At 44.4% G+C, this 121,896-nt stretch overlaps 1 protein-coding gene across 1 annotated transcript; it reads left to right on the top strand.

The window, feature by feature from the left end:
- Positions 1–24,524: 24,524 nt before the first annotated feature.
- On the top strand, positions 24,525–121,650 carry LOC143940108 (rab5 GDP/GTP exchange factor-like). The gene is made up of 9 exons (XM_077461179.1): positions 24,525–24,674; positions 47,299–47,522; positions 50,702–50,835; positions 59,287–59,432; positions 69,209–69,278; positions 93,477–93,609; positions 93,962–94,053; positions 95,544–95,800; positions 119,537–121,650. Exons 2-9 carry the CDS (start codon positions 47,302–47,304, stop codon positions 119,843–119,845), a joined length of 1,362 nt encoding a protein of 453 aa, XP_077317305.1. The 5' UTR covers positions 24,525–24,674; positions 47,299–47,301; the 3' UTR covers positions 119,846–121,650.
- Positions 121,651–121,896: the final 246 nt, after the last annotated feature.

Here is a 121,896-nt window from a genome sequence, read left to right on the forward strand (position 1 = left end):
GAAGAGGAGGCACAGGCAGACACAGTGCATTGCAAAGTGCAGCGGCCGCCGCTGCAGTTTATTCTGCTGAAGCCAGCCCAGAGACAACAGCGGCCCCAGAACACTGAGTGCAGACGGCCTACCGGGAAATTTCCCGGTAGGCCAGTCTGGCCCTGCTTGGACCCCACAGAAGCATGCAGTTGTGGAGCACTTGTGGAGTGGCCCCATTTTGCTTGAATAGGTCGCTATTGCCGTGCAATGCATGCAATTGCAACATGGTAGTATGATAATTAGAGATTTAAATCATGTGTGAGGAGGTCCAGTGATCTTTGACTTTTCCCATACTGTTCAGGTAGATCTTCATCTCTTTAACCACTTCCCGACCAGCGCACGACGATGTACGTCGACAGAATGGCACGGGCAGGCATATTGGCGTACATGTACGTCCAATATTCGATGCCGCCCTGCCATCGGGAGCGCGCCGGCGGCGGCGCGCTCCCGCGCTGGTCGGGACCCCCGTGAGTCCGGTTGCGGGACCCGCGGACTCGATCGCCGCGGGCATCCCCGCGATCGTCTCACGGAGCGGCCGAATGGAGGAAATGCTGTATAAACAACATTTTTCCATTCTGCCTAGCAACTAGTGACGCTGATCTCTGCTCCATGTGATTGGAGCAGAGATCAGTGTACACTAAATGAAAGCCCAACCCCCCCACAGTTAGTAACACACCCCTAGGAACACTTAACCCCTACACTGCCACCCACTGGTTAACCCTTTCACTGCCAGTGTCATTTACACAGGAATCACTGCATTTATATAGCAGTGATTACTGTATAAATGACAATGGTCCCAAAAATGTGTCAAAAATGTCCGATGGGTCCCCGACAATGTCACAGTCACAATAAAAATCGCAGATCGCCGCCATTACTAGTAAAAAAAAAAATAATAAAAAATTATTAATAAAAATGCTATAAAACTATCCCTATTTTGTAAACGCTATAACTTTTGCGCAAACCAATCAATAATCGCTTATTGCGATTTTTTTTACCAAAAATATGTAGAAGAATACATATCGGCCTAAATTGAGGGAAAATTTTTTTTTTTTATATATTTTTGGGGGATATTTATTATAACAAAAAGTAAAAAATAATGCGTTTTTTTCAAAATTGTCGCTCTATTTTTGTTTATAGCGCAAAAAATAAAAACCGCAGGGGTGATCAAATACCACCAAAAGAAAGCTCTATTTGTGGGGAAAAAAGGACGTCAATTTTGTTTGGGAGCCACGTCGCACGACCGCGCAATTGTCAGTTAAAGCGACGCAGTGCCGAATCACAAAAAGTGGTCTGGTCTTTGACCAGCAAATTGGTCCGGTCTGAAAGTGGTTAAAGTGGATGTAAACACACTCTCATCCTTTCTTAACTACTGCCATAGTAGTTATCTATAAGAATATACATGCCTCCTGCATGTATCCGCTCTGTCTGTTATGGGACCTGAAAAACTGCAGATTCTGTGGTTGTGTCTGTTGTCCGGAGCTCGGTGGGTGGAGTTGTGATGTCAGTAGACTCCCCGCCCACCTCTACACTCCCCTTGTCAGCATGAATTTTCTCCTGTGTATTTCTTACACTGAACTTCTGCTATGATCACTGATCAAAACCCAGAAAAGTCACCACATTATCTGAAGTACACAGTTTTTATCTCACTGAAAAAAGATAAGAGGATTGCTCAGCTGGATTAACTCTGTGTGGCAAGACTGGGCACAGATGACATGAAATGCTATACTGTACAAGATGCAAGCCTTAATAAAAAAAAAAAAAACGGTTTACATCCACTTTAAGGATGCCTGTTCTAAAGGTTTAAATATTTTTATCTTCATGCATTTTGTACCTTCATGCATTCAACACTTAATACTTACCTGGGCTTGCTTTTTCTCCAGTGATGTGCACAAGAGCCTAATTTCTCTGGGGACTTTCCCTCCTCAGTGGCTAAACCAATGGTTCCCGCTGCTGTCATTTACAGCCAGTGAGCCAATGAGGAGAGATGGGGGCAGGGCCAAGATGCGGTTCTGTGTGTGAATGGACACGCTGAGCAGCGGTTTGGGAGTGAACCTACCTGGGTGCCCCATAGCAAGTTGCTAGCTCTGGGGGCACTTTTCAGGAAGGAGGGGTCAGGAGCCTGGGTGATGAGGAGATTAGACCCCTTTCACACTGGGGCACTTTGCAAAAACAGTGCCTGCAAAGCGCCCTGAAACAGGCACTGCTGTGTCTCCAGTGTGAAAGCCCTCGAGCTGTGCGCTGGCAGGACAGTAAAAAAAGTCCTGCTAGCAGCATCTTTGGAGCGGTGAAGGAGTGGTGTGTATACCGCTCCTTCACCATTCCTGCCCATTCAAATCAATGGGGCAGAGACACTTTGCAGTGGTTTTTAACCGCAAATCCGACGGTAAGCGCAAATCTGACGTTAAAGCTTTACAGCCGAAGGAAACCAGTGTGAAAGGGGCCTTACAAAGGGCTCTCACAATATTTGACTACAGGGAGCATTTTACAAAATAATGATAGATTTGAGTACAGACGATTGGAATTTCCAACAACCAAACTGTGGATTTATATCCGATGGATGTTGGCTGAAACTTGTCTTGCATACACACGGTCACACAAATGTTTTCGGATATTACGATCGGCAAGAACGCGCTAATGTACAACACATATGATGGGACTAGAAAAAGGAAGTTCAATAGCCAGTTGTGGCTCTTCTGCTTGATTCTGAGCATGCATAGAATTTTGTGTGTCAGAATTGTGTACACACGATCGGAATTTCCCACAACAAATTTTGTTGTCTGAAAATTTGAGATCAAGATCTCAAATTTTTGTTGTTGGAAATTCCCGACGGAAAATGTCTGATGGAGCCTACAAACGGTCGGAATTTCCGACAACAAGCTCACATCATACATTTGTTGTCGGAAATTCCGATTGTGTGTACGCGGCATAATAATATTTTTTTTTTTTTGCTAGAAATTACTTAAAACTCCCAAACATTATACATTTTGTTAGCAGACACTCTAGGGAATAAAATGGCGATCTTTCCAATTTTTTTTATGTCATATGGTATTTGACAGTGTTTTTTCAAACGCAATTTTTTGGGGAAAAAATACACTTAATGAACTGGAAAAAAAACCCCCACAATATTGACACCAAATTTTTTTTCAAAATAGGAAAGCTGATGTTACGCCGAGTAAATAGATATGTAACATGCTACACTTTAACCACTTCAGCCCTTAAAGGTTTTACCCCCTTCCTGTCAGGGCTGGCTTAGCCCTTCCTTCTCTGGGCTGGCCGCTCAGCTGTCGGCTAATTGCAAGCTCTCTTCTCTCTCCACAGTTACCAGCTGTTCCTGATGATGCTCGTCTGACCTGCCTATTTAAAGCCTTCCAGCTCACTTCACCTCTGCCTTGGTCACATCACTGAAACCATCTCCTGCAGTTTGTTTAAAGACTGGCTTGCGGACATCCCTTCTGGCTCCTTATCCTGCTTGCTGTGCTCTACTTGGATCCCTGACTTCTGGCCTGGCTGACTACCCGATCTGGTTACTGGACTACGCTTTTTCTATTTACCTTTTTATTTTTATTAACAAGTGTAATTTAATTGTACTTCTGTCTCAGCCTGATTCATGGTTTCTGACACTTGCTGACCATAGCACTTTTTACAATTTGGAACTGTGCTGTTTTAACTGGTAATTGCGCGGTCATACAATGCTGTACCCAAACTAAATTTCCGTCCTTTTTTTCCAACAAACAGAGCTTTCTTTTGGAGCTATTTGATCACCTCTGTAGTTTTTATTCTTTATGCTATAAACAAAAAAGAGCGACAAGTTTGAAAAAAAAACAATATTTTTTTACATTTTGCTATAATAAATATCCCCAAATTAAAAAAACAAAAACAAATTTCTTCATCAGTTTAGGCCAATATGTATTCTTCTACATATCTTTGGTTAAAAAAAAAAAAAAAAATTACAATAAGCTTATATTGAATGATTTGTGCAACAATTATAGTGTCTACAAACTATGGGAAAGATTTATGACTTTTTTATTTTTTTACTAGTAATGGCGGTGATCTGCAATTTTTATCCCTTTTTATTTTGTCCCTTTCTCCACAGCCAAGCAGCAGGGGAATTTTGTGCAGCGCAGGCTGATTAGGGTGTGCCCAGGCACACCTTGCGTGCACGCCTATGCAGCTTCTGTATTTCTATCTTAATGCTTTCCTTTGGAGCAGTCTCTATATTTCATTTGAGGATGGAGCTTTCAGGAGCAGTGTTTTCTCATACATGACTACATCTATAAATATAAAGCTATCACCAGTACTACATGTAATAAAGCAGTTCAGCTCAAATGACAGGCATACTTTTTATATTTTGTCAGTCCAATGGCGCCTGTAGTGCTTTTATAACAGAAAACAAGGAGGGCGATTGCAGGGATGCAGAACAAGACCTTGGAATGCAATATTATTCAAACAAATTAGATCTTAATTGCAACCCACTCTGGTTAACCTTGTGCTCCCCTCTTCCCTACATGGTATTATGACTGCTGGAGGTCCATATCCAGGAAGGAAATGAATGTTATTCTGAGACAGCTGCAGGGATTCACCGACAGGAAAGGGAAAAGCTCAGCTGGGAGAATAGTGGGTGCTTATCAGAGACACAAAGAAGAGGACTGCATTGTCACCTAAAATTTCTGTTTGTACAGAGAAAGCACAAGCATTTGGTATCTCTGTAATCTGTGGTTTCTATCCATTTTCCTTTCACCTATAGCAAACTCTGGCATATACTAGAAACTCTATGCCTACCTTTATACATTGATCTTTGGAAACCTATGTCACACTCTACTAAGCTGATAAGTGAGTACACATTAAGCTAAATTCAAATAGCCACAGATGAACACTGCCTCTGTATATGGCAACACCTTGTGCTATGGCCACATACTAACTGGCCAACTAGCTTCAGCCACTTTGTGTGCGAACAAAAGTCCACAGAATTCTGTCAATATTCCTGTGGCAACACCTTCCTGGAAAGAGCTTACAAGTAGCGGGTGCTGCAGCAACAGCCAGCTGGGGACTGGAAACATTATAGATCAGTGTACGTATTTTCCAGTACACCATAGCGTCCAAAGGTTTTTATCAAAGTAAGATCACATCGCAGTGTAGGCGTGCAACATTTCGGGGCCATGCAGGTCCCCTTTGTCAGACATGTGCATCACATGAAAACGTTGCACTCTTACACTGTGGTGTGATCTTTCTCAAAAACATTTGGATGCTATTTGAAGATCCATGTTGTGCTGGCAAATATCTACACAAAACTCCAAAGAAACACTGACCCTATATTCACACTGTCTGCGCCCAGGGTCAGCATTTGCATGTAACTGCCTTAAAGAGGAAGTAAACCCTTCCAAACAACTTGGACCTATAGGTAAGCCTAGATTAAGGCTTACCTGTAGGTCCAAGCAATATCTCCTAAACCTATATGGTTTAGGAGATATTTGCCCGAAAATGGGCACCGCTGTCTACGGCGCATGCGCCGTAGACAGCGGCGCGCAGGCGCACTAAATGCGGCAAATCCAAGAATGGATTTGCCAAATTTGTCGACTCCCGTGCGCATGCGCGGGAGTGACGTCATCGCGGCTTCGCTGTATGGCAGCGGCGGAGGTGCGAGACGCGACTCCCGTGCGCATGCGCGGGAGTGACGTCATCGCGGTTGCGCCGCTGTGATTCGTCGGAGCTGCGAGACGCCACAAGCAACATGGATGCGGCGGACTACAGGGGACAGCGGCGACTTCGCTGGCTCCTGTGTCAGGTAAGTGACACATAATGAGCTACTATGCGATGCATAGTAGTCCATTATGCTTTACCTTTGCAGGGAAAAAAAGAGGAAGTAAACCCATCAGGGTTTACTTCCTCTTTAAGGGCTAGATGCCACATATAGGCAACCCTGAGTTGTCCTGGGGCTCACTCTTTTGGCACGCCCAGAACCACGACCAAGCTGTCGTGGACAGCTCAAGGTCAACTACCAATGATCAGGAGTGGGTAGAATGGGCTCCCAATGACATCATCACTGTGCAGCCATTCACAGTGCTGCATGCCACTTTTAACAGCCTTGGGCATCGCAGGCCACCTAAAGGAGAAGTATCGCCAAAGTTCTTTTGACCATACTTCTGTGGGTCACAGGAGAGCCCTTAGATCTGCACAACTGGGACCCAGTTTCAGCCGACAGTGGGCTAAAGTGTGCTGTCGGCTGGTGTCATAGAGCCACTCCAGGTTCTGCAGGGATCCCAACAATGTTGGGATATGCCCAGACGTCTTAAACGGCAGCTGGCTCAGCCTCGCAACACACCACTGAGAGCCTGAGCCAGCCCCTCAAAACCCCTCCACAGCCTGACGTTCCAGTGAGTGCTGGAGGAGCAGAGCAAAGAGCCAGAGACTGACAGCCACTGCTCTCTGCTCAGTGAAGACCCAGAACTGAACGATCAGTGGTCCTGTGATTGCTCATTTCTTGGGTTAAGTGCTGGCGGGGGATAGCTGCCAAACTAAATCGATGTTGCAGCCATCTAAGTGAGTATAAATGTTGTTTTTTTTCCAATTCTGTACTTCTCCTTTAAGCTGGGTTTACATATATGCAAATTGGGTGCTGATTTCCTCGCATCCAATTTGCATTACAGGGGAGTGTGATCGGCTCTCAATGTAGCCGGTTCACACAGGTCTGGGACAGCCACGCAGCGCATTGGAAAAGGGTCCTGTTTGGGTCTGGTTCAAGTGCGAATTCAAGCAACAATTCAGACCTGAATCACACCTGAACTGGTGTACAGACACGCACCGGACCCCAGCCTCATATATGTGAACCCAGCCTTAAAGAGTTGACACCAGGAAAGGGTTTAACAATAAAAAAAAAAAATAACAAGGATGTCAAAAATTTGAATTGTTCACGATTGCTTACAGATGTCATCCAACATGTCTATTAGTCATATTTTGCAGCTGTTTTTGTAAACCTTGGTCATGGAAAGGGATGCTTAACCACTTGCTGACCGGGCCATAGCCAAATAATGGCTACAGCGCCGGGGCATTGTCAGACTGAATCCTGACAAGACAATCCCGTAGTCTGACCGTCCAAGATTCTATGGCCAGACGTACTGCCCTAATCTTCCAAAAAGTTGATAGGCAAGGTCCTCTAACCTGGACCATCTCCCCTGGACAGAATTTTCTTCCAGGGCTGCTCCCCAGCCTAGAAGGCTGGCATCTGTTGTTGTTAACACTTTCCAGGATACAGGTAGAAAAGATTTTCCCTTTTGCTGGATAACAACCACCAATTTAGGCTCTGACTTATGTTGGGAGCCAAGCGTATTGGAAAAATCCAATCCTGAATCTTTTTATTCCAGACCAACAGGATGGTGTTTTGAAGCAGTCTTGAGTGAAAACTGCACGTAAGGGATGGCCTTGAAGGAGGCCATCATTTCCCCTAACAATCTCATGCACAGCCAAATGGAAGGATTTTTCTTTGTTTTGATAAGCTGAAGTAGTCATACAATGGAACTAATTCTTGTCTGGGGTAAGAATATCTTCTTCTCTACGGTATCTATAACAAGCCCCAAGTACTGTAATCTCCTTTATGGTTTTAAGGAGGATTTTTCTAGGTTGAATATCCAACCCAGAGATTCCATGTAGTTTACAGCTTTGATCAGACTCTGGTTTAGACCTGAGACTGAATGATCTATTAAAGGTAGATCGTCTAAATAGGCTAGGACCGTTATGCATTGAGCCCTTAATCTGACTAAAGGAGATGCCAGAATCTTTCAGAACACCCGTGGTACTGTGGCTAAACCGAAATGGCAGGGCCACAATTGAAAATGATGATTTTATATTTCAAAGCTCAGAAATTTCTGGTGAGCGGGAAATATTGGCACGTGGAGATATGCATCTTTGATATCGATTTAAGCCCAAAAAACGTCCATCCTTGCAGGATGGACACAATGGATCAGATTGACTCCATGTGAAAGGATCGAATGTTTAAGTGCCAATTCAGAACTTTGAGATCTAGAATGGTTCTTACCTCTCCGTTTGGTTCTGGAACTGTGAAAGGTTTGAATCAAACGGAAACTCTCGGAACTCTAGTTGTAACTTAGAGAAAACTTGTTCCTGCCAGATCTTTGAGAAATGCAGGAGCCTTCCCCCCCCTTCATGAGGAGACTTTAGCATTCTGCTTTGTGGGCTTTCTGCCCCAAGATCTCTTCTGACCCTGGTGCTGCCCTTGGGGTCTTCATCTCCTTGAACCTGATGGTTGAGGCTGTCAAGACTGCCTAGAGGCTGGTGCCCCTGGTACAGGAGAGGCAGCACGCTTAAAGGGATTGTGCATCACCTCGATCATTGCAGGAACCAGGTTTGTACGTAATCATGAATTTAAAACGGGAAAAGACTCCACCTGGCCTGTCTGGGGTTCAGACGTTTAGCATTCTGTAGGTACTGTAGATTCTTATGATCAGTAAAGATCGTTATGGAGTGAGGGGAACCTTCCAAGAGATGACGCCACTCCTCCAACGCCAATTTAATTTGTGAGAAGTTCCCGATTACCAATGGCATAATTTCTCTCTGCCTGAGAATTTTTTTTGGAGAAGAACGCACATGGTTGACGTTTCTTCTCAAAGAACTGAAGAAGCACAGCTCCCATCCCCATCGAAGAAGCGTCTACTTCAATAAAAAATGGGTCCCCAGGATTTGGTCTCCTCAAGAAAGGTCCAGAGACTAAGGCCTGTTTCAGATCGTGAAACGCAGAGACAGCCTCGGGAGGCCAGTCTTTGGCATTCGCACCCTTCTTGATCAAAGCGATAATAGGCGCGGCAATGGAAGAGTAATTCCTTATGAACTGCCTATAATAATTTGTGAAGCCAAGAAAGTGCTGTGTGGCGTTGAGGCTAGCGGAAAGGGGCCAGTTGGTAATGGCTGAGACCTTTCCGGGATCCATGCGAAGACCCGCACTAGAAACAAAACATCCCAGAAACAGGACCTCAGAACATTCAAAGGAACATTTCTCCATCTTGGCATAGAGATTGTTCTCTCTAAGGCGCTGAAGTACGGTGCGTACATGGTTTCTGTGAGCAGGCATATTTTCGGAAAAGATGAGAATATCATCCAGATAGATGACAACAAACTGGTACAATAGATCCCTGAATATTTAATTGACAAAGTTCTGGAACACAGCTGGAGCATTACACAAACCAAAAGGCATAACCAGGTATTCGTAATGCCCGTCCCTAGTGTTAAATGCGGTCTTCCATTCGTCACCTTCCCGTATTCGAATGAGATTGTATGCACCTCTGAGATCCAACTTATTGAAAATGGAAGCCCCCTTCAACCTGTCGAATAGCTCAGATATTAGATGTAAGGGATATCGGTTTTTGATAGTCACTGCGTTTAAACCTCTATAGTCGATGCAGGGTCTGAGGGTACCATCCTTTTTGGCAACGAAAAAGAACCCTGCTCCTGCAGGCGATGAGGATTTCCGGATGAAACCTCTCTCCAGATTCTCTGCGACATACTCAGACATGGCCTGGGTCTCTGGAATGGACAGAGAGTAGGTACGACCCCTGAGGGGGGTTGCTCCAGGGACAAGGTCAATGGCACAGCAAAAGATCTGTGGGGAGGAAGCACCTCAGCAGACTTCTTACAGAACACATCCTGGAAATTGCTGTATGCCGTGTGAAGATCAGACGATACGGATGTGGTTGCAATGGGAAGTTTCCCCTTGGGGGTCACCTTGAGAAGACAGGACGAGAAACACGAAGGACCCCAAGCCAGGATCTGCCCAGAGACCCAGTCCACATGTGGCGAGTGGCGCTGTAGCCAAGGAAGGCCCAATACAATGGGGGTAGAGGCATTGGGTAGGATGAGGAAGGAGATCCACTCCTGGTGGAGTATCCCTACCGACATCCTAATAGATGGCGTCTGGAAATGGATAGGGCCCCCTGGGAGCACAGTGCCATCAATTGCCGAGACTACCAGTGGAGTAGCGAGGGGAGAAAGGGTAAGCTTCATAGAAGAAGCAGTTCTCCAGTCCATAAAATTGCCGGCAGCCCCTGAGTCCAGATATGCTAGGACCGATTGGGGAGAAGTGCCTACATGGAGGAACACCGGAAGAAGAAGACGAGAAGGTGATGTTTCTGGGTCCAATACAGTGTAATGAAAAATACTAATGCGCTCCACCTACCTAATAACTATATGACTAAAAATATTAACCTATATACAAAGGAAGCAGCCAGCACGAAAATGGTGATCTCAACACCAAAAGCAAGTGAAAAAATATATATATATGAATGCGGCGCTAACTAAAAAGTGCAATAACCAAATAAAATCAAATGAAACTAAAGTGCAAATACAATTCTGTCCCACTACAGTGATAAATTGTGACACAGTGAAAGATGAATAAGATGCATCTACTATGCAATGAAATATGATATTAACCTTGCATACATAATAAAAATTGTTACAAGAAAAAATATATATATAGTAAAAAGTGAAAAAATATATATATAGAAAAAATATGTATATAACAATCCAGTGACAATGTGCAAAGAATGCAATATTACAAAGTGATTGTCCAAAAAACCATGCATAAAATATTGATTAAAACAAAATCCATGCAAAGAGGTTGAAGTGATTTCCAAAGGTGACAATCCACTGCAAACTTCAGTGCCTATTGTGTGCACCACCTATTTCCCCCAGCCTCTCACCTCCAATGAATGGCAAAAAAGCGCTGTATGTAATCAAATGTTGCTGAATCCTTATCCATCCAGCCTCAATATTCTACTGCTGTATGTGTACCGCTGTATACCGCTGTATATGTACAATTATTTTTCTCCCAATTTCTCCAAAGTTATCATTGATGGTAAACATGGAATGGAAGAATACAAGGGGGGCTCTCATGTGTAGTATCACATAACAACTTTAATAAAAGATATCCACACTTACATATAGGTATACGAAGGAAAACACTCAGCAGACGCGAACTTATACATATACATATTTTTTCTATATATATATTTTTTCACTTTTTACTATATATATATTTTTTCTTGTAACAATTTTTATTATGTATGCAAGGTTAATATCATATTTCATTGCATAGTAGATGCATCTTATTCATCTTTCACTGTGTCACAATTTATCACTGTAGTGGGACAGAATTGTATTTGCACTTTAGTTTCATTTGATTTTATTTGGTTATTGCACTTTTTAGTTAGCGCCGCATTCATATATATATATTTTTTCTGGGTCCAATACACCACCTTCCAAATGTATTAGACCCGAGCGTTTCCCGGACAAAGCGAGCAGGAGTCATGAAAAGGACCCTTGCCCCCACAATAAAGACACAAGCCCAGAGTTCTGCATCTAGCACGTTCTTCAGGGGTTAGTCTGGTCTGGCCCAGCTGCATGGGTTCCCCAGCAGACAGAGGATGCTCAACAGGGCGACGGGAAAAAAGTTCAGGCTGACTAGGACCTAGGGGGTGCTGGCGTCTTTTTTCTAAGGACTTCTCCTGGAAACGAATGTCAATCTGATTGCATAAGGAAATTACATCGTCCAGACCGGCGGGGATAGCTCTTCCTGCGAATTCGTCCTTCACTCGGTCAGAGAGGCCATGTAAAAAGGTTGTGACCAGGGCCTCATTGTTCCAGCTCAATTCAGCCGTGAGGATATGGAACTGAAGTGCATATTGTCCCACTGAACAAGATTCTTGGCGAAGGCGTAAAAGGGCACTAGCCGCAGAAGAAACCCGAGCTGGCTCCTTGAAGATATTACGAAAGAGCTTCAAGAAGTTGGACAGGCTGGAAACCACCGGATCATTTTTCTCCCACAGGGGAACAGCCCAGGCTAAAGCTTCACCGGAGAGGAGGCAAATGATATAGGCTATCTTTGCCCGATCAGACAGAAAGTTTTGAGGCTGGAGCTCAAAATGAATGGTGCATTGGCTGAGGAAGCCCCTGCAGGCCTTGGAGTCCCCAGAGAAATGGGACGGAGCTGGCAGTAATAATGAATGCGTGGATGCGACTGGTGTGATAGGTGCAGTTGCTGACTAAACTTGAGACTGCAGGTTCGGGGTTCCCAAGGAAGCCTGTAGCTACTCGAAGCGGGAAGCCAGATCTTGAAGGAATCGCATCACCTGAGTCTGATTAGATTCCTGGGTCTCGAGTCTCTGAACTATGCCCTGCAAAGGATCGAATGCAGGAAGCGGCATGTCAGCTGGGTCCATGGCTGATCAAACTGTCAGGTCACCTTGAGGCCAGGTGACAGATGCACACCGTAGGGATCAGGAGTGCACCGCAAGGTTGTGGACCCTACGGCTGACTGCTGCGGACGGGGGTCAAGGTGATAAGGAAGGCAGGGCCGCCAGAATACCAAGACTGATCCCACCGGGGTTAGAGCGTAAGATTCCCTGGGGCGCGGAGTCTAAGCCCTTGTACACATGGTCGGACATTCTGACAACCAAATCTGTTGCATTTTGTCCGCCGGATTTTGTCCGAAACTGTTGAATACACACGGTCGGACAAAGTTGTCGGAAAATCCGATTGTACATAATGTGATGACGTTACGACGGGACTACGTTTAGGCAAGTAGCCAATAGCTTTGGTCTAGGAATTTGATCTGAGCATGCGTGGCACTTTGTCCGTCGGAGTAGGCTACACATGATCGGAGTATGTTCGATGGGAGCATTTTTTCGGAAAATTTTACGGACAAGTTGGAAAACTTGGTCCGTCGGATACTCCGGCGGAAACAGTCCGATAGAGACCACACACAGTCAGATTATCCGACAAGACGGTCCGATAGGACACATTCCGTCGGAATCTCCGACCGCGTGTACAAGGGATCAGAGCCAGCAGGTGTTTACCAGAGCCTCTAGTGGTGAGGATCGACTGGGCTGCAACTGGCTCCAGGTCACGACCCCCAGCTCACACCCACAGTAGGCAACAGGAGGATAGGGATAGTGAGGGATAAAGCCAAGGTCGGGGCCACAAGCAGACAGGAATAGTCAGGGACACGCCAAAAGGTCAGGATCACAGGCAAACGGGGATAGTCAAGGACACGCCAAAGTCGGTAACGGAACAACAGAAGAGCACACGGCAGGTAACAGGAAGCTAAACACACAAAGGTTGATCAGCAGGGTTGGCCTGCAGTGCACAATATAGAGTATATATACTTAATATAGAGTTCTCTGATAGGAGCTAGGGTGGAGCCATGCCAGAGGATGGATTACAAAAGCAGTCAGGTGAGGGTCGGCTGGTCTCTAGAGATGAACACATGGAGACAGGTAAGCAGACGAACTCTATTGCATAACCATGACAGGGAGGTTCTAATGAACCCAAATTAGAGGTGGGTTCCTCAAGAGCCTGCGCTGCAGGCAGCAAAAAGGTTGAATGAACCAATTTAGTAAGGGAGTGCACAAGCAACCTGTCTTGTGATGCTACTCCTTCTATATTAGGATCCTCGGAAGAGGATAAATAAGTATCTTCCAAATCTTTGGGAAGATCTACCTGATCCCCAGCCTCCTGCGCCTCAATAAGAGGGTCCTGAGCACTAAATGGGAATCTGCTATGTTTGGCCCCACTATGGAGAGATATCGTACCATCAATCGTCTTTCCAAATTACAAATGGTAGAAAAAAAAAAAACTCTTGTGTGATATATACAGGGACTGAAGTGTCTAGCACAGCTGCAACAACAGTCTTCCCTGATGGCTCAATCTGACCAGCCGCATCCATCTCAGAGGAGGATGACCATTGACCCTTTACAATCCTTAGAGGAGTTCCTGGTCCCATTACCACTCATAGCCTGAAGCACAAAGCAAAGGCGCTACCAGCAAAAGAATGTACACTGCTAGGTTACAGTCCAGCACTAATACCTGCTATTAATACCTTTGGGAGGTACGTGACGTCACCACGCCGTTGACGAAGATGGGAGTTTTGTTTTGTTGCCGGCCGGTTTCATTTTTATACTATATGGAATTGTGTGTTTTGTAAGTGCATCCTTTCCTTTACAAATAAACCAGTTTAGATGATATTATGCTATGGTCTGTTATACCTCTTTTCTGGGTTGACATTTACTATATCGTACAGGAGATATGGAGTTCTTTCTTTGCTGTACATTTGGACCAATCATCATCCGATTCCCCCTGTGTAACCAGCTGAGGACCTGTCTATTTGGGAGATTGTTTGCAATTGTTGGCTTGCTATCTGGTAAGGAGGCCCTCTATGTGGTGTTGGGACACTTGAATCCGTCAGATTATTCATTTGAATCACTGGGTGTTTATGTGTTTTTTCTGTATATAAGCTTTATTCACATTGTAAGTGCAACTACTTGTTTTTTAATATTTATATTTTTTGTGACAATATTACGCTATGTTACAAAGTCTTCTTTCTGGGTTAAATACATGTGTGGAGCCAAAAGTTTGTCTATGACTTTAAGCCTTCAAAAACTTCACTGTTGCTGTATCCATTTGGAAATTAACCACTTGACCACTGGGCACTTAAACACCCTTAATAACCAGATCAATTTTCAGCTTTCAGTGCTCTCACAATTTTAATGACAATTACTCAGTCATGCAACACTGTACCCATCTGAAATTTTCATCCTTTTTTTCACACAAATAGAGCTTTTGGTGGTATTTGATCACCTCTGCGGTTTTTATTTTTTGTGCTATAAATGAAAAAATACCGAAAATGTTGTAAAAAAAATCATTTTTCTTCATTTCTATTAACATTTTTTGCAAATAAGTAATTTTTCTTCATAAACTTGGCCAAAAATGTATATTGCTAAATATCTTTAGTAAAAATAACCCAAATTAGTGGATATTATTTATTCTGCATGAAAGTTATAGGGTCTACAAGCTATGGTGCCAATCACTGAAAATGTATCAATTTGATCACACCTGATGTACTGACAGTCTATCTCATTTCTTGAGACCCTAACAAGCCAGTAAAGTACAAAAAAAAACCAAATGACCCCTTTTTGGAAAGTAGACATTCCAAGGTATTTAGTATGTGGCACAGTTAGTTTTTTGAAGTTGTATTTTTTTCCCACAATTCTTTGCAAAATTAAGATTTATCTTTATTTTTATTCACACCAAATTGTCATTATACCAGGTTATTTCTCTCACACGGCATATACATTCCACAAATGAAACCCCAAAATATATTCTTCTGCTCCTCCTGATTATGGCGATACCACATGTGTGAGACTTTTACACAGTCTGGCCACATGTACAGGTCCAACACTGAAGTAGCAACTTCAGGCATTCTAGGAGCATAAATTACACATCTATTTATCTCCATATCTCAACCACCTATTACACTTTTGAAGGCCCTGGAGCACCAGGACAATGGAAACGCCCACAAAGTGACCCCATTTTGGAAAGCAAACACCCCAACGTATAATCTATGAGGCATAATGAGTCTTTGAAATGGTTCATTTTTTTCCCAAAGTTTTTGGAAAATGTGGAAAAAAATGAAAATGCATTTTTTTGCACAAAAAGTTGTCCCTTTAGAAGATATTTCCAACACATAGCATGTACATATCAAAAATGACACCCCAAAATATATTCTGCTACTCCTCCTAAGTGTGGCGATACCACATGTGTGAGACTTTTACAAAGCCTGGCCACAAAGAGCCCCAATATCCAAGAAGCACCATCAGGTGTTCTAGTAACATAAATTGTGCATCCAATTTCCTTACAATCTATCACATTTTTGAAGGCCCTTCATATTTCTAACATAGCACGTACATACCAAGAATTACACCCTAAAATACATTCTGCTCAGTAAGGGGTAAACAAAAAAATGTACCTGTGGTTTTAGTAGTCCAATTGTCCACAGGAGGAGAGCCCTGATCCAGGCAGCAGGCAGGGACGTGGTCAGCGACAGTGAATGGAATTGTCCAGGCAGCAGGCAGGAATATTGTCCATCCTGGTAGTAAGCAGGGACATGGTTCACGTAGCAGGCTATGAAATAATGGGGACAGGGGTAGAGGCTTCTCCCGCCCAAATCTCTTTGAAGCCTCCGAGTCTCCAGACCTTAATCCGGGAATGAGAAAACTAAAAAATTAGTTTTCTTCATCCAGAAAACAATTCTGGAGCCCCTCACATATGTGAGACCCCTTTGTTCCCACTAGCTTAGCAGGGTAAAAGATCAATCCAAGAGGCAGGCAAAAAACGTGGTCAAACAGTCCATGGTCAGTTCCAGAGCAGGCAGAGGTAGGTACAGTTTAGCGTTAGGCAGAAACGTGGTTGTATAACAGGCCAGGGTCAGTTCCGGAGAAGGCAGAGGTATGTACAGTTCAGTGCAGTGGCATAAGGGGTGTGGAGGAAAATGACATGAAATTAGGTTTACCATACTTCCCTAATAATGTAGAGAAGTATGGTAACGGCGGAAACATTCACCTATACAGAGGCCTGGTTGGGAAGGACAATCCGGACAATAAAATGTGGTGTCTCTTCTAATTCCTCCTCTGGAGCACACCCGACACTTCTTCTGACGTCTGTAGCCTATTTGCACGGGGGGGGGGGGGGGATTTTGTCAGGAAAGTGGCGCTCGTGGAGTCTGCTCACACAATCGGAGCAAATAGTTTCTGGTGGACTTTCAGGGTACAAAAGGGCGGAAATAACTTCTTCTTGGTAGTACAGATAGGATACGGGGTTCTCTGTAGATTTTTGGTAAATAACATAAGTGTTATACATGGCCAAACTGAAAAAATAAATGGACACTTTTTTATACCAGTGGCGGGATTTTCTTGTGGGAAGGTAGGGCTCAATCATCTGATCGTTAAAGTCTACTCCCCCCATAAACAAATTGTAATCGTAGATGCAGGCTGGTTTCTGGATTGGGCCGTTTCTTCTATGTAGGTGTCATTATAGATTGTCGTCAGCATCTGGACGTTTCGTTTTGTCCCTCCACTTGACAGCCAACAGCTCCTGGTTCCGCAAAGATGCCGTATCCCCTCGTTGTACCCTTTCATTGACGAGTTTTTGCGGGAAGCCCTTTCTATTGGCTCTTACTGTACCACATGCTAGGGTGTCTCTCCGGTGAAGATTGCGGAAGAGGGGCAAGCTAGTATAAAAATGATCCACATAAAGATGGTATCCCTTTCCAAGGAGTGGATAGACAAGCTGCCAGACCACTCTTCCGCTGGCTCCAATGTACTCTGGGCATTTTGGGGGGTGCAGTTGGGAGTCCTTCCCTTCGTACACCAGGAATGAGTAGATGTACCCCGTGGCTCGATCGCAAAGTTTGTACATTTTAACCCCATATCGGGCCCTTTTGCTGGGGATAAACTGTTTTTTTTTTTTTTTTATTCTTTATTTATCTCAGTTTTTTTTTTTCTTCCAGCAAAGTGTATATAAAACAATTTAGAACAAGAAAAAACCTTATTACACATATATACAAACATTTCTTAATTTCTTTGTGGTTTATACCTACGCCATCCTAACATTAAATACCCCTCTGCCTGCAGATTTCTCATGGGTTCCGTAGTTATGTCCATTATTTCTGACCGGGTATTAATTTTTTCTTGTGTTTATTGCGTGATTTCCTCTACGTATCTCCAAGACTTTTTAAATTCTTCCCACGATGCCCATTTATCTAAGCCTCCCTCTTCTACTATTAGGTCTTCATCCCCTTCATTATAATGTTCTATTTTTTTGTATTTCATTTACACGAAAAATCCATTCCGATATTTTAGGGCTTTCGTTCTCTCTCCATTTTTTTGGGATTACATTTTTGGCGGTGTCTAGCAGTATGGGAATTAACAAGGTTTTATATTGCTTTATGGATTCATCTGTCCCATGAAATAGGACCGTCCAAGGATCTTCTCTTATTTCCTTTTTAGTTACAACCTTTATTATCTCTATGATCTTCCTCCAATATTTTTTAATAATGGGGCAGTCCCACCAAATATGGGCCATAGTCCCAGTTTTTTTACACCCTCGCCAGCAATCCGCAGATTGTACTACTACAAATTTGGCCATTTTATCGGGTGTCGCGTACCACCTTGCTAAGCACTTGTAGTTTGTCTCTATCAACTTATTATCTACCACCCCGGAGTGAATTAATTTAAATATCTTCTTACGAATTTGAGTGCTGCATTGTGACCCCAACTCCTTTTCCCACTTTTGGATGTATGATGGGTCCTCCAGCTCATCTCCCTCTGAGAGAATCTTATATATTCGGGTTATATTTTTTTTTGATTTTTCTCTCAGGCATAGCCGCTCCAGAGGTCTCAATTCCTCTTCACTACGGATTGGCTGAGGTAAATTTGAGATAAAGTGACTTAACTGGAGGAACCGCCATACATCAATCTTCATAAATTCTGTGTCCACACTCAGTGCTTGAAATTAAGCTATTTTACCGTTAACTAGTATATCTTTTAATTGTGCATTTCCTTTTATTATCCAATTACCCCCCACTTCCTGTTTTCCCGATGTAAAATAATCGTTTTCTTTAAGAAAAATCAAAGGTGAATTGTACCCCCAGTTATTTTGTGAATGTGTTCGATCCCAAATCTTAAATGCTAAACGTGTTATCTCGTGTGTGTTTGGTCCTATTGACCTTTACTGTGGGGGATTCCATATTGTGCGTCCTAAAAGTGCTTGACTCATTACATTTTCTAAACTCACCCATCTCTTTTCGTTTACCTCTTTCGCCCATTCCACTACTCTTGACAAAACCACTGCATTGTAATATCTTTTTAGGTCTGGGACTGCCAATCCCCCTTGTCTTTTCCCCCTGCTTAACACCGCCAAGGCAATTCTCGGCTTTTTATATTGCCATATGTACTTAGAAATGATATTTTTCAGTGTTCTAAAGTAGGCCTGAGAGAGCGGAATGGGCAACATTTGAAACTTATATATAATCTTCGGGACCAATAACATTTTAACTGTGTTAATCCGTCCTAACCAGGAGAGGGGACATGTTGAAATTTTTTTTATTTCTCTTTTAATTTCATCGAGTAAGGGGATATAATTATTCGTATATATTTTCCTAATAGTATCCGAAAGATAGACTCCCAAATATTTAATCTCCTTACGCCAGGGGAAGCGGAATTCTGCCCGAAGTTTCTCCTCTTCCTGGTTGCTGATATTAACATTCATAACTTCGGACTTGCCGAGGTTTATTTTCAAATTCGATATTTTGCCGAATTTTTCCAACGTCCTCAGCAAGTTCGGAATCGTAATCCTAGGATTGGTGATGAAAAAGAGCACATCATCCACATAAGCTGCAAGTTTGTGTTCGTCCCTTCCCATCCCGATCCCCTTTATATCCTGGTTGTTTCGGATAAAGGTCAGTAACGGCTCCAGAGATAAGGCAAAAAGGAGTGGGGACAATGGACACCCCTGTCTGGTGCCATTTCCCATTTGAAATTGGGCGGAGGATTCTCCATTAATCTTTACCGAGGCCTGCGGATGGTTATAGAGTACCTGGATCCATTGGATCATTCTCGGTCCTATACCCATTACTTCTAACGTTTCTAACATGAGTCCCCAGTCTACCCTGTCAAATGCTTTCTCCGCATCTATAGACAGGAATAGACCTGGGGACCCACTGTTTTTTAGGGCCTGGAGGAGGAGTAACGCCCTCACTCCATTATCCCTACCTTCTCTTTCGGGTATAAATCCGACCTGATCTGGGTGCACTAGTTCATTCATCTTTTCCTTCAGTCTAGACGCCAGTATTTTGGCAAATAGTTTTGTATCAGCATTCAATAATGCTATCGGCCTATAACTGGAGCATAGCTAGTGATCCTTCCCCTCCTTCGGTATTACCGTGATAGAGGCCCGCAAGGCCTATACTTTTTTTTCCCCCGTGCACGGGACGCACTTCAGGCTGGACTACATAATGGTGGACCATAGGCTGTTAGAGGAAGTCTCTGAAACAAGGATAGGAATAGTGTCTCTGTCAGATCACTCCCCAGTGATAATGAAGATGAGGATACCTGGAATACATAGACAACCTTTTACATGGCGATTAAATGAAAATCTCTTACAGGACAAAGAAACCGTAGAGATAATTCAGAAAGAATTAGAATTCTACTTCTTGAAATTTCGGGTGCCTCCCTATGGGAAGGACATAAAGCATACATCAGGGGTATCCTCATCTCCATAGGCGCAAAAAAAAAAAAGATAGAATAGAGAAAAGGGAGAATCTGATAAAAGAAGTTCACAGATTAGAGCAAGAGCATAAAAAACAAAAGGGCCAACAGCAGGAACTCTTTCATCTACTGATCAACAAGAGAGAGGAACTTAAGGACTTCATGGATCAGGAAGCAAGGAGGGCACAGGAGGGGAAGAGTCAGAGAGAGATACTATGGGAAAAATAAAACAGGTAAATATCTAGCGAGACAGCTAAAAGGGAAGAGAGGGACTAACTTTATTGATAAAATTCAGGACAAGAATGGGAAGATGGTCCATACTACTAAGGAAATTGCGGAGGTATTCAGGCAATATTACGAAGCCCTGTATAATGTAGGCCAAAAAGGGGGGCGAGATAAAGGGGATGAGGAAATTATTAAAGAATTTTTGTATGATACTAAATTACCGTACTTACAAGAGAGTGATAGATATAATATAGATAGACCTATTACAGAAGAGGAAATTTATAAAGCGTTAAAGGATACGGCATCGGGCAAAAGTCCGGGACCGGACGGGTACACGACTTTTTACTTTAAAAAATTTAAGGAGATCTTAGTCCCTAGATTATGCAAATATATGAACGGATTAGGCACAAAATATGAAATGGGGGGATAAACTGTTTGATGCCAAGCCTGCCTGAGAATTTTACAAGGGACTCATCCACGGAAATATTCTGTTCGGGGGTATATAATTGGGGAAATTTTTTCAGAGAAATAATTTAGAAGTGGCCGAATTTTAAATAGTTTGTCAAAAGCTGGGTCATTTCGGGGAAGGCACTGGGTGTTGTCATTGTAGTGGAGGAACCGCATAATCATTAGGTATCGTGATCTTGGCATAAAGGATGAGAAGAGTGGCATGTGGTGGACAGGTTTGGTAGACCAATAGGAGTACAATTGTTTTTTTTTTTTAAAGTCCCATAGAAAAAGTTAGGCCTAAGAAAATTTTTAATTCCTCTACGGTTAGTTCTCTCCGCTGAAAGGGACGGGCATAACTAGAGCCAGGGTTGCTTACTATGTGCTGCTGTGCGTAGAGGTTGCACTGGGCCACAATGGACGATAGTAAGTCTTCGGTGAAAACCAAATAAAAAAATCTAGCACGGAAAAATCATTGGTGCTCACCTGGACACCTGGCTGGGCGGTGAAGGGGGGGATATTTGCTTCTCTGGAATTAGAGGGCAGCCACAAGGGGTGTTGAAGGGCATAGGGAAGGCTGTCATGGCCCCTATTCGAGGTGGACGGCACTGCTCTCGGGGTGGACAGCACTGCTCTCGGGGTGGACGGCACTGCTCTCGGGGTGGACGGCACTGCTCTCGGGGTGGACGGCACTGCTCTCGGGGTGGACGGCACTGCTCTCGGGGTGGACGGCTCTGCTCTCGGGGGGTGGACGGCTCTGCTCTCGGGGGGTGGACGGCTCTGCTCTCGGGGGGTGGACGGCTCTGCTCTCGGGGGGTGGACGGCTCTGCTCTCGGGGGGTGGACGGCTCTGCTCTCGGGGGGTGGACGGCTCTGCTCTCGGGGTGGACGGCTCTGTACTGCTGGTAGTAGGCTGCTGCTCCATGCCAGAACGCCTTCTTTTCACTGGCACACATTCCTCTTCTGATTCTGTATCAGACCCACTGCTTGTAATGGGTTCATAGGCCGAATCCGTATCGGACTGAGACTCAGAGAGCTCCCCGCTGCTCTCACTGGTCATACTTAGAAGCTTGTAGGCCTCCTCGCTAGTAAAATATTTTTTTGCCATACTGGTGGCTGGTGAGGCTGCACTGCAGAGCACTGTGGTGGCACAAGTGGGCACAGGCAGCCACTGATGGATGCAGGCGGCACTGATGGACACAGGTGGCACTGATGGGCACTATAGTGGCTTTGGTGGCACTGATTAGCACACAGATGGCACTGCAGTGGCGCAGATGAGCACTGATGGGCACAGGTGGCACTGATGGGCACAGGTGTGGCTCTGGTGGCACAGATGATAGATGGCACTGTTGTGGCACTATTTGGGCACTGCTGGGCACTCAGTTTCTCAGCTTTATGGCCTTACTACCAAAAAGTACTGGATCCCAGGGTCCAGCTCTCTAAAAAGAGAAGCGTTCGCAAGCAAAACCTTGTTTCTTTGGACACAAGGCCCGGGTACCATCCCTTTATTCCATGAAAGGACATCAGAACGGATACGGTCAGCATGGCTAGACCCAGCAGAGAAGCTTCCAGTGGAGCTCAGCACAGCACATATGTACATGTGACCAACACCTTAGACACTGGCAAAAAAACTGTGACTCCCAGTAGTGGGAGGGGTTACATGGGGAGTACACTTCTTGCCTTAGAACATGCCAGTGTCCATCACCTATCAGTGGCCCTATAACCCACATAGTATGTACTATGGCTCTGTGTCCCCTGGTGTAAGATTTACAAAAATGCTCTATTTGTGTGAAAAAAGGACAAAACTGTCATATGGGTACAATGTTGCATGACTGAGTAATTGTCATTCAAAATGTGAGTGCACTGAAAGCTGAAATTTGGTCTGGTTAGGAAGGGGGTTTAAGTGCCCAGTGGGCAAGTGGTTAAAAAATGTAAAATCCCTCAAGGGAAATATATTACCTAGGGGTCAATTCACTAACATTTACCATATGCAATAACACAGTCATGTGACTCATTTGCATGCGGAAAAAAAATTCACAAAAAATAAAATAAAGAGTATGCAGTATTAACCGCAAAGTGAAAAATGTGCCAATAAATATCACCGAAATACCATGCAGTAAGCTTTTAAAGCGATGCTAAAGTCTTGTTTTTTTGTTCTTAAAAAATAACAAACATGTTATACTTACCTGCTCCATGCAGTGGTTGTGCACAGAGCAGCCCAGATCCTCCTCTTCTCGGGTCCCTCTCTCCTGTTGAGTGCCCTCACAGCAAGCAGCTTGCTATGGGGGCACCCGAGCCAATCCGCAGCTCTGTGTGGCCATTAAGACATGGAGGCCGAGGTTTGGCCCCATCCCCTCTCTCCTGATTGGCTAATTGACTTTGACAGCAGCCAGAGCCAATGGCGACATTGCTGTGTCTCAGCTAATCAGGAGGGAGAGTCCTGGACAGCCAAGGCACTCATGGATGGAAGTGGGAATGCATTTAGTTAAAAAACCTTCTGCCTTTAGAATCACTTTAAGTGCAATTCACAAACGGAACTGGGAGTTAAAAAACATGCGCTATTTAGTACCAGGGTTTTTCTGGCGGTATAGCATACGGTATTTGGCAGACACAGTGTGGGGGTCCCCCCCCCCAATAGTTGATTGCTAAGGAGTGGGTCTGGAAGCCGGATGCTGCTTCCTTACCAACGGATGACTAATGCAAAGAAAACATGCTGGCAATCATTAATTATGAGAAAAAAAGCGTGCCCCCCCCATGCATACCAGGCCCTTTGGGGCTGGTATGGAATTAAAGGGGAACCCCACACCAAAGTTAAAAACAAAAAATGATCCATATCAGACCATTATTCCAGCATGAAACCCGGCAGGTCAGGAAAGAGAGGGGTCGGACGAGCGAGTGTGGGGCTGTGAGGGGGCTCTACCCCCGTTTCAGGTCTGAATTCAGGCAAAAATTCATACTGGATTCGCCCTTAGAACAGGGACGCACCGGAACCTCTGCTGCAAGCCGCAAAGTGTGAACCGAGCCTTAGTGAATGGAGCCCACAGACAGCAATAAAAGACTGACAGGTGCTCTAACTCCTCTCTACTCTATACAAAACAAAAAAAAAGTTTTGCATATAATATACAGGTAAGCCTATAATAAGGCTTACCTGTAGGTATTGGAAATATCTCCTGCATGCGCGGTTTAGGAGATATTTACCACATACGCTTGTGCCAACGTCATCGGTGCAAGAGCACTGAAGAGAGGGCATGGTTGTGCCGTTTCTAAAGGGCCTGTGCCAGGACCGTTCGCTCCCGCGACTCTGGCCAGTCACAGAGCCGGGGTCCGTGGCCCCAGTAGGAAGAGGGGTGAAGATGGATGTGGCCACCAGCGGGGAAAGCACAGGCTTCATTTGCAGGTAAGTGCAACATAATGGGCTACTATGCATCGAAAAGTAGCCTATTATGCTTTCACTTTGCAGGGAACAAAAGAGGAAGTAAAACCCATCAGGGTTTACTTCCTCTTTAAAAATAACACAGTGACTGAAAGTGAGTAGGAGCCTGAAAAGTCTCTGTAGCAGTTGTAGAATTTTGCATTAGTCAGTCCCAGCTGTGTTGTCTGCTTGGGAAATTGTATGAAATAGGCAGAAATGAGTTGATGGTGCAGTGCTTTCTTATCGTTCCTAGTTAGCCGTATCTAATCTCCAGGCAGATACCTAGCACAGCTACCAGCAGCCCTGCCCAGCACACACACAGAGGACAGGGGGTGGCGGCACACATCTCACTTCCGGCGCCTCTACAACCTCTGCACTTCTATCTTCCGGTCTGGAGGGAGGATCGGCGGCGATCAGCTGACAGGGGGGCACGTGATTGGACGGTGACAGCCTTGCGGGGTGAGTATGTGGGGTCGGATGGGGTGCTGATGAATGACCACATAAAGCGCTCTTCCAGGTGTTCCCAGCTCTCTTGTCATCTTGTCAGGACATGGCTAGACGCTGCTAATGATTGCATTGTTCATTAGTCTACTTCTATAGATTTTTACAAAGCAGCGTCTGCCCCCTAATATTCCCTGCTGGTCAGCCAATCATTATCACCGAAACTACATGAAACAGGAAGGTGTCATCTGCAGTGAATGTCACCTCCATCGCAGTTGACACTTCAGGTTCTCTGCAGTGATTATCATCTCCATCGCAGGTGACGGTTCAGGTTCTCTGCAGTGATTGTCACCTCCATCGCAGGTGACGGTTCAGATTCTCTGCAGTGATTGTCACCTCCATCGCAGTTGACACTTCAGGTTCTCTGCAGTAATTGTGACCTCCATCGCAGTTGACACTTCAGGTTCTCTGCAGTGATTGTCCCCTCCATCGCAGTTGACACTTCAGGTTCTCTGCAGTGATTGTCACCTCCATCGCAGTTGACACTTCAGGTTCTCTGCAGTGATTGTCACCTCCATCGCAGTTGAGACTTCAGGTTCTCTGCAGTGATTGTCACCTCCATCGCAGGTGACGGTTCAGGTTCTCTGCAGTGATTGTCACCTCCATCGCAGGTGACGGTTCAGGTTCTCTGCAGTGATTGTCACCTCCATCGCAGGTGACGGTTCAGGTTCTCTGCAGTGATTGTCACCTCCATCGCAGGTGACGGTTCAGGTTCTCTGCAGTGATTGTCACCTCCATCGCAGTTGACGGTTCAGGTTCTCTGCATTGATTGTCACCTCCATCGCAGTTGACGGTTCAGGTTCTCTGCAGTGATTGTCACCTCCATCGCAGGTGACGGTTCAGGTTCTCTGCAGTGATTGTCACCTCCATCGCAGGTGACGGTTCAGGTTCTCTGCAGTGATTGTCACCTCCATCGCAGGTGACGGTTCAGGTTCTCTGCAGTGATTGTCACCTCCATCGCAGGTGACGGTTCAGGTTCTCTGCAGTGATTGTCACCTCCATCGCAGGTGACGGTTCAGGTTCTCTGCAGTGATTGTCACCTCCATCGCAGGTGACGGTTCAGGTTCTCTGCAGTGATTGTCACCTCCATCGCAGGTGACGGTTCAGGTTCTCTGCAGTGATTGTCACCTCCATCGCAGGTGACGGTTCAGGTTCTCTGCGGTGATTGTGATTTGTTCACACCCGCTTGTTTCCTAAGTGGGGCGACATAACCGTGAAAAATGTGCATTTTGCCACTGTGCTGCAATAGTGGGTTTCATTTGCGTTTATCATTAATTATTAATGTCCCCCAAGCGCAGGTAGACTCCCACTCCCACCCCCACATGCAGAAACGTGCTACAAATGTGCTAAAACACGCACTAAAAAAACACCCTTTGCTCCACGAATAAAGAGGTTCTGGAACTACATTGGGGTTTTTGTCTTGCGTAGGGCAGCCCATTCACTCAAATGTGCTGCCATAAGCGTAGAGTTTCCACCTCATCCCTTTTAAAACCGAACACATATGATTTACACAGGTTCTGTGGCTAATTAACCACTTCAGTACTGATCACCTCCCCCCCCCCTTCATGCCCAGGCCAATTTTCCGCTTTCAGTGCTGTCACACTTTGAATGACAATTGCGCTGTACCCAAACACTTTTTTTTTTATCATTTTGTTCCTACAAATAGAGCTTTCTTTTGGTGGTATTTGATCACTGCCGGGTAAGGATGAGCTCAGGCGTGTTCGCAACCCGCATGTGCATAGCCTGCAAGGAAGTCTCCACTGCACAGTACTAATCACAGACGTAGACTGGGAAAAATGTCTCACTGCCTGTGATTAGCGCTATGCAGTGCAGACTTCCTGGCAGGCTCTGCACCTGCGGTTTGCGAACACGCCTGAGCTCATCCTTAGAGCCCATTCACACAGGGGCAACTCCTGATCCGACTTCAGGTCGCCCCAAGTCGCCTCAGGTCGCCTCAGGTCGGACAACATTTAAAAAGCAATGTAAGTGAATGAGAGCCGTCTTAATGCACACTACTGAAGTCGCTCCGACTTCAGAAAAGGTTCCTGTACTACTTCTATCCGACTTGTAGGCGACCGGTACCCATTGATTTCAATGGAGATCGCCTCCAAGTCGGATCTCCGTCTATACGGAGGCGACTTTGACAGAATTATTAGCTCTGAAGGGGGAACTCCACGGCAAATTTCTGAAAAAAATTTGGCGTGGGTTCCCCCTCCGAGAGCATACCAGGCCCTTAGGTCTGGTATGGATTCCAAGGGGAACCCCCTACGCCGAAAAAACGGCGTGGGGGTCCCCCCCAGATCCACACCAGACCCTTATCCGAGCACGCTACCCGGCCGGCCAGGAAAGGGGGTGGGGACGAGCGGGCGGCCCCCCCCCTCCTGAGCCGTACCAGGCCGCGTGCCCTCAACATGGGGGGGGTGCCTTGGGGGAGGGGGGGCGTGCGGCCCCCCCACCCCAAAGCACCTTGTCCCCATGTCGATGAGGACAAGGGCCTCTTCCCGACAACCCTGGCCGTTGGTTGTCGGGGTCTGCGGGCGGGGGGCTTATCGGAATCCGGGAGCCCCCTTTAATAAGGGGGCCCCCGGATACCGGCCCCCCACCCTATGTGAATGAGTATGGGGTACAATGTACCCCTACCCATTCACCTGTGGAAAAAAAGTACAAAAAAAAACACAACACAGGGAAAAAATATTTTATTGCACAGCTCCGGGGGTCTTCCGTCTTCGGGGGTCTTCTCGCCGGACTCCTCCGCTATCTTCTTGTAGCTCTTTTACTAGCGGAGGAGTCCGGCTTTCTTCCTCCCCGCCGCCGGCCTCTTCTCCCGACTTCGGGGGTCTTGTCCCCCTCTTCGGTTCTTCTGCCGGGCCACCGCGCCTTCTTATAGCTCTTTTACAGGCGGTGGCCCGGTCTTCTGCTGCTGCCGCCGCCACCGCCGCCCGTTCTTCTTCTTCTTCTTCTTCTTCTTCTTCTTCTTCTCCAGGAGATGTTGACACGACACTCTCTCCGGCCACAATGCCAGGGACGCGCTCCGCTGCCACTTATATAGGGACAATGGGGCGGTGTCACATGGGTTGATGTCACATGGGTTGATGTCACATGGTGACCCCGCCCCCTTACCATGTGACATCAACCCATGTGACCAACCCATGTGACATCAACCCATGTGACACCGCCCCATTGTCCCTATATAAGTGGCAGCGGAGCGCGTCCCTGGCATTGTGGCCGGAGAGAGCGTCGTGTCAACATCTCCTGGAGAAGAAGAAGAAGAAGAAGAACGGGAGGCGGCGGCGGCAGCAGCAGAAGACCGGGCCACCGCCTGTAAAAGAGCTATAAGAAGGCGCGGTGGCCCGGCAGAAGAACCGAAGAGGGGGACAAGACCCCCGAAGTCGGGAGAAGAGGCCGGCGGCGGGGAGGAAGAAAGCCGGACTCCTCCGCTAGTAAAAGAGCTACAAGAAGATAGCGGAGGTGTCCGGCGAGAAGACCCCCGAAGATGGAAGACCCCCGGAGCTGTGCAATAAAATATTTTTTCCCTGTGTTGTGTTTTTTTTTTTTGTACTTTTTTTCCACAGGTGAATGGGTAGGGGTACATTGTACCCCATACTCATTCACATAGGGTGGGGGGCCGGTATCCGGGGGCCCCCTTATTAAAGGGGGCTCCCGGATTCCGATAAGCCCCCCGCCCGCAGACCCCGACAACCAACGGCCAGGGTTGTCGGGAAGAGGCCCTTGTCCTCATCGACATGGGGACAAGGTGCTTTGGGGTGGGGGGGCCGCACGCCCCCCCTCCCCCAAGGCACCCCCCCATGTTGAGGGCACGCGGCCTGGTACGGCTCAGGAGGGGGGGGGGCCGCCCGCTCGTCCCCACCCCCTTTCCTGGCCGGCCGGGTAGCGTGCTCACATAAGGGTCTGGTGTGGATCTGGGGGGGACCCCACGCCGTTTTTTCGGCGTAGGGGGTTCCCCTTGGAATCCATACCAGACCTAAGGGCCTGGTATGCTCTCGGAGGGGGAACCCACGCCAAATTTTTTTCAGAAATTTGCCGTGGAGTTCCCACTTGAGCTCATTCTCTGCTTGGCCTCGGCAAAAGTCGCCTGGCCTGGGGCGACTTGTAAGTCGTCCCAAGTCGGGCTTGAAGTCATCACAAGTCGTGTTGAAGTCGTCCCAAGTCGCGCTGTGATCTTAACTCAAGTCGTGTCCAAGTTGCCTGACTCAAGTCGCCTACAAGTCGTGTTGCCCCTGTGTGAATGGGCTCTTACTGCTGGGGTTTTTTTTGCTCAACAAATAAATAAAAAAATGAACATTTTGAAAAAAAGTTTCTTTGTTTCTGTTGTAACATTTTGTAAATAAGTACATTTTCTCCTTCACTGATGTGGTTTCCATTCAAATTTAGTGCAAATTTATAAGGAGAGTGCTCCCAGCTGCAATTTTATTTTCTATAAAATCTAGGCAAAAAAAAAATTGCAGTGATGTGCACACTGGACTGCTGCAAATTCGAACCAGTCCCATAGAAGTCTATGGCGCTGAAATTCGCACTGCACCACAATAAGCTCACACACAGGGGCGGACTGACCATTCGGTCACTTGAGCACTGCCCGAGGGCCCCGGGCCACTAGGGGGCCCCATTGGCGTTGCCAGCCTCAGTAAAACGAGGGACAGCATGTAAAAATCTGTGTTTTTATTAATTATTTTTTTTTTTTTTACATCTGTCTCTGAAATGTCCCTTACTGCCATCCTTTTGGTCTAAAAATCCCAAGATTATAGCTGATCTCTCCAGTACCTTCTCAGCCAATAGAAACATGTCTGTGTGTACATGTATCTGTATACTGTATGTGTGTGTGTGTGTGTGTGTATACTGTGTGGCCCAATAATCTCTGATTGCCTGGGGGCCCCCATAATCTCCTGTTGCCCGGGGGCCCCACGTGTTGTCAGTCCGCCCCTGCTCACACAGGACCCTTTTTGAACTGGTCAAGCTCGTTCCACAAATATGTGAACAGCCTTCACTGGAAACAATGCTTTTTTACATGACATGCGAATCAATGCTGTATGGTCGAATCTGATTCACATACATGTGAACTGGTACTCAAGGTCAGTTTACCATTTGGCCCTTTGCACAAAGTACATTTTAAGCACACCCTGGGTGTGCCATGTTGGAAACACCCGTTTGCCGCTCAGTGTGGTTTCTGTAAAATTCTTATTACCTAGAGTGACATTCATGTAAAACAGGCCTGGAACATGTAAAGTGCATCACGTTTTTATTATACAGGATTTATATAGCGCCAGCAGTTTGCACAGCGCTTTATAACAAAAATGGAGAAAGTACAGTTCAATTCAAGTGGGCCTGCTCTTGGTAGCTTATAATCTAATAGGGAGGGGCTTGTGGAACAAAAAGTACTTACTGTGAAGTAAGAAATTATGGGAGAAATAAATGATTTGGTTATTATATGCAGCAGGATAGGCTTCCCTGAAGAGATGAGTTTTCAGGGATCACCTTAGGCTGCTCAGTGGGAATCGGCAGACAGACAGGGGTGGCAAGTCCACCTCATATGGAAGGGGCCTAAAAGTGGACACAGTAGGAGATAGTTGGACAAATTGGGGTAGGGAGTTTCAGAGGATGGGAGAGGCTCTGGAGAAGTCTTGGAGGAGACCAGGGAGCTAGAGAGCACAAGGTCTTTAGAGGAGCGGAGAGCACAGTTTGGAGACAAGATTGGTGCTGTAGCTCGAGCCAGAGTTGTAGATGGCTTTGTATGTTATTGTTTTGAATTTTATCTATTGGGCAATGGGAAGCCAGTGGAGGGATTGGCAAAAAGGGGGTCACAGACAATGGACAGTTGGTAAGGTGGACGAGTCATCTAAAAAGTGTAGATGTTAACGGGGCCTTACAAACCACTCTGTGTCTGCCAATCCTTCTGCTGGCTTCCAGTCACTAAATGATTTGAATACTTACAAAGCCATCCACAACTCCCCCAGCTACATCACCAGTCTTGTCTTAATATTATTATTATTATACAGGATTTATATACCATCCTATAAAGAGATACAATACAATTACAATACAGTTTAATACAAATAGGAAGGCCCTGCTTATGGGGCTTACAATCTAAAGGGTATCACCCAAACTATCCACTTCACTCCTCTCAAAACTTCCTGCTATCTAGATCCCCTGTCACCTTGTCCCATACAGCCTTCAGGACTTTTACTGAGCTTCTCCTGGCTTTAACCTTGTCAAAATGAAGATGCTCCCTGTTATTCTTTATGGCTTAAGACACTCGCCAGTATGGGTCCCCAAAAGTTTTTTTTTTTTTTAAACAATTTGACTAACTCCTTTCTACGTTTTTGTGGAAATCAAGCCCTCCTCTTTTTAGCAAAAAACTCTATGTAGACCCTGGATGCAAGTAGGTTTCGCTTGTCCTGATTTACAGAAGTATTTCCTTGCAGCACCTCTCATGCATGCCAATAACTGGGTCATTTCTGGTTACACTAATTCCTATGTGGTCCTAGGAAGCCGTATACCTAGGCTCCTATGAAACCCTACACCTCCCTCCTTCCATTGAGCCCCATTCCCACTTACTCTATCCATGAAGACAGTGCTCAAGGCCTGGCGGTCCAATGTGCCTACAGGTTCTGCCGTAACTCCTCAGTGGTAACTCCATACTCCACATTGGTTTAGCCTAACTCTTCCAATCTATTCCCCATTTGATTGTTTGGTTATCCAGGGGCATTAAGGCTTCATTCACACCATGGCGTTCTGGATCGCGGGCGGAATAGCCGTGATTCTGTCTGTGATTCCGAAACGTTACAAAATGTGGGACACGCTTACTATCCCTGTTACTTTTAATGGCAACCAATTGGAAAGTAACGAGGATCGCAAGCACGTCCTGGATTTTGTGGCGATTTGGAATCTTTTACGATTCTGCCTTTGATCCGGAGTGCCATGTTGTGAATGGAGCCTAAGAGTCTTGCTCATATTTGTACTGGGGGAGACCTGACTACATTTGACAACCTGAAACTTCACTTTAGTCTACCTAATGGCGCGTACACACGATCGGACTATGCGGCGGACTTAGTCCGACGGCCAATCCGACGGACTTTGCAGCTGAGGTCCGCCGGACTTTCAAGCAAACGGACTTGGCCACACACGATCACTCCAAAAATCCGGCGGATTCGAACGTGATGATGTAGAATAAGGAAGTTCATAGCCAGTAGCCAATAGCTGCCCTAGCTTTGGTTTTAGTCCGTCGGACTAGCACACAGACGAACGGATTGTCTGCTAAAAGCCGAGTCCGGCGGACAACTTTGAAGCAAGTCTTATTTCTAGGTCCGCTGGACTTTTGGGAAGAAAAAGTCCGCTGAAGCCCACACACAATCGAATTGTCCGGCGGACTCTGGTCCACCGTACGAAGTCCGCCAGGTAGTCCGATCGTGTGTACACAGCATAACTTGCTTTTTAAGGTACTTACAGCTCTGTCATACCTACTACTCCCAATTCAGAGCCTCCCTGATTGTTGTGGAGGCCTCGGATATTGAACATATACTTAGGGATGCCTCCTTGTCTAAGCCGCTGTCTGTGTTGTACAGGGCTCTCCAGCCTCCTGTGCACGTTGGGATGGAGCTTCTGCACTCTACATGGCAGGTGGTTGCTCCTGACATTGACAGTGAGGATTTGTGGGACTACACCTTTTCCCAATTGGCAGCCTGTTGGGATAGGTTGATCCAATTTAAGATGTTGCACGGGATTTATTTGACACCGCACAAGTTACATAGAATATATCTGGGGGTTTCTTGCTGGTGTTGGAGATGTGTGAGCGAGCTTGCTGACTTCAATCATATTTTCTGGACCTGCCTGAAAATTAAAACTTTTTGGTCTGAGGTTGCTGAATTTATCACACATCCCTCTGAGTGTCGATGTCTGTTTGCTTGGACTGGTGGGCGCATTGGCCTTCCATCGGGCACTAAGGACACTCATTGGTCTACTGCTTTTTTATGAACGCAAGGCTATTACCTTTGAATGGAAGTTCATGGAGGCTCCCACTTTGTACTTCTGGCAAATCCTGGTTAATAAGGTGGTACTCCTTTACAAAACAACGTATGTTTCTTGTAGGTGTCCTTAGAAGTTTAAAAAGGTGTGGGACTTAAAGCGGGAGTCCGCTGTTTTTTTTTTTTATAAAAGCCAGCAGCTACAAATACTGCAGCTGCTGACTTTTAAAATAGTGACACTTACCCGCCCAGCGCGCCCGCGATGTCGGCACCCTAAGCCGATCTCTCGATTGTCTCTCGGGTGCTGCCGCCGCCATCTTGGGTATGGGAATCAGGAAGTGGAGCCTTTCGGCTTCATTTCCCGGTTCCCTACTGCGCATGCGCGAGTCGCGCTGCGCAATAAGGATGGTCCCCGCTGTCTCTGGGATCCATGTGTTTCCCAGCAGGCAGCGGGGGACTTTCGGAAAGGGGCGTAGATTCTGCGGAAAGGGGCGTACCTTCTGCAGAATCTACGCCGGAAGTGGGTGCAGATACCTGTACTGTACAGGTACCTGCAACCCCCTCCCCCCTGAAAGGTGCCAATTGTGGCGCCAGAGGGGGGGAGGATTCCAATGAGCGGAAGGTCCACTTTAGGGTGGACCTCCGCTTTAATGGCTTGATTGTCCCTCTACAGCCACATAACAACATGTCAGCGTTGTCGCAATTTGAATAACAATTGCGCAGTCATGCTACACTGTACCCAAATGACTTTTTTTTTTTATAAAAAATTTTTTCATACAAATAGAGCTTTCTTTTGGTCGTATATACTATTTAATCACTACTGGGGTTTTTATTTTTTGCTAAACAAATCAAAAAAGACCAAAAAAACAAACAGTTTTCATAGTTTGTTATAACATTTTGCAAACAGGTAATTTCTCTCCTTCATTGATTTGCACTGATGAGGCTGCACTGATGAGGCGGCTGTCAGCATGAAGAAAAAAAAGTCGATTGCTGGCTCTGTGTATATCAGGTGATCAGCTGTCATTGGCTGACAGCTGATCACATGGTAAGGGATTGGGATTGGCCCCTTACTCTGATCTTTGATCAGCTGAGTCTCATGCACGGGAGGACGTACATGGACATCCTCCTGGCAATTAAGGCCTACGCTGTAGCTGTCTTTCGGCTATAGTGTGGGCGTGAAGGGGTTAAGGCCAGTTCACACCATAGGAACTTAGTCTGGGGGCGCTCCGGATGCTTTTCTGCATGCATGTTTTTGACGCGTTTCTGTTTTTGGTGCTTTCTAGTGCATTTTACCCCCCCTTTTTTTTTCTTCGCCTTAAATTGGGATGTGTGCATTTTTGGTGCATTCCAGTGCGATTTTGATGCATTTTTTACTGCATTCCAGTACAGTTCAGTGCAGAAAATTTTTTATTTTTTTTTCCTGAAACTAGAACACACTGAAACTGACCTCCTGTGAACTATGCCATTGGACACCATATAACCTTCTATCCATGTGTTTCCGATGCTAGAAAAAATGCACTGGACTGCAAGTAGTGTGAACCAGCCCTTAAAAAGTATTTGTTATTTAGATTTGTTAGGAACCTGTAAAGCATTGCACCCACAATCAAAAGATCGTGGGTGTAATGCCACGGTCCTGCAGACTGTTGGTGTAGCTGTTTGGCTGTACCTTCGATACAAGCAGTCAGTTAAATTCTCACAGGGAGCTCAGTAAACTATCTAGAGCGTTCAACAGTGCCCTGGTAGTTCATTACTACAAACTGACGGCTGTAAAGGATGTTGGTACTTGTAGTTTTCACATTCACATAACTCTGTAAATGACGTGGCCGGGCGGGGGTGAGAAGATCCCCCTGCTCGCTGTCAAAATAGGGTATTGGGGGGATGAGGGGGCTGGTGCATCTGTAACATGTTACAAAATATGAACTTGTCCTTTGAGATTTATCTGTAAGTGAATGTGCAGTGAGTCCAGGCTGCCAGATGTACCTGGATTCGGGGACCTATGCAAATTCGTTCCAAAATATAAACACTCTTTGTTATGATTGTAGTATGTGGGAAAATACGCACACATATAAGTTGCTTCTGTGAGATTTGGAAAGCTCTACCTATTTAGAATAGCTTGGTTCTCTATTATGTTTATAGATGACTTTTTCCTTCCTGGTTTCAAAGTGTGGCCCTCCTGCTGTGTCTTACAAGTTATACCATAAAAGACTATTGTTAGGCCTTGTGGGAGGCTATGGTATGGTCTATGACGTCAAGGAACCCACCTATTGAACCGTCAGCTTGGGAAAATGTGTACGAATTTCTATGTTATTGTATCTAAAGCTCAGTATCTGTCCTGGCTCTGGAAATCTGCTTATTCTTTTGTTGTGATTTTTTTTGTTCAAGCTTGTTATACTGCTTTTGTTTATTTTGAAAACACTGTAGTCCCAGTTTAATAAAACCGTACAAATACAGGATCCAGTCAGGTTTGTGGAGAAAAATCATGACTTTATATTGGTTGATATTAATATTTAAAGCTCAATACCAAGTGTCCCATTTTTATTTGCACAGTTACAGTATATTGATCCAGTTTGGACCAATGTAAATATGTCTATGCCATATCTGTGAGATCCCTGACGCAGGAGACAATCGCTGTAGAAGTCACTGCTACTACAGTGATCATTACAATCTCTCAGGTCCCATGCCAATGAACCCCCTGCTGCATAGTAAACAAAAGGGCTCACTTGTTCAACATGGCTAGCTTTTACAGAACACCTTGCGTTTTTCTCAATGAATGCAAGCCATCATCTGTTTGGAAAAATGTAAGGTGTTCTGTAAATGGCACCCATGCCAAGGGAGCACCCATGTGTTCCCTATGCAACAGGGTAGTCGCTTGGCATGACACCTGAAAGATGGCAGCAATCTCTGTAGTAGTGGTGACTGTTACAGCAATTGTCCCCTGCCACAGATGTGGCATATGAATACTTACATTGGCCCAAGCTGGAGCAATGTAAATATACAAAAAAAAAGTCAAACACCCATGTTGGGAGGTGCCTGGAGGAGCTACTATTCACTATAACATCACTAGCGGCATCGCACCAATGGTGGCTTTAGGGATCTTACTCCATCCTGCTATAGAGCTGTGTGCTTAATCGTTAAAAAATCGTGATCTAGATTAAACCTCCCTCATGAAGTCTCCCTCAGGAAACTTCCCTCAGGAAGTAAACTCTCCCACTCTGATGCTTCTTTTCATGTTAGTCCATTATAATAAGTCATTATCAGACTATAGCCACTGTAATCCGTCCCAAATCGCATATTACTTACTGTTTAACCACTTAACAACCGCCCATTGCCGATTAACGGCATCAGGGCGGTTGTTTAACTCTAAGAGGCCGTTAATTAACGGCCTCCTAGAATTCTGCTCTCGCGCGCACACGAGAGCATCCGTGACCGCTGGGTCCAGTGGACCCGGCGCATCACGAATCACGGTAAACGGCCGCTCATCGCGGCCGTTTACCACGTGATCGCTCCGTCAAATGACAGAGTGATCACTTGTAAACAAGCCGGCGTCATGTTATGACGCCGGTTCCTCCCTCCCCCTCTCTGTACCGATCGGTACAGCGGAGGGGGAAGAGATCGGTGTCAGCAGCGATGTGGGCTGCATCTGCAGTGCCCACATCGCTGCTCACCGAAAATTAACCCCTCAAATCCCTGCAAATACTCTGCATTACTCTGCAATTCCCTGCAAATACTCTGCATTACTCTGCAATTCCCTGCAAATACTCTGCATTACTCTGCAATTCCCTGCAAATACTCTGCATTACTCTGCAATTCCCTGCAAATACTCTGCATTACTCTGCAATTCCCTGCAAATACTCTGCATTACTCTGCAATTCCCTGCAAATACTCTGCATTACTCTGCAATTCCCTGCAAATACTCTGCATTACTCTGCAATTCCCTGCAAATACTCTGCATTACTCTGCAATTCCCTGCAAATACTCTGCATTACTCTGCAATTCCCTGCAAATACTCTGCAATTCCCTGCAAATACTCTGCAATGCCCTGTAACACTCTGCATTGCCCTGCAACACTCTGCATTGCCCTGCAACACTCTGCATTGCCCTGCAACACTCCGCAATGCCCTGCAACACTCCGCAATGCCCTGCAACACTCCGCAATGCCCTGCAACACTCCGCAATGCCCTGCAACACTCCGCAATGCCCTGCAACACTCTGCAATGCCCTGCAACACTCCGCAATGCCCTGCAACACTCTGCAACACCCGCCAATACCCTGCAACACTCTGCAACCCCCGCCGATACCCTGCAACACTCTGCAATGCTCTGCAACCCCCGCCGATACCCTGCAACACTCTGCAATGCTCTGCAACCCCCGCCGATACCCTGCAACACTCTGCAATGCTCTGCAACACCCGCCAATACCCTGCAACACTCTGCAATGCTCTGCAACACCCGCCAATACCCTGCAATGCTCTGCAACGCAGTACTCTGCAACACCATGCTCTGAGATACCCAGCCATAGTCGGTGATACCCTGCAATACCCAGCCATAGACATCTCCCGCCGCCCTCCGCCCTCCGGTGCTTCTACCGAATCGCTAATACGATCAAAGCCAGAATCTTTTTTTTTTTTCAGGCTTCCCAGCTTAGAGGTGAGATGTGGGTCTTATTGACCCCACATCTCACTGTAAAGAGGACCTGTCATGCCATATTCCTATTACAAGGGATGTTTACATTCCTTGTAATAGGAATAAAAGTGATCAAAAAAATTATTTTTGGGGAAAAAAATGTCAAACTAAAATAAATAAAGTAAAATGAACAATAAAAAAAAAATGTTTTTTTTAAAGCGCCCCTGTCCCCATGTGCTCGCATGCAGAAGCGAACGCATGCGTAAGTCCCGCCCACATATGAAAACGGTGTTCAAACCACACATGTGAGGTATCGCTGCGAACGTTAGAGCGAGAGAAATAATTCTAGCCCTAGACCTCCTCTGTAACTCAAAACATATAACCAGTAAAAAAAATGTAAATCGTCGCCTATGGGGATTTTTAAGTAGCGACGTTTGCCGCCATTCCACGAGCGTGTGCAATTTTGAAGAGTGACATATTAGGTATCTATTTACTCAGCGTAACTTCATCTTTCACATTATGCAAAAATTGGGCTAACTTTACTATGTTTTTTTTTTTTTTTAAGCACAAAACAGTTTTTTTTCCAAAAAAAAGCATTCGAAAAATTACTGCGCAAATACCGTGCGAGATAAAAAGTTGCAAAGACCACCATTGTATTCTCCAGGGTGTTTGCTAAAAAAACATATATAATGTTTTGGAGTTCTATGTAATTTTCTAGCAAATAAATGATGATTTTTACATGTAGGAGAGAAATGTCAGAATTGTCCTGGGTGCTCCAGAACGCCTGATGGCGCTCCCTGCATGTTGGGCCTCTGTATGTGGCCACGCTGTGTAAAAGTCTCACACATGTGGTATCACCATACTCGGGAGTAATAGCAGAATGTGTTTTGGGGTGTAATTTGTGGTATGCATATGCTGTGTGTGAGAAATAACCTGATAATATGACAATTTTGTGAAAAAAAAAAAAAAAGTAAAAAGAATCTTGATTTTGCAAAGAATTGTGGGAAAAAATGACAACTTCAAAAAACTCATCATGCCTCTTACTAAATACCTTGGAATGTCTTCTTTCCAAAAAGGGGTCATTTGGGGGGTATTTGTACTTTTCTGGCATGTTAGGGTCTCAAGAATTGAAATAGGCCGTCAGTCCTTCAGGTGTGATCAATTTTCAGATATTGGCACCATAGCTTGTGGACTCTATAACTTTCACAAAGACCAAATAATATCCACCAATTTGTACTTATTTTTACCAAAGATATGTAGTAGTATAAATTTTGGCCAAAATTTATGAAGAAAAAATTTCTAATCTGCTAAATTTTCTAACAGAAACAAAGAAAAATTCGTTTTTTTACAGAATTTTCGGTATTTTTTCTTTTATAGCACAAAAAAAAAAAAACCCAGCGGTGATTAAATACCACCAAAAGAAAGCTCTATTTGTGTGAAAAAAAGGACAAAAATTTCATATAGGTCCAGTGTTGCATGACTGAGTAATTGTCATTCAAAATGCGAGAGCACCGAAAGCTGAAAATTGGTCTGGTTATTAAGGGTGTTTAAGTGCCCAGTGGTCAAGTGGTTAAAGAAACTTTAAAAAACTTGTTTCCAGGGGTTAGGCAGCACCATCTTAAAGAGGAAGTAAACCCTGATGAGTTTACTTCCTCTTTGATTACCTGCAAAGGTAAAGCATAATGGACTACTATGCATCACATAGTAGTCCATAATGTGTCACTTGCCTGACACAGGAGCCAGCGAAGTCACCGCTGTCCCCTGGGGCATTCATCTTCTCGGTGGGTCTCGCTGCTCCGCCGCTGTCATTCGCCGAAGCCGCGATGACGTAGCTCCCACACAAGCACATGGGAGCCGCCACTCGCCGCATATTGGCGTTGACAATGGCGCACAGTGCGCCTGCGTGCCGCTGTCTACGACGCCTGTGTTTTGCCAAATATCTCCTAAACCATGTAGGTTTAGGAGATATTTATTGGACCTACAGGTAAGCCTTAATCTAGGCTTGCCTGTAGGTCAAAGTGGATTGTAAGGGTTTACAACTAGAGGTCGACCGATATATCGGCCGGCCGATATATCGGCCGATATTTGCCGTTTTTTAAATAATCGGCATCGGCCGATTTTGCTGATAAAAAGCCGATTTAGAACTACAGTGGGACTTTGAAATGACTTCTGTAAGAAGTCAGTGTGAGTTGCCTGAGTCGTCATAGCAACACTTTCCTCCTCTCTGGGCAGACTGCCAAGAAAAGAACTAAATGATACAATGTTTACACTTGAATGAATGAAGTCATCTCTGTGTGTAGAAGTTCTCAGTTTAACCATTTAAAGACTAAATCTTTTCTGACACTTGATGCTTACAAGTAAAAGTCCTGTATTTTCTGCCAGAAAATCACTTAGACCCCCCCAAAAATTATATATAATTTTTTAGCAGAGATCCTAGGGAATAAAATAGCGGTTGTTGCAATATTTTATGTCACACGGCATTTGCACAGAGGTCTTTCAAATGCATTTTTTTGGGAAAAAAATACACTATTTAAAAATAAAATAAAAACAGTAAAGTTAGCCCATTTTTTTTTTCGTCCAAAAGTTTTGACTACCTGTTTTTATTTAATATATAGGTTTTTTTTTTTTTTTAATCTAAATCATACATACAAGTAAACTGATTGGAGGTTTGTTTTGTTTAATAAATGTTTAAATGTAAGAAATTTTCTGTATTTTCTGCTTTCACACTGGAGCGTTGATGTTAAAACGCAAGTTTTAGCGGCTCTTTACCATCATTTTAGCGGTGCTATTTGGCTGCTAGTGGGGCACATATAACCCAGCTAGCGGCCAAGGAAGAGGTTAAATGCGCCCATGAAGCACTGCTGCCAAATCGCATTGCATGCGCTTCGGCAGTGGTGCCCATTCATATCAATGGGCAGGAGTGGTGGAGGAGCGGTATACACCACTCCAAACGTGCTGCTTGCAGGACTTTTTTTTAAGATCCTGCCAGCGCATCGCCTCAGTGTGAAGGCACTCGGGGCTTCCACACAGACTGCAGGGGAGCCATTTTGCAGGCACTTTACAGGCGCTATTTTTAGCCCAAAAGCGCCTGAAAAACGCCCCAATGGGAAAGGTGTGTTAGATCAAGGGGGATTAAAAAAATAATAATAATAATAAATAAAAAAGGAAAAAAATAAATAAATAAAATAAAATCGGCTAAACATATCGGCCCAAAAAAATCGGCATCATATATCGGCTATCGGCCGCCATGATTTCTAAATATCGGCATCGGCATTGGCCAGAGAAAAACCCATATCGGTCGACCTCTATTTACAACCACTTTAGGTATTGTTTTCTGAGTCCACAGTGGAGTGTATTTCCGCCCTTACATTGAGCACTTCCTGTACTGTTAACCAAGCCTCCTTCTCAATCCAGTGTTTCTATTGCAACCCTGCTTCCCTGTTCATAGCTTACTTGTTTATTTCATAGTATTTACTTGTGCCGATGACTAATGTTTCCCTTTGTCAGACTTATCAGCTTCAGCTGATAAGACTGCAGTAATGGCCAAGTTTAGACTGTATGTGAGGTCACATGGTGTGTAGGAGGAAGCTCTGAGTGATTAGCAGAGTTCAGAGCTGTGCAGTAGAAAGTCATGATAACAGATAGATAAGACATAGAGAGTGTGCCTTAAATCAGGGGAGATCTGGGCATGCTCAGTGACTTCATTCTACAGAACAACAAGGATTACAACAATACTAAGCAAGTAAGGAGATATCTACAAGCAGTGTTCATTAGGGTTTTTTATTCTGATTTACATGGGACAAAGTTGTGGGGGAGGGTTTACAACCACTTTAATACAGCATTTCTTCGATTCAGTGCAGAGAGTTCTCTGCTCACAGCTGACAGCTGTCAACCCCCCCCCCCCCCAAAAAAAAACAGGCCAAATGCCACTTTATCACATCATTGTCAGTGCTGGGAGATAACTATAAACAAAGTATCATTTAGTTCTTTAGATCAAAGGAATGAACTTCAGTCTGTAATTGAGGTCCGTTTAATCACTGAAAGATAGTGCTAGTTTACACCAGACGCAGTTCCGTTCAGTTCTGTGTGCTTTTTTTTTCTGCAAAAAATGCATGCACATGTATTTCAATAGCTCTAGTTCACACCATGCAGTCAGTTTCTTCACCAGAAACTGACTACATGGTGGGAACTAGAGCCATTGGAATACATGGAAAACACTGTGCATGCATTTTTAGTGCAGAAAAAAACTTTTTCTGACACTTATTGCTTATAAGTTAAAATCAATATTTTTTTTGCCAGAAAATTACTTAGAACCTCCAAACATTATATATAATATATTTTTAGCAGAGACCCTACCTAGAGAATAAAATGGCGGTTGTTGTAATATTTTGTCACACCGGCGCACCGGTCTTTCAAACACAATTTTTTTTGGAAAAGATACACTTTAATGAATTTAAAAAAAAAATTAAACAGTAAAGTTTGCCCAATTTTTTTGTATAATGTGAAAGATGTTGCACTGCGAGAATCGTGATCTTTATTCTAAGAAAAAAAAATGTGATTCTCGTTAGCCAGAATCGGTCAGCTCTATCCTGCTAACATTTAGCGATATTGGGAATATTCAAGTGATTGTAAAGTCTTGATTTATTTATTTTTTTTCCCTATAAAAATAAAAAAGATGTTAGACTTGCCTACTCTGTTGCAGTAAATTTGCACAGAACAGCTGGGATCCTCCTCTTCTCGGGTCCCTCCTCCATGATCCTGGCCCTCCCTCCTGTCGAGTGCCCCCACAACAAGCAGCTTGCTATTGGAGTACCTGAGTCACAGCTCCCTGTGTACATTCACACACGGATCCCCGACCAGCCCCCCCCCCCCCCCCTCCGTGCCTCAGCCAATCAGGCAGGAGAATTTTCGATGGCTGAGACAGTTGTGGACATCGTTGAAAAGAGAGGGACCTCAGGTAAATATTAGAGGGGCCGAGGAGGGCTGCTGCACACAGAAGGCTTTTCATCTTAATGCATAAAATTGCATTAAGATAAAAAAAACATCTGCCTTTACAACCCCCTTTTTAAGGCCACATCTAGATATACTACAATGATTGTGTTGGGGGGGGGGGGGGGGGGGCGGAATTGCCTTGTTGGTGTGAAAATGGTTTAATTGTAACACTCTCAAGCAGAGAATCTAGGCCTGGAAAAATGTACCGCTATCCTTGATTGGAAAGATAAATCTTATTAAAATGAAGGTTCTTTCAGTTATTCTTTATTTTTTGCCCCATGTGCCCCTACGGATCCCTAAATCCTACTTTAAAAGACTGGACGACCTAATGACCTCCTTTCTTTAGTCCCCTTCACCCCCACATATAGGCTTAAAGGTACTGCAGGAACCCTGGGGACAGGGGGGGTTGGCCCTACCTGATTGGTACAAGTACTACCTTGGAGGCCAAATGGTATTTACACGCTGATGGCTATTGGAGGATGACTCAGCTACGGTGTTGGAAGCAGCAGTATTGGGTTCGTAAGAGACTTTACAATTGGCTGTATTCCAGGGAAGCAAGTCTATTTTTCCACTGACCAGATCTATGAAAGCCACTATAGGAGCATGGGCAATTTCCCAACACTTCATGCAGCCTGTGACTACAAGAGCATGTCACCTGCCACCCCACTGTGGATGAACCCTTGTCTCCCGCACTTTCGTGAATTCCAAGATCAAGGGGAATCAAAAAGGATATTACACGGGAGGGCATTTTATTCTCCTTTTGATCAAATAAAAACTAAATTTGATCTTCCGAAACAATATTTTTCTGTTATCTCCAACTACAGCATGCATTTCAGTCACAATTTCAGACATTGTGGATAGAGACTTACCGTTCTGTTTTGGAAAACCTTCTCTAGGACGACACTTTATCCAATAACCTAAAAAGAATTGTTTGAAAACATTGATGGGGAGGATTGGGTTGATGTATGAGAGGCCATTTAAACATCTGATGTTAGCTAGGGATAGACTGATAGTTTAAATTTTTGCATAGAATCTACCTTACCCCGGCCCAATTGGCAGGGATTTACTCCTTGTGCTCCGCCACATCCTGGAGACATACATATGTCCCTGCCAAATTTGAACACATTTTTTGGAGATGTCCAGCAATCCGAGACTTTTGGTTGAAGGTACTTGAGTGCATAACCGAAATACTTACTGTACCTATACCCCAGTCCATCTCAGTGTGCCTCCTGGGTTTGGTGGATGATGTAGTTCAGTCTAATGCCCTTAGAATCGTACTCGATGTCATACTATTTTACGCACTATTTTACGCACGGAAGGCAATTTTTCTCCATTGGAAGAAGCCCCCCCGACTGTGGCCCTCTGGAAAGGTCTGGTCCAACTCTATGATCTCTTTTTATAAGGCCACATATATCTCCATAGGTTGTGAGAGGAAATTTCAAAAGGCATGGCGAGTGGATGGATCCTTCTTCCACCACAGGTTGACCTCTCGGATGTGGATTGAGAATTCTTGGCAATGTTTGCACTGTTATTTAGGATAGCCCAGATACTTGGGCGTGAGTGGCATAATGGTAATTAATAACCTTTTAAGTCCTACTTCTACTGTTTTAGAGCTGTTTTGTATGGTTGAACTTACTATTCAATGTACTTTTCAGACCTGGGTGGCCTATGGGCTCATTCAGCTATTAACCACTGGTTTTGGAAGGTGGAAGTATTACTTTTTTGAAGCAACCCTTAGGGGCATCAAAGTTGGAAGGGAGATGAGTTTTAGGGAGGGGGGAAGAAGGGTTTTCTTTTAGCTTCTGTTAGATTACCAGATTCTTGTTTTTCTATAATGTTTACGGCCCTGCGTGGCCATTTTCATCGCCACCTTTTTTATGTAAAAATATAAATTCAATAAACCGAATAAAAATAAATAAAAAAAAACACTCTACACCACCTATTACATAAAGTTACTGAATGCCGGGACAATCCAATGACAAGCTATAGTGCATTGTTTCAATAAACTGTTGATGTGTGCTAGGTAAAGATGGAACATAAAGTGCGTTGCACCACATAAAAATGCAGCAAGGTGTGTCTGCACTGTGGCTTGCATTAAATAGTAAATAAAGTATTTTGGCTTCTGCTGTGGAGGGGGAAAAAAAGTATTTAATCCCCTGCTGATTTTGTACATTTGCCCACGGACAAAGAAATGATCCATCTATAATTGTAATGGTAGGTTTATTTTAACAGTGAGAGACAGAATAACAACTAAAATATCCAGATTTTTTTAAAAAAAAGTTATAAATTAATTTGCATTTTAAAGAGTGAAATAAGTATTTGATCCCCTATCGGCAAGATTTCTGGCTCCCAGGTGTCTTCTATACAGGTAACTAGCTGAGATTAGGAGCACTCTCTTAAAGGGAGTGTCCTAATTTCAGCTTGTTACCTATATAAAAGACACCTGTCTACAGTAGCAATCAATCAGATGCCAATCTCTCCACCATGCTAAGAGCAAAGAGCTGTCCAAGGATGTCCGGGACAAGATTGTAGACCTACACAAGGCGGTGAAGAATCAGAACAGAGCTACACAGGAGAATCTTGTCATTGGTCTCAAGGCAGCTGGGACCATAGTCACCAAGAAAACAATTGGTAACACACTACGCCGTCAAGGACTGAAATCTTGCAGCGCCAGCAAGGTCTCCCTGCTCAAGAAAGCACATGTAAAAGGCTGTCTGAAGATTTGCTAATGATATCTGAATGATTCAGAGGAGAACTGGGTGAAAATGCTGTGACCAAAATCTAGCTCTTTGGCATCAACTCAGCCCGCTGTGTTTGGAGGAGGAGGAATGCTGCCTATGACCCCAAGAACACCATCCCCACCTTCAAACATGGAGGTTGAAACATTAAGCTTTGGGGGTGTTTTCTGCTAAGGGGACAGGACAACTTCACCACAACAATAGGATGATGGACGATGCCTTGTACCATCAAATCTTGGGTGAGAACCCCCTTTCCTAAACTAGGGCATTGAAAATGGGTCATGGATGGGTATTCTAGCTTGACAATAATCCAAAACACATGGCCAAGGCAACAAACGAGTGGCACATTAGGGTCTTGGAGTGGCCTCTCCAGACCTTAATCCCATAGAAAATATATGTGGTGGGAGCTGAAGGTTTGAGTTACCAAATGTCAGCCTCAAAACCCTAATGACTTGGAGAGGATCTGCAAAGAGGAGTGGGACAAAATCCCTCCTGAGATGTGTGCAAACCTGGTGGCCAACTAAAACAAACGTCTGACCTCTGTGATTGCCATCAAAGGTTTTGCCACCAAGTACCAAGTCATGTTTGCGAAGGGGTCAAATACTTATTTCACGCATTAAAATGCAAATCAATGTATAACTTTTTTTTTAAATGCGTTTTTCTGGATTTTTTTTGTTGGCTCCAATACTTTTTTTCCCTCACTGTATCTTAGGCTTTTAAAGCGGAGTTCCACCCAAAAGTGGCATCTTTAAGGGGGGAGGGAGGGGAACAGGTACCTGTCCCCACTTCCGGGAGACAGCGCTGCCTCTTCCTTCCTAAGGACGTTGGGCCAATTAGAAAGGGCAGCATGCTTTGTGTAATGCACAGTAGAGAACCGACTGTGAAGCTGAAAGGCTTCATTGCCGGGTTCCCCTACTATGACTGATCGTGGCAGCACCCGAGAGCCGATCCGAAAATCGGCTGGGGTGCGGACATCGCGGGAACCTTGGACAGGTAAGTGTCCTAATATTAAAAATCAGCAGCTACAGTATTTGTAAAGTAATTTCAGTTGATGTGTGTTGACGTGCTGTTTTTTTATTTTTTTATTTATTTTTTGTTTTTTTGTGCGGCATGGTATTGATATACACTTTTTCTCATAGCAAAAGCTATAAAAATATTGGTTTCCCTAATGCTTTCTGTGACATGTAGTAGTTTGCTGCACTGTGTTTATTTTCAGCATGTTATGTTTTTACTCAGCACACATCAACTAAGCATGTTTGTGTGAGCAGGGCCTATAGGGAACAGTGGATTTCAGCTTATTGCATTGGACCTACGTTAAGCAACACAGCCCCACTGGGCATGGTATGAACGGCACCTAAGGCCGGGTTCACATATGTGCGAATTGTGCGATTTTTTTTTTTTTTTTTTTTTTTTTTTTTTTTTTTTTACCGCATCCAATTCACATGACAGGTGAGTGTGATCAGCTTTTAATGGAGCTGGTTCACACATGTCCAGGGTGGCTGTAGTGCAGTTTTCAAAAGGGTCCAGTGCATTTTTGGGTCCGGTTCAGGTGCGAGTTCAAGAAAAGATTCGGACTTGAATCACACCTGAACTGGTGAACCGAAATCCACCTGACCCTAGGCTGGAAACTGGCCGCATATCTGTGAGCCGGACCTTAGTCTTCTCACACAGGTGTTTTCATGAAGGTCTCCTGCAAATAAAATATGTTCAGATAGAAATATAGGAGCAGCCATTGCTGAAAACCTTCATTGTTTTCTAGTTGTCTTGCCACTTTGCCGATCCAGAGGCTTCAGTGCTTTTTGAATAAGCAGCCTGAAACAAGCATGAAGTAAGTTAGTTCAGAATTAAATCAGAACTCCTGATGTGGAGACTCATTCCAGGTCAGTGACTACCATATTTAAGGTGTTGCAACAGCATTAGAAAAATACAGTATATTTGACTTGCTGAACTAGATTAAGCATGCAGCAAGTGAAGAAGTCAGAACTCAAAGATTAGCCAAGCATTTTCCGAAGGAGGTTAACAATGGCGGCTGCCATATTTCGGTTATCAATGATTTCCTTGAATTGCAAAGTGTATTCCAAACTTTGTTCATCATAACAGCACCCAGTATACTATAATTAGTATTTCCATGACTTTTTTTTTTTTTTCATTTGGACAATGTGGCATTTTTCTGTGTGTTTGCTGTATAGGGATAATGATCATATTATGTTGATTTTATATTGAGCTCTTTTTTTTTTTTTTTTAATTCCTACAGATCATGAGTTCTGTTTCGCCAGGGCAGGAACATGTTCCACTTTGCCATGGACAAAATCTCACCCTTCCAAACAATGACTATGTGCCTTTCCAATTTCAAGGGCTTGTCTACAAACCAGAGATGTGCAGAAAGAATTGTGGGTTCTATGGTAACCCAGCATGGCATGGCTATTGTTCCAGATGCTGGATCCAGAAGCGACAGCAGACTCAGCCACTCACAAATGGGTAAATACTATTTCCATATTCAACCAGTAGGAGCTCATTTAAAAATATTGTGATGCATTAAACACCCAATGTGTGTGGTGTGCATTTACAGGCTTGTGATGCAAAAAGTGTATTAACCAGATGTCAATCCCCAGCAACAAAGTACAATTACATTAGAGAGGTGCACAAAAAAAAGGCTTTATGGGTAATTAGCGTACCAATGAATGTTCAGATTATTCCATATTCCTGATATTCAAAATTGATTATTTTGTTTTGAGAGGGTGGTATGTGTAGACAGGGGCGGACTGACAACTCATGGGGCCCCCGGGCAATAGGAGATCATGGGGCCCCCGGGCAATAGGAGATTATTGGCCCCCCAGGCAATCAGAGATTATGGGGCCACACAGTATACAATCACACAGTATACACATACATGTACACACAGTATACACAGACATGTTTCTATTGGCTGAGAAGGTACTGGAGAGTTGGGGCAGCTATAATCTCAGGATTTTTAGACCAAAAGGATGTCGGTAAGGGACATTTCAGAGACAGATGTAAAAAAAAAAAGAAAAAAAAAAAAAAAAGATTTTTACATACTGTCCCTGGTTTTACTGAGGCTGGCAACCCTGATGGGGCCCCCGAGTAGCCAAATGGCCAGTCCGCCCCTGTGTGTAGAAGAGGAGTATGAAGAGTATAACAGTGGGCAATGTGAGCAGAGGAGGCGTGCCGAGGGTGTGATAGTGGACACTATGTACAGGAGAAGAGTGTGGAGGGTATGACTGAAGGCAGTTTGTGCAGGAGCAGAGGGTTTGGCAGCAGAGAGTATCTACAGGGGAGGAGTATCGTGGGTATGTGCAGGAGGAGAGTGTGGAGGGTTTGATGGCAGGCAGTTTGTGCAGGGGAAATAGAGAAAAGGGCACTGTGGTGGGATTTGCCTGTTAGCAGTATGTGAGCCTGAATAGTGCTAAGGGAATGATAGTGGCCAGTATGTGCAGGGGAGGGCATGACAGTGGGCCTTGTTCAGATTTGTATGACGGTAGACATTATACGCATAGGAGTGGATGATATGACTGCTGGCAGTATGTCCAGGACAGTGGAGAGGATATAATGGTAAATAGTATGTGCAAGACAGGGTTGTGGAAGATTTGATAGTGGGTAGTATGTGCTGTGTGGGGTTATGACAGTGGCAAGGAGTGCAAAGGGTATGACGGTCCATCCCACGTTCGGGGGGGGGGGAGGAGGGTATGACAGTGCATACAATGGTCATGGTGTGTAACACTTGGGTAGAAATGGGAAGTGTGGGAGGATCATTTTACTGAATCAATCAGAGGAAACTTGCACTGCTGAGATTTGAATTCAGAAACCGAGCTGGGGTAATTGCCAGTCACAGCCAGTAAAGCTGAGACGGTAGGTGATCAGCCATTAGTTCAGACAGTTGACAGGGTAGCAACTATTGGTGCTGCTTCAGTTTGACCTTTTGCTAGGGTCATCCTTTGGCAAATGTGTAAAGCTAAATTAGGGAGTAAATATTCAGTACAACTTTATTTGTTAAGTCAGCACAGATGAAATATTCAGATTATGATTATCCAAATATCACTGGTTTACCAAATCTTATATTTGAATGGTAGATATTTGAAGATTGACCACCCCTAGATCTTTGTCCATTGATGAAGTCTCACTCCTCTGCTAGAGTTAACATTTTTGTCTCAAGTCTCGGAGAGATCTAAAAGCCAAACACACTTCTTTAGGGCTACTATGCCTTGAGCTGAGTTATGACTACAACTTACCTTGCACCCAGTAATGTAAGGCAGTTTTCAAATCAGTTATTTGCATGTTTTATCAATTCTGTCCATGTGAGAGTTTTCCTTGGTTTTGGAGGAGATTATATAATATATAATATAATATAATATATATATATATATATATATATATATATATATATATATATATATATATATATATATAATTTTACCCTGGTATCTATTCAGTTATATAAGCCGTTCTAGCTCTGAGAAAAAGTATTTACTTGCTTAGCACGACCTGTTGCCAAATCAAGGTTTGGGAAAAAATGCTTCTTTATGATACCACTGGAAATCTTTAGGCACTTGTGGAAGCTGATCAGTCATAAATTGTCTTGGTTAGAAGGCAATACCATGTTTTGTGCACCATCAAAGCTTGCTGGTTTACCGTTCTTGGTAGAGAAGGTTGACTGATCAGGTTAGAAAAATAGTTGACCAATAGTTATTTATTCCCCTGTGAAAAAAGTTCTCCAGATGTGTTTTGCTTCACTTCCCCGCTCCAAAAGCAACCCAAACAAAGAGGTCTGTTGCCACTCTTGACTGATGAGACGAAGCTTTACTATCCCTTCCTGATCAAGTGTAGAGGGAGATATATCACTAATAATTTCTACCATGAGACTAACAAAAAAGGCCCAGAGATGTGTTTTTGCTCCATTCCCCTGTCCATGAGCGACCTGAACATGCATTTTTTGTTTGTGAAGCATCTAAAAAGACCTCTGAATAGTCAGATTGTAACTTTGACAAGCCATTCTCAGAGGTCTGTTGTGATACCCTTGATATGAGACTATGCTCTATACTATTATGCTGAACATGTATATGGAAGAGATATAGCCCTAAATTTCTACCATGAGACTAAATTGCAGGAATATGTGACACTTGATTGCTCACATGTGTTGGACAATTTTTCTTGTGTACAAATTACATAGATGGCAGTATGGTCTAAACAAAGGGATCAACGTAATGAGATTTAGAGCTTTTTGCTACTAAAGATTACATGTATTGCTGCACCCAAATTCCTAATTGTCTGGGACCTCTGTTATGAGTCTCACCAATAGAGCTTCTGCAGATTGCACCACTTATAAAATTGAACAGCATTGAGGCGCTTCTAAAATCAATGTTTATATGATGGGGCAACCTTTTTACTTTTCTCTGTTTCTACTCACATGTGAAGTCCATTTGCATTAAAAAAATAAGACTGAATGTATAAACAGTAGTATCACATAGCAAATGATTACAATTGCATTTTTATTGATTTGACTTCAATATGATGTCTGGTCATCAATGAATGTTTTAGCTTACACATACTGCTTTTTGCAGTGCTTGGTCCCATAAGCAAATTATTATTTTTTTTTTTTTTTTTTTTTAAAGGAATAATTACTGATTCAGTTTTCATTTTAGTTTTAGGCATCACAGTGCACATCTACTATGTAAACCAGATATGGGTGCAGGTTATCAAGAGGACACATATCGCAACATTAATGTCCACAGAAAGCAAAATGCCTTTCCGGAAAATGAAGAACATACTGCAAAAGGTAGGTGTCCTGTCTACGTATGACTGTGCTGAAATCAACCTTTCTGATATTATGAAGCTCATAAATATTACATCATGGTTTATTATTCGCAGCCTGGATATGGTGGAATGATGGAGCTGCAGCCGTCCTCTAAGTTAAAGGTTATTGGCTGGATAGGAATTTCTTCCTTGATAACCAGTTGTACCCTCGGGATGAGAGTAGTGGTTTGAGTCTTTGCATTTTACATTTTTTACAGTTTTTCTAGGTTGCAAGTGTGGTGCTGCATTTTCATGAGAGAGCCGTGAAGGCAGTTCTGACCACGTTCTAACACCTAAGGAAACTCTAGAATTCAGGTTTTTTTTTATTTTTTTTTTTGCAACCTTTTCACCAAATTCATACTGTAGCTGTTGTCTTATGAAGGTTTGTTTAACCTGTGGCAATCTTCCCTTTTGTCTTATTTTCTGTTCTTCAAATCACTGCCCAGAATCCGGCACAACTGACCGCTGGTACCTGTCACTTTCCATCCAGACATCTGTGTTTTTACAGAGAACATAAGCTGCATCTGGTGGCACCATAAAACAGGAAATGTACAGTTGTGCTCATAAGTTAACATACCCTGGCAGAATTAGATTTCTTTGGCCATTTTTCAGAGAATATGAATGATAACACAAAAACATTTCTTTCACTCATGGTTAGTGTTTGGCTGAAGCCATTTATTATCAATCAACTGTATTTACTCTTTTTAAATCGTAATGGCCACAGAAACTACCCAAATGGCCCTGATCAAAAGTTTACATACCCCAGTTCTTAATACCATGTGTTGCCCCCACAGATACCTTTTGTGGTATTTGTGGATGAGGCTCTTTATCTTCTCAGATGGTAAAGCTGCTCATTCCTCTTGGCAAAAAGCCTCCAGTTCCTGTAAATTCTTGGGCTGTCTTGCTGTTACATTTAAAAATAGATACTAGACTGCTGGGTTTCAATGCAGTCTACAGCTTTCAATTCTTTGCAGATCTATTACACTGAGTCATTACTGTTGGTAATGCTAATTGGATTTGAGTCCAGAGATTGATGTGAAGAGTTGTGCAAACTGAGAATATAGCCAGTAATGCATGAAACGCACCTTTCTGGCCAAAGTAGTAGCTCTTAACCACTTCAATACCGGGCACTTAAACACCTTCCTGCCCAGACCAATTTTGAGCTTTCAGCGCTGTCGCACTTTGAATGACAATTGCGCGGTCATGCTACACTGTACCCAAATGAAACTTGTATCATTTTTTCCCCAATCGTCTTTCAGGACAGCCACCTTAGAGAGACACCGGCTCCTCCCCTCTGAGGAAACACCGCCTTCATTTTCATGATTTAAGCCTCCTCCTCCCTTCGTTCCTCAGTTATGGTGTTTCCTCCGGCGGGGAGACATCGCCAAGGAACCTGAAGGCTGAATTCGGTTGGTGAATCTGAAAGCTATCCGAGCGGAGCCCCGGCCTCGTTCGGCTATCCGACCATTTATCGGTCGGTCCGGGACAGTCCTATCAGCGGGGAGCTGAAGTGTTCGTACTGTCCATATACCCTAAACTTCGCTTGGGGAAGCAGGAAGTTTATGGGGTCGTCTGTTCGTTCACCCGTGGGTGTTTCAACGGAACAAACAGTCCAGTCGGCTGGGGAAGCTGAATACTCGACTGACCTTTACACGCACTCCAATCTTCGCTTGGGGAAAGCAGGAAGTCTTTGGAGAGGTTCATCCCTGCGTTTCGCCCAGTGGGGTACTGAACGAAGGCGTCCAGCGCCCCCCTGTGTATGCAGCCGGCTGGGAGCTGGAAGCCGGACCGGTAGGCGGGCGACGTCAGTTCCGGTGGGGGCGGACCCCTTCGTTCAATCCGCGTCTTCCGGTTCCGGACGCGGCACGTGAAGGGGAACCTAGCGTTCGGCTGGTGCAGCCTCTCTTTCTACAGTCTGCACAGGTAGCTGTTGGAGGCACGTTCGTACCACGCTTCCTCAACGGGAGAGTGTCCGAAGCAGAGGCTTCAAGAACTCCTGGAGATAACAGCACCAGCCACTCAAAGGTAATAGCCCTGGAGAGGGGTTCCCTTACCTTATAACCAGTAGCTCCACTGGTGTGTTTTCCCCCTAGGTGGTCGGGGGGGAAGGGCAGTGCATCTGGGATCCAGGTGGAGATTGATCCTAGGAGGGGGCACTCCCGGTGGTTCTCTTAAGTAGTGCTGGTGTTTCTTTTCTTTTCTTTTTAAAGTTTATGCTGCTCTCTCTCTTTTGCTTCAGGTATCTCAGAAAGACTTAAGCAGGTCCCCCTTGGCTCTTGGAGGAAGTGTCCTTCATGTAGAGCCTCTTTGGGGAATTCCTGGTTCAAGGCACTTTGTAAGGAGTGTTTTAAAGGCCTGGATAGCTCAGTCCGTAGCTCTGTTTGGGTGCCATTAGAGAGCAGGCAGCAGAACAGGGTGCAGATCTGGCGGCTTCTGTAAAGGTTTCAATGCCCTCAGCTCCAGAGCACTCTTTTCACCAGCACAGCAGAGTGTTCCACCTAACCCAATGGTTGTTCCTCCCACAGGTTAGGGAGAATCCAGAGGGTTCCAGAGGGAAGTTGAGGAAGAAGTGGACAGTGCCGTCTCAGACTCCCAAAGGGAGACTGAGGGTGAGGACTTGGATGGGGAACCCAAAAGAACCTCACGGTATAAACTTCCCCTGGATGAGATGGAAAGGCTCTTGAGAGCTGTCCAAATCACTTAGGAGGCACTGTCACCCCACGATCAGATGTACTAGGGCCTAGGGGGAGCGGGTGTTCCCGGGTCATGACGTCTTGATTGATGCCATCAAGGATGGCAGGATCCCGAAGGAAAACTTTTCTTTTCTGGTGCATTAAAGCAAAGGTTTCCTTGGGCGGAAGAGGAGGCTCTCATCTGGAATAAAATCCCCCGGGTTAGATGCGGCCTTTTCTCAGATGTCCAGGCATACTGACCTGTCCTTGGGGACATGGGGGCACTTTTAGACCCTATGGTTTGAAGATGCCTGGGTTTTACCATAAGGAAATCTCTAAGCCTACCATAGCAGCCACAGTGGTGGCTCGTAGTACAAAGTATTGGCTTATCCAGATGAAGCAATGACGGCAGAGGAGTCTTTTCTATCCTCCTTTTCCCGTGCTGCTTTAGGCATTGGCATACTCTGCGGATGCTTCGGCTTAATTCATTCGATGGTATGCAAGGTCCTCGGCTCTGACCAACTCAGCCTGGAGGACCTTAAGGCTGTAGACATGGCAGAGGGACAGGGCGTCCAAATCAAAGCTCGGTGGAATCCCTCTTTAGAGGAGACCTGCTGTTTGGGCCAGGTCTTGAAGCAGTGCTATCGCATGGCTTATAAGAAAGAGGCCTTTCCCCTTAAGAAAAAAATAGGGGGAGCAGTTAAAAAGGGTCCTTCTTCCCCCAGTGGGAGATGATCACCTCCAATCAGTTTGTGTTGGGGATCATCAAAAGAGGTTACCGTGTGGAATTTTCAGAGCTTCCCCCTTTGAGACTCCTTGTCACTGAGCTGACAAAAGGTGCCTTTCTTTCCTCTGCAGGAGTTAGAGGAATAGGAAGTGGTAATAAAGGTCCCAGCAGATTAAATAGGCAAGGCTTCTATTCTCTCATTTGGGGTTCGCAAGCCTGTGGAAAAGTTCAGGCTCATCCTGAGCCTGAATCGTCTGGGTGTCTTGGTCACCTACAGAAGTTTTTGGTTGGTTTTAATCACGGGGTGAGGGCACCTCTTCCACCAAAACTGTTTCAGGGCATCGATAGTAAAGGATGCATACCTGCATATTTCCAACGCAGAAAGCCACCAGCGTTTCCTCATGCTGGCAGGGATAACCTCGGTAGGGGTGCTACACCTTCAGTTTAAAGCACTCCCCTTTGGGCTATCCCCTTCTCCCTAGTATCTTCACCAAAGGGGGTCACCTTCCTGCGATGGTAGAGGTCCTGTCCTTCCTGCGTCTCAGGGTAGTCTCTGTGATCGTGTATCTTAACGATCTTCTCCTGTTTGTCCCTTCTCTGGCGCAGTTGAACGGGGATCCACAGCTTATAAGGGACCTATTAGGGAGCCTGGGTTGGCCTCTGAACCTACGGAAACTCATCTTAAACTTCTTCCCAAGGGGGTCACCTTCCTGAGTAAAGAGGGTCAGGTTGAGCTTACTGACATCCACGCTCCTAGCTGTTCAGTGGACGGGGTTACGTTACTGTCGTCTGCAAGCTATTCATCTTGAAGGTTTGGGGCCACAGTAGAGGGCCTTAGGACTCTTTGTTTTCGGTTCTAACTCAGGTAAAGAAGCCAGGAGCGGTGGCGTGTGACAATGCGCGCCGTCTCCCAAAGGCGCAGTCTGCGGTTGGATTGCGTATGTCTGAGTTCTAGTCCACCCTGTGTCAAAGCACGAGGGTCTCTGTTGCTAGCTTTAGCACGGTAGCTCATGACTGATCACCGAATGGCAAAGGTCACAGCTGACAGTCCCGTGCTGGCAAGGTAGCAGTGAGTAACCGACTTAGAGCATTGAGATAATACTACATAGCCTGTATTTTAAAGTCCCTTTGGTGGGATAGGGGAGCATGTTTGTCACAAGGCCTAGAGTGGATTTGGCCAATATCCAAGAAGGAGGGAGTCAAAGAGACCCTCAAAATTGGAGGGAGTTGAGAGCAGTAGATCTGGTTCTCAGGACCCCGTAGAGAGTGCTCTGGGGACATTAGGTAGCAGTCATGGAGACAATCCCTTGGCAGTGGCTTACGTCAATAAAACGGGGGCTTCTGGAGCAGAGCCTTAAGGGCCTTAGCGAAAAGCCACCCTCAGATGGGCCAAATGTTAAATTCCTGTCCTTCCAGTGATCCGGTGGAAAGGAGAGCAAATTCAGGTATTAGATGCCTCAGCAGGAGAACGCGGGGAGAGAGCAACCAGGTTCTCAAACAGGACGTTTTCGAAATGATCACCCGGGGGAGGGGGATGCCCTCGATAGACTTCTTTTGCCCCAAGGGAAAACGCGAAAGAAGCCATCTCCTGTTCTATGAGCAGGGGAGATGGGATGTCGGAAGCAGACGCACTGAGCACAGACTTAGGATTTCTCTAGGTGCTATGCTTTCCCCCTTCCCGTCCTGATTCCCGTCTTGATTCCTGCAGAGTTGAGGAAGTTCTGGTGACTCTTTCTAATCGCTCCTCATTGGCCCAGGAGGCCGTGGGTCTCCATTCTTAAGGGCCTGTCGGTGGAACTCCCCTGGGTTTTTTCCCAGTGTCCAATCTGCTGCCCCCAGGTGGAACCTTGCAGCTTGGCTACTGAGGAAGTTCCGAATGGAAAAGGGGTCTCAGACTGTTAGTAGCCACTCTTTTGAATGGCAGGTAAATGGAAGCTCAGACCATTTTTTTGAGGGTATAGGGGCGGTTCAATAACTGGTGCTCAGAGAACTCCTTCAAGGAGCACAGCTCGGGGGCCGTTCTAGAGGTCCGGCAGTCAGGGGCAGATAAAAGGTTAGCCCCGAAACATTGGAGAGTCAGGTATCCGTTTCAAGCGTGTTTCTGAATAGACTTCTAATGTCAGACCTTGGGATAGTAAGGTTCTTCAGAGCCTTAAGTAGGTGAAGACCAAGCCTTTGGTCGCCCCCTTCCCAGTCGGGATCTTGCTTTAGTTTTACAGGTTCTCACAAGGGAACCTTTTGAGCCGTTAGAACCTTGCTCGTTAAGATTGATCACTCCCAAAACTGTATTTTTGGTGGCAATCACTACAGCAGGGAGAGTAAGTGACTCGAAGCCCTTTCTATTAGGGCACCTTTTTTACCTAAGGTAGCCTCTAGTTTCCATAAGAATACAGGAGATTGTGCTACCTACTTTCTGTTCGAATCCAGTAGGAGAACAGGAACACATGTTTCACAGATTAAGATGCTAAAAAGATGTGTTCTTCATTATTTGGATTGCACAAGGTCAGATCAAGAAATCTGATTCATTTTTTGTGTTGTTTTCTGGGGCTAGGAAGGGTTCCAAAGCCTCTAAACGTACGATAGCTAGATGGTTAAGTTAGCCATTGGACAGGCGTACGTGACAGGGAGGTTAGGTCCTCCAGTTGGGGTTAGAGCACACTCAGCCGGGGCAGTGGCAACTTCTCAGGCAGAGTGGGCTGGGGCATCTCCTGCACAGATCTGTAGTGCTGCAACGTAGTCCAGTGTTTCTACGGTTGTGAAACATTATAGACTGGATCTTCTGTCAGCCAAAGAACAAGCCTTTGGCCGTATAGTACTGCAGGCAGTGGTCCCACCCTAAGGTAATGTACTCGCTTATCCTCTCTAAGGTGGCTGTCCTGAAAGACGATTGGGGAAAAATGGAATTACGTACCGGTAATGTCCTTTTCCAGGAGTCTTTCAGGACAGCACCGGTTCCCACCCAAATTGTTTGCAGATCATCGGGAACTCATTACATGAGGCCGTCAGGTAAGACTTAAAAAGTTTATTTGTTTGACGTGTTCTTGTGTCTCCCCAGTTTGGCCGGAGGTACTCTGGAAGAACTGAGGAACGAAGGGAGGAGGAGGCTTAAATCATGAAAATGAAGGCGGTGTTTCCTCAGAGGGGAGGAGCCGGTGTCTCTCTAAGGTGGCTGTCCTGAAAGACTCCTGGAAAAGGACATTACCGGTACGTAATTCCATTTTTTCCCACAAATAGAGCTTTCTTTTGGTGGTATTTGATCACCTCTACGGTTTTTATTTTTTGCTAAACAAATAAAAAAATACCGAAAATTTTGAAAAAAAAAAATAAGGCGGCACTGATGGGCACCGATGAGGTGGCACCAATGAAGTGGCACTGATGAGGTGGCATTGATGGACACCGATATGTGGCACTGATAGGCGGCACTGATGGGTGGCACTGATGGGCGACACGGATGGGCACTGATAGGTGGCACAAATTGGCACGATTGGCATGGATGGGCATGGGTAGGCGGCACAGGTGGGCATGGGTAGGCGGCACAGGTGGGCATGGGTAGGCGGCACAGGTGGGCATGGGTAGGCACTGATAGGCGGCACAGATGGGAACTGATAGGCGGCATTGTATTATAATATATTGCACTAATGGATGCCAATCAGTGCCAATCAATAATTCATGCCAATCAGTGATGCCCATTGTGGGCACTGATTGGCATCCATTATGGGCACTGATTGGCATCCATTGTGGCACTGACTAGAATCCCTGGTGGTCTAGGGTGGCATACCTTGTCCTTGGCATCCCTGGTGGTCTGGTGGCGTCCCTGGTGGTCCAGTGTGGGCATCCTTGGGGGGGCTGTGCTGATAATCGATCAGCACAGACCCCCCCTGTCAGAGGAGCAGCCGATCGGCTCTCCTCTACTCGCGTCTGACAGACGCGAGTGAGGAAAAGCCGATCACCGGCTTTTCCTATTTACACTGTGATCAGCCGTGATTGGACACGGCTGATCACGTGGTAAAGAGTCTCCGTCGGAGACTCTTTACCGAGATCGTAGTTGCCGGGGGCGCGCAGCGGCTCATAATCCTGATCACGTCATATGACGTCCGGTCAGGATTATGAAACCACTTTGCCGCCGTCCATTTGCTATAGGGCGGGCGGCAAGTGGTTAAAGTGATTGTAAATGGAAAAAAAAGAACAAACAGATTTATATTTACCCACTCTGTGCAGTGGAACCGCCTCTTCTCTGGTCCCCGGCCAGTGCTCCTGGCTTAACCTCCCTGGTGAGGGCCCCCATAGAAAGCCACTGTATATGGGGACACTTGTGCTGGGTTGCTGTCTGCGTCTATAGACCCAGACAGCGGGACTCCCCTCCATTTTCACTGGCTTTGATTGATGGCGTTTAGTGTCAATGGCTTTGCAAACTGTTTATCAAATTACCCAAAACTAACCAATCTGATTGTGAATGTAGCCAATAATTGACTGAAAAATTTCCAGCAGACTTTTTTCAAATGTAGCAGGGCCACCCATTGAGTGAATTTAATTTTGTTCTGGAAAAATTTGCACAGTGTATGGTCAGTTTTTTTTTTTTTTTTTATTATCAGTCTGGTGAAATCACTTTGTGTTGCCCACATAGGACCTTTTTTAATTGAACTGGTCCTGTTTAAAGTACAGCTCCACTTTAATTTTTTCCATCCTACAAATGACCTCATATCAGCTGGCAACCCTGGCTACGCAAGCTTGGGTGGCTCCAGTCCACTCCACTGAGCTCTGTGACTGCAGCGTACTGCACATTCATGGCCTTTTCTCCATATGCTCTAATAGAAAAAAAGTCTTCTCTCTGCAAGCTTACAAGTAGGCAAAATTTTAAAGTGGTGTCCAGCTTTACTTTAAGAAGAAATTCAGCACATGGGTTGATGTTAAATGACTATTTGAGGTACTTTGCATTCAGTGTTGTATTGTGAGAAATGCCATGATACATTTCTTGAGAGATTGTATAGTAAAAAGTTGTACAATGATTAATGTGTAGTATTGTATTACTCCACAGGTTCTGTACGCCCTCTCTTCCTCTCCTACCTGCTTTCTCTGGGTCAAGGAAATTTTTCAGACTTTCTGAAAGCCCTTCATAGACCTGAAGCACAAGAGTTACTGACACATTGCACTAATTTCATTCAAAGGATACAAAATGCAAATGTAAGTATTTTTTTCAATCTAAAAATAAAAACTTGAATTGAATCACTTTGTTTTGCATAATATTGCTGTTTACTTGTTAGGCTTCTTTCACACGGGGCGGATCAGTAAAGATCCGCCCCGTGATGATCCGCTCGCTCAGCGGGGATCGCTCCCTTGTCCCCGCTGAGCCGGCGCCGGACAGGGCGGTCTCCGCACACTGTGCGGGGACCGCCCTGTCAGCTCTCCGCTCTCCTCTATGGGGATCGGACGAGCACGGACCGTGTGTCCGTGTTCATCCGATCCGCTCTGCACACGGACAGAAAAATAGGATTTTCCTCCGTCTGCAGAATCGGACATTTGCGGAGGCGGACAATAGCGGGTGTCTGCGGATGCTCATCCGCAGACACCCGCTATCCCATAGGGATGAATGTATGGCCCGTATTTCATCCGCAAACGGATGGATGAAATACGGACATACCATCCGCATGTGTGAAAGGGGCCTTATACATTTTTATGTGAAGTGGTTAAGGCCTCTTTCACACATACGGACCATTTGTCTGTTTTTCATCCATCCCTTGACGAATTAAAACCAGACATCAATGCATTCCTATGGAAAAGCGGATGACAATGGATAATCATCCGTTTTCATTTGCTTCCGTCAACATTAATTTTTTTTGAGCGGATGAAAGCCCTATTTTTTTTTTTTTGTATGCTTAATAGTCCCGAGAAGGAGTTGTCATTCGGCCCACCACTAAATTAAACAAAGGGGTGGAGTCACTGGGTGATATCACCCGGTGACACCCACCCCTTGGTTTAACTACTTCAATACAGGGCACTTACACCCCCTTCCTGCCCAAGCCAATTTTCAGTGCTGTCGCTGTTTAAATGACAATTGCGTGGTCATGCTACACGGTACCCAAGCAGATTTTTTTTAGAATTTTGTTCCCACATATAGAGCTTTCTTTTGGTGGTATTTGACCACCCCTACGTTTTTTTTTTGTTTTTTTTTCTGCTAAACAAATAAAAAAAACTAAAATTTTGAAAAAAACATTTTTTTCTTCTTTTGTTTTCTGTTATAAAATTTTGTAAATAAGTAAGTTAGTTTTCTACTTCACTGATAAGGTGGCACTGGTAGGTGGCACTGATATGTAGCACTGATGGACATTGATAGGCGGCACTGATGGGCACTCATGAGTGGCACTGATAGGTGACATTGAGCATTGAAAGGCTGGATTGATGGGTACTAATGGGTGGCACTGATGGGCAGCACTGCTGGGCACTAATAGGCGGCACAGCTGGCCACTGATATGCAGCACTGATAGATAGCATTGATGGGCATCACTGACGGCACTGGCAGGCATTGGGGATGGGCACCGATTGGCAGCTGCCTGGTGGTCCAATGTGGTGGCATCCCTGGTGGTTCTGGCGGCATTGTGGTGGTCCTGGGTGTGCATCTGAGGGGGGGCTGCGCTTATAAACAATCAGCACAGACCCCCCCCCCTTCCTCCCCATCAGGAGAGCAGCCGATCGGCTCTCCTCTACTCGCATCTACGCGAGTCAGGAAAAGCAGATCAACAGCTCTTCCTGTTTACATCGTGATCAGCCGTAATTGGACACAGCTGCTCACGTGGTAAAGAGCCTCCGTCAGAGGCTGTTTACCGAGATCGGTGTAGCGGTGTGTCATACCGACACACTGCAGCACCGATCGTCATGATGCACGGGCGCAGGAGAGCGGTCGTTCTGGAGGACCGTCATATGACGTCCACCCAGAACGAGAGCTGCACCGCCCAGCCATCATTTGTACGGCCGGCGGGTGGAAAGTGGTTAATTTAGTGGTGGGCTGATTGACCGCTCCTTCTCGGTGCTATGAAGTATAGAACAAAAAGAGCTGACAATTACATTTAAAAGCTGACAGTGACCGTCCGCATCGGCAGGTAAGGGAGCCTGTCTGTGCAGACTGCCCCCTCACTGTGTATACTGCTCTCCACCCCAACCCCCCCAAATGACAGCCCTAGAATATAAAAAAAATCAAAAAAAATCCGGCAATTACATTTAAAAGCCGACAATGACAGTCAGTGCCGGCAAGTGAGGGAGCATGTCTATGCAGACTGCTCCCTCACTGTATATTCTGCTATACTGCTCTCCTGCCTTTCTCTGCCACAAACCTCCCCAACGTGACTGGTTTCCAGTTTCCATTATTTCTTATGGGGAAATTTGATATACAAGTGTATTGGATTACAAGCATGTTTCCGGAACAAATTATGCTTGCAATCCAAGGTTTACTGCAATATATCTATTCTTTAGCGGAGACCCTAGAGAATGAAATGGCGATTGTTGCAATATTTTATGTCACATGGTATTTGCGCAGCGGTCTTTCACACACAATTTTTGGGGAAAAAATACACTTCCATGAATTAAAAAGAAAGCTAAACTGTAAACTTAGCCCAATTTTTTTGTATAATGTGAAAGATGTTACGCCGCGAGAATCGTGATCTTTATTCTAAGCAAAAAAATCGTGATTCTCATTTTATCCAGAATCGTGCAGCTCTAACGTAAACCAAAAATTTGACTCAAGTGGTTAAATGGATGGAAAAACTGATGAAAAACTGATGTAAACTGAACCGTGTTTTCTTTGAAAAAAAAAAACATGACTGAACAGATGAAACAAACTGAAGGCATTTGTGAAAGGCAGGTGCGCCTCTCAGATTTTTAGGCGGACCTGAACGGACTCTCCATGCAGGTCTATGGAACGACGGATGTCAGCTCCATAGACAGGCAGTCCGTTTTCATCCGATTTCATACGCCCCCCCCCCCCCCCCCATAGAGGAGAGCGGAGCTCTGACAGGTCCATCCCTGAACAGTGAGCAGAGACGGCCCTGTCATCCGTCGGCTCAGTGGGGATTAAAGAAGTGATCCCTGCTGAGCCAGCCGAGTCCGTCAAAATAGACGTGTGTGTATGTGTGAAGGGGGCTTCAAGCAAAACCTTTTTTTTTTAAGTTTTAGAAAAAGTAGAGGAGGGTTAAATTAATATTAAAGTGTGTTTTGTTTTTTGTTTTTTGTGTTTGTTATTTAAAAAAAAAAGAAACACATGTTATACTTACCTGCTCTGTGTAGTGGTTTTGCACAGAGCAGCCCAGATCCTCCTCTTCTCAGGTCTCTCACCAGTGCTCCTGGCCCCTCCCTCCTGCCCAGTGCCCCCACAGTAAGCAGCTTGCTATGGGGACACCCGAGCTGAGCCGCTGCTCTGAGCCCTTTCAGACACGGCGCCGTGGCTTGGCCCTGCCTCGGCTCTTTTACCATTGGCCCACTGACTTTGGCATGTTTCTTAACAGCGCTTACTCAAACAATCGACTTCTGTCAAGCTGGCATGGCCCCACGCTGATTGATCATTGTATGGCCAGTGTAAGACCCAGGGCCGCTGATAGAAATCATTGGGCCCCCTACAGCCCACCTGACGGGGCCCCCTTTAGCCCCACCCCTGGTCCCTCCTTCAGCCCCACCCCTGGTCCTGCCCCTGGTCCCTCCTTCAGCCCCAGCCCTGGCTGCTTCCCAGTGAGTTAGGACACACAGGGGTCTCAATATAAGGAGTTAAATCTCCCCCATCCACATGACATGACAGGGGGTCGCCCATTATGAGTACACTGTTCGCAGGACACACAGGGGGCCCCCCATTATATGAAGTACAGTACACCTCTTCATACATGTTCTATCACTGTACACCTCTTCATACATATTCTATCACTGTATACCTTATCATACATGTTCTATCACTGTACACCTCTTCACACATGTTCTGTCACTGTACACCTCTTCACACATGTTCTATCACTGTACACCTCTTCATACATGTTCTATCACTGTACACCTCTTCATACATGTTCTATCACTGTATACCTTATCATACATGTTCTGTCACTGTACACCTCTTCACACATGTTCTGTCACTGTACACCTCTTCACACATGTTCTATCACTGTACACCTCTTCATACATGTTCTATCACTGTATACCTTATCATACATGTTCTATCACTGTACACCTCTTCACACATGTTCTCTCACTGTACACCTCTTCACACATGTTCTATCACTGTACACCTCTTCATACATATTCTATCACTGTATACCTTATCATACATGTTCTATCACTGTACACCTCTTCACACATGTTCTGTCACTGTACACCTCTTCACACATGTTCTGTCACTGTACACCTCTTCACACATGTTCTATCACTGTACACCTCTTCATACATGTTCTATCACTGTACACCTCTTCACACATGTTCTATCACTGTACACCTCTTCACACATGTTCTGTCACTGTACACCTCTTCACACATGTTCTATCACTGTACACCTCTTCACACATGTTCTATCACTGTACACCTCTTCATACATGTTCTATCACTGTACACCTCTTCATACATGTTCTATCACTGTACACCTCTTCATACATGTTCTATCACTGTACACCTCTTCACACATGTTCTGTCACTGTACACCTCTTCACACATGTTCTATCACTGTACACCTCTTCATACATGTTCTATCACTGTACACCTCTTCACACATGTTCTATCACTGTATACCTTATCATACATGTTCTGTCACTGTACACCTCTTCACACATGTTCTGTCACTGTACACCTCTTCACACATGTTCTATCACTGTACACCTCTTCATACATGTTCTATCACTGTACACCTCTTCATACATGTTCTATCACTGTACACCTCTTCATACATGTTCTATCACTGTATACCTTATCATACATGTTCTATCACTGTACACCTCTTCACACATGTTCTATCACTGTACACCTCTGCACACATGTTCTGTCACTGTACACATGTTCCATTGCTTTCCCCTCATGTACATATGTGTCATCACTACACATGTGTTCCCTCAGTGCACCCCTCTGCCCACATGTTCCATCACAGTACACCATTGATGGTAAACAGGGTTGAGTGTACAGCTATAACAAGTGAGGCCACTGGCTCTTACCACTCTTGCTTCAGCAGACATTTAAATCTCCAGGCTGCACATTGTATTTCCTGCACAGACTGGAGGTCAGGAGGAGGCAGGTGCAGCTCTGAATGACAGAGCAGCAGACCAATTGGTTTGACATCCTGCTGGGAGGCAAAAATCTGTAGATAGCAGTGTAGGAGAGGCTTCCATGGTGCTGTTCTCCTCACTGACACAAGGGACATGAGCAGAGATGTGAGTGGAATGTGAGCAAGTCACACATGCAGGCTACCTGCCGTCGGTGCTGTTAAACTGAAGTCAACCCCTGCCTTGAGTTTACTCACTGTCTGGAAAGTGTTCTCCTCCTCCTCTCCAGCCTCTGAGTGGCGCCTGCCGCTCCTCACCTCTCCGGTGGTCAGACTCATCTCGTGCTGGCTGGAGAAATATATTTTTTTTTTTCTATCATTCTCTGCTCAGATTGCCCGGGCCCCCCCTGCTGGCTGGGCCCGGTACAACAGGGCCAATTGTACTGGCTTATCAGCGGCCCTGGTAAGACCCTTTGTCAAGGTTTAATTGGTGTCTGTTTCCCTATTGATGAGATTCACCCCTTTAAGCTGGTAAGTATGGATGAGCCGAACACCCCCCGTTCAGTTCGCATCCAGAAAATGTGAACAGGCAAAAAATTTGTTCGAACACCGTTAAAGTCTATGGGACGCGAACATGAATAATCAAAAGTGCTCATTTTAAAGGCTTATATGGAAGTTATTGTCATAAAAAGTGTTTGGCGACCTGGGCCCTGCCTCAGGGGACATGTATCAATGCAAAAAAAGTTTTAAAAACTTTCGGGAGCAGTGATTTTAATAATGCTTAAAGTGAAACAAAAATGAAATATTCCTTTAAATTTCGTATCGGGGGGTGTCTATAGTATGCCTGTAAAGTGGAGCATGTTTCCCGTGTTTAGAACAGTCTGAGAGCAAAGTGACTTTTTTTCCTTTTAGAAATGTCATTTAAAACTACTCGTAGCTATAAGGAATTGTCGGTCCCGGCAATACACATAAAGGTCATTGAAAAAAATGGCATGGGATTCCCCCATAGGGGAACCCCGAACCAAAATTAAAAAAACAAAATGCGTGGGGTTCCCCCCAAATTCCATACCAGGCCCTTCAGGTCTGGTATGGATATTAAGGGGAACCCTGCACCAAAAAAAAAAATTGGCGTCGGGTCCCCCCAAAAATCCATACCAGACCCTTATCTGAGCACGCAACCTGGCAGGCCGCAGGAAAAGAGGGGAGACGAGAGAGCGCCCCACCCCTCCTGAAACGTACCAGACCGCATGCCCTCAACATGGGGAGGGTGCTTTAGGGTAGCCCCCCCCCCCCAAAGCACCTTGTGTCCATGTTGATGGGGAGAAGGGCCTCATCCCCACAACCCTTGCCCGGTGGTTGTGGGGGTCTGCGGGCGGGGGGCTTATTGAAATCTGGAAGCCCCCTTTAACAAGGGATCCCGGCTCCCCCTTGTGTGAATTGGTAGTGGGGTAAAATGTACCCCCTACCATTTAACAAAAAGTGTTAAAAAAAAAGACAATAGCCGTTTTTTTACAATTCCTTTTTATTAATGTCTTCTTCTTTCCCTGCTTCTTCTTCTTCTTCCATCTTCTTCTGGTCTTCCTTTCGGTTTTTCTTGTTCTTCCCCGGCTTCTTCCTCTATCTTTCTCTGCTTCTTCCTCCGGTCTTCTCGCCCGGCATCTTCCTCTGGCATCTTTCTCCGGGTGGTTCCGCCCTCCATTATATAAGATCTGTCATCTGAACAGAAACCCATCTGGGGACAAGGTGCTTTGGGAGGGCTACCCTAAAGCACCCTCCCCATGTTGAGGGCTTGTGGCCTGGTATAGTTCAGTTCTTTTCATGTGGCCTGCCAGGTTGCGTGCTCTGATAAGGGTCTGGTATGGATTTTTGGGGGGACCCCCATGCCATTTTTTTAAATTTGGTGCAGGGTTCCCCTTAATATCCATATCAGAGGTATGGAATTTTGGGGGAACCCCCCCACACACTTTTTATTTTTATTTTTTTTCAATGACTTTTATGTGTATTGCCGTGACCGACAAATTCATTATAGCCGCGAGTAGTTTTAAATTACTTGTTTTCCTGTTAGAAATGTAATTTTGCTTTCAGACAATTCTAATCACTGGAAACATGCGCCAATTTACAGGCATACTATAGACACTCCCCAGGTATGAAATTTAAAGGAATATTACACTTTTATTGTTTCACTTTAAGCATTATTAAAATCACTGCTCCTGAAAAAACAGACGTTTTTTTAAACTTTTTTTTTGCATTGATACATGTCCCCTGGGGCAGGACGCAGGTCCCCAAACACTTTTTATGACACTACCATGCATATAAGCCTTTAAAATGAGCACTTTTGATTTCTCCCATAGACTTTTAAAGGGTGTTCCGCGGCTTTCGAATTTGCCATGAACACCCCAAATTGTTCGCTATTCAGCGAATGGACAAATAGCCAGTGTTCGAGTCTAACTCATGTTTGACCCGAACATAAAGCCCATCCCTACTGGTAAGCTGTAAAAGAAAGAAAGTTTGTGTTTTCCCCAGAACAAGAAATAAGGGGAAATAATCCAATGGAGACACCTGTACTGGGAAAAAATGTCTAGGGGGGAATTCCCCTCCTTTAACGTTCACTTGTGTGGGACAGGAAGTAAAGGGACATTTTCACAATGGTATACAGACCACAGAAAATATACAAAAAAAAAACCCCACTAACAGTAATGAAAGAGATAGATAGGGCAGGGAGAGCTATATGGCTTTCTTAAGGCAAACTGCAAAGATGGCATGTAAAGGTGTTTTGCTGGACACTTGGAAAACAAGGGGCAACTCTACAAGAGTTTTTCAGGTGTAATGCAAAAAAGGCAGAATGTATACAGGAAATGTCAGTTACCAAACAATGTAGCGCTCCCTTATGAGCATTTATTAACCATTTGCCGACCATAATACATACATATACGTTGCGGTTTTGCAAGTGGTTTACTGGGATAATGGCTGAAAATTTCAGCCATAACCCCAGTATTGTTTTTTGCACCCAGCAGCTGGCTTTTTCATGAAGGCAGTTCGAGCAGCTCATGAGCTGCTGGAGCATTTCTCAAGCTTCCCATTTCCGCCAGTTCGCAGAGAAAAGATCTGATGGTGTGGCTGGCTGCTCCTATAGGCCATCAGAGAGTATATACTCTTTAATCGCCTCTGTGACCTTGGAGGACCAGAGCAATGTCACGTCCGATCCAGGCTTTTTTTTTAAAGTAAAAGATCGAACATTTTTATTTTAATCTTTTTGCTTTGAATGGTAAAGAAGAGATTTGGGGTCTTGTTGACCCCAGATTTCTCCATTAAGAGGACCTCTCATCCATATTTCTATTACAAGGGATGCTTACATTACTTGTAATTGGAATAAGTGTTAAAAAAAAAAAAAGTAAAATAAGAAAAAGTAAAGCGCCCCCATCCTTCGCGCACAGAAGCAAACGCATACGTAAGTCCCACACACATATGTAAATGGTGTTCTCACCACACGTGAGGTATCGTCGCAAACTTTAGAGCGAGCGCAATAATTCTAAGGCTAGACCTCCTCTGTAACTCTAAACAGGTAACCTATGAACATATAAATAATAATAAATAAACATGAGCAGAGACTACTTTGAAGGCATACAGATATGAATGGTATGCATTGGAAATCATGGGGGGTATGACTTTTCATGCGATTTTGCAGTCCCAAGTCGCACATCTGTGAAAGGGGATTTAAGCCTCCTTCACAGCTGTTTCTGTTTCAGTTAACTTCTTCCTGCCGGCCACACGCATACATGCGGCCTCTCAAGGGGTGGGCTTTAACACAGAGAGGCCGCATAAATGTGGCCTAAATGTGAACATTTCTGTGCTGAGAGCGCATGCCCTGCGTGCTCCCAGCACAAAAGTTCCAGATGCATACTTGCAATTGGGAGCTTTCTGATCATGCGACTGCTGAGACAGCCAGTCAGAGCAGTTACATCACCCGAATGCCCGCCTCCTGCCATCTAGAAGCTCTTAAAGGGCTGGGAGGCAGTTGCGGGAAGTGGTTAATAACTGTTTCAATCTGCATATGAAATTGATGATCATTAGCACCTGCTTGGTATAATTTAATTGGTTAATCATACACCTGACTTTGTGCAAGTTTAAGAATTTGATGCTGGTTTGAAACCGAAGGATAGTTGCACCAAAAAAAAAAAAAGAAATATATATATATATATATATATATATATATATATATAAAAAAATATAAATAATATAGTTTTTAAACATTTTCTTCTGTTCACTCATTTTGTAAATCTGATTTAAAATATATATACATTTTTGAAAGCATTCTTACTTTACAGCATTTCTCCAAACCTGCCTTAAACTTATGCACAGTACTGTAGCTAGTAGTAGTTAATCATGTTCAACTGAGCTGTGTTGTAATGACATTTTGATGCTTAACCAAGCAGCTTCTTCAGCTGAGCTAACGGGATAGATAAGCAGTAAATGTAATAAAGCTGGATGAGCAAATATTGCCTAAATATATTCATCATGTGTATTCTTCCTTAATCCCTTTGTATTTCTTCCGGGTCTGTGCGGTAATCCAGTGTGAAACTGCCTGTAATAAATACCTGTCACTGTTGCTTTCTCTCTTGTGCAGCCTGGGTCGTAGGTAAATTATTTTTTTGTTTTATGGGGGTAGGGATTTGGAAGAAAGGGTCATGTTTATCAGAACAGTAAGATATAGTTATATATTATGAATGTCTTGAATGTCTTGCAGAATCTTACAGTGGATAAAAAAGCAGAAGATGTTCAAACTTTATATAGACAAATTGGGGACCACATTCCTGGTGAGTAATTGTATTCCTTGACAACATATGCACATCTATTTTACTCCCTGTTGTAACCCCTGTGTCATAAAAAATGATAGCTCACTCCGAACATCATCAGGCAGAATATTAAATGCATCACACATTTTAGAAGTCTACAGATTCTTAGGACTGTTGAGGAAATGTATAGGTCAGATACTTTAAAGCCCCATACACACTATCAGATTTTCTGCTGATTTTTTTTCCCTTCAGATTTACCAAAACCATGTAGCGTAAGGGCCTGCCTGATTTCATACAAATTGAAACTCCTAAGGTTTGACCTCCATATTATATGGTTTTGGTAAATCTGAAGGAAAAAATCAGCAGAAAAACTGATAGTGTGTACAGGGCTTAAGTTAAAAACATTTTTTTTTTGCTAGAAAATTACTTAGAGCCCCCAAACATTATACATTTTTTTTCTAACATCCTAGAGCATAAAATGGCGGTTGTTTGCAATACTTTCTGTCACACCGCATTTGCGCAGCGGTCTTACAAGCACACTTTTTTTTTTTTTTATTAATTCTTTTTTTTTTACATCAAATTCTTTTTAATTAAAAAAATAAGACAACAGTAAAGTTAGCTCTTCTTTCTTCTTCTTTCTCCTTTTTCTTCTTCTTTCTCCTTTTTCTTCCTTTTTTTATTTATTTTTTAAATTTTTTTAAAATATTTTGAAAGATAATGTTACGCCGAGTAAATTGATACCCAACATGTCACACTTTAAAATTGCACCCGCTTGTAGAATGGTGACAAACTTTTACCCTTAAAAATCTCCATAGGTGACATTTACAGAATTCTACCGGTTGCATGTTTTGCATTGCAGAGGAGGTCTAGGGCAAGAATTATTGCTCTTGCTTTACCGATCGGGGCAATACCTCATGTGTGGTTTGAACGGTGTTTTCATATGTGGGCGCTACTCGCATATGCATTCGCTTCTGCACGCGAGCCCGACGGGACAGGGCGCATTTAAAAAATGTTTTTTTTCTTATTTATTTTACCTTTTACTTTTTATTTTTGCACTGTTTTTTTTTTTTTTAAATGTGTCACTTTTATTTCTATTACAAGGAATGTAAACATCCCATGTAATAGAAAAAAAAGCATGACAGGACCTCTTAAATATGAGATCTGGGGTTAAAAAGACCTCCGATCTCATATTTACACTAAAATGCAATAAAAAAAAAAAAAAATTGTCATTTAAAAAAAAAAAAAAAAAAATTGGCTTTTTAAGAGCTATGGGCGGAAGTGACGTTTTGGTGTTGCTTCCACCCTGCAGTGTCATGGAGACGGGTGGGGGCCATCTTCCTCTCACTCCATGTCAGCCCAGGGGACAAACGCGATCGCCTCCGCAGCTGCCGGTAAGCGGCGGAGGGCACCGGATCGTGGCGGGAGTGGGTGGGGGGGGGCCTCGCCCGCCAACGATAAAAGTGATCTTGCGGCGAATCTGCTGCAGAGACCACTTTTATCTTGTAGCCGACTGCTGGCCAAACACAGGGATACCAGGGTTATGGCAGCTAGCTGCTGCCATAACAAAGATAATCTTCCCCAAAGTAGGGACGTACATCGGCGTGCGGCGGTCAGCAAGTGGTTAAAAATACTTCAAAAGTTAATGGTAGACATTAGATGACTGGTGATTTTGGCATGATCAGATAATGAACCCAGCGTATGTGGGCCCATTCAGGTTGCCTAAACACCCCTGGGCATTTTATGAAGGTAGGGTGACTGTGGTATCATCTAGTAATTGGGCTGCATTTTTCAGGCTCTTAATAGCTATTCAGTGTGTCTGATGGGAGAAAGGTAAACCTATTCTGGCTTTCAAAAAAAAAAAAAAATCTGAAGGGGCCTGCATTTACTTACCAAATATCCTTAAAATCCAACTTGGCCACTATAACCCTATTGGTTTTAAATTAGTTGAACACTCCATTTCCTCTAAAGCCACCTGATGCTCTGTACACTTCCTTTTTTCACCCCACAAATTTTCTTTGTTACATGTTGATGGAAATACAGCTCCACTGTATTTCCCTGCCTGCTCAGCTAATGGCACTGTAGGTCTCGTGGTGCTTTGGTCGCCTCTCCGCCTTCCTCTCCTCTTGGCCATTCACAAAACAAAGTCGGGGTATGTGATTTGTGAATGGTAAGGAGGAGAGGGAGGTAAAGATGTGACCTCTAATTGGCGGAGATAGTAACGTAAAGCCAGAGTTTTCGTTCCAAAAAACTCTTCAGTTTCCCAACTGTTTGGTCCTGCATGAGAGTCCTGCAGCTGATAATACCCTCCTTCAGGGCAGTACTGTTTGCCCACTTTCACTCCAGACCCCTCAAGCACATCATTTTGTCATCATGGGTCATCAGTCCAGGCTTTAGACAGGCTGATTTGTCTGCCTCAGAGGACCAGGTTGTCCCTGTCTTGGTGGTCCAGGAATCTGGTTCTGGAGTCGGAAGTCCTTTCTTCCCATTTTCTGGAAGATCCCTATGATGGATGACAGCCTGTTAGGATCAGAGGTCTTGTCTCCACATTAAATTCTAGAACTTCATGCTATTTGGTTGTTTCTGCAATGCAATTCCTCCCAGCTAGAGGGTAAGTCCATCTGGATTCAGATGTAGAACGCCACAGCAGTGGCATGCTTCTGGGAGGAACTTTAGAGACAAACCTTATAGAGAAACCATAAATCTCGCTATGGCAAGAAAGGTAGAGCAGATCCTGTCCTGTTTAGAACTTTATGCGCCAGCCTTGTCTGCCATTACATTGACAGTTGGTAGGTGAACTTCCTTACAGGCCTGGATCTGGGAGGAGTGGTCTCTACACATGGAGCTGTTGCAGGACCTTTGTCGCAGATGGGGAACATTTTATGTAGACCTCCTGATATTCAGGTTTAACAACAAACTGATTAGGTTTGTCTCCAGTTATAGGGAGCATTTAGCGGAATTTGTGGATGCTCTGTGGGATCAGTACACCCTAATCTATGCCTTTTTCCTCAGCAGCAATTCCTTCCTCATCTGCTCTGCAGGATTGAGATGGAAAGCATTCTAGTCATTCTTATATCTCCAGTTTGGTCAAGGCAAATGTAGTACTGCAACCTGGTAAGACTCCTAGCGGACGTTCCTTGGGTTCTTCCAGATCATCCACATATTTTGCCTCATGAACTGATGTACTATCCTGCTTCATGGTAGCTAGCTTTAGCAGCATGGCTGTTGAAGCCTAGGTTCTAAGGGACATGGGCATCTCTGAATCTGTTCTTCACACTTTTCTAAAAGCTAGGATGTTTACTCCTTGCAAGGTCTATCATTTATACATGGACGGTATACTTTGCATAGTATGAAACATGAGGTTTTCGTCCCAGGAAATTCCCCATGGAATGTATCTTTTTTACAGATGGGTCTGGACCAGCATTTGGCCTTCAGCACCACTAAAAGTTTATTCTTCCATCCCTCTGTTTAGGTTCATTTAATCGTAAGATTTACCTCCATTTCCAGGATGTAGTTTGGGCTGTGAGAGTTTCTTGCAACCACTGCTTCATTCCCAAAGACTAACCCTTTCTTTGTTATTGCTCATGGTTCTTGAAAAGCTGAACTGGCTTCTCTTCCACTATTTGTTGGTGGTTGAGGCAGACCATTAATCAAGCATATGGTCTCGAATGTTGGTGCCACCTTTTTCTGTCATGGCATACTCTACTAGATCTGTAAGTGCTTGGACACTTTGGCATCAGGTTGCTCTTTATCAGACTTGGCAGTGCTGCTACCTGGTCTTCTGTTTACATGGTCTAACCAGGCAAAAGATCCTTTAGGTGTTGTTTTGAGCTGCAGGAAATCCCCAGTTCTGTTGGCCTATTAGCCTTTTGTTTGCTCTATTACACCCCTCAGTTGGACTGCTTTTTGGCATCCCAGCAGTTTGACTGCCACTGTTCCTCAATGGATGAGAAAGAAAATTGTATTTCTTTTATCATACATCATGGGACACAGAGCCTTCAGTAATTACTTAATGGGTTATAGGCTACCTTCAGGTGTTGACACTTTTAAACCCAATCAAGGAAGTTTTCTCCCTATATGACCCCTCCTCCTTCCAGGAGCACATCAGTTTTTTCGTCCGTGTCTAAAGGTGTTGGTCACGAGTGAAGATGTGCTCTGAGGAGCTCCAAGAGGGATCCATGCTGGATTTAAATAGCCTCCATAGACCAGATCCATCCAAAGTGCCCTTGAGGCCTAAAAGGATGGTACCTGGGGCCTCGTATCCGAAGCACAAGCTTTTTTCTGTAACTCCTCTTTGTAGGGCTGGACCCCAGGAACCCAGGGCTTAGGTCTTGCTACATTACCTAAACTTCCTGATGGGGTGCTTTACAGGTCCAGGGCAGTTGGAACCCCATTTTAGGGACCCAGACCCTGAAGGTTTGTTACGCAGCCCGCCGTAATGGGTGAAGTTTGGATTGTTTGTTAACCACTTCAATACCAGGCACTTAAACACCTTCCTGCCCAGACCAATTTTGAGCTTTCAGCGCTGTCGCACTTTGAATGACAATTGTGCGGTCATGCTACACTGTACCCAAATGAAATTTTTATCATTTTTTTTCCCAAAAATAGAGCTTTCTTTTGGTGGTATTTGATCACCTCTGCGGTTTTTATTTTTTGCTAAACAAATAAAAAAAATACCGAAAATGTTGAAAAAAAAATGTTTTTTTTTGTTTCAGTTTCAAAACTTTGCAAATAAGTAAGTTTTCTCCTTCACTGATGGGCACTGATGGGGTTACACTGATGGGCACTAAGGCGGCACTGATGGGCACCGATGAGGTGGCATTGATGGACACCGATATGTGGCACTGATAGGCGGCACTGATGGGCGACACGGATGGGCACTGATAGGTGGCACAAATTGGCATTGATAGCCGTCACGGATTGGCATGGATGGGCATGGGTTAGTCGGCACAGGTGGGCATGGGTTAGTCGGCACAGGTGGGCATGGGTAGGCGGCACAGGTGGGCATGGATGGGCACTGATAGGTGGCATGGATGGGCACTGATAGGCGGCACAGATGGGAACTGATAGGCGGCATTGTATTATAATATATTGTACTAATGGATGCCAATCAGTGATGCCCATTGTGGGCACTGATTGGCATCCATTATGGGCACTGATTGGCATCCATTGTGGCACTGACTGGAATCCCTGGTGGTCTAGGGTGGCATACCTTGTCCTGGGCATCCCTGGTGGTCTGGTGGTCCAGTGTGCATCCTCGGGGGAGCTGTGCTGATAATCGATCAGCACAGACCCCCCCTGTCAAAGGAGCAGCCGATCGGCTCTCCTCTACTCGCGTCTGATAGACGCGAGTGAGGAAAAGCCGATCACCGGCTTTTCCTATTTACACTGTGATCAGCCGTGATTGGACACGGCTGATCACGTGGTAAAGAGTCTCCGTCGGAGACTCTTTACCGAGATCGTAGTTGCCGGGTGTCAGACTGACACCCCGCAACAACGATCGCCGCTATGCGCGCCCCCGGGGGCGCGCAGCGGCTCATAATCCTGATCCTGTCATATGATGTCCGGTCAGGATTATGCAACCACTTTGCCACCGTCTATTTGTTATAGGGCGGGCGGCAAGTGGTTAATTCAGCAAATCCTGCGGTGAGGAGACATTAAGGGAAGAAACTTGGGTATTATAAATATCTATGTATTTCTCCCATTATGGAAGAAATGTTGTCAATCTCCAACTAGAGGGAGTCTATGCACATATCTTAATCTGTTGTCTTCACTGTAAGCTCTGTGTGATTGCAGCAGCATACAGAGGAACTCTGAAAGTCTCCCTTTGCAGCGCTGTACCCCCCTTATATCAACCCCCCCCAGGCCCCGCTAATACAGCTTATTGTTTCTAACTGTGGCTGATTTTACTGTTGGATTAGCGGCTTTAATCGCATCCTCCATTCAAATGGATAGGAAGCATGCTAGATCCATGAGGTATTACCCTCAGTTGATCAGGAGGAAAAACAAACCGATGATTATGCCTCTGCGGCAGAAACAACGGTGGATGAGCCTTTTTTAGCCTCTCAAATCTGAGGCATTGCTGATGCAATCTCTTACGGAGATAGTTCTTCTACTTTCATGCTACCCCTAACGGAGTCTCCTGAAAGTTCGGTTTTTTCCTTGGGTTCCTTAAAACCCTCTCAACCTTTGCATGAATTTCCTGCACAAGCATTACTAGAACAGCTTATTTTTTGCTGAATGGGATCACCCGGATAAGCATTTTTCTCCCTCCTAAGAAAATTGCAATTCTCTATCCCCTGGAGGAGAAATTCTCCAAAAGATGGAAAATACCAGCAGTTCATGCTGTGATTTCCAATGTGAATAAAGGCCTAACTTGTCCAGTAGACAATGTACAGACACTTAAAGTGGTTGTAAACCCTTACAACACACTTTGACCTACATGTAAGCCTAAATTAAGGCTTACCTGTAGGTCCAAGAAATATCTCCTAAACCTACACGGTTTAGGAGATATTTGCCGAAAGACAGGCACCGCTGTCACTGAGCGCGGCGCCGTCAATGGCGATATGCCGTGCGTGGCCCACCGAGAAGATGGATGCACCGGACTACAGGGGACATCGGTGACTTCGCTGGCTCCTGTGTCAGGTAAGTGACACATAATGGACTACTATGCGATGCATAGTAGTCCATTATGCTTTACCTTTGCAGGGAATGAAAGATGAAGTAAACTCATCAGGGTTTACTTCCTCTTTAAAGGATCCAACAGATAAGGAGTTGGAATCCCTGTTAAGATCTACTTTTTCCATGGCAGGTGCCATTACTTTGTCTGCAGTCGCTGCAAGAAGCGTCTGTCAATCCCTAAAGGACCAATTTAAACAGGCCCTTAGAGAGCTTCCTGCACAATAAGCCCGGGATTTGGCTGAACTACCAAAAGCATTATGCTTTGCCATAAATGCTATTAAAGATTATATTCTCCAGGCGACTTGCCTTACTCTTATGCTTGTGCAGAATACTGTGGTTAAAAAAAAAAAAAATTCAGCTGTAAAGATCCCCTAACTGGGCTCCCTTTTCATGGTGAGCGACTATTTGGAGAAAACTTGGACAAATCTATCCAAACAATTTCTAGTGGCAAAAGTACTCTTTTGCCAGTCAAAAGAAAGTATAAACGCCCTTCATTTAAACTGGCTCTTTCCCTTACACCAGGGGCTTCTGCCTCTAGGCAGGGGCGACCGCCTCCCCCGCCACACTCTAGAGGAAAATCTCAGAGCCAGACCCAGGCTCAAAAGTCCTGGGGCCGGAAACCTGCAAAGCAGAATCCTAAAGCCTCATCATGAAGAGGCAACCCCCCTCACCAAGGTGGGGGGGAAGACTCCTGCAGTTTTCAGAAGTCTGGAAAGCAAGAAATTCAGGACAGATGGGTAATCTTCGGGGTACAAGCTGGAATTTCTGGACTTTCTACTGTCTCACTTCCTGAGGTCAAGCATTCCCAAAGATCCAGAGAAAGGACAATCTCTGTTTCAAGCACTAGACCTATTTAATATCTCAAGGGGTGATCATACAGATCCCCACAAAGGAGCAAGGTCTGGGGGTTTTATTCAAATCTTTTCATTTTTATCAAGTTTATCTTCCTGATGAGAGACAGAGGGAGGTTTTTCCATGCCTGAAACTTCTTGGCTATTATAACAAGCAGCGGGTAAATATTAAGATTGACTAAGTCAGACACCGAGTTAGTGATCTGGAGCCCCAAGTATTTGATTTGGGAGACCCATTGTAGGGAGATGTTGGGGTCAGCTTGTTCGGGATAGGATGGGAGCGCAAGGGGAGTATTTTGGATTTAGTCCAGTTAACCTTGAGCCCAGAGCCCAGTGTGAATCTATCTAAGGCCGCGTACACACGGGCGGATTGTCTGCCCAACTAAGTTCGTCAGACAATCCGACAGACAGTCCGTTCAAAATTTGCATGAACGGACTTGACCACACACGATGAGCAGACAGTCCGCTGAAAGCGTGCGCGATGACGTGTACAGCACGTACGACGGGACTAGAAAAACGACGTCCTATACACTGCAATGCAACCTTCGGCCGTGTAAATCCTTTCTGAGCATGCGCCATACTTAGTTCGTCCAACTTGCCTACACACGAGCGGACTGTCCACTGAAACCAAGTTTGGACGGACAAAACCAAGTTTGAACGGACAAAATTTCGGAAATTCCGTAAGACTTTGTTCGTCAGACAGTCCGCTGAAAAAGTCCGCTGAAGCCCACACACGAGCGGATTGTCCGCTGAAACACGGTTCAGCGGACTAAGTTGGACAGACAATCCGCCCGTGTGTACGCGGCCTAAGAGTGCCAACGCAGGAAGGTCCGGTGTCACTGACAAACAGAACCAAGTCGTCAGCATAAAGTGCTGTGGTTTCAGTTAGGGTGCCTACCTTAATGCCCTGAATCTGGGAGGTAGAGCACAGTGCAATTGCCAAGGGCTCCATTATTAGTGCAAATAGACCAGGAGAGAGGGGGCACCCCTGTCTGGTGCCCCTGGACACTAAAAGTCTCAGACACCCTCCCCCTTTGAAACGGAGGGCTGCTACCGGGCACTCATACAGCAGCGAAATCCATTTGAGGAATGTAGGGCCAAACCCCATGCATTGCAGTATATGAGTCATGTAGCCCCAGCCGATGGAATCAAACACCTTTTCCAGGTCAAAAAACACCAGTGCCCCCCTAGAGGACAACTGCGCCCCCAACTGAGTATGGGTATATACTCTGCATATGTTGATATCTGTGGCTTTTTTGGGCATAAATCCTGTCTGATCAGGTGATACTAAGTGGTGTATCTCCTCACGTATCGCTGATCTACTAACAGACATATCAGCCTGGATGTCACACCACTTCCTCAAACTTAATCTATCTAAAACTGAGCTCTTAATATTTCCGCCACCACGTACCCCTTCGCCTGACTTCTCTGTCAAGATCAATGGCACATCTATCAGTCCATCCCCACATGCCAGGGTGCTAGGGGAAACCTTAGACTCCGAACTGTCCTTTCAGGCCCACATACAAGCCCTGTCCAAATCATGCCGCCTTAGCCTCCGCAACATTTCCAGAATACGCCCCTTTTTAACTAATGACACCACCAAGCTTCTAATTCACTCCCTGGTCATCTCTCGCCTCGACTACTGCAACTCCCTCCTCGTTGGATTACCTTTACATAGACTATCCCCCCTTCAGTCCATAATGAATGCCGCTGCCAGACTCATCCACCTTACCAGCCATTCAGTGTCCTCCACCCCTCTCTGCCAATCCCTGCACTGGCTTCCACTCACCCAACAAATAAAATTCAAAGTACTAACAATAATTTACAAAGCCATCCATAACTCTGCCCCCAGCTACATCACTGACCTAGTCCCAAAATACCAACCAAACCGCCCTCTTCGGTCATCTCAAGACCTCCTGCTCTCTAGCTCCCTTGTCAACTCCTCCCATGCTCGCCTCCAGGATTTCTCCAGAGCTTCTCCCATCCTTTGGAACTCCCTACCCCAATCTGTCTGACTGTCCCCTAATTTATCCATCTTTAGATGATCCCTGAAAACCCTTCTCTTCAAAGAAGCCTATCCTGCTTCTAACTAACACTGTTTTACTTCCTCCATCAGCTCATCCCCCACAGCTATTACCTTTTTGTATCAATTGCCCCTTCCTTTTTAGATTGTAATCTCTAACGAGTAGGGCCCTCTGACTCCTCTTGTACCAAATTGTAATGTCTGCCCTCATGTTGTAAAGCGCTGAGCAAACTGTTGGCGCTATATAAAACCTGTATAATAATAATAGAGCATTTTCAATTTGTAGCGCTACCCCGGGTGTTCACCAAAGTGCTGTCCCCTCCTCTAGCCAGGTTAAGGGCACAGGGCATAACAGTCGTAGCGTACCTAGACGATCTATTGCTAATAGGTCAGTCGGTGGTTCATTTGAAGCAAAGCGTACACACTTCAACCAACTATCTGAAAAGTTGAATTGGATTCTCAACCTAGAGAAATCTTCCTTAAATACCACTAAAAAAGCTGGAGTACTTGGGTCTGATCATAGACACAGCCCAGGAAAGGGTGTTCTTGCCTCAGACAAAAATCAACTCCATAAGAGAGTTGGTACGGATAGTCAGATCAAATGGCCATTCCCTCCATTCGCCTTTGCATGAGTTTTCTAGGAACTATGGTGGCTTCATTCGAAGCAGTTCCCTATGCCCAGTTTCATTTAAGACTGTTGCAAAACCGTATCCTGTCTGCTTGGAGCAAAAAAACACTTCCAGCTTTAGACTTTCTAAAGCATCTTTCCCCAAGAGTGTCCCAAAGCCTCACTTGATGGTTACTAACCCAGAATCTGCCGAAAGGAAAATCCTTCAGACCAGTCATCTGGAAAGTGGTAACAACGGATGCCAGCCTTTCAGGCTGGGGAGCAGTACTAGAAAAGAAAACTATCCAGGGACAGTGGTCAAGAACCGAAAAGAACCTTGTCCATCAATATCCTAGAGATTCGGCAGTATGTCTGGCTCTAAAGACCTGGACTTTCAGGTTACAGGATTGTCCTGTCAGGATTCAATCCAACAATGCCACAGCTGTGGCCTATATCAAGCACCAAGGGGGCACCGAAGGTCTCTCGGCGCAGAGAGAGGTGAACCATATTCTAACTGACAGAAAGGAATGTTCCGTGCCTATCGGCAGTCTTCATTCCGGCAGTAGAGAATTGTCAGGCGGACTACTTGAGTCACCAGCAGTTATTCCCAGCATAATGGTCTCTTCACAGCGACCTATTTCGGGCTGTTTACCAAAGATGGGGGACTCTGGACGTAGATCTTCTAGCGTCCAGGTTCAAGATGATGTTGGTCAACTTTGTGGCCCGAACAAGGGATCCATTCGTTAGTGAGAACTGATCCCATGGGGTCACCGATCTATGCATTCCCCCCCCATTCAGTTGCTGCCTCGACTTCTTTGCAGAATCGATCTGGAAAGAAAGCCAGTAATTCTGTTGGCACCAGCATGGCCCAGAAGGTCACGGTATGCAGAAATTGTAAAGATGGCAGTGGAGGGCCCATGGTCCCTCCCACCATGGCCAGATCTCTCACAGGGACCGATATTCCGTCCTACCTTGTGGCTTGGCTATTAAAACCACATTCTGAAGAAACGCGGGCTTTCCGGGTCAGTTATCTCTACCCTGATTAATGCAAGGAAGCCAGCTTCCAGAACTATAGAGTCTTGAGGGCTTATGTTTCCTGGTGTGAATCCAAGGGTTGGCAACCTCGGAGATATATCCTAGGTTGAAATTCTTGCCTTTCTACAAATAGAGGTAGAAATGAAATTGGCCTTGAGTACAATTAAAGGCCAAGTCTCAGCTTTATCGTCTTATTTTCAAAAGACCACTTGCTATTCATTCTGTAGTCCGGAGTTTTATACAGAGGGTAACGTGGCTTATTACGCCCGTCAAACCTCCCTTGAACCCTTGGGATTTGAACTTAGTTTTGTCTGTGTTACAAAAAACAGCCATTTGAACCAATACAACATATTCCCCTAGTCCTTCTGACGAGGAAGTTGGTATTTTTGGTTGCTATATCCTCAGCAAGGAGGGTTTCGGAATTGGCTGCTCTTTCTTGTAAAGAGCCATATTTGATTTGTCATGGGGACAGAGTGGTGTTGCGCCCTCGTCCAGACTTTTTTTTTATCAAAAGTGGTTTCAGATTTCACCTGAACCAAGATATTGTCCTGACATAATTTTTTTTCCAAAACCATGTTCCAGAGAAGAAGAGTTACTACATTGTCTTAATGTGGTGAGAGCAGTAAAAATCTATTTTTAGGCAACTGCTCAGATTTGTAAGACTGATGTCTTTATATATTCTGCCAGAGTGTCCTAAGAAAGGACATGCAGCGTCAAAACCTACTGTCGCTAAGTAGATAATTCAAGATTCCCCCGTTTCAAGTTAAGGCGCACTCTACCAGGTCGGTTAGTGCTTCTTGGGCAGTGCTTCACCAGGCCTCCATGGCTCAGATCTGTAAGGCCCCAACTTGGTCTTCAGTGCATACATTCACAAGATTTTATCAGGTAGATGTAAGGAGGTATGAGGAGATCGCCTTCGGGCACAGTGTACTGCAAGCAGCAGTATAAATCCTTAAGTCTGTGGGTACCCTCCGGGTTGTTTCTCCCTCCCTTCAAGTAGCATTGCTATGGGATGTCCCATTAAGTAATTACTTAAGGCTCTGTGTCTCATGATGTACGATAAAGAAAATAGGATTTTTATTAGTTTACCTGTAAAATCCTTTTCTTGGAGTACATCCTGGGGCACAGAGGTCCCGTCCCTCTTTTGGGATTAAGTATATTGCTACAAAAACTGATGTGCTCCTGGAAGGAGGAGGGGTTATATAGGGAGTAAACTTCCTTGATTGGGTTCACCAGTGTCAACACCTGAAGGTAGCCTATAACCCATTAAGTAATTACTTAAGGCTCGGTGTCCCATGATGTACTCCAAGAAAAGGATTTTACAGGTAATAAAAATCCTATTTTTTTTGTACTCATTGAGTCCATTCATGGGAGGCGGGTCCCACCGCTTTGTGTATATGATCATGCTGTTGGTACTGCTTTGTTAAAAAAATTGGGTTATACTGGTAATAGAAGGGGTTACCTGGATGCCTCCTTATTTTTTTTATTTATTTATTTTTTTGTGGCAGTGTCCAATCCTACCTGTAGGCTGTAGTAAACTGTATGACTTCCTATGTTGCTCAATGGACTCCAAGAAAAAGGTAGTAAAAAAATCCCATTTTTGTTTGCGTCATATGGGTTTTGCATTCTCATTCTCAACTTGGGCTGCAACTAACGATTATTTTCATAATAGTTTAGTTGACTGATTGTTTCGATTAATTGGTTAATAACCTTAAAAAAAAAAAAATGTGGTGTATAATTTAGTTTATATGTAAAGTTTAATAAAAGGCAATTTATTCCTAACTCTATGCAGTGGTAAATATAAATAACCAACTATATGGTTAGGGAGTAAAATCTTTAATCCACTCTGAGAATAACAGACAGAAGAAATATACTGTATATACTATTAGAGAGATACTCTACAGTATATACTATTAGAGGATATATAGAGTGCGTGTGTGTGTGTGTGTGTGTGTGTGTATATGTATATGTGTATATATATATATATATATATATATATATATATATATATATATATATATAACATACATACATACATACATACATACATACATACATACATACATACATACATACACTATTAAAGGGTGAATCTGGTAAATATCATCAGACTCAGAGGTCAATTTTTCTCTTATATTCACCGACTGACAGCTCCTCTCTGTAACAAAATGGGTTGTTAGCCCTATTACTAGGAGATGCTAGGCAAAGTTGTAATACAACACTTCAGAACTCTTAGTTCCGCCCAGGGGGGCAGTCCCTTAGGCTACAATCCCACACACTCTGTACTAGCAGCCTCAGTTTTATTTTGCCTAGTGAAGGAGATGGACCTAGGAACCCTGCGGGCCCATAGGTCCGTGTTTATTTTGATGCAGAAGCTTGGCTTTTTGCGCAAGATGAATGATCCTGTGATCTTCTATCAACAGCCAGCTGGGTGACAGGCTGGTTCACTTACCCTTGTAGTCTCCCCAATCCGGCCATCGAGCGTGTGCCGGTCGCAGCTACGGCTCGGCATGCCACGACATACCTCACCTCCAAAGGTGGTCGGTGAGCTTTTATGCTCCGGGGCATACATATGACCGGGCTACTGATGTCTGAGTCACAGTATGCCGGGCCAGTAACCTTCCCTGTACTGATCAGGAGTTGGCTACAATGGAATGTCTCCCAGCTCTTCAGGACTGGTAAGTACAGCTCTCCCGGTCTCGGCAGGGTTGAGCAGCTGGGCATTCCCTGGGAGGTCGATTCGGGGGCCCCCTCACCCCGTCACTTTTCTCCCCTCCTCCCCCCTCACAGAGGGGGGGGCTGTGCATGGATACTGAGCGGTGTGTGTGCCCCTGGGCTCTCACCTGGGTTCTGGCTGACTGGGGGTGCCTGGATCCTGAGTGCTTAAACTCCCGGGAGGTGCCTGTGAGGTTTGCCCCTGTGTCTGTGCAGCGCTGTGTCTCTGCCACATGTTTTTTTTCTGTCTCTCATGGTGCTGACTGGCGGCCATTTTCAGTGTGGGCAAAGGACAGCATGCTTCTGGGCTTCAAGCGGCCATTTTCCCAGCGGTTCCCTATCAGGACACTGGCGGCCATTTTCTTGAAGCCGGACCATGTTTTTTGTGCTCTAGCAGCAGCTCCATGTGCCCTCAGCTTCCTGTTTGTCATTACAGAGCGCTGGACAGCCTTCTGTGTAGTCTAAACACGTTTTTCAGATCGCTCAGCGATCGTTCACCGATCGGTCTGATGGACTGCCACCGACACAGCTTTGGTTCCTCTGCATCTGGGAGAGCTAGGGGTCCACAGGCACTGCTGTAAAACAGCACAGAATTCCTCAGGGCGGTGAGTCCACCGGGTTAGAACCCCTCTGTCAGCGGCAGCAAGGAGAGTGGGACTGTTACTGTCCTAAGTCCCCTTCGGGTGGCACACAGGGTAGGGCCAGCATGGCTTCAGAAACTGGTGTTTCTTCCCCCGAAATCCAGGCAATTGCAACCGGGTCACCTGTGGATGGCACAGTCCCCATGGACACCCTGACGTCAGTCCTCAATTTGTTTGTTGCAAAGATGGAGGCGGTGCGTGCGAAGAAAGGTGCTAAAAAGCGGCCCCTGCCCTCCCCCCCCCCCCCCCATCCTCTGGGGAGAGCTGACGCAGACTCGGGTCCTGCTGAGGCCTGTGACTCTTGCTCTGTCTTGTCAGATGACGCTGACCAGGACCGTTCGGACAGTGAGGATGAGTCCCCGTCCGGGTCCGTGCACGACAAAACGCTTGTTGGAGCACTTATCACAGCTGTGCGTGATACACTGAAGATTCAGGAGCCAGCGGATCCCTCTGCTGATGTACCGGTCCCGCAAGCCAGCACGTTCACCTAAGGTATTCCCGTATCTGACTTATTTTGACAAGTTCATTTACAAGGAATGGGGTCGCCCGCAACTGACCTTTTCGGTCCCCAAATACATGGCTGTGCGTTACCCCTTTGAGGAAAGCCTTCTCAAGAAATGGTTGGCTCCTCTGGTCGTGGACCCCCCAGTATCCAGGTTAAATAAGGTAACCACGATCCCGGTTGAGTGTACTCCTGCATTCAAGGATCCCACGGACAGGACGGCCGAGGCGGTGGCTCGTTCCTTATTTACGATTGTGGGGTCAGCCGTGCGACCTGTACTGGCATCTGCACTTGTGTCGCAGACACTGACTGAGTGGGCAAAACTTTTTCACCGCGAATTGGGAGAGCAACAGGCTTCCCCTGTCTGCGTGGAACTAGCAGACCAACTAGTGCAAGGCCTTAAGTATGTCTGTGATGCAGCCCTGGATACTCTCCCCCTGTTATGCAGGGCTTCAGTGTCAGCTGTGGTGCTGAGGCACCTAATTTGGCTAAAATGCTGGTCGGCTGACCAGGCATCCAAAAAAGCCCTGACGGATCTTCCTTTCCTTGGCGACCGGCTCTTTGGAGCCTCACTATATGACATTATTAAAAATGCCACAGGTGGTAAGAGTACACTGCTCCCACAGGCCAGGAAAGCTAAGGAGCCACGCCGTAGGCAAAGGCCCTCTTTTTACGCTCACAAACAGCTTTTTCGTCCGTCAGGAGCTTTGACAAAACGTCCCCAGCCTGACGGGATGCCCACGGACGGTCAAAAATGTTCCTGGAACCGCAAGCCTAATAAGCCTGCGAACAAAAGTGCTACCGCATGAAGGTTTGCCCCCACCCATGTCTCAGGTGGGGGGGTCGCCTTCGGGAGTTTGCAGCCCGGTGGTCCTCCCGGTTATCCGACCAATGGGTCTGCGATCTGATTTCCACAGGCTACAAGATAGTTTCTCTCTTGGCCGCCAAACAGATTCTTCCCCTCCAGCATACCCGTATCCCCGGTTCGCCGGGAGGCCCTGTCGGGAGCGGTAAGGGATTTGCTGAATCGTGGGGTGATTGTACCGGTTCCGGACTCGGAACGCTTCCAGGGGTTCTACTCAAATCTGTTTGTGGTTCCCAAGAAGGAAGGGGTACGTCCAATCTTGGACTTGAAAGCCCTCAATCAATTTGTAAAAGTGCAGAGGTTCAGAATGGAATCAGTTCGCTCAGTAGTCGCTGTACTCCATCAAGGGGACTCCCTGGCATCCTTAGACATCCAGGATGCGTACCTGCACATACCCATATGCCTTCGGCATCAAAAGTTTCTGGGGGAAGCCCATTACCAATTTGTGGCTCTTCCTTTTGGTCTGGCATCAGCCCCCCGAGTCTTTACCAAGGTTCTGGCTCCAGTTTTGGCGTTGCTGCGACAACGTGGGATCGCGATCATGGGATACCTAGACGATCTCCTCATGAGAGCATCTTCCGCCTCAAAATTGGAGGAGGATGTGGCGATCACCATGCAGACACTGCACGATTTTGGGTGGCTGTTGAACCTAAAAAAGTCGGTGCTCATGCCACCCAACGTCTGGAGTACCTAGATTTGCTGTTGGACTCCAGGGAAGCGAGAGTATTTCTCCCTTCAGACAAATTGCAGACTCTCAGATCCGCGGTCAAACTACTGATGAACAGCAAGTGGTCGTCGCTCCGGTTTTGCATGCGAGTACTGTGACTCATGGTAGCCTCCTTTGAGGCAGTACCCTATGCCCAGTTCCACACCAGAGTTCTGCAGAAGGAGATCTTGTCAAAATGGGACAAATTTTCAGTTGTCCTTAAATCGACAGATCCAGGTGAGCCAGTCAGTCAGGGACTCGCTGATCTGGTGGTTGAGGTCCCCAGTGATTCAGTCCGGAAAATCGTTCCTTCCTCTGAAATGGACGGTGATCACAACGGACGCCAATCTATCCAGCTGGGGTGAAGTGATGAGGGTTCAGTCGGCTCAGGGCCTCTGGTCGACGGAAGAATCCGAGTTGCCGATCAATCTGCTCGAATTGAGAGCGATCAGGCTGTGTCTCCACACATGGTCGATAAGACTTCAAGGTCATCCGATCAGGATACAGTCAGACAACTCCACGGCTGTGGCGTACGTTAATTTACCAAGGGGGAACAAGAAGCTCAGCCGCTGCACGGGAGGTCGCTCACATACTTCGGTGGGAAGAGCGACACGTACCGGCCCTGTCGACCATTTACATCCCGGGAGTGGAAAACTGGCAGGCGTACTATCTGAGTTGACAGATCCTGGACCCAGGAGAATGGGCATTGCATCCGGAGATGTTCAGATTGCTGTGCCTGAAGTGGGGCACACCACATGTGGATCTACTGGCCTCCCGTCTCAATCGGAAGGTGCCAAGATTCGTGTCCAGGACAAGAGATCTGTGGGCAGACGCGTCATATGCGCTGGTGGCTCCATGGGATCAGTACCAGCTGATCTACGCCTTTCCTCCACTGAAACTTGCCACGTCTGCTTCGCAGAGTGGAAGCCGAGGGGATCCCGGTAATACCGGTGGCCCCAGATTGGCCTCAGCATCCTTTGTACGCAGACCTGGTGCGTCTGGTGGCAGACGCTCCCTGGTGACTGCCGTTGCGAGAGGACCTCCTATCTCAAGGCCCAATTCTCCATCCTGCTTTACCATCGCTGGCTTTAACGGCATGGCTATTGAGAGCCAGGTGTTGAGGAACCGGGGTCTGTCGGACTGGGTGATTCCAACTATGTTGAGGGCACTGAAATCTTCTTCTCAGAAGATATACCATTGTACCTGGAAGGCCTTCATCTCCATGTGTGAGGAGAAAGGATGGCATCCGCACTCCTTTGCCATATTCAGGATCCTGCTGTTTCTCCAGCAAGGAGTTGACCAGAGATTGGCATTAAGCACCATCAAAGGACAAAATTCAATTGTCTTTTTTTCAACGACCCCTGACATCGCACTCCTTAGTGGGTGCCTTTGTCCAGGGGGTACGACACATAGTCCCTCCGGTGCGTCAACCGTTACCCCCCTGGGATTTGAACCCGGTGTTGTCGGCGCTTCAAAGACCGCCGTTTGAAAATATCAGGGAGATTCTCTTGTTGACTCTTTCCCAGAAAGTGGGTTTCCTAGTGGCCATCACATCGGCCAGGAGGATTTCGAAACTGGCGACCTTGTCCTGCAAGTCGCCCTATCTGGTTATCCACAGGGATAAGGTGGTGTTGCATCTGCAACCGTCCTTTCTACCGAAAGTGGTCTCTGCTTTTCATATCAATGAGGACATTGTATTACCTTCTCTGTGTCCTAAGCCGAAGCACCCTAAGGAGGTGGCCCTTCACACTCTAGATGGTTAGGGCTCTGAAGGTATATTTGTCTGCAATGGCTCCCTTTCGGAAGTCAGACTCACTGTTTGTTTCGGTGGCTGGTCCAAAGAAAGGCATGGCGGTCTTGTCGGCCACCATTTCCAGGTGGATCAGACAGATTGTAGTACAAGCCTACGCCTTGAAGGGGCAGGTGCCCCCCTTTCTGGTCACGTCCCACTCCACAAGGGCAATAGGAACGTCTTGGGCCTTCCGACACCAAGCTTAGGTCACTCAGGTGCGTAAAGCAATGATTGCTGACCACTTCCGGCAATCAGTGCCAACAAGTGTCCACAAGCAATCATTGCTGACCCTGGTGGGCACTAATTGTAATCAGGGCACTGATGATCAGTGCCCTGATTACATACCTAGTTGTCCCCTGTGAGGAGAAGCCACTGATCTCCTCTCTCCTCAAACTCTGTCAGTGTGAGGTGAGGAGCACAGATTACCAGCATCTCCGTGTTTAAATGTGACCAGCTGTGATTGGACATAGCCCCAGACCAATTTTCAGCTTTCAGCGCTGATGCACTTTGAATGACAATTGCGCGGGCATACAACACTGTACCCAAATGAAATTTCTATCATTTTTTTCCCACAAATAGAGCTTTCTTTTGGTGGTATTTAGTTACAGCTCGGAGTTTTATTTTTTGCTAAACAAACAAAAAAAGATGCAAAAAAAAAAAAAAAAAATCATGTTTTAATAGTTTGTTATAAAATTTTGCAAACGGGTCATTTTTCTCCTTCATTGAAGTGCGCTGATAAGGCGGCACTGATAGGCTGCATTGGTGGGCACTGATGGGCTGCATTGGTGGGCACTGATAGGCTGCATTGGTGGGCACTGATAGGCTGCACTTGTGGGCACTGATAGGCATAGTTAAGGCGGCACTAATAGGCACAGATAAGGCGGCACCGATGGGCACAGATAAGGCGGCACTGATGGGCAAAGATGGGCACAGATAAGATGGCACGGATGGGTGGCACGGATAAGTGGCATGGATGGGTGGCACGGATGGGCACTGATAGGTACCACAGATAGATGGGACTGATGGGCACTGATAGGTGGCACTGATAGGTGGCTCTGATAGGTGGCACTGCTGGGCACTGATGGGCGGCACTGCTGGGCACTGATGGGCGGCACTGCTGGGCACTGATGGGCGGCACTGGGGTGCAGCACCTTTGAGGCAGATTGGGTGGCACTGTGGGTGGCACTGTGGGGTGGCACTGTGGGGTGGCACTGTGGGGTGGCACTGTGGGCATTATGGGCACAGACGGGGGGCACTTACTTTTACTTTGTTATTTTTCAGGATGGCACTGCGGGAGGCAGGTGGGCACTGGCAGGTGGCATGTGCTGCCTTTCATTGCTGGCCGTGATCGGGACTGATGTCCCGATCACAGCCGCCGGTGATCGGCTTTTCTTTTTTCTCCTCGCGCTGTCAGCGCGAGGAGGAATAATAGCCGATTACCGGCTCCGTTCTATCACATGATCAGCTGTCATTGGCTGACAGCTGATCACGTGATAAGGGGTCGGGATCGACCCCTTACACGGATCGGTGATCAGGCGAGTCTCACGGACTCGCCGATCACAGAGCGCGCCGCGCGCGCCCCTCAGGGGGCGCGCAGGCCGCTCGTAACCAGGACGACGTCAATAGACGTAGTCCTGGAAATCTAGGTCCGCGCTAATGCCGTCATTCGGCAATAGCGCGGTACCCAAGTGGTTAAAGAGCCTGGGGGAGAGTGAGAGCGGTTGTTCTGGGAGGCTCCCATATGAAGTCCATGCAGAATGAGAGCAGCAAGTGGTTAAGCTTTTCAGATTTAGGTCAAAAGGTCAACTGCAGGTCAGATTACCCTTTCAGTGAATTTTGACTAATCTCAGAAGTATCTCAATTTGATGGCCAACTGATGTCACTGACACATGCCTAAAGTCCATCAACCCAAGCCATAAAATGCATGTAAACCCCAGCTGAATGACCTTTAGTTTGCTAAAGCAATGTTGCATAGTAGGTAAGGTTGAAAAAATGCACAAGTCAACCCTATGTGTGTGATTTTATGTTAGTATTACACCATATATCCCTGTATGTTGTGGTTGTTCAGGTGCTTATCTAATAGTTTCTTGAAACTATCGATGCTCCCTGTTGATACCACTGCCTGTGGAAGGGAATTCCACATCCTTGCCGCTCTTACAGTAAAGAACCCTCTACACAGTTTAACGTCTTCCTGCCGAGCATACGCAGATGTGCGTACTCGGCTTTCGGGGGCTATACCAGGATGATGCCCGCAGCTGCAGGCATCAGCCCGGTACCGTTGTTTAGAGTGGTCGATTGGCTTTCCAAAGATAACAACTGATGCAACCGGAAACAGCTTTATTCCTGTTTACTTGGCTGCCAATGGCGCTGGATTTTAAAAAATATACAGTATTCAGATACACCATTTTCGGTGATCTGAATACTTTGAAATGCAAAGGAGGGATTGGGGGTCTTTTAGACCCCCGATCCCTCCATAAAGTGTACCTGTCAGCACCTATTACTGTCACAAGGGATGTTTACATTCCTTGTGACATAAATAAAAGTCATCATTTTTTTTGTTTTTGTTTTTAAAACACAATTTAATCATATAAAAATAAATAAAATAAATAAGAAAACATTTTTTTTTCAAACCGCCCCACCTCGCCACAAGCTCACGCAACAAAGAAAATGCATACGGAAGTTGTGATCGCATATGTAAACGGTGTTCAAATCACACATGTGAGGTATTGCCGCGATCGTCAGAGTGAGAGCAATAATTCTAGCACTAGACCTCCTCTGTAACTCTAACCTGGTAACCGTAAAAAAAAGTGTCGCCTATGGAGATTTTTAAGTACCAAACTTTGTTGCCATTGCGCGCAATTATAAAGCATGACATGTTTGGTATCTATTTACTCAGCGTAACATCATCTTTCACATTATACAAAAAAAAATGGGGTAACTATACTGTTTTTTTTTTTATTTTATTTTTTTAATTCACGAAAGTGCTCCTTTTCCCAAAAAATTGCATTTAACACTGCTGCACAAATACTGTGTGACATAAAATATTGCAACAATCGCCATTTTATTCTCTAGATTCTCTGGTGTGTGTGTGTGTGTGTGTGTGTGTGTGTGTGTGTGTGTGTGTGTGTGTATTTATATATATATATGTGTGTGTGTGTGTTTGGGGATTCTAAGTAATTTTCTAGCAAAAAATAGGGATTTTAACTTGTAAGAAATAGGCTTAGTCATGAAAGGGTTAAGGTTAAACCTAATTTCTTCTAATTTTAGTGAGTGGTGACGTGTCTTTTAAACTCCCTTCTGCGAAAAAGTTTTATCCCTATTGTGGGGTCTCCAGTATGGCATTTTGTAAACTGAAATCATATCCCCTCTCAAGTGTCTCTTCTCCAGAGAGAATAAGTTCAGTGCTCACAACCTTTCTTCAGAACTAATATCCTCCAGACCCTTTATTAGCTTTATTTGCTCTTCTTTGTACTCGCTGCATTTCCAATACATTCTTCCTGAGGACTGGTGCCCAGAACGGAATAGCATACTCGAGGTGAGGCCGCACCAGTGTCTTGTAGAGTGGCAGAATTATCGCTTTATCACTGGAGTTAATGCTCTTTTTAATGCATGCCAATATTCTGTTTGCTTTGTTAGCAGCAGTTTGGCATTGCTTGGCATTCTAGGTCTTTTTCCATCCTAGAGTCTATTTCTAATTCTGTCCTCTGTTAGCCATGAGGGTGCTTCCTGTGATGTGTCATGAGGACAAACTGCAGTTTTGGTTACTGAAGCCCCCCGATTCCCTCGAAGACTGAGCAGAAGAATAAATTCAATACCTTCGCCATCTCCCCATCCTTTGTATCCAGATGTCCTTCCTCATCTTTATGTGGCCAATATGGTCTGTCCTCTTTTATACTGTTTATATACTTAATATTTGGGGATTTTTGCTCTCCTCCACTTGTGTCTTTCGTGTTCTATCTTAGCCGCCTTAATTGCACTCTTACTATCATGTTGCATTCTTTGTAAATTCTGAATGCTGATGATGATCCCTCGGCCTTGTATTTTTTGAAGGCCCTCTCCTTTGCTTTGTATGCCATAGACAACTGTGTTTTTTTTTGTTTTTTTTTAAACAAAATACTTTTTTCACCTCTTTTCTTTTTTTATTCCATAATACCCACACTGCTGATCACCTGAGGCTCTTTTATAGCCAAATTCATTCTATATGCATGCACTTTTTCGCAGGGTGGGTTTTCTTACGACAGTGATGGAATGTTTCTATGTAGTGTGTGTCAGCATGGCTTACTTGTAGTTTAAATATGAAGAATGTGTGACAGGGTGACAACACAGGAGTGAAACTGGGAGACCGGGACAGAGCAATGTCATTCTATAACAGGAAGTGCCTGGATAAGGACCTTCATATCAGGTTTAGCAGATGTTTTAACAGCTGCATGTTTAAAATACTGAAAATGTAATTTGAAGTTACCTATGCTTACATGAGATGGGTTTACAAATACTCTGAAGTGCTTTTTCACTCAGTAGAATAGACATGTGTTACTAAACCCACAACAGTGAAATTAGTCTATCTTACGAAGCGGTTAACCCTCTACATTGTGTAAAAATGCTGTTTGATCTTGATTCTCTTCATATCTGGATAAAACAGAGCCTTTGGAGTCAGGCTGCACGTGCTCAGTTGGGTGTGTATTGTTAGAGGGTTTTTTTCTTGTGAGAGTGCAAGTGATCAGCACAGGGCCAATCGGCGCTGTCCAGACAGAGGGTCTGGAGTCCTAGATCCTGATAGGACAGCTCAGTGCAGTATGAAAACTCCTTCTACGAGCTTTAACCAGGCACTGATGAAAACATTTTTTGTTTTTGAATAAAAAGTTCAAATAATAGTCCAAGTAATAAATGAAATTGTGCAATCTTCTGTCACCAGAAGGGCAGACACCGTAAAAAATGCACGCTTACCAGATGGCAAGCATCAATAGCTTGCAAACAACACCCGACAGGGTCCCAATAGCAGATCTCATGTAGCACTTAAGAAGACAGCGGGTCTGGAATACACACCCCCGATGGTGCATTTTTTACGGTGTTTGCACTATTGGTGACGGAAGATTGCACAATTTATTTCACTTATTACTTGGACTATTATTTGAACTTTTTATTCAATGACAAAAACAATTTTTCATCTGAGATTTTTTATCACTTGGGACTTTGCTCACTTATTTATTTTTATTAATTAATATTAATTTTCAATAACTGGAATTTATTGAATACGTTTATATAATTTCATTCATTAACTTCACTTTGGGTATGGGATTATATTTGTTGTTCACTTATAGCATTTTATTTAATAATTAATGCAATTCTTTTTGGTTTATTAACAGAATAGCTGCGCTGACACTGTTGTTCCCTTTTCTTACTGTATTTTGTGTTTATCCCACTTAGTAGCTGCTGCTATATATGTTTGTATATTATTTTTTCACTAGGTAGGAGCGCAGTATTTTTTCCTTTAACCAGGCACTGATAGAAGTCACAAGGCTGCTATATAGTTCTGATGAGAAAAGGTATTTGGCAGTTCATATAGCAAAGGACAGGACACATACCCACCAGGGTTCAAAGAGCGCTGCTCACCCCGATATGAATAGAAAAAAAGGAAGAAAAACTCCCCCAGGTGGGGTTTTTTGGCAGCAAACACAAAGTGGCAGTTTGGCAGTTCATATTTACTAAATTAATCGCTTTTCCATGTGGTATGTACTGTGGAAGGCCAGATATAGTGAATGCAGGGTCCAGGGTTTAGTAACACTTTAATTTTGTCTGTCTTTCAGATACATCAGAGGAAAAAGATCAGTTATTGGATAATATAGAGAAACTGGTCATGACTCGTATATACAAGTCTGTTTTCTGTATGCATGATCCACAGGAGGAGCAAAAAGATCTTTCACTTCAAAATCATATTAGGTAAGCGACTATCACTGTGAATTAAAAGCCCTTGGTATTTTACTTCTAAGAGAATGACTGACTGCCGATCCTAATGAACATCGATTTTATTTTGTTTTTGCTGGAGGCAATGAGAAGCAAACCAGATGGTGAAATGGGTGATCTGTAAGTAGAGAGCTTTGTGAAAAGTGTAAGCTACAGTAACTTGAAACTTGGTGGTTTACTGCATGTATCTAGGGACCATTAATAATTGACTGCATATAATCTAGTTTTGGGAAGTCAACAAAACAGTAATTTTTAGCATACTTTTTATGTATGTGTGTGCTGCGTTGGCCTTTGCAAGTAATCCTTATAGATGGGTTTTCTTGTTTAGGTCACTGAGCTGGATTACGCCTAAAATTCTTCAGTTTTCTTTGTGTGAACAAGATGAAGAAGTCAATGATCAGATTGCCAGTGCTGTTACAGGTCAGTGGAAAATATTGTTACAAAGAAAAGCTCTTGTACATTTTAAAATAAAATAAGGTTTAAATCTCATGTAAATTTAATTTTTATATCATTAGTGTCAGTAAATCAGTTCACTCTTTCTACATTGTCCATACTTAAGGTGATTGTAGCCATATTAGTGCAATTGTGACAGAGAAAATTGAGTACTGTCCGTGATACTTTTTTTTTTTATTTGCACTAACATACAATTTTTCAGGACAAGCTTTTGCGGTATGTCCCCTTCTTCAAGGTCCAAGCAGTAACGATTTACAAATTTTTAAGCAGAATGTAAAAACAAAACAAAACAAAAAAAACACCTATGAGGGAAAGGAGAGAAAAAAAAACACATACAAATCAATGGCAATAAAGATAACAGCAGAGTTAGTGAGATAAGTTGGGGGGGGGGGGGGGATTTCTAGTCACAGAGGGGGTTGTGAAACTTTAGTATAATGGGTAAGGAAACCTATATCTAAATTCAGTTTATGCACACCTGTGGGACACCACTTCTCACAACCGGACCACACGATAGAAGACCTCAATATTTTAGTTCTTAAAGGGAATTTCAGAACTATCCAGGAAAGGAAAACCTTTGAACTAAGTATGATAATTCTTTTTGACACAAAAAATGATGGCCTGAATTTAGATAGGTTTCCTTACCCATTATACTTAAGTTTTACAACCCCCTCTGTGACTAGAAACTCCCCTCCCCCTCCATTCCATAGCTCTCCCTCTGTCTTATCTCACTAACTCTGCTGTTATCTTTATTGCCATTGATTTGTATGTGTTTTTTTTTCTCCTTTCCCTCAGAGGTGTTTTTTTTTTGTTTTGTTTTGTTTTTACATTCTGCTTAAAAATTAGTAAATCAGTGCTGCTTGGACCTTGAAGAAGGGGACACAATACCGAAAGCCTGTCCTGAAAAATTGTATGTTCGTGCAAATAAAACAAGTATCACGGACAGGACTCCATTTTCTCTACATTGTCCACAAAGCCTAGGTTCACACGTATGTGATGCGGGAAATTCTGCAATTCGTGCGTGTACTGCCCTTGTGATCTGCAGCAGGTCTCAGTGCAATCTCAACCTCTTTGCATCGACTGCCTCCTGGCCCTTTAAGAATCCCACAAGCTGGAAGGGGGGCATTCTGGTCACTTGACCACTGTGATTGTCAGTCGCATGATCGGAAAGCTCCTGATTGAGCTTACTGATCTCCACGGGCTTCCATGCTTGGAGTATGCAGGGTGAGCGCTCACAGTATGGTAAGTTGTTTTAACAGGGCTGCATATATGTGAACGGCTAGCATCAAGGGGTTAACAAATGTACCATGCGATCTGGTTGCAGTGCGGTTCCAAAATTGGTGCACGATTTTGGTGCAATGTGAATAAATCACACCTTCACATGTGGTTCAAATTGTACATAACATGTTTTTTGTATATAAAATAAGTAATTAAAGGTAACCTTTCTCCTTTACTTATAGCTCTGTTAGAAATGGATTTTAAGAGAGCCCCCCAGGACAAGCTTGCCTGTATGACAAAGGCCTGTGACCACCTTTTTAGAGCCATAGATATCTCAACAAAGCAGCCAGCCACCACTGATGACCTTCTATCTGGTCTTATCTACATCACAATTAAGGCAAACCCACCTCGTCTTTTTTCTAATTTGAAGTATATCACAAGATTCTGCAATCCAAAGAGGCTAATGACGGGAAAGTGTGCCTACTGGTTTACCAACTTTGTGAGTATCTGACAAGCAGGGTCTGGTCCAGTGTTGACAAGGATTTGGGTTGAAAATGCAGCATGTGTTTGACATCAATTTGACATGCTTCTGAGATCATTCAAAATTCATTGACCGGTACATTTGATCTGCAGTTGACTATCTTATGACCCTCATTTTTTTATTTTATTTTTATAACCATAGTTTTTATTGATTTTCACAAAATACAGTACAAGGTAAGTTTCAGTTAGTACATCATGTTAGGTATACAAAGTGATAACAAAAGATGGGAGCTCAAGGTTTAAACATTGCCAAAAATATGCAGGCTTCTTATGTTATAATAGAAAATTACCTCAATAGGAGGTAGAACCTGTCACCACAGTTGGGTGCTCACTGTGAGAAGGCTCTTGGTTAAATGCTAGTAAGAGGCCCGCCTCTGACCCTAATGAGGGTCTCCGGAGCTCTGTCTCATAAGTGCAAATGTATAATAGTATTAACTAGTAAACAAAAACTTTTGCTGTGGGTGTAGAGCAATACATATAGTACAGCTGTGAGTTATAGTAGTTAATAGTAACAATAAACATCGTATTAACTGAGGAGCAAGACGGGTAAACAGGGTTACATCTTTCGGATGCTAACAGGATAGGGGTGTCAGTTGTGTGGGAGTTCGTTCATAGGGGGTTTGCATTTAGGGTGTTTAAGCCAAAGGTCCCAATTTGTTTGAAGGCTAGGAATTTGGAAGTGAGATTTGGCGTGCATGAATTCCATCAGGCAGTGGTTATTTAGGAGTGTGGTTATTTCCCCGCTGGAGGGGGGGTTGGGGGGATTTCCAGTTTTTGGCGATGGCTAAGCGTGTAGCAATAAGAACATGGGAGATAATAGTTTGTGAGGATTGAGGCCAAAGTTCCAAGTCAAGGCCTAATAGTACCATTTGTGGAGTCAGAGATACAGGAACCGATAGGAAGGAGAGAAGGATTTTGGATAGCATAGACCAGGGGTGCCCAACCTTTTGAAGAGCAAGGGCCACTTAAGTGACTTGGTAACCAGTCGCGGGCCACAATGAGCAGAGCAGGTGGATGACAGGTCCGTGCAGAGTGGACACGGACGCAGCCCACTCTACTCTATGGGTCCTCCGATCCGCCCTAACGGAAGGGGTTTGATCCCTTTTAGCGAATCAGATTGGAGGTAGGTGGGTGTAAAAAGGACACAAATCTGTTTACATCTGCCTTTTTTATATAGGTGAATGGAGGGTTCGATTGAGTTGGACCGATTGTGTGAAAGGGGCCTTTCACACTAATGAAGCGCAGTGCACATATGTCTTTCCTGCGGGTTAGCTACACTTTGTCATAGACTTCTATTATATCCTGCAGGCATGGTGCACTTTCTGAAAGCTCACCAAACCCGCAGGTAATAACAGAAGTCTATGCCTCAGTACAGGTAACCTGAAGGTGCGCTGCACCTGCGGATCAGTTTGAAAGCAGCCCATTAACCACTGCACAGATATGCCCATATATACACTGCAATTTTAGTAATAAACTGACCTTTAATAATAGTCTTCCATTCAGGTATCACCTGCTTTTGCTGTCCCCGGCAGAGTGCATTTGGTATCACTCCGCCTGTGGCAGGAGACAGCGCTATACAGGAAGCATCAGCTTATACAAGCTCTGCTCCACAGTTGCTTGCTTTGCGGGCTTCATTAACAACATAGATGCTCTGGGATGGCAGGTCTGCAACCCATGATCTGGGCTTGCCAATCTGCCATTCCACAGAAAGAGGTCGCGGGACATATCAGAGGGCTCTGCAGGCCACATTTGGGCCCTGGGCCACTGGTTGGGCACCCCTGGCATAGACCATAGCGTGGTTAGCATCGGGCAGTCCCACCATATGTGGAGTGGGGTACCCGGGGATCCACAATTTCTCCAGCACAGATTGCTTGCAGTTGGGTATATGTGGGCAAGTTTAGTTGGTGTGAGGTACCAATTATGGTATATTTTTTGGACTGTTTTCTAATGGAGTAGGCATTTGGAGAATTTCAGGGGTGTTTGGAGTGAGCGGTACCATTGCTGGGGAGTGTAGGTGCATTGTACTAAGTGTTCCCGGTTTAGCATTGTGGGGGATTTGAATGTTGAGCAGGTTTCGGTGAGGAGTTGGTAGCAAAATGAAATTCCTCATTGGTGGGGTGAAGCAAGGTTGAAAAATGTCAGTATGCGCCATGGAAGTAGATTTTCTGACCAATGTATCTTTGAGAGAATCGATCGCGTTCTAAGATATTTGAAGAAGTCTTTATGGGCTATGTGAAAGGTGGTTTGGAGAGTGTGGAATGAGAGTGTAACCCTGGTAAAGGGTTCCGATATTGGGGATGCCCTGTACTGTCCATTCAGAGACATTGATGTCAGGGGTGAGGATGTGGAGGGCTGCCAGTGGTATATGCTGGAGCAGGCATAGTGGGATACCTTTAGAGGTTTGTATGATGGCTTTCCATATTCGGATGGTGACATTAATAGTGTCAAGGAATGAGTGGGTCCCATGGTGTTGCAGTAAGAGGGCACACAGGATCAGTTTGGGGTGGGAGGTGAGTGCTGCTTGTTCTATTTGTAACCACGTGGTTCGTTGAGCGGTCTTCCACTAGGTTTTTGCCTGGTCAAGTATAGTCGCTTTATAGTTGGGTGCTAATTCCGGTGCTCCCATCCCACCAGCAGTAATTGGTTTACAGAGAGTGGTGCTTTTAAGTCGAGAGCATATGAATGTGGTAATTATGGTTTGCAATTGCATTATTTGTTGTTTGAGGAATGGTATGGGGAGGGTTCGGAATATGTATAGGACATGGAGTAGCAGAAACACTTTAGCAAGGGCGATTCTGCCTGCCCAGGAGGCAGTTGTGTGTTTGAGGTCTTGTATGTTTTTTTTGTAGTTTGGCTGTGAGATTACTTAGGTTGAGAGAACGTAAGTGTGATGAGGGTTTGGTCAGTTGTATGCCCAGGTAAGTAAGTGTGGAGTTGGGTACCCACGAGAAGGAGGTGCAGTTGGTAACAGCATGTTTGATTTGTTGGTCCAGTCCTATGCCTAGCATGCTGGATTTGGAGAAGTTGATTTTATAGAGGGAGATTTTGCTGAATAATTCTAGGGTGTTGTGTAGTGCGGGGAGTGATGTGATGGGGTCAGTTGGGGAGATAACATTATCCACATACAGGCCAATTTTGGGTGTTTCTTGTGCTATTGCTATGCCTGAAATACGTGGGTTTTCTCTAATTGATAGGGCTAGGGGTTCCATGACAAGGGTGAATATCAGGGGCGAAAGTGGGCACCCTTGACGTGTTCCATTGGAAATACGGAAAGGGTCTGAGAGTAGCCCGGAAGTCAGTACTCTGGCGCTGGGGGAGGAGTAGAGGGCGAGTATTGACTGTAGGATGGTCCCAGTAAAGCCACATTTTTAGAGGACCGCAGTTAGGTAGGACCAATCCACTCTGTCAAACGCCTTCTCTGAGTCAAGAGGGATGAGCAGATAAGGCGTTTGATGGTGTTCCACCCATTGTATCAGGTCTATGAACCTGCGAGTGCTGTCCGAGGCCTGCCTGCTTGCCACAAAACCCACTTGATCAATATGGATTAGGTGTGGTATGAGATCAGATAGTCGCGTGGCCAGGAGTTTGGCAAGTAGCTTGGTATTAGTGTTTAGTAGGGAAATGGGTCTGTAGCTGGCAGGCTGGTCAGTTGGTTTACCCGATTTTGGGATAGTGGCAATGGTAGCTTGGAGGGATTCTGGTGGAATGAAGCCTATGTTTGTGATGGAATTGAAAGAGTGGCATAGGTAGGGGGTAAGGAGTTCAGAGAACATTTTACAATATTCATTAGTAAAGCTGTCAGGGCCTGGGGCTTTATGCAATGGTAGGGCATTGATGGCTGCTGCAACTTCTGACGGGGAGAACGGGAAGGAAAGTTGAAGAACTTGGAAAACAGAAAAAGGGGAAAACACTGCGCTATATCAAACTAACAAAAAAAACAGCTGCCAACACTTCAAACAAACAAAGTTAAACAATTTGAAACAAAAAATAGTGTAGCGCTTCTATTAAGTGAATGTGTAATCACTTGAGGGAAATCCGAATGCGATCACAGAAAAACAGATAAATCAGTGGTCACATGGGAAAGTCCATAATCACATGGAAAGAGTCCATATACAATCACAAATAAATAAAATCCTCCGTGATGTGACTGGTGCATAAAGAATGTGATAGAACTTCTTCAAAAGGGATAGGAGTTTTACTGGTCAAGTGCAACCCGATATGTCAGCTTGTCTGCAGATATCAAAGAAGTAGGTGAAATACTCTTACCGAATATGATGGACTCACACGGTCTTACGGCGGTTGAGTCGGAAATGCTTGGGGTCCTGACCTAGGACCGGGTGGTAAGTTGGTGAAGGTCCGTCCGGATGTTAAGAAGACTCCAAACAAATGCAGACCGTAGGGGGTGTCTCACAGGGGAATCTCCGGAGTAGTTCTTTGTCCAATTCAGAAGTAAATCTATTGGCAATTACAACCCCAAGCAGGGGGTGGGGGGTTTTGTAGAATTTAGACCAAAAAAGAAAAAAGAAAGCTCCACATGGTGCGGGTCAGAAAATCTTAACCAACAGGTTTTATTAAAAAGTCAAATAATTAAATAAAAATTATGACTTGGTGATCACAAATGAACAAAATAAAAGCTATGTGGGGTGGCAAAAGCAAGCTTTGCTTTTGGCACCCCACATTGCTTTTATTTTGTTCATTTGTGATCACCAAGTCATAATTTTTATTTAATTATTTGACTTTTTAATAAAACCTGTTGGTTAAGATTTTCTGACCCGCACCATGTGGAGCTTTCTTTTTTTTTTTTTTTTGGTCTAAATTCTACAAAACCCCCCACCCCCTGCTTGGGGTTGTAATTGCCAATCGAGTTACTTCTGAATTGGACAAAGAACTACTCCGGAGATTCCCCTGTGAGACACCCCCTACGGTCTGCAGTTGTTTGGAGTCTTCTTAACATCCGGACGGACCTTCACCAACTTATCACCCGGTCCTAGGTCAGGACCCCAAGCATTTCCGACTCAACCGCCGTAAGACCGTGTGAGTCCATCATATTCGGTAAGAGTATTTCACCTACTTCTTTGATATCTACAGACAAGCTGACATATCGGGTTGCACTTGACCAGTAAAACTCCTATCCCTTTTGAAGAAGTTCTATCACATTCTTTATGCACCAGTCACATCACGGAGGATTTTATTTATTTGTGATTGTATATGGACTCTTTCCATGTGATTACGGACTTTCCCATGTGACCACTGATTTATCTGTTTTTCTGTGATCGCATTCGGATTTCCCTCAAGTGATTACACATTCACTTAATAGAAGCGCTACACTATTTTTTGTTTCAAGTTGAAGAACTTGTTCTTGTGAGAGTGTGGGAAGGTGAAGGCTGGCAAGGAAATCATCTATATCCGAGGATGAGGCTGGTAAGGCAGAGCCAGTGCCGGAGAGATTATATAATTTGGAGTAATAAGAACTAAATTGGTCCACAATGTCTTTAGGGTTAGTACGTTTAATACCATGGTGGTCTGTAAGGAACAGGGTTTTAGATTGTGTTATTTTGTGTTATTCTTTAAAAAAGAAAAAAGAGAAAACCTTTATATGCCTTTAAATGCCATAGAACAGCGCTGTCTCAGTATATGTGTTGTCCAGCAGAGGGGGTTCTTACTTTCCTAAGGGAATTAGCAGGCTGAAGGGGAAAAGTTCCCATAATCATTAAAACTCTGCAGAGTTTAGCAGCATGCTGACAGAACCCCCCTTTCCCTCTCCCTCCTCCTCTCCTCCTTTAGGAGTTGTTTGGTGTCTTTTTTTATACATATTACTCACAGTTATGGTAGGTATCCTAGCCTGCTGTTGTGCGGCATAAACCGGCAGTTGTTTTGAAAGCAGCATGGGTTCCCTCTCCCTTCAGGTCTGCATAATACAGACGAGCTAAGCATATTCAAACTGAATAGGGGGTTGCCGGAGGATGCAGAGGGACGTGGCCGTAGGTCACATGACTCTAGGTATGAGACAGTGTCTATCCATACAGCGTTGATTACTGAGGGGGACGTGCTGTGGACGCCAATCAGGTCCACCTGAGGCTCACACATTAAAGCACTCTCTGCTACAATAAAACTCAGCCTTCGCAGCCAGAGTTCACTAAGGGGAGGAGTCTGTTATACTAAGAGACATTTAGCGCGGGGCACGTAAGGGTGTAAAACAGGCATTTCCAGTACAGGAAAAGAACTGTTAGCATGCATTGATTAATGCTTTGATTAATGCTAGGAAGCCAGCTTCTAGAGCTATATATTATAGAGTCCGGAAAGCTTATGTTTCCTGGTGTGAATCCAAGGGTTGGCACCCTCGGAGATATATTCTAGGCAGAATTCTTGCCTTTCTACAGTTGGGCGAAGCTGGCCCTGAGTACTATTAAGGGTCAAATCTCAGCCTCATCGATTTTGCTTCAAAGACCGCTTGCTACGCATTCTTTAGTCTGGGGTTTCATGCAAGGAGTGCAGTGGATAAATCCGGCAGTTAGATCTCCTTTAAGCCTTTGGGATTTGAATCTGGTTTTGTCGGTGTTACAAAAACAGCAATTTGAACCATTACAGCATATTCCTTTAGTCCTTTTGACAAGGAAGCTGGTATTTTTAGTTGCTATATCGTCAGCAAGGAGGGTGTCAGAATTGGCTGCTCTTTCTTGTAAAGAGCCATATTTGTTTTTTCATGCAGACAGAGCGGTGTTATGCCCTGGTCCAGGCTTTTTGCCAAAGGTAGTTTCAGGCTTTCATCTGAATGAAGATATTGTCCTGCCTTCGTTTTTTCCCAGACCAGGTTCCAGGGAAGAAAAATCTCTACATTGTCTTGATGTAGTGAGAGCAGTGAAAATCAATTTGAAGAAAACTGGTCAGATTCGTAAGACTGACATCTTATTCATTCTGCCAGAGGGTCCTAAGAAGGGACAGGCAGTGTCGAAATCCACTATCTCCAAGTGGATTCGGCAAGTTATAATTCAAACTTATGGTTTAAAGGGAAAGATTCCCCCTTTTCAAGTTAAGACGCACTCTACCAGAGCGGTTGGTGCTTCTTGGGCAGTGCGTCACCAGGCCTCCATGTCTCAGATCTGCAAGGCCGCAACTTTGTCTTCATTACATACATTTACAAAATGTTCTCAAAAAGATGTAAGATGGAATGAGGATATCGCCTTCGGGCGCAGTGTGCTGCAGGCAGCAGTACAAGTCCTCAGGTCTGGGGGTTACCCTACGGGTTGTCTCCCTCCCCTCAAGTAGCATTGCTATGGGACATCCCACCAAGTAATTACTTGAGACTCTGTGCCCTATGATGTACGATAAAGAAAATAGGATTTTTAAAACAGCTTCCCTGTAAAATCCTTTTCTTGGAGTACATCATAGGACACAGAGCTCCCGCCCCTCTGTTTTATGGGGGTGAGAGTATATTGCTTATATTGCTTGGCTACAAAAACTGAGGTACTCCTGGAAGGAGGAGGGGTTATATAGGGGAGTCAACTTCCTGTACTGGCTATACCAGTGTCAACACCTGAAAGTAGGCCTATAACCCACCAAGTAATTACTTGAGACTCTGTGTCCTATGATGTACTCCAAGAAAAGGATTTTACAGGTAAGCTGTTTTAAAAATCCAATTTTTTCTTGTTTTGCTGTTCTGAAACAGCATAGAGGCTGCATTGGATGCATATGTGCTTGGCTAAATCCTGCAGGATTAGTATGGGGCCAACTGCAGTTAAAGCGGGAGTCCGCCGGGACTCGGCGTTTTTTTTTTTTTTTAAAAGCCAGCAGCTACAAATACTGCAGCTGCTGACTTTTAAAATAGTGGCACTTACCTGTCCAGCGCGCCCGCGATGTCGGCACCCGAAGCCGATCTCTAGATCGTCTGTCGGGTGCTGCCGCCGCCATCTTGGGTATGGGAATCAGGAAATGGAGCCTTTCGGCTTCATTTCCCGGTTCCCTACTGCGCATGCGCGAGCCGCGCTGCGCAATAAGGACGGTCCCCGCTGCCTCTGGGATCTGTGTGTTTCCCAGCAGGCAGCGGGGCACTTGCGGAAAGGGACGTAATCTACGCCCCTTTCCGCAGAGAGCTATCCCGGAAGTGGGTGCAGAATACCTGTACTGTACAGGTATGTGCACCCCCCTCCCCCCTGAAAGGTGCCAATTGTGGTGCCGGAGGGGGGGAGGGTTCCGATGAGCGGAAGGTCCACTTTAGGGTGGACCTCCGCTTTAAGCAGGTGCATGTTTGCAAACTAGCTAGAACGCACGGTTGCTGAAACACACATTTACTAAAGATACATGGTTACATAAAGTTACATATCTGCACAAAGATGCAGGTTTATACATGTCTGCACAGATGTGTTGCATAAACACATTTCATAAACACATGCTTGCTTATTGGTTAAATGCATGTTTCCATGGACATGTATTGTATAAATGCGTGTTTACAGGGATGCATGGTTTCATGTTTTGACTAAATGCATAGTTGCATAAGCACATGCTTGCATGCTTCCATAAATGCAGGCTTCCATAGATGCCTGTTACTTAAACACGTGTGTGTGTGTGTGTGTGTGTGTGTGTGTGTGTGTATGTATATATATATATATATATATATATATATATATTACACACACTCACACTTGTCTTCCTGGGATTACATACTTATGTACTTATTAGCCTGGGGTACATACGTATGGGCTTATTGGCCTTGAACTGCATACATAAATGCAGGAATGGCAAGAATACTTGTATACCTGCATGTACTGACATAATGGCGTACCTGCATACCTAAGGGGTTGCATAGCGGTAAACCAACATTATTTTAGGCCTGCATCCATGGAGGACTGTATATTAGGTTGGCTACAAAGAGAATAAAGCTGGTATGAGATGGGTGGAGGTGCTACTCAGTCCCCAATAGTATGCACACAACAAGAAACAAAAATGCCCATGCCACTTTTAAAGAGCACACCTCAGAAGGTACCAAGTAAAATTTATAAATGAATTTATTTCACACATTTAAAAATAACATGTAATACAGAAAAAAGAAAATATATTAAGCATCAACGTTATTGGTAAATTTTACATGTAATAAACCTTTCCATGAGACCTGGATATGTCACACAGATGACTGTCAGTAGTCTGGAATAGCTGTTCTAGGTCTCGGCGCATTTCGCAAGAGGAGTCTCGCTTCTTCGGGAGAAGCACAGATAGATACCTGGAGATGAAAAGCACAAATAAGTAAATAGAGAAAAAAAGAGAGAACAACAGGTTCTGGTTTCTTGCGGCCTCTCACTGGTTTCCATCTTCCCGCCCTCACACAGCTCCCAGGGGAAGCTTGATGGCATGGTTGGCTTTTTATGCATTTATCCATCTGCTTTTATGGACGTTTTATTTTGAAGTTTCTTTCATAAATTTAGGGTGGTATACCCACCCATGTACATCAATCTTTCGACTACTTTACAAAGAGTCATCTATACTACGTCAGTAGGCCAGGAGCTTCTCATCAATTGTAAGTGGAATATACTGAATCTTATAAATGCTTGGCAACTTTTTTTTTTTTTTTTCTACTTATTTGTGCTATTGATATCCAAGCATCTATCTGTGCTTCTCCCGAAGAAGCGAGACTCCTCTCACAAAATGCATCGACATCTAGCACAGCTACCCCAGACTACTGACAGGTAGCTATATCCAGGTCTCATGGAAAGGTTTATTACATGAATTGTGGAAGGGGGGGGGGGGGGTGGTGTTGCGCTCCTATTTGATATGTTTTTGTGATATGTTAGCACGTTGTTAAAAAAATAGTGCAATTATCTACCTAATATATAACGCAATAGTAGGTAAAGTGCAAAACAAAAATTCATTAATAAATATATGAAAAAAAATATAGTGATTAAGACACTTGTGCAAATAACAAATTAAGTAAAACAATTACTAGGTGATATAGATAATATCCACATTAAGGGTGTAATTATAGGTGATTATATCACTGTGCAAAATATATGACGCATGCGTGAATATTTCATATAGTGACTGGTATGGAAATATCAAAAAACAGATTGACAGTAAGATTTAAAATTATGAAAACTAACAGAAAAATAATAATTTAAATCGTCTAACTAAACCAATGTTCAGTGCGGTATTGGACTTTAAAATCCTTAGTCCAATGTGCAATAAGTGCAAACGTGCAAAGTGTTTCGCTGGAACACTGTGTATCGCTGTCTTTGGCTTTTAAGGTGACACTGTGCCTTTAAGTGCAAATACAAGAAAAGATCTTCAGCGTCACTGACACCCGTGGTAAAAGTAAATGGTTACCTTACTGCTGTAAGGTAAACAGCGTATAGCAGATAAAGGAGGAGGGAGAAACTCCCTTCAACTTGATCTTTTCCTGGATGTCCGTTTTCACTTTTAAGTGCAGACAGGGGAGGTGGGGGGAGGGAGGTAGGGGTGATCCTTATCTTCCTCTCTTTCCACTGGGTGCTTCAGATGGTATGGTTCTCAATATACATTAAAAAGATAAAGGAGGTCCACCATAGTGTAGTATTTTATAATGGGGATAAAGACTTTTATTCACATCTATTAAAAAACACTCACATTTTCAAGTGGTTACAGCAGCATTGTAAAAACGAGCGCCGAGCTCGTGTCACAGTCTGAGCGTTCGTTCCGGTATCTGAATAGCCTCGAGTCCTACGCGTTACGTCACACACGTGACTTCAACTGGGATGAGGCATTATGGGAAGTGTAGTATATTTATACATGCTCAGCTAATTGTATTTATTTCATTGACGGCGGCCATTTTGTTGTAGATCCTATATAAATGAATGGGGCGGCCATGTTTTTGTGGACCAGGTATACAGTAATTGCGGTGATCTTTGCTTGTTCATCGGCATTTACGATCGTAATGATCTCTCTGCTATACGTGGTTCCACTAGCATGGAAACAAGGCATAAAGTTGTAGTTATATCCCGCAGTAAAGTTTATGCTCACGACCAGCTTCATTATGCTGCGAATAATTGGGGAAAATGGACAGCATGAAGCATTAAGTGTCCCAGCATATCCCTAATGCCAGCAGGGTACAATACACTGCTGATAGGGAGGGGGATATAGGACATATATAGCCGCAATCTTTAATAACCAGAAAAAATATTTATATTAAATCCTAGGGTATTTACTCTAAGCAGTCCAAAAATGGGGTATTTATATTATATTGGGGGACCAGTAATTAAGACCCTGTTTGTATACATATATATTAAATTACAAGTATACGTATACCGAATAAAGAGGGAGTGAATAAATATATATGGCCGCCCCATTCATTTATATAGGATCAACAACAAAATGGCCGCCGTCAATGAAATAAATACAATTAGCTGAGCATGTATAAATATACTACACTTCCCATAATGCCTCATCCCAGTTGAAGTCACGTGTGTGACGTAACGCGTAGGACTCGAGGCTATTCAGATACCGGAACGAACGCTCAGACTGTGACACGAGCTCGGCGCTCGTTTTTACAATGCTGCTGTAACCACTTGAAAATGTGAGTGTTTTTTAATAGATGTGAATAAAAGTCTTTATCCCCATTATAAAATACTACACTATGGTGGACCTCCTTTATCTTTTTAATGTATATTGAGAACCATACCATCTGAAGCACCCAGTGGAAAGAGAGGAAGATAAGGATCACCCATACCTCCCTCCTCCCACCTCCCCTGTCTGCACTTAAAAGTGAAAACGGACATCCAGGAAAAGATCAAGTTGAAGGGAGTTTCCCCCTCCTCCTTTATCTGCTATACGCTGTTTACCTTACAGCAGTAAGGTAACCATTTACTTTTACCACGGGTGTCAGTGACGCTGAGGATCTTTTCTTGTATTTGCCCTTAAAGGCACAGTGTCACCTTAAAAGCCAAAGACAGCGATACACAGTGTTCCAGCGAAACACTTTGCACGTTTGCACTTATTGCACATTGGACTAAGGATTTTAAAGTCCAATACCGCACTGAACATTGGTTTAGTTAGACGATTTAAATTATTATTTTTCTGTTAGTTTTCATAATTTTAAATCTTACTGTCAATCTGTTTTTTGATATTTCCATACCAGTCACTATATGAATTATTCACGCATGCGTCATATATTTGGTGGGAGATTGATGGTCCGACCAGAGGTTAAGAAGACTCCAAACGGCTGAAGGCCCTGGAAGATGTCTCACGGGGGGTTCTCCAGAACGTTCCAACTAACCTCTGGTCGGACCATCAATCTCCCACCCTGGTCCTAGGTCTGGACCTTAAGCGTTTCCGACTCAACCGTCGTAAGACCGTGTGAGTCCACCATATTCGGTAAGAGTATTTTATCCACTCTTTTGATATCTACAGACAAGCTGATATATCGGGCTATACTTGACCAGCGAAACGCCTATCTTTTTTGAAGATTTTTCAGCATACCCTGTGTGCACCAGTCTCATTATAGAGGACTTTATATCAACACCTGTGATTGTATATGGACTTTCCCTATGTGATTATGGTTTTTCCCTTGTGATTATCGATTAATTAGATTTTTTGGGATCCCATTTATACTTTCCTCATGGGACTACACATTCACTCAATAGAAGCGCTACACTATATTTTTTGTTTTAATTGTTTAACTTTGTTTGTTTGAAGTGTTGGCAGCTATTTTTTTCACTTGATTTTCACTGGTTTTTCTATTGATTTGGCTAGCGCGGTGTTTTCCCCCCTTTTTTTACAGTTCAGGGGGCTTGGTCTCCACACGAGAGAATACTGTTCATCAATATCTTGGAATTTTTGGCCAGTACGCCTTGCTCTGGATTATAGAACAAACCAGTTGTAGGTTCAATCCAGAAATGCCTCTGCAGGCATATATATCAACCACCATGCCGGCACCATTAGCATCCAGATTGAATATTTAGCAGTGGATCTTTAAGTTTATCAATGATGCCTATGGTTTAAAGGTCAAAATCCCATATTTTTTTTTTTCTTCTGTGGAGAGATTCTCTACCAGGTTTGGAAGAGTATCTTGGGCCATCCATCGTCCATTGTCAGTGGCCCAGGTTTGGAACCACTATTTGGTCTTTGGTTTATACATCTACAGGATTTTTACCAGGTGGATATCACTAACATAGAAGATAATGCCTTTGGCCTCAGTTTATTACAAATAGCAGAGTAGGTCCTTCTCTGGTGGCAGTTTCTATGATGATGTCTCTCCTCTGAGGGATATTGCTTTGGGACGTCCCAAGTAGTTATTAATATAATAACCTACTCTGTGTCCTGTGATGTACGATAAAGAAAATAGGATTTTTTTTTCTACAGCTTACCTGTAAAAATCCTTTTCTTGGAGTACATCACAGGACACAGAGGTCCCTCCCCTCCCTCTTTTTTGGGAATTTATTACTTGCTACAAAACGGATGTGCTTCCTATGTAGGAGGGGTTATATGGGGGAGGACTTCCTGTTTGATTGATCTACCAGTGTCTATTCACCTATAGGTGGCATGTAACCCAAGTATTTCTTAATATAATAACAGGCGCTGTCTCCTGTGATGTACTCCAAAAAAAAGGATTTTACAAGTAAGTAAGTAAAAAAAAAATTCGGACCATTCTCTGTAAACCCTAGAGAAGGTTGTGCGTGAACATCCCAGTAGATCAGCAGTTTTTGAAATACTCAGACCAGCCCATCTGGCACCAACAACCACGCCATGTTCAAAGTCCCTTTCTACCCCATTCTGATGCTTGGTTTGAACTTCAGCAAGTTGTCTTCACTATGCCTAGATGCCTAAATGATGCATTGAGTTCCTGCTATGTGATTGGCTGATTAGCAATTTCTGTTACCAAGCAATTGAACAGGTATGCTTAATAAAATGGCTATCATCTCACACAGTTTCAAACTTTACTTAAGAGAGACCATTCCAGTAAGAGGCCATTCGACCAAAGTTTTGGGGACACGCAGTTCCCTTTTTTTTTTTTTTAAGGTGACGGACATGAAAGTACTTAATAGTCATGTATAAATTGTACTTTCTTTTTTGATCATTGAGGGAAACGGGATGTTTCAGACTTTCAGATTAAGCTGCTGCCTACATGAGCATTGAACATCTTGCAAAGAAAAACAAAAATTAGCACACCCCATGATATAACATCTCCTATTACCAGCAATGCTGCGTGCAATGCATGCAGCATTGGTGGTAATGCTGCATGCAATGCATGCTTGCTGCGAAAGAAGTTAACGCTGTGGGACTAAGTTATCATGTCAGTCCACTGGGGGAAGTGTCACTTGCACTTCTTTCCAGATAGCGTTGAGGAAGCTTCTGCTCCTGCTACTAGAGCCATGTGGAACTTTGATTACAGATCTGTTCCTACTGTCTGCTGCAGCATTGCTTGGTCACCTCTGGCCACTTGACCCTCATGCACTTAGTGTTTTTTGCCAGTTAACAGTTGTCCAGGTTTTATGAGCACTCAAAACCTAGCCTTCAACCTTGAGCCTTTATGTTGCCTACTGCATTTGCAGCTGCAACATGTCTGATTCCACATACACGGGGGGACAGCCAGGCATATCTGGGTGTGTGTCCCCCCCCACTGTCCATTAACAGGCCAGGGTCTGCCTGCAGTGCACCCCTTGATAGAACCAAGATGCATAGTGTGGCATTGTGTTGCCCAAGAGTGCTGAAGTCAGTTCCTTCCTTGGAGTGTTCTCTGGCTCCGCTGGGTGTTGCTGAGCCTGCTCACCTCTAAGGGTATGTTTTAACTACAGTCATGCATGACTTTGTCACATGTTGCCCAGCTTAATGCTAATCCTGACCTCTGAGGCCACAAACTCACTTACCACACCTTCCCCTGCAGACTCAGTGCCTGATCTGCCTTTGGCTCTGCTTTTGAGTGTTCCTAATCACGCAAGACGCTGATTGATGTGCTTCCTCCTGAAGAGTTACTCTTCTGCTATTAGTTCTCAATTAACAGAAGTTCAGGTATAGCCCTTATTGATGCGGTGCCCCACACCTTTAAAACTGGAAGATAAGCTTGTTGCTTCTACCAGTACTATCTAGCTTTGAGTCCCACAGGCCTCTAAGGATTCCAACATTTTTCCTTCGCACCCTCTTTAGAATTGTTTCAGGCCAAAGGTTTTTTTGTACCTCTGAAACACTTGGTTCTGTACAATTCTGGTCAAAGATGTCTCTTCATTTAAGGACCCCACTGATAAGACAATAGAAACTTACTATGACCATGTTTGTTTGGCATGTTCCGTCTTGCAAGACCGTGGCTGATCGGGTGAAATCCCTTAAGCTTGAGGTGACTAATGCTGTCATTGACCCGCATATCATTTAATTGGATGTACCAGATTTCTTCTGCTTTAAATTTAAGCTATGATGGTTCGCTGGAAGCTTCTAACTTGCTGTCTAGCATTGGTCTTCTGTTGGTGCAGTTGTGTAGGGCTCTGTAACTGAAAGGCTGGACTGCGGAACTCGTTTTGACCTTGGATGGGCAATGTCTCTTTGGGTCTATGCTGGATACTGTTATCAAGGATGCTACTTGAGTAAAAATACCCACCTTTCTCAGTAAACAAATCAGTCCTTTTCCCCTTCTCAGAAGTATCCCTCTTGCTTTATTACACTCTTTTGACTTCTTTGTCAAGACCCTTCAAGCTTGGCTGTCCTTCCTCCCAGCATAGTCTCCTAGTTTGCCAAAGTGGGGGCCTAGCCGCCTTTGCAGATGCTTAAAAGTCCTGCATTCCCTATGTTTGGGTTCAAATGGTGGTGTCCAAAGTTTTCAAGCTTGTATTTCATTCTCTGCCTCCTCCTTGCTTTCTCACCTCCAGTCATTACACATTGCTTGAATGATCTCCTTTTTATGGTCTCTTGAAACAAAGGGTCATTGCTCCGGGACATGCTGCCAAACCCTTTCAGGGGTTTTTAAATCAACCTTTTCTCTGTTCCCAAGCCCAAAGGGAATGTTCACCCATTTTTGGACCTCCAAAACCTTAAAGTAGAATTCCGGGCTTTACCAAACTAGTCCCTTCCTCCCCCCTCCTAACATTTATGCTGACTAACCTGTGTAAGATGTAAGAAATACCTATTCTATTTTCTTGTACAGTAATTTTTTATTAGGTTTTCAATATATAACAGTGTGAGCACCAAATACACCCATGCAGGGGCTAAGAAAGGAAATGGCACAGAACAGAGAGCTGGCAGGCAGCAGCTCTCCTCTCTGGGAGCTGAGAGAACTGAGCCATTGGCGGTGTTCGATCGCTTGGTTCTCAGTGCAGAAACGCCGGGGGACAGATGCAGCATCAGTCCGATGCTGCACCCACCTAGGTAAGTATGAATCTGAAAAAAAAACAGGACTTTGTGATTTTATACAGTTTTAATTATTCAGGGGCTGAAAGACAAAGTATGATCAGCATGATTTCCAGGGCAGCATTGTTGGACCTCAGCCTCCGCTCCTAGATATCAGGAACATCTTTGCTACATGATACATTTTTAACAGAATATTTAAAATATGGTTTCCTGTGAACAGATGGAACCTCCTTTCCTTGTTCCCAAGGGATAATCTTGTGTCATTTGCAAAGGCTACAGAGACTAACATAATGGCTTTAAATGGAATAGGAACTTGCCCACTGTCATAGAATTTCTCAGTTTAAATGGTTTGTGACATTTATAAATGGATGTAGCTATTTCAAATAAAGGAACTACTGTTCTGAAGTTGGCATACTATGATACAGTATTTCTATGGGATTATTATTTGTAATGATCATAATCAGTCTGATTTTATTTTTATTTTATGTATTTTTTTCCAATCTGTCCAGCAATGTTGACAGTGGTTACTGGAGGGAATCATCCTTCTTTATACATTTCCTAAATTTCCAGGCCTAATTTGTCTACCTAAATAAATTTTACAGTTTTTAACCACTTCAGCCCCTGGTCTATTCTGACACTTCTTATTTATGTCTTAAAATCTGCTTGTTTTTTTGCTAGAAAATTATTTAGAAAATGACTTTGAACCCTCGAACATAGGTCTCAAGATGTTTGCGCAGCAGCTTTTCAAACACAAATTTGATGCAGAAAAACACAATATAATACCCAATTGTTTGGTAAAATATAAAAGATGATGTTACACCAAGAAAATGGATAGCTAACATGTTGAACTTTAAAACTGCGAACGTCACCAAACTACAGTACTTAACCACTTGAGGTCCGGGCCATAGCAAAATGACAGCTACAGAGCGGACCTCAATTTCTGGGAGGCCACTGAGACTCACCGATCCCGGCCCCTTACCATGTGATGTCACATGATGTAAACAAAAGCTTGGTAATTTTTTTTTTCTCCTCACGCTGAAAAAAAGCTCATCAACGGCTTATGTTAAAGGGACATCAGTTCCTAAGAGGAAGGAACACAGGCACCTCATCTGTGCCAATCAGTACCCCCTGCCAGTGCCACCTGTTAGTGCCCACCAGTGCCACCTATCAATGCCCATAAGTGCCACCTATCAATGCCCATAAGTGCCACCTATCAATGGCCACAAGTGCCACCCACCAGTGGTGCCAATCAGTGCCACCCATCACTGCCACCCATCACTGCCACCTATCGGTGCCCATCACTGCCGCCTCATCAGCGTGCATCAATGAAGGAGAAAAATGACCTGTTTGCAAAATTTTATAACTATATATATTAAAAAAAAATCGGTCTTTTTCAGTTTTTTAACAAAAGATAAAAACCATGGTGATTAAATGCCACCAAAAGAAAGCTCTATTTGTGGGGGAAAAAAATAATTTGGGTACAGTGTTGTATGACCAAAATCTCCATAGGTGACACTTTATAAGCATTTACAGGTTACCACTTTTTAGAGTTGCACAGGAAGCCTGGTGCTAGAATTTGTGGCGATACCTCATGTGTGGTGTGAACACCATTTACATGCACGTGTGCAACCTACATTTATGTTTGCCTTTGCACGCGGGGATGTTTTTTTTATTTTTTTATTTCCAATTTATTTTTATTTTTACACTCTCTCCTAATTTATTTTTTAGCCTCCTGCCAGTGCACACTGCTCCAGTGTGAAAGCCCTTTAAAGTTAAGTTCCAGACGTTTTTGTGTGTGTTTTTTTTTTTTTTTTTAAAGTCAGCAGCTACAAAAAGTGTAGCTGCTGACTTTTAATAAACACACACTCACCTGTCCCAGGATCGAGTGGCGTGGCCGCCCGAACCTTCGCTTCTCTCCCTTGTCTCTCCCCGGCGCCGACATTACAAGTGTGGGCACCCGGCAGACACAGCTGACTGTGCATGCTTGAGTCCTGCCGCGCCTCCTCAGTGGCCTTGCAATCTTCTGGGACCTGTGACATGAAGATTGCAAGGAAGGAGGGGGGAAGAGAAGAAGTTCCACTCGAGTCACCTAGGCCTGAGCGAAAGTGGGAGAGGGGTACCTGTCAAAACAAGTTTCTACTCCCTCCCCCACCCCCCAAAAAATGACATGCCAAATGTGGCATAGAAGGTGTTAAGGAGTGCTTAAAGGGGAACTTCCACTTTTAGGTGGAGCTCCACTTTAACACTGGCAGGAGTGAGTAACCACTTGACCTCCAGAAGATTTACCCCCCCTCATGACACGTCACTGCGTTACTTTAACAAACAATTGTGTGGTCTTACAACACTGTACCCAAATAAAAAATGTTTTTCAAACAAAGAGCTTTCATTTGGTATCTGATCACCACTGCATTTTTTATATTTTGTGCGATAAACAAAAATAGACCGACAATTAAAAAAAAAAAAAAAAAAACTTTTTTACCTTCTGTTTTTAAACATCCAATAAAAAACAGTTTAGACCAATATGTATTCTGCTACATGTTTTTGGTTAAAAAAATCCCAATAAGTGTATGGAATATGTTTATAGAATTTGAATTTATTTTTAGTAGTAATGGCAGTGATCGGCGACTTGTAGCGGGACTGAGATATTGCAGCGGTCAATCGGACGCTAACTGACACTCTGCGGAAACCAGTGACACCAATACAGTGATCAGTGATAAAAATATGCACTGTCACTGTACTAATGACACTGGCTGGGAAGGGGTTAAACATCTAGGGTGATCAAAGGGTTAACTGTGGGCCTAGCCAGTGTTTCTGTTTACTATGTGTACTGCTTTTATTAAGGGAAGTGATAGATTTTTAGTGTCTGCTTTGCAGGAACACAAAAACCATCCCTTCCCCCGTCAGAACGGAACTCTGCCTTGTCATAGGCAGAGCTCTGTTCTGAGTCTCTGCCAGAGGATTGGCGGGTGCTGGTGGACCCGGCACCCCAGGTTGGTTTCACTGTGAATAATCCTGACCCCTGCAGGTGGAAGTGCAGCATCACGCATTTATAATGTAAAAATGCTAACCTAACCTGGGAGGGGGGGGGAGATGGACCTGCTATCACAATTTGGATTAGCGGCAAGGATGGGAAGGGAAGTGTCAGCATAATGGGGGTTTTTAATTATCCAGAAATAGAAGGAACTGCGCATTCGTCTAAGGCTCGCCAGTTCCTAAATATCTTGCAGGACAATTTCATGGGTCAGATGGTAGATGCACCAACTAGAAGCAAAGCATTAGTAGACCTACTGATTACCAACAATACAGACGTGATCACGGATGTGGAAATACAGGGCAATTCAGGAAACAGCGATTGAGTATGAACAGTGATCTGTCATCTCTCCTACACAGTCCCCCCCTTCAGTTAGAACACACACTAGGGAACACATTTAATCCCTTGATCGCCCCCTAGTGTTAACCCCTTCCCTGCCCTGTGACATTTTTACAGTAATCAGTGCATTTTTATAGCACTGATATAAATGCCAATGGTCCCAAAAATGTGTCAAAATTGTCTGATGTTTACATCATAATGTCCCAGTCAATCGCCGCCATTACTAGTAAAAAAAATGAATAATAAAAATGCCATAAAAATATCCCCTATTTTGTAGACACTATATAACTTTTGCACAAACCAATATACACTTATTGCAATTTCTTTACCAAAAATATGTAGAATACATATCGGCCTAAACTGTGGAAAAAAAAAAATATATTTTTTTTATATTTATATTTTTGGGGGATATTTATTATAGCAAATGTAAAAAAAATTATTTTCAAAATTGTTGCTCCCTTTTTTTGTTTATAGCGCAAAAAATAAAAACTGCAGAGGTGATCAGATACCACCAAAAGAAAGCTTTATTTGTGGGGGAAAAAAAGGACATCAATTTTGTTTGGTAGGAAAGGTCGCACGACCGTGCAATTTTCAGTTAAAGCGACACAGTGCTGAATTACAAAAAGTGCTCTGGTCAGGAAGGTGGTAAAATCTTCCGGGGCTGAAGTGGTTAATAAGTCACCGGGACCAGATGGCTTGCACCCGAGGGTCCTTAGGGAACTCAGTCAAGTAATTGCCAGACTATTGTTCCTAATTTTTACTGACAGTCTACTGACTGGAGTGGTACCAGGTGATTGGAGAAAAGCCAATATAGCACCAATATTTAAAAAGGGCCAAAATACATCCCTGAGAATTATAGACCAGTAGCCTAACATCAACTGTATCCAAGCAATGTACCTTGTACCTTGGAGGGGATGATGAGGGACTACAGGCATACCCCACTTTTTATGTTTCTATATTTTTATTGTAGGTTTACAATACAGAAAGAAAAAACAAACCAGGTTCTCATCTTTTCGGTACATCAGTACAACAAGTTCAATGCACAAGTCAGTTGTCCTCTTAGTTATTTCCTAAGACACTCTTTCGGTAACCTATCAAGTTCTACAGTTCTTTCCAGTGCCTATTACAGTTAGCCTGCGGGGTTAGTGATGACTACCAGTCCATATCCAACTATGGATCATAACTCCAACGTGGAGTAAAACATCGATGGTCTACACTTTTAACGCCTCCGCCCGCCTGGGTCCCCCCCGGGCGATAGCCGATCACCTTCCTCCGCGCAGGTCTTAACCTGCCAAGAATTAATATCCAATATTGCAACTGATCGTGCTGCAATTGAGACCAATAAGAAATGAGTAGTGAAGCAAACAAAAAGGGAAGGGAAAATAGTAAGAAAGATCAGAGAAGGGAGAGGAATGGGGAAGGGTGGGAGGAGAAAAGGGTTTGAGGAGCTGTGGCCCCGTTGTGCAAGGCCCATAACGCTGGAATACAGTTACTCAATATGTGCTCTGGGATCGTTAGTCCGGTTAGCAATCCATGGGTCCCATATTCTATGGAACAACCCCATCTTGTCCTGTGACAGTGTTGACAACCTCTCATTTATCATCAACCATGACATTTTATGTTTGAGCTGTGCAGTCGGTAGGGCGGTGGATCTCCAGTTCCTTGCTATGGTAATTTTTGAAGATATAAATATAAATGTAAGGAGTCTCCTTTGGGACTTAGAGGCCTCTACCACCCTGCCGCCCAAGAGGGCTTGTTTAGCTGATTTAGTCAGGTTCAAGACAGTGAGTGTATAAATAAAGTTATACACTCTAATCCAGAATCTTCGAACTTTAGGGTATGTCCACCAAACATGATTGGTGGACCCCTCCTGACCACAACTCCTAAAAAATTGGGACGTGGCCCCTGGTACAAAGGTGGCCAATCTAGCCGGGACCATGTACCACCTCAGCAGAACCTTATAGTTAGCTTCTATCACTGAGGTGTTAATAAGTGATCGATATGCCGTCTCAGAGATTGCATGCCAGTCTTCTAGTTCAAAAGTTTCCTGAAGGTCCTGTTCCCATCGGATCATGTAGTTCAGTTTCCTCGTTGGAAACCCCTTGTAGGCGGCATATCGAATTTTTCTGTTAAAGCACATTCGGAAAGCATACCTCCTATGGTCACACAGATCAGCAATGCGTAATAAACCTTTATTTGTCCACCAACCAAATTGTTGAGGAGAGAGGCCCGGGGTGAACTCTCTATTGTTTAATAATGGTGCTAGTGAATTGTGGGGTGATTTGAATTTGTGTAGTCTAGACAACCTGTCCCATATTGTCAACGCTAGGGAGGGGTGGGACCATACCCCACTTTTAAGTACACAATGGGGTTAATTTACTAAAGCTGGAAAGTGCAAAATCGGACTCACTTTTGCATAGAAACCGATGAGCTTCTAACCACAGCTTGTTCAATTAAGCTTTGGTAATAAAACCTGGAAGCTCATTGGTTTCTGTGCAGAAGTGAGCCTGGTTTTGCACTTTCCAGCTTTAGTAAATAAACCCCACTGTGTACTTAAAAGTGGGGTATGCCTGTATTTATAAGATTTTAGTCGTTCTTGCCAAGCCAATCTATAAACCTTCTATGCCCTTGTACACACGGTCGGACATTCTGCCAACCAAATCCGTTGGATTTTGTCCGACGGATTGTGTCCGAAACTGTTGCATACACACGGTCGGACCAAGTTGTCGGAAAATCCGATCGTTCAGAACGTGATGACGTTATTTCGTTACGACGGGACTATGTTCACGCTAGTAGCCAATAGCTTTGATGTAGGAATTTGATCTGAGCATGCGTGGCACTTTGTCCGATCAAAATTCTCTACACATGATCGGAGTATGTCCGATCGGACCAGTTTGTCGGAAAATATTTCCAACAAGTTGGAAAATTGGGTCTGACGGATATTCCGACGGAAACAGTCCGATGCATACCACACACAATCGGATTATCCGACAGAACGGCCTGATAGGACACATTCCGTCGGAATCTCCGATCGTGTGTACAAGGGCTATGAGGAGGTGAGCTGCCATTTAGATAAAGGAAGGCCCTGTATCTGGATTTTGCGAAAGCATTTGACACAGTTCCCCATAAATGTTTACTGTACAAAGGAAGGTACATGTATTGAAAACTGGCTACAAGGGCGAGTTCAGAGGGTGGTGAGAAATGGGGAGTACTCGGAATGGTCAGGGGTGGGTAGTGGGGTCCCCCTGGTTTCTGTGCTGGGACCAATCCTATTTAATTTGTTCATAAACGACCTGGAGGATGTGGTAAACGGTTCAATCTCTGTATTTGTGGACGATACTAAGCTAAGCAGGGCAATCACTTCTCTGCAGGATGTGGAAACCTTGCAAAAGATCTGAACAAATTAACGGGGTGGGCAACTACATGGCAAATGAGCTAGCTGGCTATAACCCTCATATCATTTTCAGCTTTCAGATAAAAGTGGTCGAAGCCGCAAGATCACTTTTATAGGGCCGCGAGAGAGGGAGATTTTTAAGTACCGTAGTTTGTCGCCATTCCACAAGCGTACAAAATGTTAAAGCATGACATGTTTGGTATCTATTACCTTGGTGTGACATCATCTTTCACATTATGGAAAAAATTTGGCTTTTACTTTTACATTTTTCTTTTTAATTCAATAATAATAAAAAATATATATATAAATATATTTATTATTTTTTTATGCATTTGAAAGACTGCTGAGCAAACAGCAAACACAATGTGACATAAAATATTGCAAATACTGCCATTTTATTCTCTAGGGTCTCTGGTTATATATATATATATATATATATATATATATATATATATATTACAAAAAAATTTTTGTAATGTTTGGGGGTTCTAGGAAAACAATACTGATTTTTACTTGTCAGAAAAAGGCCTGGTCTTTAAGTGGTTAAAAGAGGCGACACACATTCAGAGATGTATATAAGTTGTATAGGTGAATAGTCATTACTGTATGAAAAATAATCATGCTGTTCTTCTATCTAGTGTTCTGCATCCTCTTACATTGAGACTATGAATTTTTCATCTCTTGGGCTCACAGAAGAAGAGTTCAATCGTATAATGCAGCAGAAGTCGAAAAGATGCAACTTTGCTGGAAGTAATATACAGGGCACAGTGCAGAAGATGGAGGAAAGCAAGCAGCTTTTGGTCGACCTACAGTATCGGCAGGAGGTTCTGATCCAAAAGGCAGAATGCCTGCTAAGAGAAATAAAAGCTTGGCCTGTGTCTCTACAAGGTGAAGTCCAGGAAATCCTACACAAGTTCCCTCTGGATATTAAGCATCAGACAAACTAAAAGCAGTGCTTGGTACTTGAAGAAATGTGAACTATTTATGCTGCTATTGACTGGGGCTAACTAATGAAGGAAATGTTTGACGTTTATGACTGTCTGTTTTTCTGCATCTGATATTTCATACATTTTAGACTTGTTTATTAACACTAATACTAGTTCATAATGTCCCTGTTGTAAAAATCTGAGCTGAAATGTTTATTCTAAGCCATATGTAAGTTAATAAATTATATGATCAAATTAAGTGTAACCTGATTACTTTTCAGTAATCTTCTCCTGTAGGATAACACATTAAATCAGTACTACCATTTAAAGTGGTTGTAAACCCACAATAAAAAAATAAAAAAAAACCTGCAAGACAAAGGCATAATGAGCTAGTATGCATAGCATACTAGCTCATTATGAAATACCTTAGATCGAAGCCCCCATAGTGTTCCCAGTACACAGCTCCGGCCGGTGACATCACTCCCGGAGTTACTCCTTGGTATCACGGGCTCCGGCACTGTGATTGGCCAGAGCCGTGATGATGTCACTCCTGTGTGCATGCCGGTAACGGCACACTGGCGTTCGCGCCGTTGCTTCAGTGTGCATGTGCCGATGACGTCGGCACATGCTGATACAGGGGATATCTCCTAAACTGTGCAGGTTTAGGAGATATCCGGGGTAGCTACAGGTAAACCTTATTATAGGCTTACCTGTAGTAAAAAGTGGTCTGTAAGGGTTTACAACCACTTTAACTGGCTTCAAATGTGTGACCTCACTTTAGGCAGTAGTGATAACAAACATTGGATGGCAGCTAGAGGTGACAAACAGTGTTCTATAAATGCACATACTGCTATTACTCAAATTTTGCACAGGTCATCACAGTTGGCCTTAGCTCTGTGTAAAATCATCTGAAACTCAGGCTAATTGAGCAGTGATTAAACAAAAGAATTTGTTAAAGCCTAACTCCAAGTTTACTTGCACTTTAACAGTTTGCTTGGGCCAAGCTGGCCCAAACTATTTCCTTTACTAAGGGATGCATCTGCTGTTAGCGCTGTATAAACTGTATCAGTTACATTCCGTATACATTGCTGTGTTTGGCAGCGGTACAGGGACTTCGACTTGAGCTGAGTATTGTTCAGCCATTCAGAGGAGGTCCTATATTTATATCACTAAATTGATTGGATCATCTGTCAGCCTCTCCACCTCAGCCAATCAGAGGACACTTTGAATTCATTGATAAAATACAAGGATCGGCCCATCACAATTTTGTTCCGACAGAAGGCGGGAACATACCACCTCTGGAACACAGCATTGCCATGTATTGACTAACGCTGTATAACTTATACAGCGCTGACAGTGGGCATATCTATTAGTAAAAGAAATGGTTAATTTGAGCCAGCTTGGACCAAACAAACTATTTTACGCAAAAGTAAATCTGAAATTAGGCTTTTGAGACACATTCTAGAAATTTGAAGAATTCAAAAATTGTATGTACTCAATTTGTAATTATGGTTGGTCTTGGAAGTGGACTAACATATTGTGGCCCATGTGATAAGGTGATTTGCAGCTTCAGTAAGCAAGACAACTTTATTTTGTTTATATATAGAGATCTAAACCATGCCCCCAAGACTCTGTACTATCAGGAGATGGTTTGGAGACTGTGGAAGAAGGGGAGGATTAAACAGCCTTTTTACACAATTCGCAGAATTATCCCCTTAGGTTCCACTGTAAGTATAAGTATAAGCATAAGTATGGTTTACTGCATATGCAGACTGATTTTACTGTTGTGGATTTAGTAATACCAAGTAAAAAAAAGCTTAAGTGTGCCTTAGCTGGTCAATATAATGTCATAGTATGAGTAAACATCTGTATGTTTAGATGCCACTTTAGCCCTGAAAGGTTTTACCCCCTTGCTGACCAGGCCATTTTTGGCGATACGACACTGTGAAAATTTAACTGGCAATTTGCACGGTTGTGCGACACTGTACCCAAATAAAATTGATGTTATTTTTTTCTCCAAAAATAGAGCTTTCTTTTGGTGGTATTTGATCACCACTGCTTTTTTTTTTTTT

Source organism: Lithobates pipiens, unplaced genomic scaffold (assembly GCF_037356315.1).
Source record: "Lithobates pipiens isolate NorthernLeopardFrog02 unplaced genomic scaffold, aLitPip1_a1.2 Scaffold_3, whole genome shotgun sequence".
NCBI lineage: Eukaryota > Metazoa > Chordata > Amphibia > Anura > Ranidae > Lithobates > Lithobates pipiens.

What these genes read in the sequence shown, in the direction of transcription:
- LOC143940108 (XM_077461179.1), top strand. Translation starts at nt 47,302, where the DNA reads ATGAGTTCTGTTTCGCCAGGGCAGGAACATGTTCCACTTTGCCATGGA. An exon ending in AATTGGGGACCACATTCCTG is followed by an intron (nt 69,279 to 93,476) that starts GTGAGTAATTGT and finishes TCTGTCTTTCAG; the next exon opens with ATACATCAGAGGAAAAAGAT. An exon ending in GATTGCCAGTGCTGTTACAG is followed by an intron (nt 94,054 to 95,543) that starts GTCAGTGGAAAA and finishes CTTTACTTATAG; the next exon opens with CTCTGTTAGAAATGGATTTT.